Genomic DNA, 144,179 nt, shown 5'->3' on the forward strand with positions numbered 1-144,179 from the left:
TTTTTTGTTATATCTTTTTCTTGGATTGATCCCTTGATCATTATGTAGCGTCCTTCCTTATCTCATAACAGTCTATATTTTAAAGTCTATTTTGTCTGATACGAGTATTGCTACTCCAGCTTTCTTTTAATTTCCATTTGCATGGAATATCTTTTTCCATCCCTTCACTTTCAGCCTGTATGTGTCCCTAGGTCTGAAGTAGGTCTCTTCTAGACAGCATATGTATGGGTATTGTTTTTGTATCCATTCAGCCAGTCTATGCCTTTTGGTTGGAGCATTTAATCCATTTACATCCAAGGTTATTATCTATATGTATGTTCCTATTACCATTTTCTTAATTGTTTTGGGTTTGTTTTTGTGGGTCTTTTTCTTCCCTTGTGTTTCCCACCTTGAGAAGTTTCTTTAGCATTTGTTATAAAGCTGATTTGGTGGTGCTGAATTCTCCTAGCCTTTGCTTGTCTGTAAAGGTTTTAATTTTTCTGTCGAATCTGAATGAGATTCTTGCTGGGTAGAGTAATCTTGGTTATAGGTGTTTGCCTTTCATCACTTTAGGTATATCCTGCCACTCCCTTCTGACCTGAAGAGTTTCTGCTGAAAAATCAGCTGATAACCTTATGGGGATTCCTTTGTATGTTTTTTTTTTTTTCTCTCTTTCTGCTTTTAATATTTTTTTCTTTGGATTTAATTTTTGTTAGTTTGATTAATGTTTGTCTTGGTGTGTTTTTCCTAGGGTTTATCTGGTATGGGACTCTCTGTTCCTCCAGGACTTGGATGACTATTTCCTTTCCCATGTTAGGGAAGTTTTTGACTATAATCTCTTCAAATATTTTCTCAGACCCTTTCTTTTTCTCTTCTTCTTCTGGGACCCCTGTAATTCAAATGTTGGTGCATTTAATGTTGTCCCAGAGGTCACTGAAATTGTCTTCAATTCTTTTCGTTCTTTTTTCTTTATTCTGCTCCTCAGCATTTATTTCCACCATTTTGTATTCCAGCTCACTTATCCGTTCTTCTGCCTCAGTTATTCTGTTATTGATTCCTTCTAGTGTATTTTTCATTTCAGTTGTGTTGTTCATCTCTGTTTGTTTGTTCTTTAGTTCTCCAAGATCTTTGTTAAACATTTCTTATATCTTCTTAATCCATCCCTCTATTCTTTTTCTGAGATTCTGGATCATCTTTACTATCATTACTCTGAATTCTTTTTCAGGTAGTTTGCCTATTTCTTCCCTGTTCATTTATTTTGTCTTGTAGGTTTTTACCTTGCTCCTTCATCTGTGACATATATTTTGCACTCTCTCTTTTTTTTTTTTTTTTTTAAAGTGGGATTGTGTTCCTGTCTTACTGGTTGTTTGGCCTGAAGCTTCCAACACTGGAGTTTGTAGGCTGTTGGGTAGAGCTGGGTCTTGGTGCTGAGATGAGGACCTATCTGACACCTCACTCGGATGAATATTCCCTGGGGTCTGATGTTCTTTGTTATTCCAGTGGTTTGGACTCGGAGCTCCCACCACGGGAGCTTTGGCCCGACCCCAGGCTCATGAACCAAGATCCCACAAGCCATGTGGAGTGGCAAAAAATAAAAGGGGAGAACAATAACAAAGTAAAAAATAAAATTAGACTAGGAAACTAATAGATATGTTAGAAAGAATATAAAAATAAAAATATAGATGAATCAACAACCACTGGAAGGTACAACAGTACCATGATAGTAAAAAAGAGGAGGAGGGAAGAGAAAAAAAAAAAAAAAAGAAAAAAGTGGGTGAAGGCCTTGGCTGTGGAGGGCAGGGCCTAAGCAAGCGTGAGGTTTGAGTGGTGGGCGAGGCCTATGCTTAAGACCCAGACAGCTGGAAAAGGCCCTGGGGGCTGTGTGGGGTGGGGCTTAGGCTCAATGGAACAGGAGGGACCCTGGCATGCCCCCCACCCCTGGTCTCAGAGGGCGGGGAACCTCACCTGGGAGCCCAGCAGGCTTCCTGGGCTCAAATGGGCAGGGCAAACACCCTCCTCTCCTCTCCTGCTCCTCTGGTCCTGGAGGGTCCCTCCCATCTGTCTCTCCTAATCTTACTGTCCTCTGGGGTGTTGATCCTGTCTGGCCTCCACTTCTACCCCCACCCTCAGTCCCCCCACATCCTACTGGTTCACTTGGGGGTTCCTCCTGTCTCTTTGGGCATCAGGGTTCCCCACCAGTGGCCAGCAGCTGCCGTAGTTGGGAGACACTAACTCGCCATCGTCCCACACTGCCATCTTGACTCCACTCCCCATCCCTTAGTTTGGTTTTAAAGGTAAAGAACTTTTGGTTTTTGATGCCTTTCTCATTTAGTAATTAAATGTTACCAAACACTTAGTGAAACACTCAATAAATAGTTTATCAATTGATTGCTTTACATTTCTTTGAACTACTCTTAAACACTGACTTGTTATTCCTAGTAAATTAGGAATACTTTAATTTAAAAATTAATTATTAATAGTTAAATTAAATTGTGGCATTTGCATCTCAGTTATTTTTCTTAGAGAAAATTCAAAAGAGGAGGTTTGATATACTCTAAGATTAAATGGAAATATTGAAATTGATTGACTTTAGAACCACAAAGCTAATAAAATTAAAGACTAACAAAAACTATCTCCTCAATAGAAGTCAATTTATTATCTATTTTAAATTATTTTCATTTAGTGTTACCAGATAGGCTGGTAGTCAGAAAGGCAGACAGTTGTCATTAGTCATGCATAATTAAAGCAAAATTTTGTCCAGGAGTTTAGAGTTAATGTAGCATAGAGAAAAAATCTGACATATAATGTATACATAAATTAGTACTAATGGTATAGTTATACAACTTTGATTAAAAATAGAATAGTATATTATGTAGAGCTATTGAACTATTCTATGAAGAAATGAAAATTGAATACTTAAAATTTACTTGGCATAGTAGTTTATATAATGAACTATAAATGCATTAATTTAATGTAAATACTCTTAAAACCAATATATAAAATAAATTCTTGTTACTGTTTTACATATATAGAGAAACTAGACCTTGGTACAGTTTTTCAATTTTTTTTTAATGTTCAAGAAGAGAGTTTCCTAAGAAGAAATAAAATAGTGGCATTTCGAATGATGAATTTTGCCAATAACAAAAAGTCTATATATTATTAAACATTTTATGGGTGTCAGTAGGGGCTATATTTTCTGTTATTAAAAATAATTTCTCAATTTATATATAAAATATAATTTATATTATAAAAAACTTAAAGTTTGAGGAATTTTAAATATTACTATAAAATTATTTAGTATCCGTATATTATTTTACTTTGAATAGGAAACAGTAAAAGAAAAGACATTCTAGGATAATGGATTTCTAAAAACAAAAATGTCATTATTGTTAAAATATATTTAATTATCTTTAGTATTCGTTTCTCTACATTCAAAAGCCTTCAATTTAGTCTCTAGTTATTTAAAAATTAAATAATTCCATTAAAGTAGAAATCAAATATGATTATAAATATATATTATAAATTTTGAATTAAAATTTAGACATATTTATTTCATACTTGCAAAATAATAATTGTGTATTAAAATATTGCTTATATGTTTTCTTATTTAAATATCATAACATACTTATGAGGGAAGCAGGACAAGTTTTAAAATTTCAATTTTACAAATGAATAAACTCAGGCTTAGATGCTTAATGACTTCTTATTGGTTATGAATAATAATTATGTCTTGATAATATTAAAGCTTGGACAGGAACTCAGTCTGAATTCTTGTTTAATATACTTTCTTCATATTACTGATTACATAGACATAAACTAGTCAGTGGTATAGAGTTTAATTTAAAGGGACTCTAGAACATTTCATTTTGGTCTCCATATTTAATCTACCTGTGATAACTAAGTGATACCTCTAACTTCCAGGGACCACTTTTTCCTATTTTGATCTATTCTCCATCACATTTTACCCATTCCCACTGAAAAAATACGTGTTGAGTAAATAATGGAAACTTCTAAGAAGAAATGAAATCACATGAAGAAAAGAAAATTAGGGAAAAATAATGAAGTGAACATGACAATCTTTTCCTACTATTACAGTATTGCCATTCTCTTTTGTCGTTGTCATTTTTTTTCTTTTTTGCTTTGATGCCTTCTTCCTTCACTCTGCACCCCAAAAGAAGAAAGTACCTGGAGATGATGAATAACTCTAAATGCTGATTCTTTAGCCAGTTGCACAATGGAGAAATAATCTTAACCACCTCACTTAATTTGGGGTTAGGAGGTCAGAGGGAGATAATTCTTTACAGAAAGTAGTGCCTACATAGCAGTAGTTTGAGAGAGATAGAACAGACTATTTAAGTAAAGAGAACTTTAAATTCTACAGGAACTGTTTTTCGTCTTTTTATTTTGTTTTGTTTTGACTAGATATTTTACATTCATCACAAGTTAAAAAATATATATTATTTAAGGTGGTTTTTATTAAGCATATATTTAACTTTAACAACAGATTTTCCTTACCTTATTAGTTAAAAAATCAAAAACAAACTACTTAAATGTAAAAAAGAAATGAAACATTCCTTTTGGAGAAATAAAACATACAATTTGTATAGGTAATTTCCAATAATAAAATAAAGGACTTTGATCACTCTTTATCAGCACTTCCTCCAATGGTGTTATGCGGAAAGCTAATCTATACAATATTACTACAAAATAAGCTCTTTCAGGTGACCTGAAATCAACACTCTTATTTCTTCTAAAAAATTCTAACTGGTGCCCTCAGCAGGCAGTAAATTTCTCTTTAATATGTACATGGAAGTTTCTTCCTGTGAGTTGAATTCTGAGGTTAGCAGAGTCAGTTAAAATATGAAATATTTTTTGAAAATATTTGATAAAGACTGTTGTTAAAAATAATTATGTTTGAATAGATGTAGGTGGAGTAATATTTGTATTTTGTAATATTTGTAATATTTGTAGTAAAATAATTAAAATCTAGATGCATTCTACATTTAGAATGCTTCACAAATGTCTTTAAATTTTCATTCCACTTTGAAGAACAAGAAACTGAAAGTCTGATCATCTTAATTTGAGCACTATGGGGTACAAGAAAGACAGTGTGGAACTTTAATCAGAAGTGATATCTGCTGTTTTGTTGACAGAAAAATTAATTTTTAGGAGATTTTTTAAATTGCAGGACTTCTCAATATTTAACATGATGCTGTTAAATATTCATTTTACCAAATATGTAGCTTTATCAAAACCATTTTATCTTGGATTCTTTTTTTCTAAGAAGTACCTTCAAATCAGTGTTCTGTGTAACTTACACATACATTAGAAGGTTTGCCTATTAAATTTTATTATAAAAAGTGATGAAACAGAATATCTTTAACACATCATGTTAGGTGCCAAAATCACAAAACTATCTCCACACTGGTTATGAACTTAAATGACAAAAAATCTGTAAAATGGTAGTAAAAATTTATATGTTTCCATAGCCGTTTATTTACGTCCCAGTTGTGGTGTATTCAGGCAGTTCACTTAACATTTCAAAGCCATGTTATCTATAAAGTGGGGATTAATCTATACTTCACAGAATTTCTATAAGGATAAAAGAGGAAATTTACATAAAGCACTTCATGGCAGTGAAGGATAGTAAGCCATTGATAAGTTTTTGTTATTATTGCTAGTATTATTATTGTTTTAACTTTACAGTTAGCTAATTATTTCAGAAAATAGTCTTAAATGAAAAACGAAACAAATCTAAAAACACAAAAGACACAAGGTAAAAATCCAAAGAATTACTATGAAAAACTGAAGAGTAAGAACAGTGAAAGAGATGAGCTCTGAGAAAACATAAACGTTACCTGCTTTGCAATTTTGCCTAAGGTCAAGAATAATTTTATTTGTATCTTATTATTGTCAATGAACATTTATTAGGCTTACCTATGTTCATGCTCTTGTAAGGGTTCATTAAATAGACACAATACTTACCCTTTAGAAGAATGTAATGAGATGTATTCTTTCTATGTATAACCTTCCTTTCTATACTAAGTTTGTATGTTGGAAAACTGTTCTGTGTTGCTGTGGAATATTATAAAACAGTAAAAATTTCAACTCTCATTACAGATGAGATAAAACTCTCCCTCTGGCTTTGAGAAGTAGCCTTTAAGTACTAGAATCCTCTACCATGATTTAGTTGATTCCTTGATGAGCCATAAAGCATATCTTCAGTTACACAAGCAGTCACAATTTGACTGAGTGTGTAAAGGGAAAAATTGATTTGCCGAACTAATAATATATGTCAATGTATAAAAGGAAAAGAGGAGAGAAAATAGTAGTATGGAGAGAGCTCTTAGGTGCTATCTAAACTCATACCTACTTTATTCTCATCTGTTAATGATCTCTTTAGGAAGCTGACTGTTTCCCTATTGTATTCTCAGCACCTAGCACAATGCCTTAATTAAGTTTACTGCATTGAATTAAATTGAATTGAACTGATTACTATTCATTGCTTTTTGTCTTTAATATAATTTTCCAATGCTGATCTTACATACTTGGTAAATGTTGACATATCCTACACTGCAAACTTTGGCTTGCTTAGGCCTAGTCATAAACCATTTACATATGTGGTGTTGTCATGGTTCGGATCACATGATTTAAAACAGGAAAAAACAAACAATTTAAAAAAGTATAACAGTAAAGAGCTTGGAAGTCAGCAGAAAAACATTTTCATATTTTATATTGAGATACACTTTTTAAAGAACTTGCATAATTTATTCTTTCTTGTGATCTTCAGAAAGGCTCAATGTGGGGAGAATTGTAAAAGAAATAAAATAACCAAGGTCATGTAGCTATAAAGTAAACAACCTAAAATGGAGATAGCCTGTCTCCTAATCTATTGTTTTTATGAAACTAAAAAAGTGAAGGGTTTATTTTAACGCACAAAAATATGTTAGTACTTTTAGAATTTAATATGTTAGATTATTTTCCAATTATAGGCTATTTTCTCCATACTCATTATTCTCTTTTTTTTTTCTTAAGGTAGAGTTCCAAAATAACTAAGTACTTACATTCTATATATTTGTATCACATTCATTACAAACTTATAGTACATATATTAATTTTGTCATAATACCCTGTGGGCTTCAGGGTAATAACTAATTTTATTTCATAAATGCCTACAGCTTATTTATGTATAATTAATCTCTTTTTTCTTTTGGGGCTATACTTCTTCCTGATAATCTTCATGGAAACAAAGGTCCTGGGGGTGGGGGTCAGCAAATGTTCAAACATACCCACATGGCCATCATATACCTCTGAAAGCCCACTTGAATTGTGCAGTCTTAGCACTGTTGATGTTTTGGGCTGGTTAATTCTTTGTAGTGGGAGCGGTACTGCATGATGAAGATGTTTAGCAGTATCCTAGACCTCTATCCACTCGGTACCAGTAGCACCCAACCCCCTGAGTTATAGCAACCAAAAAGGTCCCCACATACTGTCAAATGTCCCTGGTGAGCAAAATAACTCTAGAATGTATTTAGTTAACTGCTTCATCACATAGATTTTTATATGCATGTTCCAGTTTTGTTTTATTTATCCTTTAATATAGATTCAAATTTCATAGTTAAGCTGTATTATTTCTCTAATCAAATAAATAAAATTTGATTAAAACAGTAAATAAAACTAAAACTTTTGTTTACACACAGAATATATATTCCAGTTTTTACATGCATTTTGGCTCACTGAATTTCTTTTCTTTCTGTGAACTGCAATAATGAAATAGATGTTAGGAAACAAATTATGTTTGATATGTATAAAGTATTGAAGTTACATCATTAGAGTAATTGTAATTCATAATTCAGTTTTAGCTTTAAATGTGCACTTTCTATCTCCTCATGCATTTAAACTAGACACATTACATAAACAAACAAAAGGCACATTCTTGTTCTCCACTGTTGAGGGTGGGGTAAAGGAAAAGGGTCTGGCCAGCTGGCGCAGAGTTAAAATTTACAGTAAATGGCAGTAAAAACAGACGTGTTTGGAATCTTCAGCTGGATGAGCATTGTGTCACACGTTTCTGATATTTCTTGATGATATCATGTTAGTCTGAAGAGCCCTTAGCAGATACTAATTATCATCTGGTGAACACACTTCAGTGGGAAAGATGAAAATCTATACAGTATGTGCAATGCATGCTCAATTGTTAACCTAAACTACAAGCTACTAAGCCTTAATGTTTTGGTGATAGTTTAGGTGTAAACAAGACAGATCCTGTACATTGTTTTATAAAATTTATGTTTCCCAGTGATAGCATTCCAATTTCTATTATTTGTTTAAGAGTGGGTCAAATAGTTTAACTCTGTTTATTGCAGTTCATGTTATTGTGTGATTACCATATAAAATTCAACATACAGACTTCCAGATTGCTCTTCATATAATTTTAAGCTATTATTTAATTTTCAGAAAAAATATTCACTAGATTTCCATGAAAGTTTAATGTTTTAAAATTAATGTGTATTTTTGATAAATTAGAGTAGACATTCTTAAATGAGCAAATTTTAAGCACCGTATGTGAAATAGAGTACACTAATACCCAGAGTAAGTTAAGTTAGTGTCCTGATGTTTTAATTGTATTATGGACATCTGTTCATTTATTCATTCATTCAATAAATAAATATTTCTTCAACACCTAATATATGCCAGCTGTTTAACTATCATTTCATTTTGCTGCAAATGAATAAAATAACTGGTTTTCATGAATTCGATCTGAATTACACTCATACTATGTATTATCTTATTCAAATCATGTAAGTGAAATCAGTTACTCCAACAGTAAATGAAATTATGTTAATAATGGTGTGCATGTTAAACTTGTACACAAGGGGAGTATTTAACTTATCTAGTAAAAAAATGGACCTGATCATAGGTTTATTTTTCATAAGGCTTCAGCTTCACTTGAAGGCATACTAACTGTGATGAACTGTAAGTAGAATTGAAAGACTGCCATAATGAAAGACTGCCTGAGCATTTGAGAAAACCAAAAAACTAAAGTAGATAATGAGGGGAAAAAACACGAAAAACATAAAAATATATTAAAATGTAAATAGGAAGAAATATATGCATTTTAACTACACTTACAGACTTAGATATATGTCTTCTAAGGGATTATCTGAAAAAAATAAGAACGGCTATGAAGTTTCTGGGAAAATTCACTAGAAGTAAAATGAGAGAGATAAGTTTTTAAAGAAGGAGAAAATATAGTTCAATATAAAGAAAAAGATAAAGTACTTTATATAATATGTATCAGCATTTTACTGGCTATTGTAACATGTTTAACCGTATGTTGCATAAAATGCTGTTTCTTGGTGTATACCTGAGTGGAGGCTGAAGTATCATTTTTTTTTTCGAAGTATCATTTTTGAAAACACAGAAGCTGTCAGGACTTTAACTTGATGGCTTGAAAGGCAGCAGTGTTCCTCCTTCGTTCATTTCATCCAGGCTGCAAGCATTCTTTGAGTGCCTCCTAAATACGTACAATTCTACTAGGTCTTGAGCGAAAGTTGTAAAGATGTTGTCCAGTAGAATAGTATTTGATTTGTAGCAGTAAGAAACACACCCATGGAAGAGTTATCAGTGCAGTACATACCAAGTGCATAATAAAGACAATACAGATACCTAAATTGAGAGGAGAGGGAGTACATGTGATATAGAAACTTAGAAGCAAAGTGAGATTTGAGGTGGACCCTGGGGTATGTGTAGAATTTAGGTAATGACAGAATATAAATTAGTCTTGGTTCCGTTAGATAATGTTATCTAACTTTGCCTTGGGAAATTCATTTCTTTGGCTGTGGGAAAAGCATTTATAACTACTTCAGGTTTCAATTTTTCACCTGTAAAATGATGGATTTTTTTTTTTTTTTTTTTTTTTGTGGTATGCGGGTCTCTCACTATTGTGGCCTCTCCCGTTGCGGAGCACAGGCTCTGGACGTGCAGGCTCAGCGGCCATGGCTCACAGGCCCAGCCACTCTGCAGCATGTGGGATCTTCCCGGACCAGAGCACAAACCCGTGTCCCCTGCATCGGCAGGCGGACTCTCAACCACTGCGCCACCAGGGAAGCCCTAAAATGACGGAATTAAAAAAATTCTATGTTTCAAGGTTTTCATGTTGAATTAATCTTGCATTTCAGCTTCAGCTAAGTTTCTCTTTGCTGATTACTGTTTCTTCCAACAAAATATCGAAGACAAGTCCCAATTTCGTGAAATTTTCACTTCAGTATCATGGACTTGGTACACATTCATTATGCTTTTTTTAGGGATTATTATTGACTCTGTTGGCAATATCCTGATATCCAAATAATATTTCTATAGATTTCAATTAGAGACATATGTATTGGCTTAAACTTTTCCTGTACCTTTTCCTTATCTCTATTTAATTAGGAATGACTTTGAAATCTGTTATGATTCCTCATTTTCATTACTGGCAACACAGTGTTCTAGTATTTATCTCCTCCTATATGAACACTTACTTATTCCTGTATGAGCACTTCCTATATACACCTATTCCTAGCATTTTTCTATGTCTCCATGCTCTCTTCTTAGTTGAAGAGAAAAGTAGTTGATTGGAAAAGATTCATTCTTGGCTGTGTCCCAAGATATGGCAGAAAGAATTATGTATGGAAGTGAAGATGAGTGTTGATTTATTATTTAATCCCTCTTCAGGCTTATTGTCAGTCCATAAAAGTATTCTGATTCTGTGACTTGATCTGAAATTCATTGTATTACTTCATGCTTAAACTTCTGGGCACCTAGCCTAATGAAATGGAAGCATTTCCTAGAGAGTACCCAAAGCATCCTAACATGAACTTTTCAATTCTTCAAGAATTTTCAAAAGAGAGAGAATGATATGTTACTATTAGAGATGCTTTGTCAACAATAAGAGATGATGGATGAACTATAGCCCTATATCTTAAACAAAAAACACTATCTAATGAATTCAGGCAGCTACATCATCAGATAATTTGAAAAATCTCCACATCTTTGGACCTATATGAGCCAATGCACCCAAGTACGTAAAACCTTTATAGTAAATATTTATACTTGTCAATAAAACAACCTGCAAATGTGCATCCCTTTTCAGTAGGCATCACCAATTCATTGTCCCTTAGCAGTTTAATTACATTCTAATCTTAGAAAATGCCACCTTGCCTTAAATATGACCATTTATAATCAGAGGTCTGAACTGGATTGTGTGAGGTTATAGCATATACTGTTAGATCTATAAATCTGTATACTGTATAGATCATATACTACTTTTAGGGAGCTGTATCTGTAGACCCTCAAATGAGCACTCAGCCTGATTAATTTGGAGCACCTAAAGAAACACTGTATTAAAATTGTCCTCTTTCTCTCTCTCTGTCTCTCTGTCTCTGTCACACACACACACACACACACACACACACGGACACACACACACAGAAACATGCCTCCTCTCTGAAAAAATTTTTAAAGATAAATTAATGTATAAACTATAGAGTCCACTCTACACTCTACCACTCTACATAGGAATTGTAAAGTAACAGAACTTAGTTATGGAAGAAAAGAAATCAACAAATGTGTTACAGACATAAGCATTCTAGAATTGCTAAGTGAGAGAGGAGTTTATCAAATCCAAGTCATGGTGGTAGGGCTTGGTACACTAATGTTTGAAGTGGTGTTTGAGACCTGAGACGACCTTGACATAAGACCACAGTGGTAACAGAATTTTTTAATAAATTCACTGGCAACCCCCTAAGAGGTTAGATTGTATGCATTTTTATGTAAAAATTCAGAAATGGACTCTATGGGAAGATTCAAATAAAATATGGCTAATGTGAAAATGTGCTTTTATATAGTCAAATGTTTGCAGCCAAAATATCATGATATCTGCAAAAATACAAAATAATGTGTAAAATTTTTCTAAATAAAACTCTCTTTTCTGATCAATCATCTTTTTGAGGAAGAAATTTACTAAGTTTGTCTGGACTGTATCCTTTAGCACAAAGGAAAATTGTTTTGAAGAAATATTATGAGAAAATTGTTTCATTGTATGACTATAGTTAAATTATTCAAACAAAATAGTGTGTGTTTTTGTTTGTCTTTAATTTTGTGTTGTTTTTGAAAATATATTTTTGTAAAGTAAATATTTTGCAATTATTATCTATTAACAGATTGTTAATCTAATTTTTATTTTTTAAACAAATTTATTTATTTTTTTCTTCTTTGTGGTACGCGGGCCTCTCACTGTTGTGGCCTCTCCTGTTGCAGAGCACAGGCTCCAGACGCGCAGGCTCAGCGGCCATGGCCCACGGACCCAGCCACTCCGCGGCACGCGGGATCCTCCCGGACCGGGGCACGAACCCGCGTCCCCTGCATCGGCAGGCGGACTCTCAACCACTGCGCCACCAGGGAAGCCCTAATCTAATTTTTATGACATGTAATTAATAGGAAGAATAAGATCTGAATAATGCATAAAGTCTCTTTTAAGATAATCCCTTGCTTAAAAAATCAATGTGAAACTGATAAACAAAAGATATAGTGGTCAGCAATACATAATATGCCCCTTTTAAGATACAGTATGACCTTGCAAGGTATAATATAGTCCTAGACTACTCCTTCTTGTATACATTCACAAGAGAATTTCTAGTAAATAGGAGTCGATTTTAACGTCTCATTACTCTTTCCACACTTTTTCTGTTTTGCTAAAGGATCTTCACATAGGCATAAGAAATTCTCTGGTGAATTCTGCTGGGGTTCCCTACAAGAAAATAATTCATGAGTTCATCAGTCTTTCAGTCCCTTAAATTTATCTGGAGAGTTATGGATAGCATGCTGGGTAGCAGTACATGGAACAGATCATCTTGAAAAATAATGCCATCTCCATAATGGGGAGGTTGCTATTTCCCAGTGGGAGTGACCAGTTTAGTCTATATAGATACGGCCCTATTTGGGATTGCTGCTGGCAGAGAAAAATCACATTCTTCTTGGTTTCCATATTACTTTAAATGTATTTCAGTGGCTGAGACTTTAATTATGTCAAAAAGAGTACATATAATCACTATAAAAGTTCTAATAAAAATGGACAAAAAAAGAAATTTCACAGTTAAATGTATCATTCTCTTATTAAAGCTCTCTAATGTATGAAGGTATTACAGGATTCTAAGATTATTAAATAATATTTTATGCTGTATATGCTGTGTCTTTAGGCACAATGGCAAATAAGAAAGTAGATAGTCTTCATTGGCTTGTTTTGCATAATTTTTTAGATATGATTATTTATTACCTGAAAGTAGAGATTTGTATTTCATTGTCCCAAATTAAACAAAATAACAGTTAAATTACCAAACAATTATTTATTTTAACAACTATCATTTCTCTTTTTCTGAATGTCAAAATATGCATGTATATATTAAGGCTTAAAATCATTTTCTTCTTACTAATTAGAAAAGTAATTAGTTACAATTCAAGGATAGTGTATTAGTCTGAGTTCTCTGGAGAAATGGAATCAATGGGATATATGTATATATCCTGTACATGTGTGTATATTCTGTGTGAGTGTACCTATCTATCTATTGATCTATCTACCCACCAATGTTGCAGTCTTGAAGGAGAATTCTTTCTTTGGGAAACCTCAGTCTTTGTTCTGAATGCTTTCAACTGATTGGATGAGGCCCACCCAATTTATAGAGGGTAATCTGCTTTACTTAGTCTAGTGTTTTAAATGTTAATTACACTTGAAAAGTACTTTCACAGCAAAATCTAGACTGGCTTTGGCCAAACAACTGGGTGCCACAGCCCAGCCAAGTTGACACATAAGTTTAACAGACTCAAGTAGTAAAAAGCAAGTTTTGTCATCTCTGATATCAATGCACATCTCCCAAGTATTGAATGGAATATTTGGGGCATTTGTAAGAAAAAGGAATCAGATATCAAAATGAATCTGACTTCTTTCTAGGAAACATGGTGTATTATTTCTTTCTTTTTCTTTTCTTTTCTTTTCTTCTTTTTATTTAACCTATGCTTCTTTGCCTGACCTACATTTCTCCTCTCTCTTTTTCCCTATTTAAATTCAATCCAATTTAAACTTCAGTATAAATATTAAGTATTGTTTACTATTCCATGCTCACATTCATCTCTCAATAATGTTCAAAGGTAACTACTTAGTAATCTATAAAAGTAATATGTTAATACAAAAATGCATTAAATATATACTAAATAGAAATTACATTGTGGTTCTTTTTGTCCTAATATTATTTATTTGTTAAGACAAAATTAGCATATTCTTTGGGCTTCCCTGGTGGTGCAGTGGTTGAGAATCTGCCTGCTAATGCAGGGGACACGGGTTCGAGCCCCGGTCTGGGAGGATCCCACATGCCGCGGAGCAACTAGGCACGTGAGCCACAATTACTGAGCCTGCGCGTCTGGAGCCTGTGCTCCGCAACAAGAGAGGCCACAATAGTGAGAGGCCTGTGCACTGCGATGAAGAATGGCCCCCACTTGCCACAGCTAGAGAAAGCCCTCACACAGAAACGAAGACCCAACACAGCCAAAATAAATAAATCAATCAAATAATTTGCAACAACTTTCAGATTGTTACCTTATTAAAAAAAAAAAAAATTAGTATTCTTTAAAGAGAAAAATAAGAATTCCTTCCTGTGAGATTATTTGTCATGTTCATACATTTATCCCTTCAATAAATGGCCAAAAGAGTAAAATTACAACACATTAAGGGAGTTATTATATGTTTGGTAAGTATATGTGTTTAAAATATGATTCTATTCAATCAAATTCACTAATCTATGAATTTTTATTACCCTATGAGTTTAAATACTAGACCAATCATTAATTTATGTAACAAATTTATTTTTTTCCCTACAAGTTTTAACAGAAATTATCAGGAATATTTTTAGAAAAGCTCATTAAATGTTTTATGGGTGCATAGATACCTTAAAAATTATTTAAAGTCACTAAATTTTCATATTGCTATATAAACAAGCTCATATGCTTTCCTTGGGGAGATGAACATTTCTGAGATACTTATCAGGAACTTTTATTTATTCAGTTTTTGTGTGTGTGTGTTAGAACAGATTCAGAATGATAGAACATCTCCAAGCTCTTTGATCCTCTTTGATCATTATTTAAAATACTTCATTCCATCCATGAAGCACTAAAGTTATAGACTAGTACTCTATAAAGTATTCAGTGCGTGTTACTAATATTATCATTAATTGTATTTCCTTGTTTTCTTCTCACAAGACATTCTGTGTGTTTTCAATTATATTTACTAAATTTTAAAATATACAGTTATTTGTGTGAATATTTATCTAATGCCAGTCTCACTCATTAGACTTCTACAGAGCAAGGGCCAGAGTTTACCCATATCCACTCAACACCTATCACAGGGCCTAGCACATAATAAGCTTTCAATTAAATTTATTTTAATTAAATTTAAGAATGGATTATACATGTTTTATAGTTTTAGAGAGCAAAGACAAGAGCAGTACATTAATTTATTGACATCATAGAACTAGGAAGTGGAAGAGATTGGTTTTCTGCATGTGTTTGGCTGCAGAGTTTATAATTTTTTGCACCATGTCTTGCTGACTCTCTTTTTGTTAGTCCATAGCCAAATATTTTATTAATAAATAAATACATGGGATGAAAAGTTTTATCATTTATCATAGGGCAAAGTATTCTGAAGATATGCCTTATTTGGAAGAGCAGCAAAAGACTTATGCTTGTTAATTAAATAGAAGAACAAGAGAAAAGCATTTATTGCTATTTTTTGTGTAGAATGTATGTGACAAAAGCTTTCAGCAGTTGTCTACATTTGCCTAAAACCTGCAATATCTGCTACCTCACTACTCTCCCTGCTAAGCTTTTCTACCGGGACCCTCCAACAATCATTTCTCAACACTGTAGCAAAATGTTGAACAATCCTTTCTTAATGCGTAAGTCAGAAAATGTCAATCCTCTGGTCAGACTCTTCTAATTACTTTCCTGCTCATCAGATGTAAGATCCAAAGACTTTAAAATGCCTAAGAAGGCTCTGTATAATCTGCCGGCAATTTATTTGATTTCATTTCCTACTGCTCTGCCTCTGATTTTTGCCATCCTAGCTAACCATGCTCTTGCCTCAAGACCTTTGCACATGTTACTCTTGAAACATTGTTTCCCTAATCATCCATGGCTTGCTTCCTTCCTTCTGGTTTCTAATCAAGGGTCACTTTGTCAAATTACACTTTTCTGACCAGTGCTTATCACCACTTGACATATTATATTTGTATATGTTTATTTGTTTACTTTTGGATATAGTATATAAGCTCATAAGGGGAGGGATTTTGTTTGATTTGTTTGCTGCTGTATCCCTGGCAGTTAAAAAAGCATCTGATACGAAGTATGCAGTAAACATTTGTTGAATGAATGAATGGATATTTGAGAGAAGGTTTAATAGGTGTGTTCTCTATTCATAGCTCTAGATATGTTAAACTTATTCCTCACAGTAAGTTATAACATCAGAACTAAAGAATTTGGGTAATTTTAGCTTAATTACCTACAGAAATAAAAATAGTTACTGAAACTCAGTTTAATGTGTAAATTTTATACTCAGTAAGTCATCATGTCTTGGAAGCATCTAAATTTCCACCCTGGCAAATTTGTTTACTGTTTGACAATGAGCAAATTACCTAAATTTGCTCTCTTTTCTCAAAAATAAAATACTGAAACTATGTTAAAACCCTCTCTTTTATTCATTTAGTCAACAAATAGTATTGATTAAAATAATACTACGTGTCCGTGTAGTAAAATACTGTTTTACAGAATTGTTTTATAGAATAATATGTAAAGTATTTGGTTCAGAATAAGATCTCAATAATCAAAAATTATTTGTATTTGCAATGATTCAAAGAAATTGTAGACTGTAATTTAATGGCCAAGTCTAACTGTCCTTTTATAGCAAGGGTCTAGTGACATCTACTGCATCTTTCTTTCACCTGAACCAGAGAGAGTATCTAGTGATTAAGAGCATGAGCTCTGGAGTGGAAGTACTGAATTTGATTCTGGCCCTTGCACCCACTGGCTGAGTAATTTGGGGCAAGTGTTTTGTTTTATTTATTTTTAGCTTATTTGTCTTCATTTTAATTTGTCTGTAGTGAGAATAGAGAAACTAGCATCTATGTAACTTCATGTCATGAAGATTAAATGAATCAATATAACTAAAGTACTTAGAAGAGTGCCCAGCTGATAAAAGCATTCTTTGGTAGCTGTTATGTGCCCTATATTTTCTTGCATTTAATTTCTACTCTTACACAATACTTCAAGGATTTTGAAAGTAGATGGTATTTAAATCTGAGACAAAAATAAATCTAAGGTCATTTAGTGATATTTATGAACTTCCCATCAAGTGCTTAATATTTTTAATCCTTTTAATGTGGCTTTTGCTAATATGTATAATGAAAATATTTCCCCATATTCTGTTATTACTGATGAATATTGAGTGGAGAATTATCACACTACTGTTGTGTTTTGTATTAAAACAAATTAACAGTGAATGTGGAGTGGAAAAAGGGTCTTTTTAATTTCATTTTGTCATTCAGTACACATTTATTGATCACCTACATTGTGATGAGCACTGTGCTAATATTTGGGTTACAAACTAAATAACACAAAATAAAGAATATGAATAAATAATGACACTCTAAGTCTTTTGGAAGCTTACTTCTATTTGATAAAGGACTGACAAATGGATATGAAAAGTTCTAAAGTGAAAAATGATCAACCTGTTTCGCAAAGCAAACAGGCAAAGCTTCATAGAGAAGGCAATGATGGAGCTGATTTTTAAATGAGTAAGAGTTCTTAACGCAGGCTAAAGGGAAAGAGATTCTAAGATAGAGATGTAAGGAATGGAGATATAAAACAATAGCATGATTTGGGGTCAAAGTTATATTATTATTAGGGTGTAATGTGTGGAGGAGGCATGGCAAGAAGTGAGGCTTGAAAACTAGACAAGGACACTATCATAAAGCGATCTTTAAGACTGGTGATTATTTGGGTTTTAATTTGCTGTCTGTGAATTGTTCCAAGCATCAGAATGATCTGATTAGGATTATATTTTAGAAGAGTAACTGCTGGAAAGAAGCAGCAAAAGACTGGAAGTTGGATTGTTAGTTTAAGTTATTGCAAACAGTCAATGGGCAGACAAAATCAATTTTATTTTGTTGAATGGGATAAAATGCTTTCTATGATAAGATAACTGTAATTCATCTCATTGTAAAAATGGAATTTAAATATGTTAAGGACACAAGCACTTTATGACAAATACTGAGAAGAATTTTAGTAGGGTAGAAAATAATCAATATTTTGATTTCTTACTTTAAAACTTATATTTCATTTGTATAACCTATTGATTTACTTTTATTTGTGATTTTGTTTTTTATAACGTATAGTTTTTTGTCAATAACTTGTTGAAACTTAGTTTAGAGAGTGTTGGGTTATAAAAGTTAGTCTAGAAACAGAAGTATAGAATTTAGAGTTTCTTTTGATTAATGGAATATTTACTTAGCAATTTTGTTAAAATGAAATGTTACTATCATATTTCATCACTGGATATGAAGAGAATTTTTGGCCAAGATAAAATATTTCTCTCATCTAAATGTATTTCTCCTATATTTAAAATTAATGTTTGGATCTTCTAAATGAATAGCAATTTTATTTTATAGCCAATAGAATTCTTCTACATTATTTTGAAATAATATGATTTAGTAGTTGATGCATATTTGAATACTGTATTTGCACAATCCAATTTATTAAAACATAAATTGATGCCGTATTACATTAAAATGTGCTGCCATCTTTTAGGAATTATTAGTGGTGGTTTGACCGTACCATTAACTCAGAAGCTTAGTAGAACTTGTGATGTGGAAGAATACTTTCTGCTGTAGCTCATACTGTTCCAGTAGAAATAGCATCATAAGTCTTTTACTCCTATACATTTCTTTAACAAATTTTAGGTCATTTAATAAATACATTATTGAAAATCTATTCTAATCACTTCTCAACCAATTAGAAAGCTTTATTGGGCTGGATGACCAGCATGGAAATTCAGACAATATACAGTTGATCCTTATCATTTTATCTGCAAATAGTATCCCATATTTGAAAATTCTCTTTATTTGTATCCCCCAAATCAATACTCAGGGCACTTAACAGTCATTTGTAGACAAATGCAGAGCAGCGAAAATTTGAGTCAATCATTGTGCACGTTCCCAGGTGAGGTCAAACAAGGTGATTCTCTGTCTTTTTTCAGCTCTCATACTGTAAACAAGTGTCGTTTTTGCAGTGTTTACAGTCTCTTTTTTTTCATCGTTTTCGTTCATGATTTCACTGTTTAAAATGCTCCCAAGCATAGTGCTGAAGTGCTGTAAAGTGTTCCTCAGTGCAGAAGGCTGTGATGTATCTTATGCAGAAAATACGTGTCTTAGGTAAGTTTCATTCAGGCATGAATTATAGTGCTGTTCACCGTGAGATCAATGAGTTAATGAGGCCTCAACTCATGTTAAGGCTGTGAGTTTTAATGCCTTAAAATCTTAAGGGTTCTTTAGACAAAAATTGACACACAAATGTTATATGTTGATCAGGTGATGAAAATATTGGGACCAGAGGCCCCCAGGAACCTAATTTTGTATTTCCCCCTCAGGCAATGGTTCACTATTTGCTAACTCATTGGTTGCAGCAACTTAATAAAACATAAACCACCATGAATAATGAGAATTAACTGTATTTACAATTTCCAGCTAGTAACTTTGGCTATGTGAGGTAGAAGACACATAAGAGATGTTTTGCTTTCATACATAATATATTAAGCAAAGTTGAAAATGTGTATGAATTCATACTGTGGGGTAGAAAATTCCTGAATCATATATCATATATCATCCTATGTAAAGTAGAAAAAACAGATTGACAAAACCTAACATCTAAAATTTCTTACTCTCTTACCTTAAAATAAGATAGGTGATGTCAGAGATTGAAAGTTATAAAAAGGTATACGTCTCAAAATTAATAACTGAAAAGCTAAGGCATTTGTAGCAGCCTAGATGCAGTAATCCCCCCTTGCATCCTGGAATATATATTTTGAATGTGAACAATAAGGAACTCACATGTACATGGAAAAATTTTTTCTACCACGTTTTTACCGAAACGAAACAAAACAAGAATACTGAATAAAATAAATTATTAATGAGACACATAGAATTAACTTGGGATCAGGGACTAAATGTGGTGTACTGCAAAATCAGATTAAGATGCTATACTTAGGTAGATCTGAAAGGATAAATCTAGCTTTCCCTATAAATCTCCTATTAACCTAAAACAAAGATAATTTAATGTCCAATTCAAATTTAAATTAAAAACCTTGATCAAGTATATACTAATAACAAAAATGTATTTATCCAGGTATCACATAATACAGAAATTAACATACTTCTTTTTAGAAATAATGTGAAGTGGCATAAAGTAGTACTATAAGTGATGTAATATTTGAGATTTTTAATGCATATAATTAGATACTGAGAATTAATAATTATAGTAGGTATAGAGAGGACCTTCAAGATGGTGGAGGAGTAAGATGTGGAGATCCGCTTCCTCCCCGCAAATACATCAGAAATATATATACATGTGGAACAACTCCTACAGAACGCCTATTGAATGCTGGCAGAAGACCTCAGACTTCCCAAAAGGATCTTGGTGCTCTGGCCGGGTGTCAGGCCTGAGCCTCTGAGGTGGGAGAGCCGAGTTCAGGACATTGGACCAACAGAGACCTCCTGGTTCCATGTAATATCAATCAGCAAGAGCTCTCCCAGAGGCCTCCATCTCAATGCTAAGACCCAGCTCCACTCAATGACCAGCAAGCTCCAGTGCTAGACACCCCATGCCAAACAACTAGCAAGACAGGAACACGACCCCACCCATTAGCAGATAGGCTACCTAAAATCACAATAACTTCACAGAAACACCAAAACATACCACTGGATATGGTCCTGCCCACCAGAAAGACAAAATGCAGCCTCATCCACCAGAACACAGGCACCAGTCCCTTCCACCAGGAAGGCTACACAACCCACTGAACCAACCTTACCCACTGGGAGCAGACGCCAAAAACAACAGGAAATACGAACTTGCAGCCTGCAAAAAGGAGACCCCAAACACAGTAAGTTAAGCAAAATGAGAAGACAGAGAAATACACAGCAGATGAAGGAGAAAAGTAAAAACCCACCAGACCAAACAAATGAAGAGGAAATTGGCAGTCTACCAGAAAAATAATTCAGAGTAATGACAGTAAAGTTGATCCAAGATCTTGGAAATAGATTGGAGAAAATACAAAACACATTTAATAAGGACCTAGAAGAACTAAAGAGCAAACAAATGATGAACAACACAATAAATGAAATTAAATTTCTCTAGAGGGAATCAATAGCAGAATAACTGAGGCAGAAGAACGGATAAGTGACCTGGAAGATAAAATAGTGGAAATAACTACCACAGAGCAGAATAAAGAAAGAGAATGAAAATAATTGAGGACAGTTTCAGAGACCTCTGGGACAACATTAAATGCACCAACATTGGAATTATAGGGGTCCCAGAAGAAGAAGAGAAAAAGAAAGGGACTGAGAAAATATTTAAAGAGATTATAGTTAAAAACGTCCCTAATATGGGAAAGGAAATAAGTGCAGGAAGTGCAGAGAGTCCCATATAGGATAAATCCAAGAAGAAACATGCCAAGACACATATTAATAAAACTATCAAAAATTAAATACAAAGAAAAAAATATTGAAAGCAGCAAGGGAAAAGCAACAAAAAACATACAAGGGAATCCCCATAAAGTTAACAGCTGATCTTTCAGCAGAACCTCTGCAAGCCAGATGGGAGTGGCAGAACATATTTAAAGTGATGAAGGGGGAAAACCTAAAACCAAGATTACTCTATCCAGCAAGGATCTCATTCAGATTTGACAGAGAAATTGAAACCTTTACAGACAAGCAAAAGCTAAGAGAATTCAGCACCACCAAACCAGCTTTACAACAAATGCTAAAGGAACTTCTCTAGGCAGGAATCACAAGAGAAGGAAAAGACCTACAAAAACAAACCCAAAACAGTTAAGAAAATGGTAATAGGAACATACATATCGATAACTACCTTAAATGTAAATGGATTAAATGCTCCAACCAAAATACATAGACTGGCTGAATGGATACAAAAACAAGACCCATATATATGCTGTCTACAAGAGACCCACTTCAGACCTAGGAACACATACAGACTGAAAGTGAGGGGATGGAGAAAGATATTGCATGCAAATGGAAATCAAAAGAAAGCTGGAGTAACAATTCTCATATCAGACAAAACATACTTTAAAATAAAGACTATTACAAGAGACAAAGAAGGACACTACATAATGATCAAGGACTCAATCCAAGAAGAAGACATAACAATTGTAAATATTTATGCACCCAACATAGCAGCACCTCAATACATAAGGAAAATACTAACAGATATAAAAGATGAAATCAACAGTAACACAGTAATAGTAGGTGACTTTAACACCCCACATCACCAATAGAAAGATCGTCCAAAATGAAAATGAATAAGGAAACACAAGCTTTAAATGACACTTTCAATGAGATGGACTTAATTGATATTTATAGAACAAAAACAACAGAATACACTTTCTTCTCAAGGGCTCATATGGAATATTGTCCAGTATAGATCATATCTTGGATCAAAAATCAAGCCTTGGTTAATTTAAGAAAATTGAAATCGTATCAGATATCTTTTCCAACAACAGCGCTATGAGACTAGACATCAGTTATAGAAACAAAACTGTAAAAAATACAAACACATTGGGGCTAAACAATATGCTAATAAAATACCAAGAGAACACTGAAGAAATCAAAGAGGAAATCAAAAAATACCTAGAAACAAATGACAATGAAAACACGAGGACGCAAAACCTATGGGATGCACCAAAAGCAGTTCTAAGAGGGAAGTTTATAGCAATACAATCCTACCTCAAGAAACAAGAAAAATCTCAAGTAAACAACCTAACTTTACACCTAAAGCAGTTGGAGTAAGAAGGAAAAAAAAAAACAAAAAACCCAAAGTTAGCAGAAGGAAAGAAATCATAAAGACCAGATCAGAAATAAATGAAAAAGAAATGAAAGAAACAATAGCAAAGATCAATGAAACTAAAAGCTGGTTCTTTGAGAAGATAAACAAAATTGATAAACCATTAGCCAGACTCATCAAGAAAAAAAGGGAAAAGACTCAATTAAACAGAATTAGAAATGAAAAAGGAGAAGTAACAACTGACACTGCAGAAATACAAAGGATCATGAGAGGTTACTACAAGCAACTGTATGCCAATAAAATGGACAATCTGGAAGAAATGGAAAAATTCTTAGAAAAGCACAACCTTCCGATACTGAACCAGGAAGAAGTGGAAAATATAAATAGACCAATCACAAGCACTGAAATTGAAACTGTGATTAAAATCTTCCAACAAACAAAAGCCCAGGACCAGGTGGCTTCACAGGTGAATTCTATCAAACATTTAGAGAAGAGCTAACACCTATCCTTCTCAAACTCTTCCAAAATATAGCAGAGGGAGGAATATTCAACTCATTCTACGAGGCCACTATCACCCTGATACCAAAACCAGACAAAGCTGTAACAAGAAAAGAAAACTACAGGCCAGTATCAGTGATGAACATAGATGCAAAATTCCTCAACAAAATCCTAGCAGACAGAATCCGACAGCACATTAAAAGGATTATACACCGTGATCAAGTGGGGTTTATCCCAAGAATGCAAGGATTTTTCAATATACGTAAATCAATCAATGTGATACACCATATTAACCAATTGAAGGATAAAAACCATATGATTTTTCTAACAACTTTATTGGAGTACAGCTGCTTTACAATGATGTGTTAATTTCTGCTTTACAACAAAGTGAATCACTTATACATACACATATGTTCCCATATCTCTTCCCTCTTGTGTCTCCCTCCCTCCCACCCTCCCTATCCCACCGCTCTAGGTGGTCACAAACCACCTAGCTGATCTCCCTGTTCCATGCAGATGCTTCCCATTAGCTATACACCCTACATTTGGTAGTGTATATATGTCCAAAAAACCCATATGATTATCTCAATAGATGCAGAAAAAGCTTTCAACAAAATTCAACACCCATTTATGATAAAAAACTCTCCAGAAAGTAGGCATAGAGAGAACTTATCTCAACATAATAAAGGCCATATATGACAAACCCACAGCCAACATCCTTCTCAATGGTGAAAAACTGAAACCATTTCCACTAAGACCAGGAACAAGACAGGGTTGTGACTCTCACCACTGTTATTCAACATGGTTTTGGAAGTTTTAGCCACAACAATCAGAGACAAAAGAGAAATAAAAGGAATCCAAATTGGAAAAGAAGAAGTAAAACTCTCACTGTTTGCAGATGACACGATAATATACACAGAGAATCCTAAAGATGCAACCAGAAAACTACTAGAGCTAATCAATGAACTTGGTAAAGTAGCAGGATACAAAATTAATGCACAGAAATCTCTTGCATTCCTATATACTAATAATGAAAAATCTGAAAGAGAAGGAAACACTTCCATTTACCATTGCGACAAAAAGAATACAATACCTAGTAATAAACCTACCTAAGAAGACAAAAGACCTGTAAGCAGAAAATTATGACACTGATGAAAGAAATTAAAGATGATACAAACAGATGGAGAGATATACTATGTTCTTGGATTGGAAGAATCAACATTGTGAACATGACTGTACTACCCAATGCAATCTGCAGATTCAGTGCAATCCCTCTCAAACTACCACTGGAATTTTCCACAGAACTAGAACAAAAAATTTCACAATTTGTATGGAAACACAAAAGACCCCGAATAGCCAAAGCAATCTTGAGAAAGAAAAATGGAGCTGGAGGAATCAGGCTCCCTGACTTCAGACTAAACTGCAAAGCTACAGTAATCAAGACAGTATGGTACTGGCACAAAAACAGAAATATAGATCAATGGAACAGGATAGAAAGCCCAGTGATAAACCCACACACATATGGTCCCCTTATCTTTGATAAAGGAGGCAAGAATATACAATGGAGTAAAGACAACCTCTTCTATAAATGGTGCTGGGAAAACTGGACAGCTACATGTGATGGAATGAAATTAGAACACTCCCTAACACCATACACAAAAGTAAACTCAAAATGTATTAAAGACCTAAATGTAAGGCCAGACACTCTAAAACTCTTAGAGGAAAACATAGGCAGAAACTCTATGACATAAATCACAGCAGATCCTTTTTGACCCACCTCCTAGAGAAATGGAAATAAAAACAAAAATGAACAAATGGGACCTAATGAAACTTAAAAGCTTTTGCACAGCAGAGGAAACCATAAACAAGAACAAAAGACAACCCTCAGAGTTAGAGAAAATATTTGCAAATGATGCAACTGACAAAGGATTAATCTCCAAAATATACAAGTAGCTCATCCAGGTCAATATCAAAAAAAAAACAAACAACCCAATCCAAAAATGGGCAAAGAACTAAATAGACATTTCTCCAAAGAAGATATACAGATTGCCAACAAACACATGAAAGGATGCTCAACATAACTAATCATTAGAGAAATGCAAATCAAAACTACAGTGCGATATCACCTCACACTGATCAGAATGGCCATCATCAAAAAATCTACAAATGATAACTGCTGGAGAGGGTGTGGAGAAAATGGAACCCTCTTGCACTCTTGATGGTAATGTAAATTGATACAGTTCACTATGGAGAACAGTATACATGTTCCTTAAAAAATTAAAAATAGAATTACTGTATGACCCAGCAGTCCCACTACTGGGCATATACCCTGAGAAAACCATAATTCAAAAAGAGTCATATACCACAATGTTCATTGCAGCACTATTTACAACAGCCAGGACATGGAAGCAACCTAAGTGTCCATCATCAGATGAATGGATAAAGAAGATGTGGCACGTATATGCACTGGAATATTAGCCATAAAAAGAAGCGAAATTGAATTATTTGTAGTGAGGTGGATGAACCTAGAGTCTGTCATACAGAGTGCAGTAAGTCAGAAAGAGAATAACAAATATCATATGCTAGCACATATATATGGAATCTAAAAAAAAAAGAAATGGTTCTGAAGAATCTAGGGGCAGGACAGGAATAAAGATGCAGACATAGAGAATGGACTTGAGGACACGGGGTGGGGAAAGGGTAAGCTGGGACGAAGTGAGAGAGTGGCGTTAACATATATACACTACCAAATGTAAAACTGATAGCTAGTGGGAAGCAGCCACATAGCACAGGGAGATCAGCTAGGTGCTTTGTGACCACCTAGAGGGCTGGGATAGGGAGGTTGGGAGGGAGACGCAATAGGGAGGGGAAATGGGGATATATGTATACGTATAGCTGATTCACTTTGTTATACAGCAGAAAGTAACACAACATTGTAAAGCAATGATACTCCAATAAAGATGTTAAAAAATTATATTAGGTATAATCCAATAAACTTATACACATAACAGATTCCATTTTTCTACACTGTTATAATTGTTGTTATGCTTTTGTTTTTGTATTATTTATTGGAAAAATAAATTAGTAGTAGCATCGGGCTTCCCTGGTGGCGCAGTGGTTGAGAGTCCCCCTGCCGATGCAGGCGACCTGGATTTATGCCCCAGTCCAGGAGGATCCCACGTGCCGCAGAGCAGTGGGGCCCGTGAGCCATGGCCGCTGGGCCTGCACGTCCGGAGCCTGTGCTCCTCGACGGGAGAGGCATCAGCGGTGAGAGGCCCGCGTATCGCAAAAAAAAAAAAAAAGAAAAAAAAAATTAGTAGTAGCATCAAAAGTGCTTGGATAGTAAGACAGAAATGTGACTATGACAGACTTTTCCAAAGTCTGATAGTGAAAACAGACACATAAACCATTCTTAAAATTCAAGATTATTTTGTATTTAACCCTCAAAATAACCATATGAGATAAATACTATTTTTTCCCCAGTAAATTAAAGCTATTCATCCACTTATCTAAGACTTATTCCTTTAAAGAATCGAAGTAACCCTTGTAAGTTTAGTGTTTGTAAGGACATGTTTCGTAAATTTAATTGAGGCAAGAATTATACCTTTATGGTGTGCAAATAATTTGATACAATTTATATGACCTATCTTCATTAAAGCAACTAAATAACTCTATGTCATTCTAAATATTATGAGTCATACTTAAAGAGATATAGAACATGTTATTGAAAATTATTTTAAGATACATAAGTAATGAAAAATAAGAGCACATTTTATTTATTATTCATTTTTAATCTTAATTTATAGCTAATACATTTATCTGTTATAATAGCATGATGAATATGAGTATAATTAACATTACTTTCACTAAGAATATTACATAATGGTTTTCAAATACCATATTAATGTAAACCAACCTTTTGTCTTTCTATAAATATATTATCTCACTTTATAGAAGCATAACATTGTACCCTGGGGACTTAATAACAATATGCTATAGGAATATTTACAGTTAAAGATTTTAATTTGCCTCCAGGCAGAGCTAGTGCCCTCTTTCTCTGTAGCTCTAACTCTATGCAGTTGTGTAAGGCAGACCTGGAATGGGAGTTTGAATCTTAGTTGTATAGTAACTTTGGGCAATACAATTAACCTATCTGGGCTTTGATTTTTCTCATCAGACAAATGGAAATAAAGTATTTCATAGCTTTGTGGTAGGGATTAAATTAAAGAATATGTTTGATCTAGTAAAACAGCCTAGGATATATGTTCCTGGTAAGTGTTAGCAATTATTATTACCATAAGCATATTTTATATAAAATATCATGAGTAAATTACTAGCTCAAAGTATTAGAGATTAATGAACCCATCAGAGATCCAATAAAGAGCTACTGAATGAATGAATGAAAGCTCTTACTAATCATATGGACCTAAAATAAGTTGAGAGATATTTATTGGATAACTGTGTGCCACTGAGCCCTGGAGATAGCATAAAGAACAAGACAGATCTGATCTTTGACATCATGGTATTTAAAATCTAATAGTGAAAATAAAATGAAATATATATGTATGTGTATATATTTATATATAATATATTACATTTTTGGCATATGACTATTTACCAGTGCTTTGCAGCTTAATTTTTTTCATCACAAATTATATTTTTAGCACCTCAATTCATTTTATTGCAACTAGAAATATAGAAATTGCTTATTTTTAAATAAATGATATCAAGAGGATAATTATTCAATTTGTAATTTACTTTGAATAATAAATGTGTGACATATCAAGAATAATAAGTTATATAGCATCAAGTATATTCCACAATGATGACAACATGATAAGTTCACCATTATTTTATTTCTCATATACATTATATACATTGTACACATTATAAACATTATACATTGTATACATTATAAACCACATCATTATCCCTCCCATCCACCTTTAACTTTTGGAAGGAAGTAAAAAATAAAAATAATAATAAAAATAAGCCATAACTATAAGAGCTCACTGCAGACAAAAATGTTTTCTTCTTTAAGTAATAATTAATGTATCAACACTAATGTTTAGTATATTCTGAGTGTTGTTTTGAGGGTTTTCCAGATATATCATCTTAAATCCTCACAATAACTCTCTTAAGTAGGTATTATAATTACACACATTAACAGATAAAGAAATGGAAATAAAATGAGGCTAAGTAATGTGTCCTCATTCACAATCTGGTGATAGAGGTAGAACTCAAATCTGGCTCCGGAATTTGTATTGTTACCACCTCTATGCCACACTGTCTCTATAACGGAATTGTTTTATTTTGGATAATCTGAATATAGAGGATATTAGGATTCACTAAGTTTGGATTTAACTCTCCTTTGTTATCTTTTTCATTATTTTATTTAAAGGCCTAAAAATATGTAGAAGAGTAACACGTAATGACAACATATTTCCAACTGTAAACTATGGTAAAGACCCATTTCAAAGATTGTTTCATAATATGCATTAGATGGATTTATCTTGCAAGTTTAAGGCTTATTATACTTATTAGTCATTAGTTGTTCAATAGCTCTCTATACAAGTATTAAAGTAAAATCTAAAGTAAAATTAGATCTGTGCTGTCATTTTACAAATTTCATTTTATGATGAAGGCGATTTTTAGTTTGAATGGTTTCTGGGTAAAGTAACAGCTCAAGAAAAAATAGTTCAAGGATTTAAACTACCTAGAACATGTAATATCACTCTAATGCATGTGATTGTGCAGGTACTGCCTACTGATTATAACCAAGGCACAGCTTCAGACTCAACACATCTTGGCAGCCTCTAAACATTGGTCAGAGTTAGTGTGTAAGAGGAAAAGTATTTGTGGGCTCTGTTTCATGAATTTTGTAGAAGACGAGAAGTTGTTCCACATTCTCAGAGTTCGAAGGAAAAAAAATATATTCATTCTAAAGTTCTCACATAGAATTAATTAATTAATGCTGAATTAGCCTACTTATAACTGTGGTGGAGAAGGAAAATGGGTATCTGGAGACCTGGGTTCTGGCCCTATTTGTGACTTGAATTTAAGTAATTCACTTAATCTCTAGGACTCTGTATTTTCTTCTGTTAAAACAAACAAGGGAAGTCCTCATTTCTAGAGTTATATGATGATATGTTCATCATGATATGATGATATAGTTCATGATGATTCTACAAGTATAGCAACAAATACTATTTAATTTCCAAATCAAAATACCATGTTTTAAATTTCTTTCTTGTACTAAAAAAGCAAATGTTTTTTATAAAATTACCATGGTTCTGTTTCCATTTCCATTCTTTCCATGTGGCATTTATGTAGATTATGGAGGGAAGGAGTCAGACTTTTCTCATTAGATTTTTTTTTTTTTACTGAATACAGTAAGAAAATGTCAGTCAGTTTAAAGTCAGTTCTAACTTTTTTTTATTATTGTTTTGATAATCCCTTCTAGCACAAAATGATGGAAGACTGTAGGAGTATTTTTAGGTAAATTCTATTCCTAATTTTAATATTTCCTCCTTTAATATATTTTTGTTATTATATTTGAGGAACTTTGCAGTTTTGTTGGATGAAATTTTATAGCTTCAGTTCAGATTGCCTTTTCAGATTTTAATTTCAGAATAGTATTTGGCTGCTCAAAACAATAGAAATTTATGTGAACAACAAAATTAAGTAGCATAAAAAGAAAATAATCAATAAATCACTGTGTTGAAATACTTAAAAGGTTTATCTCTAAAGCTTTTTCTAAATTCAAACAAAAAAACAAAAGTACAAACAAAATAGTCATATAAAAATATTCTGTCTTATTTTCCTGAATGCAGAGAGTTGACTGCTTTCATTTGCACTTTGATATATTTTGGGATAAAACTTTTTTGATCCTGGAAAAGGAACAAAGATCAGGAGTATATTCTCTTCATGTCAGAATTAAGTTTTCATACCAAAGAATGCTTGGCTGACGTTGCCATCTTTCAATTTGTTCTTTGCCTTTTTTCTTAGTTGAGAAAATAAGATTTCTCCCAGTGGTTTGGAAGACTTTATAATGTGGAAGTGAGGCTCATGAACAATATTTGGAAGGAGAATGCAGTGCAAACCTTTTAGGAAAAGTATCTTACTGTGAAGTGTCTTTTTTTTCTATAACTCAATGTGAAGTGCTTACTAGGCTCTGTGATATGAAGTACACTGAATAGTTCTTCTGCTCCACAGGTTTTATTCTGTCCAATTTCAGTACTTTATATTCCTCTTATTCACTCTTTACATTTTGTGTAAGTTTGGGGAAGACAGGTACCTTGCTGGTTTGTACCAGCATGAGGCTCTTTATGAAGAGTGGAAGGAGGGAACACTGAAGCCTATGAATGATTATTACAGATGAAATGCAGTAGGATTGCATCATCAAAGAAGTGAGGACTGTAGGATACAAAAGTCTCTATCCTAAATCACACTGCTACATCTCCAGTGACAGATGGAAGGTGACATCAGTGTCTCAGGATCACTGTACTGACATTCCTGAGTCATGTACTTCTCGGCTTTCATTATGGTCCCCGAAACTTCATGTCCTTGTAGAGACTGTTTTTTTTCTTTTCTTTTTTTAAAATTTTATCAGCCTAGCACATAGCAAGGTAATAAGTAAATATTTGATTTATCAATTTGATATGGATATTTTACATGGTTTATAGAGTACGCTGTAAAACTTAGGGATGGTTTAAACTTTGCATGTATTTAAATGATCATTTATTCAATTATATTTTAATTGTTTGTTTGCATGTCTGTCTCTTTTACTAGAGGCTGAGGTTCTTAAGGGCAGGGACCATATGCTATCCTTCTTAGTGTTGTTAACATTTACCACAGTGCCGAGGAAATGACGGTTGTATGATGAAGGAGGAAAGAGGAAGTTATGAGGGATTCCTTATAGGGCCCTTACTGAATGGGTTGCGTAAAAGTGATGATTTGACATCTGTGAGAGCAGTTGAAGGAAATTAACCAGCTGTAGAGTTTTAGACATTTAAATCACAATTAATAACTAATTTTAGGTAGGAAACAAAAAATGAAATATGGTCTTCAAGGTGGGAGAGAGAAGGAAGTAAGGAAAACAATTATTGAGCACCTACTGTGTACTGGAACTTTACTAAATTATCTCATTTAATGCTTACAGCAACCCCACATAAGGAAGTTATTAACTCCTCTGCACATATGTATTATTTGTATGTAACTTGCCTAAGGCCATGTGACTAGTATACATCAAAACCAAAAAGAGAACACACATCTCTAGGCCTTCCAAATTTCTCTACACCACGAGTCTCCCTAATAAAGTACTCTGGAAAGAAGGGGTTTAGTATAAGAAAGTTGCAGACATTTCTCTTTCACACTTTTAATAATTGGAAACTGAGTAACAATGCCTCTCATTTTATAATATTCTGAATATGTGCAAATCAAAAATTTTAGTCTGATTTATATCTAATTGGTATTGATTTTAAATTCTCTGGTTTAAGAATCCTCATCAGGTCACTGCTAACCTGTAAACAAACCTTCACATGTAATAGAGTAGCTCCCTATTTAGAGGAAGCTTGAATCCCATAGTAAACTATAGAATCACGCTTGCTTTAAAGATTTGTAATTCTGGAATTTACTTTGGTTTTTCATATGCAAGTTTAATCTATGAAAAATTAAGATGTATGTTATAACTTTTTAAAAACATTCACGTATGTCTCACATTCAAAAATACTTAACGCTACTAGTGTGGCGTAGGACTCAGAAAGATCTATATGTTGATATGACCATTCCCAATTTTAACCTTCATAATTTGTGAAAACACTTAGAAAAATTCATGTAAGATGATACATTAAATAAGAAATAAAATGTGAAGAGTAAAGGTTGGAATTTTACATTTTCTAATTAAAGCCAGAAATGTATGTTTTATTAGGAAAATCGGCATAGTATAGAAAACATTTGTTTACTGTCCTGAGCAAACAGAAACTAGAATTAGAACAATAGAATTTAACCTTGGGTTAGAATCCTCAGCTGCATAGCACACACTATCACTTGAATCTTAATAGCTCTTTCTTCATAACAGAAATCTCTGTAGATTATTTTGTACATCTAAACAAAAATTGTACTCTGAAATATTAGAAAATTGAATCTTATCACATTAGAAAAGGCCTAGACAAACAGAAAGTGACTTGTTCAGACTTTCAAGGATGCCAGTGGAAAGAGAACCCAAAGATAAATTAGTTAATACCCTTTTTTCCTCTCATTCCTCTGTTATAGCACAGAGAGCACCTTTTCATAGAGAAATAGCCCATAATCAAAGTTAATATTGAAATGATAAAATCATAATTTATATGTATGACCCAATACACAAAAGAGAACCAATTATTGATTATTTCCAGTTTGGGACTAGATATTAGCATAGGTATGTTAAAACTGTGTTTGTTCAAAGCCTTCACATTTAATTTTTCAATCTCTATGATCTCACTTTAAAAGGTTCACCTTCATAAATATGTTTTGCTTAAGATTATTCCTGGTTCTTAGTTGTCTCAACACATAATTAATCATGTAACTTTGTGCACAGGACCTAGAGTGGCTTCCTCTTACCAATGAAATTAGTAGGGGACTCCTCAGAACTCACCTTATTCACCTCTCTCATTATTGTTTATTTTCTATGCTCAAGAAGTAATTCTCTTTACTATTTAAGGTACCATATTCCTGCCTCCAGGCCTTACTCATTTTCTGTTCCTTCCTCCTGAAAAATAATAATTCTATTTTACTCATGCTTTCTATTTCATAATTTAAAAACTGCTTTTACAAATATGATTGTATTTTTGTATCTTCTTGCTATCCTCCCATTCTTTCTTTCAAGATAGACCAGCCTTCACAGACACTCAGTATTCTACCACACTATATGTTGATATACTCCAAGAACGGTTATGCTTTCCCATTTCTGTGCCTTAGCTCACAGTTTTCTGCTGAAATGTACAATGATATCTTTCTCCTTTTATCCTCTCCCTATTCTCTTCATATTCCGTGAATTTTCTAGGCCAGAAAGAAATACAACTTCCTGTGTAAACATTTTCCTGGTAAGGGCAGCCATGACAGATTGCTACTCCTTCCTCAAGACTACCTTAGCTTTTACGCTTTGCTTTTAACAGGGACCTGTATGCGTCAACATCTCTTTGTAAATTTCTAATTCCTTGAGGATGGAAGCTATATTATATTTCTCTACAGTTCAGTATATCTACATTATTCTGTATGTAGTCAGATTATAAATGCTTGTTAAAATTTGGTGAAAACAAACATGTGACAGAAATATCTTTACCCTGTAACTATCTGTATTGAGAAATGAGAACCTGGCTGCACAGCCAGCTGGCTATTTTTCAAGACGTTACTGTGCATGCCTTTTAATTCACTTTCATTTTCCTACCTTTCAGGTGTCTCATGTCTGTCTGTTGTTTTCATTAGAGGACAGAAAAAAGGGGCGCTGAACAGGTTAGGTAACTCCATACTTGTGTGGTAACAGGATGAAATTAGTGGAACTAGAAGCATGGGTAATGCTCTATAGTGTTTTAGTCATCTATTTTCCCCTTGCTTCTGTCCTGTCCAGCTCCACAGAGTGGAGTGTATATTATTTATCCTTAGAGATATACAAAAGAAATTTGATAAAAGTTAAAACACCACCACCAAAAAAGAGGAAAGAAAAGAAAAAAAACAGAAAAACAGGGCCCTATGACACAATTGAAATTATCTTCTATTACGTTAAGGGAAAGTATTACTCAAAAATATATCCCAGAGCACGGTTTTATAGACATTGTTTTTCAAGGCCAGGCTATAACACAGTTATGGCCATGGTAATGGTTGGTAACACAGCTCATTCAGTTACCTAAGGAGATTTTTCTGTCTCACCTCTCAAAGGAAGCTGAATGTTCTTACCTGAATGGATTAAAATGTAGCATAGATATGGTTTATGTGACTGACTGTGCATTAGAATTACCTTGAAAGCTTGTTAAAATATAGACTCTAAGGCCACTCTAAGAGATGCATGTCCTGTTTGTAGTTTTTAAAATACCCATCTGCCATATGATCCAGATGCAGGCAATTTATGAACCAGCATTAAGTACTAGATTCCTTCTGCATCTGTATGCATCTCCCTCTGTATGAGGGAGATTGTGTATTAGTGAATCATCTGAGGACCTTGCCAAATTTATGCTACAAAGCAAGACCAAAACCTTACTTCCTTCACAAAGCTCTATTTATTCCTTCATTCCTTTTATTTCCCATTCTTCCTAAAAGTAAAGTTAATTAAATAAGGACCATCTATGTTCAGAAGATCATGTGATTAATGTAACATGGCTCCTGCTGTCTAGTTGTTCACAGTATACAGGAACCACACAAATTAAAAAATCAAAATTATTACAAAGTCATATGTTCTGGAATAGGTAGGTACAAAGTCATTTGGAAGAAACATGATAAAGTAATAAATTCTGTCAGGGTGAACAAGCTCTCACATAACATCAATATTATAAAAAGAATAATAATAGCAAACACTCAAGTAGTACTATAGTTGTAAGCTCTTTTATATAATAACTCATTTAATCTTCAGAACAATCCTGAGATAGGTACTACCATCATCCCCATGTTAAATGTGAGGAATGAGATGCAAAATGAGGTCAATTACTTGTTGCAGGTCTCAGTCTTGAATGGGGGAGCAAGGACCCATATCCAAGCAATCTTGATTCAGAACTTGTTCTCTTAATCAAAAAGTATTTACAAAGGAGGCACTATTTTAGCAGATAGTAAAGGGAAGGAAAAATCATTTCACAAAAAGAAAAGAAAGAAAGGGAAATGTGAAAAGAAGCTATGGAAATTGTTGGCAGGGCAGTCTTTAAGAGTTTGTCTGAAGGAATGGATATGTAATGGATATAAATACAGTGACAGTCTATCTCTTTTGTCCCCGCTCTCCTTGCTTGGTTCTCTAGCCAACAAGTTGCATGCATTTGTTCGTCATGAGCTCACTTTGTTTTTCTTTGTTTGTTTTTTAAATTTATTTATTTTAAATAATTTATTATTTTTGGCTGTGTTGGGTCTTCATTGTGGTGCATGGGCTTTTCATTCTGGTGGCTTCTCTTGCTGTGGAGCACAGGCTCTAGAGTGTGGGGGCTTCAGTGATGGCAGTGCATGGTCTCAGTAGTTGTGGCTCGTGGGCTCTAGAGCACAGGCTCAGTAGCTGTGGCGCACGGGCTTAGTTGCTCTGCAGCATGTGGGATCTTCTCGGACCAGGGCTTGAACCCTTCTCCCCTGCATTGGCAGGCGGATTCTTAACCACTGCGTCACCAGGGAAGCCCAAACTCACTTTGTTATTCTGAACAGGGTATGAATCACTGATGTAGACCCTCCTGGACACCTTTGGAATTCTACCATGACTGTTAGAGATTACAACAAAAACTTTTAGAAATACTAATGATTATTAGCAAAGTGAACATCTTATTAGGATAGTTTAATAATGTATATTTGTGAACAACTTAATGTTGACCCAAAAGGCTATATTGAATCTTAGATGGCAGGATGTAGTTCCAGGATCAGTATTATTTCATAAAATTCACTATTTGGGAGGCTAAAGCAAGAGCCTGATTATTACGTTTTGGATGACAGGAATTTGAATACAGTTGATGGAATCTTGGATACCATGAGATTAGAATTGAAATGATTTTGACAAGTTAAAGAAATAATGAATGGGACCAATTCAGTAGTTTGGATTTATAAGATAAACAAAAATATGGAGAGTGACTAGCTAACAGAAATATTTTAGAAAGAAATCTGAGATTCAAGGACTAGCTAAAGGCCATTTTTGCTTTGTTTATATTAATTCAACAGGTTTATATTTTTGTTTGTATGAAGAGCACCATAATTTGATTATCTATTTGATGACCTGTGAAATGCATTTGAAATGTGTCTGGGATTACCTTATATTAGCAAATCAGTTTCTAGAAATAAAGTTATACAGATAACTTCATAAGTGTCATTTGTAGCAATCAGCACTACATGTTTTTTAAAAGTTAGGTATTAGGTATAAATAATTTTTGAAATCAATTATATCATTATGCTAAAGAGAATTTGTGAGGGATACAGGTAATTCCATTCTTAAAGAGCAGATTTTAACTTTTAATTTGAACTTTGGACTGCTTGCTTTGCTAGAATTAGTTTGCTTCATATGCTATCAAATGATTCATGTGATATTTCCAGCAGTGAAATTCTGCAACGTATCCTACCCAATGTGGTTACTTAAATAGTTAAGTCCTCTGCAATCAAAGAACTCCCACTGAACTAGTGATTATCTGTACGATATATTCTAATGTACTGAGCAAATGTGTAAAGATCATGTGGATTGATTGTTCATTTTACTTACTTCTTAAAGGGAATGAGTAGAAAAATTACATAGTGTACAATTCATTGTATAAAATCTGCTTTTTGATAAAAACAGAATGTCTTAGAAGATTGTGGAATTTAGAAGTGTAATTTGCATTACATTTTGGAACAGATTTTCTTATTTGGGAAAACATCTTTGAAATCAGAGGCTGAATCTAATTCTCTAAACAAATTTTCATTTACAGGCATTTTAGAATACATTAAAAACTGTGATCATTACATCTCTTTAAAAATCAACTAAAAAAAAAGGGAATAAAACAATATATTGATTAACATGAATGTAACACTAAAGGACTTAACAATTAGTTTAAGTATATCTTCCAGATCGTAATTTTACTTGTCTCAGACTTGAGCACTGCTTTTGTAATAAAGATTACAAACTCTCAATAGATAAATGTTACCTTTGTGGAAATTTAGATCACTTATTTTGGAAAAATATGAAATTTATTATATAATTCTGGCCTAGTTAAAAATATTAGGTGATAGAGTTGACTCTTGATAACTAAACAGTCATTTACAATCATGATATTGATTCATATATGTTCATATCTCTCTGTGTAATTATCTGACTATAAAAATATCAATGAGAGCTAATACTATAGATTCCAGGATCACCTTGCTTAAGCATTACTGTAGCATGGGTGATACTGTTCATGCCAAAACTCTATGGGCTTTTCTACTAGTGGAGTTGAGAAAACAATTTTGGTAATGGTTTTAAAAAATATAAAATTGATGATTTAATGACCTGCATATATGGAAATGTAAACCTCAACATTTATTCTTTGAGAAGAGAGAGGTGGAACAGGATAGATTAAAGCTGACTACTACTCAGATCCTTCTTTGAATTTTTTTTTTTTTTTTTTTTGGAATAGACATTTAAACAATATGGTGACAGCAGTATAGTCAGCAATGTGAATTTTGGTGATAATTCCCTTTTTCTGTTTCTGTCCCCCTAATTATAACCTCCATCTTAAGAAGCAAAATAGTGAGAAGCAAAACTTTATTGAAACGTCACAGGATTAGACTATTTGAGTTTCATTTTCCTCAAAGAAATACAGCTAAATGAAGACATGGGAACTTTACTATTCAAATGTCTCTGATCACCTTCGGTCCATAGGTGTCTCAAGACTTCCTTTTTGAGACCTTTAAGATTTTTATGCCACTCACTATATTTTACATCACAATAATACCTACTGATAGAAGATCAGCTGGATGTTTCCCAATAATAGCAGTAAGTCTATATTTAAAGTTCTTTGTATGTGTCAGGCATTGTTTTAAAAACATTACATGTATTAACTCTTGTAACACCTACATTATTATCAGTCAGGCACTGTTATAATTACAATGAAGAAAATGAGACACAGAGAGATTAAGTAACTTGCCCAAGGACATACAGTAGTAGGAGAAGCCAGTATTCTAAGTTGGAAAGTATGACTCCCTTGTCTGGAATCTTACTCACTGTGCTCTCTGGCTAAAATTATGGGTACACCTCCTATGAAATCAGAGCTTTCTCCAATACTTTGTGAATTCACAGTAATTATTTTTAATGCTCACTTCTGCTCGTTTGCAAATATGCAATTGCTTATCCATACCACATCAACCAGTGTCTCTTACCTGATTTCCATAAGGGAAAAGACCCTGTTTATAACAAAAGATTTGTTATGGTAAAGGGAGGGTCTAAACTTAGCAAAGCCAAACACTACAAATGTAACATAAGCATTCATATTCTAAGAATTTTTTTCTTTTTAGCTCCTTCACTCCAACACAATGTCCAGTGCCTGTTTCCCTCTACAGTCTCCAGCTTTGTAATATCAATCCTGGTTTTCTTGATACTTCCCTATTGGGAGCACAATGATCCTTCTTGTCTCATGCAAAGCACTCTCTTCCCAAGCAGTTTCCTTAATGGCCTCTGTTGTTGCCTCACCATCAGATGGCATCTTCTACCTCAATCTATCTAACTTGGAGGTATTTTCCCAGCAAACACTTCACACCTTTAGAGAACTCTGGGAATAGCGATCAGAATGATTCAGTTTAAACAACTTTCTTTACCACTCATTAGGTGCTCATTATTTATGAGGCACTGTGTTTTATAACATTGCTTCTCACTCTATTTTTCCCACGAGGTAGGCTTTTATCATTCTCATTTTAGAGATGGAAATTAAGTTCCAAGAAGATTAATTCACTTTTCCAAGGTTTCAAAGAAATCAAGTGCAACAGTGCATGTCCCAGCTCTGATTCCAAAGTTCAGACTCTTTCCAACGGTGTCTTCTCATTTAGATCATGATTATTTTTAAATTTGTTATTCAACCATAGTATTTTGTAATCAAATGCTTTGCATGCATACAGGTCCTCTTTTCCTCTGAAGGAGATCAACTTGGTAGCTGTTCATTGAAAATGGAATGGATGGCCAATTTGCCTGCTAAATTATAATTATAATTGAGCCCTTATAGTTCTTAGTACCATTTTTAAAGTTATAGAAGTGTAACAGAAAGGATGTTTTGTTTTGTTTTGTTAGAAATATAGAGCTCAGAAATATAAAAGTAAATATAGAGCTCAGAAATATAAAAGTAAATATACATGAAAAAGATAATTTAGTTTCTGAATCACTTCCTTTTCTGAATTTCAAAAGGCATTATGAATGGGAATACCATCATTTTACCAGGAAATAAACATTGGGACAATATATTGTGAACATAAATATTTATTTTTAATAGCTATATGTAAGTGATAAATATAGTTGGTTGTGACCAAAGGTCAAATCAATCTAATGTAACTGAAGAATTTCTGAATATATGAATTTATGGTTGCAGTCAAATGTAAACTCTCCCTAGATAATTAGGAATTGAAGGTTATAACATTTGCCATTGAGAAAATCATTATTCTCTAGATATTCAATAAAGTCTGTGATACTGTGATACTGATGATTCAGAAACCAGGTATATGTCCACTGTGAAGTATTGATTTTGAACACAAAGAGGGCACATGTGTCATTTCTAGTCTGAAAGCCTCAGCTAATACCCCCAGCATGTGTTTAAAAGCATGGACATTCACTTAGTCAATGCACATCTGTTAGATTTCTGCTGTCTGTTGGAGAAACACAGGGTGATAAGATTCAGCTTCATAATCAGATCTTTCCTTGATGTTCAGATGTCTTCATTCACTCCCTTATTGAAAACTATTAGGAAAACTACTGGAAAACATTCCAAAATAAATTGAAATGAATAGTTTTTAAAGCCATTGGGAAAATTATAATCTGTAATATAAATCATGGTGTTAATTATAATTAATAGTTATAATAATCATTCATGCCTTTGCATAATGTTGTTTACTTAGCTCATCTTTGATATATTATGTTAAAACTAGAAATAGACTGTCTTTAGATGAAAATTAATTAACAAGTATATTTCAGATGTACTCTAGTTTTTATCTCTCTCTGTATTTCTCTGTATCTCTGTCTCTGTCCCTTTCTCTGCCTCTCTTTCAAGTATTAGAGGAAGCATCATTTTGCAGTTGATAGAATGAGCTCTGTAAAAAGAAACATCTTTTACTTAAGATTGTAATACACTATATAACCTCAGTGAGGTTGCAAGTTACTTAGTTGTGTAAGCTTGGATTTATTCATACAGGAATAAGAATAATCTTAATAGGACCTACCTCATGGGGAAGTTATGAGAATTATATAAAATATTACATGTAAAGAGCACATAATTCAGTGTATTTGTTTTTCTGTATCTCCTGCATGGAACTCTTCTTGCAGATACTCAAGGTGCTTTATCAGAGAGAATTTTCTTAACCCTGTTTTAAATAGCATCCTCCACTTTCCCGCCTACCTTCATTACTTCTCAAATAACCTGGCCATACATTAGGAAAAGAGGTCAATGAATTTGACATCTTTCCTAACCAATTTTCTTTACAGGGTTATTCCTACTGACATAGTTCTCAAGATAAATGTTATTAAAGAGGAACCTCCTTTTCAAAACTTAGACAGAAATGTTGAATGCATACATCAGTGAAACCCTCAGTTCCTGGGAACAGAAACTTCAGTAGTGAATTTGGAACTTAAGCATGCAATAGTCCTCTAATCTTTGTAAAAAAATATTTTTAATTAAAGCAATTGTCATGCCATAATGTTGTCATTTATCAGCATAATGAATTTAAACTGAAGGCCACTCTTACTGTGAGAATGAACTGATTAACTAGACAGTCTGCACTGATAATAATTAGTCTGAAAAGTGCAGAAGTGCAAATCAATATCTTGGTGCTGAGACTTTCCTTGGGGAATGTAAACCATAACAAAGCTGTCAAGCTGCTGATAGATGGGGATGTTTGCTGATTTGTGTTGCTAATTTACTATCTGATAGTTTTAACTAATATACTGAATATATAAGAAATGAAAAAAGATATTTCACTTAATAAACTGTATTGAAGCCTTAGTTGGTAAACTAATCACAACATTTTTTTGAGGAGTGGGAGAGGAGTATCAGAATTATTGTAATTTTTTTGTTAATGTTTAACAAGTAAGCATCACTTGCTATTTAGTGTTATAATTTCTGTGGAAGTAGTTTTATTTCAAATTTTTGCATTTTAAGGGAAGATAATATTACAAAATAGGCAGGACCTGTATTTGACTAACAGAATTATAGTCATTCATATGGACACTCATACACCATGTTTCAGGAATAAATTACGTAGAAGAGAACTATCACTTATTATAATCCTTCCAAGTTTGATAACTTATTATTGAAAGAGTTCATTGCTGGTAGAATTTTCAGAACTCTCTTTCCTGAATTATATTCTAAGTTTTTCAGGAAACCAGTCACAGAACTTTGTGCAAAGCACAATTTTTGGACCTCAGTTTGTTTATCTATAATATTTAAGAGGTTTCAGTTATCTATTGCTGATGACAAATTACTCCAAACTTTGTGGAGAGGATAGAAATGCTTATAGAATATGTAGGTCATGAATTTGGAAAAGATAAAGCAGGATGACTTGTCTTCGCTCCATGATCTCTGGGGGGTCAGCAGAGGGTGATTGCAAATGGCGGGGGGCTAGAATTATCTGCCCACTGTCCAATAGAGTAGCCACTATTTGTATTTAAATTTACATTAACTAAATATAATTAATAATTTAGTGCTTCAGTCACACTAGCCATATTTCAAATGTTCAATAGCCGCATGTGGCTAGTGATGACCCTGTTGGCCAGTGCATACATATAAAACATTTCCATCATCACGGAATGTTCTCTTGCAAAGAACTAATGTAGAAGCATCCTCACTCATATGTCTAACATGTAGCCTGGGATGACTCAAAGGTTGGGAACAGCTGAGATTATTGACTAAAGTGTATAGATGAAAAATTTCTATTTAGGGTTCTTAGAGCATGGAAGCTGAGATCTGAGAGGGAGCATCTCAAGTGCATGCATTTGTACCAGACTGAAGCTGCATGGCCTTTTGGGACTTAACATCATAAGTCACATAGGTCATCATGCCTTACTTTACTGGACAAATAATAAGCCCACCAGTAACAAGCCACTAGACTCAAGGTATGGGGAGACTTCTAAATGGGAGGTGTGTCAGATACTCTGAGGTCATGGTTTAGAACCATCACAGACTAAATCTTTGTATCACAAGTGGTGCTTTGGAAAACTAGATATTTATAGACATGATGGGAAAGGTCTCAGTGATCAAATAAAGAAGATTTCATTTAAACAAAATTCAACACTTAGGATTTTTATGGTATTTAGTGTGCTAGTGTTCAAAGTTAATTTCTAAGGTGGCATTGTATGCTGTGGTTACCAACTGCATTTTATCAAGGCATATTTTATTTTTTAATATAAATTTATTTTATTTTTGGCTGCGTTGGGTCTTCATTGCTTCACGCGAACTTTCTCTAGTTGTGAGTTGTGGCAAGCAGGGGCTACTTTTCATTGCGGTGCGCAGGCTTCTCATTGCGGTGGCCTCTCGTTGCGGAGCAAGGGCTCTAGGCATGCAGGCTTCAGTAGTTGTGGCTCGTGGGCTCTAGGGTGCGGGCTCAGTAGTTGTGGCGTACGGTCTTAGTTGTTCCACGGGGATGTGGGATCTTCCCGGACCAGGGCTTAAACCCGTGTCCCCTGCATTGGCAGGTGGATTCTAAACCACTGAGCCACCAGGGAAGCCCAAGGCGTATGTTAGTAAATCAGTACTTATTCACATCTGGTAACAAAGTTCTACAAAGGAAAATCTGGAAAATGCTGGGCTGAATTTTCTTCAATTTTTTAAATCCTGTGATTTTATTATATTGCCCTTATTTCCTGAAAAAGCCTATCTTATACATAAACTTTTGTTATTGGAATCCTATGTTATTAGACTGGATAGAGTAGTGAATTTCTTCTTCTCTTAAGAAAATTATTTTTGCCAAAAGTAAAATTATTTCATTCATTTTTTTCTGAGATCTAATAGGAATTACAAGTAACTATTGAAAGCTGTTACATGTTTTAATTTAAAAGTGTGAGTTTATTAGTAAAATCACACTGTAGACAGTTAAAATGACAATATTAACATGGGAATTGTACTAAATATAAAGCTATGTAGACAGAATGGCTTCAGTAAGAATATAGTCAAAGGAACTTTGGGCTTAAAGCAATAGGTAAGTGGATATTGCATGAAGAAATCATAAAAGCAGTTTGTCTTTAGAGCAAGGGAACGTAGGTAACTAACATCAATGTCATTTCTATTTGTACAACCAAAAGAAATAATTTGTTACAAATTAAACACACAATAGACTGATGATGAACTCTTCACTATCCCCAAAATGATTGTTCCGCTAGTTTTTAAACTTTAAAATTGAAGATCATTTGTTAGGTTCATGCACTATTTGTCAGCATTACTGTAATTATAACAAAGTCAAGTTTGGGGTTGATAGTATCATAGCCATATGCAAGATCCTTTTCATATAAACATGTCTATTCTTATATACCTATGGTGTCCAGAGGTAAGACTGACATGTAATAAGTCATGTATTAGATATAAAGAGATAACTTTCTCTTTTTTTTCACACACACACACTGTATTTTATTTTTACAAGAGATAAACTGACACCAAGCATTGTAAATGGATGACCACAACAAAATCAAGAATGATTGCAATTAACAAACACGAAACACACTCATACTATGTCATAATATTGACATTCAGTACAGTAATCCTCCACTGTAACAGCTCCTTTACTTTGCAGTGAAAATTGATTTGTATATTTTTTGCCTCAGAGTCCTCGTGGGATTTTTTTTTATTTAAACAGAAAGTCATAAAAATTATAATCGTCCTCGTCAGTTCACTCAGTCCCATGTAATTAATTTTATTTTCATCTTGATCTTTTGTTAGCACTTTTATAAATTCATCAGTTTTCCATTAGAGTACTGAAAATGCTTATTCATTCAGTTCAGCAGTATAGTCAGTTACCAGAAACCTGTACTTGTCAGAGTCTTTTCCATGAATTCCTTGAAGATGAAACCCTTTTATAGGAACATTTTTGCAAAAGCATCAGAGTACACCCAGAACTGTCTGTAAATGACAAAAGACTTTAAAATGGCCATGGTTAAAGATTTGATGAAAGTTCATAATAATGCAATTGACAAGGAAATTTAGTTATTTCTGAGATATGCATTATAAAGTAATAACTAGAATTATGACATCTAACATTATAAAAGAGCATATAAGATTTTTAGAAATTTCATGTAATGTCTGAAACATTTATATTAACATATTTCCATACAAATAACCCAAAGAAAGTTTAGTATTAGTTGTTTTTTGTTTGTTCTTTTATACTGCACATTCTTATTAGTCATCAATTTTATACACATCGGTGTATACATGTCAATCACAATCGCCCAATTCAGCACACCATCATCCCCACCCCACTGCGGTTTCCCCCCCTTGGTGTCCATACGTTTGTTCTCAATATCTGTGTCTCAACTTCTGCCCTGCAAACCGGTTCATCTGTACCATTTTTCTAGGTTCCACATACATGCGTTAATATATGATATTTGTTTTTCTCTTTCTGACTTACTTCACTCTGTATGACAGTCTTTAGATCCAACCACGTCTCAACAAATGACTCAATTTCGTTCCTTTTTATGGCTGAGTACTATTCCATTGTATATATGTACAAAAACTTCTTTATCCATTGTCTGCCAATGGGCATTTAGGTTGCTTGCATGACCTGGCTATTGTAAATAGTGCTGCAATGAACATTGGGGTGCATGTGTCTTTTTGAATTATGGTTTTCTCTGGGTATATGTCCAGCAGTGGGATTGCTGGATCATATGGTAATTCTATATCTAGTTTTTTTAAGGAACGTCAATACTGTTGTCCATAGTGGCTGTATCAGTTTACATTCCCACCAACAGTGCAAGAGGGTGCCCTTTTCTCCACACCCTCTCCAGCATTTGTTGTTTGTAGATTTTCTGATGATGCCCATTCTAACTGGTGTAAGGTGATACCTCTTTGTAGTTTTGATTTGCATTTCTCTAACAGTTAGTGACGTTTAGCAGCTTTTCATGTGCTTCTTGGCCATCTGTATGTCTTCTTTGGAGAAATGTCTATTCAGGTCTTCTGCCCATTTTTGGATAGGTTGTTTGTTTCTTTAATATTGAGGTGCATGAGCTGTTTATATATTTTTGAGATTAATCATTTGTCCATTGATTCATTTGCAAATATTTTCTCCCATTCTGAGAGTTGTCTTTTCGTCTTGTTTATGGTTTCCTTTGCTGTGCAAACGCTTTTAAGTTTCATTAGGTCCCATTTGTTTATTTTTGTTTTTATTTCCATTACTCTAGGAGGTGGATCATAAAAGATCTTGCTGTGATTTATGTCAAAGAGTGTTCTACCTATGTTTTCCTCTAAGAGTTTTAGAGTGTCCAGTCTTACGTTTAGGTCTTGAATCCATTTTGAGTTTATTTTTGTGTATGGTGTTAGGGAGTGTTCTAATTTCATTCTTTTACATGTTAGCTCTCCAGTTTTCCCAGCACCACCTATTGAAGAAACTGTCTTTTCTTCACTGTATATCTTTGCCTCCTTCATAATAGATTAGTTGATGATAGGTGTATGGGTTTATCTCTGGGCTTTCTATTCTGTTCCGTTGATCTATATTTCTGTTTTTGTGCCAGTACCATATTGTCTTGATTACTGTAGCTTTGTAGTATAGTCTGAAGTCAGGGAGACTGATTGCTCCAGCTCCATTTTTTTCCTTCAAGACTGCTTTGGCTATTTGCAGTCTTTTGTGTCTCCATACAAATTTTAAGATGATTTTTTCTAGCTCTGTAAAAAATGCCATTGGTAATTTGAAAGGGATTGCATTCAATCTGTAGATTGCTTTGGGTAGTATAGTCATTTTCACAATATTGATTTTTCCAATCCAAGAACATGGTATATTTCTCCATCTGTTTGTATCATCTTTAATTCCTTTCATCAGTGTCTTATAGTTTTCTGCATACAGGTCTTTTGTCTCCCTAGGTAGGTTTATTCCTAGGTATTTTATTCTTTTTGTTGCAATGGTGAATGGGAGTGTTTCCATAATTTCTCTTTCAGATTTTTCATCATTAGTGTATAGGAATGCAAGAGATTTCTGTGCATTAATTTTGTATCCTGCAACTTTACCAAATTTATTGATTAGCTCTAGTAGTTTTCTGGTGGCATTTTTAGGATTCTCTATGTATAGTATCATGTCATCTGCAAACAGTGAGAGTTTTACTTCTTCTTTTCCAATTTGTATTCCTTTTATTTCTTTTTCTTCTCTGATTGCCATGGCTAGGACTTCCAAAACTATGTTGAATAATAGTGGTGAGAGTGGACATCCTTGTCTTATTCCTGATCTTAGAGGAAATGCTTTCAGGTTTTCACCATTGAGAATGAGGTTTGCTGTGGGTTTGTCATATATGGCCTTTATTATGTTGAGGTAGGTTCCCTCTATGACCACTTTCTGGAGAGTTTTTTATCATAAGTGGGTGTTGAATTTTATCAAAATCTTTTTCTGCATCTATTGAGATGATCATATGGTTTTTATTCTTCAATTTGTCAATATGTTCTATCACATTGATTGATTTGCGTATATTGAAGAATCCTTGCACCCCTGGGATAAATCCAACTTTATCATGGTGCATGATCCTTTTAATGTGTTGTCGGATTTTTTTTTTTTTAACATCTTTATTGGAGTATAATTGCTTTACAATGGTGTGTTAGTTTCTGCTTTATAACAGAGTGAATCAGTTATACATATACATATGTTCCCATATCTCTTCCTTCTTGTGTCTCCCTCTCTCCCACCCTGCCTATCCCACCCCTCTAGGTGGTCACAAACCACCGAGCTGATCTGATCTCCCTGTGCTATACAGCTGCTTCCCACTAGCTATCTGTTGTACGATTGGTAATGTATATATGTCCATGACACTCTCTCACTTTGTCACAGCCCACCCTTCCTCCTCCCCATATGCTCAAGTCCATGTTCTAGTACGTATGTGTCTTTATTCCCATCTTACCCCTAGGTTCTTCATGACATTTTTGTTTTCTTAGATTCCATATATATGTGTTAGCATATGGCATTTGTTTTTCTCCTTCTGACTTACTTCACTCTGTATAACAGCCTCTAGGTCTATCCACCTCACTACAAATAACTCAATTTCATTTCTTTTAATGGCTGAGTAATATTCCATTGTATATATGTGCCACATCTTTACCCATTAATCTGTTGATGGACACTTAGGTTGCTTCCATGTCCTGGCTATTGTAAACAGAGCTGCAATGAACATTTTGGTACATGACTCTTTTTGAATTATGATTTTCTCAGGGTATATGCCCAGTAGTGGGATTACTAGGTCATATGGTAGTTCTATGTGTAGTTTTTTAAGGAACTTCCATACTGTTCTCCATAGTGGCTGTATCAATTTACATTCCCACGAAGAGTGCAAGAGTGTTCCCTTTTCTACACACCCTCTCCAGCATTTATTCTTTCTAGATTTTTTGGTGATGGTCATTCTGACCAGTGTAAGATGATATCTCATTGTAGTTTTGATTTGCATTTCTCTAATGCTTAATGATGTTGAGCATTCTTTCATGTGTTTGTTGGCAATCTGCATAACTTCTTTGGAGAAATGTCTATTTAGGTCTTATGCCCATTTTTGGATTGGATAGTTTGTTTTTTTGATATTGAGCTGTGTCAGCTGCTTGTAAATATGGGAGATTAATCCTTTGTCAGTTGCTTCATTTGCAAATATTTTCTCCCATTCTGTGGGTTGTCTTTTGGTCTTGTTTGTCGTTTCCTTTGCTGTGCAAAAGCTTTGAAGCTTCATTAGCTCCCATTTGTTTATTTTTGTTTTTATTTCCATTTCTCTAGGAGGTGGGTCAAAAAGGATCTTGCTGTGATTTATGTCATAGAGTGTTCTGCCTATGTTTTCCTCTAAGAGTTTTAGAGTGTCTGGCCTTACATTTAGGTCTTTAATCCATTTTGAGTTTATTTTTGTGTATGGTGTTAGGGAGTGTTCTAATATCATTCTTTTACATGTACCTGCCCAGTTTCCCAGCACCACTTATTGAAGAGGCTGTCTTTTCTCCACTGTATATTCTTGTCTCCCTTATCAAAGATAAGGTGAACATATGTGCGTTGGTTTATCTCTCGGCTTTCTATTCTGTTCCGTTGATCTATATTTCTGTTTTTGTGCCAGTACCATACTGTCTTGATTACTGTAGCTTTGTAGTATAGTCTGAAGTCAGGGAGCCTGATTCCTCCAGCTCCATTTTTCTTTTCTTTCTTTCTTTTTTTTTTTTTTTTGTGGTATGCAGCCCTATCACTGTTGTGGCCTCTCCCGTTGCGGAGCACAGGCTCCGGATGCACAGGGTCAGCAGCCATGGCTCATGGGAGCAGCCGCTCCGTGGCATGTGGGATCTTCCCAGATCAGGACACAAACCCGTGTCCCCTGCATCAACATGCAGACTCTCAACCACTGTGCCACCAGGGAAGCCCCCTCCAGCTCCATTTCTCGTTCTCAAGATTCCTTTGGCTATCGGGGTCTTTTGTGTTTCCATACAAATTGTGAAATTTTTTGTTCTAGTTCTGTGAAAAATGCCATTGGTAGTTTGATAGGTATTGCATTGAATCTGTAGATTGCTTTGGGTAGTAGAGTCATTTTCACAGTGTTGATTCTTCCAGTCCAAGAACATGTTATATCTCTCCATCTATTTGTATCATCTTTAATTTCTTTCATCAGTGTCTTATAATTTTCTGCATACAGGTCTTTTGTCTCCTTAGGTAGGTTTATTCCTAGATATTTTATTTTTTTGTGTTGCAGTGGTAAATGGGAGTGTTTTCTTAATTTCACTTTCAGATTTTTCATCATTAGTGTATAAAAATGCCAGAGATTTATGTGCATTAATTTTGTATCCTGCTACTTTACCAAATTCATTGATTAGCTCTAGTTGTTTTCTGGTAGCATCTTTAGGATTCTCTGTGTATAGTATCATGTCATCTTCAATGTGTTGTTGGATTCTGTTTTCTAGTATTACGTTGAGGATTTTTGCATCTATATTCATCAGTGATATTGGTCTGTAATTTTCTTTTTTTGTAGTATCTTTGTCTGGTTTTGGTGTCAGGGTGATAGTGGCCTCATAGAATGAGTTTGGGAGTGTTCCTTCCTCTTCAATTTTTTGGAAGAGTTTGAGAAGGATGGGTGTTAGCTCTTCTCTAAATGTTTGATAGAATTCACCTGTGAAGCCATCTGGTCCTGGACTTCTGTTTGTTTGAAGATTTTTAATCACAGTTGCAATTTCATTACTTGTGATTGGTCTGTTCATATTTTCTGTTTCTTCCTGGTTCAGTCTTGGAAGGTTATACCTTTCTAAGAATTTGTCCATTTCTTCCAGGTTGTCCATTTTATTGGCATACAGTTGCTTGTAGTAGTCTCTTATGATGCTTTGTATTTCTGCAGTGTCTGTTGTGACTTCTCCTTTTTCATTTCTAATTTTATTGATTTGAGTCTCCTCCCTCTTTTCTTGATGAGTCTGGCTAATGGTTTATCAATTTTGTTTATCTTCTCAAAGAACCAGCTTTTAGTTTTATTGATCTTTGCTATTGTTTTCTTTGTGTCTATTTCGTTTATTTCTGCTCTGGTCTTTTTGACTTCTTTCCTTCTGCTAACTTTGGGTTTTGTTTGTTCTTCTTCCTCTAGTTCCTTTAGGTGTAAGGTTAGATTGTTTACTTGAGATTTTTCTTGTTTCTTGAGTTAGGCTTGTATAGCTATAATCTTTCCTCTTAGAACTGCTTTTGCTGCATCCCATAGGTTTTGGATTGTCGTGTTTTCATTGTCATTTGTCTCTAGGTATATTTTGATTTCCTCTTTGATTTCTTTAGTGATCTCTTGGTTATTTAGTAACGTATTGTTTAATATCTATGTGTTTGTGTGTTTTTTTCATTTTTTTCCCCTGTAATTCATTTCTAATCTCATAGCGTTGTGGTCAGAAAAGATGCTTGATATGATTTCAATTTTCTTAAATTTACTGAGGCTTGATTTGTGACCCAAGATGTGATCTATCCTAGAGAATTTTCCATTCACACTTGAGAAGAAAGTGTAATCTTCTGTTTTGGGATGGAATGTCCTATAAATATCAATTAAATCTATCTGGTCTGTTGTGTCATTTAAAGCTTCTGTTTCCTTATTTATTTTCATCTTGGATGATCTGTCCATTGGTGTAAATGAGGTGTTGAAGTCCCCCACTATTATTGTGTTATTGTTGAGTTCCTCTTTTATAGCTTTTAACAGTTGCCTTATGTATTGAGGTGCTGCTATGTTGGGTGCATATATATTTATAATTGTTATATCTTCTTCTTGGATTGATCCCTTGATCATTATGTAGTCTCTATCCTTGTCTCTTGTAACATTCTTTATTTTAAAGTCTATTTTATCTCGTATGAGTATAGCTACTCCAGCTTTCTTTTGATTTCCATTTGCATGGAATATCTTTTTCCATCTCCTCACTTTCAGTCTGTATGTGTCCCTAGGTCTGAAGTGGGTCTCTTGTAGACAGCATATATATGGGTCTTATTTTTGTATCCCTTCAGCAAGCCTGTGTCTTTTGGTTGGAGCATTTAGTCCATTCACGTTTAAGGTAATTATCGATATGTATGTTCCTGTGACCATTTTCTTAATTGTTTTGGGTTTGTCTTTGTAGGTCCTTTTCTTCTCTTGTGTTTTCCACTTAGAGAAGTTCCTTTAGCATTTGTTGTAGAGCTGGTTTGGTGGTGCTGAATTCTCTTAGCTTTTGCTTGTCAGTAAAGCTTTTGATTTCTCCATCAAATCTGAATGAGATCCTTGCTGGGTAGAGTAGTCTTGGTACTAGTTTCTTCCCTTTTATCACTTTAAGTATATCATGCCACTCCCTTCTGGCTTGTTGAGTTTCTGCTGAGAAATCAGCTGTTAACCTTATGGGAGTTCCCTTGTATGTTATTTGTCATTTTTCCCTTGCTGCTTTCAATAATTTTTCTTTGTCTTTAATTTTTGCCAGTTTGATTTCTATGTGTCTCGGCATGTTTCTCCTTGGGTTTATCCTGTATGGGACTTGCTGAGCTTCCTGGACTTAGGTGGCTATTTCCTTTCCCATGTTAGGGAAGTTTTTGACTATAATCTCTTCAAATATTTTCTCAGGTCCTTTCTCTCTCATTTCTCCTTCTGGGACCCCTATAATGTGAATGTCTTTGTGTTTCATGTTGTCCCAGAGGTCTCTTAGGGTGTCTTCATTTATTTTCATTCTTTTTTCTTTATTCTGTTGAGCATCAGTGAATTCCACCATTCTGTCTTCCAGGTCACTAATCTCTTCTTCTGCTATTGATTCCTTCTAGTGTAGTTTTCATTTCAGTTATTGTATTGTACATCTCTGTTTGATTGTTCTTTAATTCTTCTAGGTCTTTGTTAAACATTTCTTGCATCTTCTCGATCATTGCCTCCATTGTTTTACCGAGGTCCTGGATCATCTTCACTATCATTAATCTGAATTCTTTTTCTGGAAGGGTGCCTATCTCCATTTCATTTAGTTGTTTTTCTGGGGGTTTATCTTGTTCCTTCATCTGGTATATAGCCCTCTGCCTTTTCATCTTTTCTGTCTTTCTGTGAATATGGTTTTTATCCCACATGCTGCAGGATTGTAGTTCTTGCTTCTGCTCATAGGTTTCTAAATAGTTTAGTTTAACTGAATATAAAGTATCAACTAGTATTTTCTTCCCATAGAATCCATATATAACTCAGAATAGGATGGCTTAAATTAATTTCAATTTATAAAAAAAGTATTTACAAAATGCCAAGATTGTCTTGGTACTATAAGTAAATTCACTATATAACACTATTGTTATAAATGAGAAATTAGATATAAAACATTGTATAATGTGGCAATTATAATTAGTATTAATTTTTAAGAACATAGAAAATATTAAAAACATGCCCATAAATGTTTATTATCTATGTCAAGAAGTCCAAGCTATACAAATTCTGTTTCCTTGGAGATGATGTTTTGTAATTATTTTATGGCCCTGGCAGCAGTGGTTACTCATCCATTCAGTAAAAAGTTGTTGAAAACCTACTGCCAAATGCAGATCTGAATGTCACCCTAATAGTATGAGAAAATACATAGTTGGGCAACTTCAATCCAGTGTGATGAGGGCTGTATTAGAGGTAAGCAGGAGTGCTGTGTGAGTATGAGGAAGGAGGACCTCACGTGTGGAGAAGACAAGGCTTTGCTGAAGAGAGAGTGCCTTCTCCAGTCCTGACATTTGTGTTTATGTGCATTTGTGAATTCAGGTGGTCATTATGACTGGATTCCTTCTCTGTAATGACAGGCATAGTTTCTTTATGTGGTAGATTTGTGGAACTACAAGTTATTTACAATTTTGTATTATTAGGAAATAATTATCTACTGAGAAGATTTATAATATAAGATTAAAACATATTTTTAAAAATGTCACCAAAGTATGCCATTATATGAGCAATATACTTAATTTCTGAATTAACCACATTTATTGGTGCTTGGAATATTTCATTTTCAATCTACCCTTGCTCCCTGTAATATAATATACCTGGATTCTTTCTCACAGGAAGGTGATTTAATAGTTCATACTAACTAGAGATGTGATTATGAGTAGAAGTATTTTTTTGTGAATTAAGTCCATGAGCGTCTTCATAATTCCTAACATGAAACTTTTAGTTAAGGATTTTTGTACACTGCCTAATCTATCACCATGTCAGATCCATGTGTATTTTTTTGTTGTAAGATCAAAAACAACAACAAAATGATCTAATCATATGGAAAGACTGAGTCAGTTTTGCAAACGTTTTATAAAAATCAACAGGGCAAAAATATATCTGGCTCCATAAATACTGAATTTGTCTTCATTGATTCTTGTGAATTACACCTTGTTTCTACAATATGCCCACCCTGTCTTCTGCTCCCCAATTAAATTACCAGAAAAGAATCTGAACATTTGACTGCAATTAATAGCTTTAGAATTTTTATACATCATTGACTTTTTCCAGTGTGATCAGAAAGATGCAAGGTTTATTCCTCTCCATCAGAATTATTCTTATTTCCATGCCTTAGGCTATGCCTATTCACCGTGAATTCCCTCCAACCCTTCCTTCTACCCACCACTCCACTGCCTTCCTGATTGACTACCTCAATTGGCTTGCCTTATATAGTCTTCTCTGTCTCTTCCATGATAGTACTGAGTCTCCATCATATACCTGACATATAGCATGGCCTATCTTTTAAAGGCTCTTTCCTTTGTACTTTTTTTTTCTATGGTGACTTCCTAAGTCTTACTCACATTAAAATGTTTTACATTTCAGGAAGTGGGGATATTTTATGTTTCTTTTTATCTAACTCATGGCCAGTCATCTTTCTCTATCTTATATTCATTGATATTTTATATTCATTGATATCTTATATTCATTGTTGTGTGGATGGAAAGATTTAAAAATTCTTATTTGATCTTTCCTAATTTTATATTTATCACATTCCATACAGTTTTCATGTGAACACTGACTATTTTGATTATCACCTTCTTTTCTTTTTCTATTTGCTTAGATAGAAAAGTTTATGAACAATTAAGTGCTCATAATTTAAGTGATAATGAAAGGTGAATGTTAAGTAGTGATCTGGATTATAAGAATCTCTTCAGAAATTGAACATTTGTATCTTTAGAGCTTAATCTTCGCTTCAATTGTTGTTGGATTTTTGATAAATTTGGTGTCCAGCTGCCCACCACCAAGCTTGGCTTCCTGAGATAAGTTCCAGCCAAATGTGTTAATTTGGTCTTGTCCGTTTTAGGCACCTAACCTATGAGCCATCTGCCACCCTGGGTATAAGTACTGAGAAGAATATTATTTCAAAGCACAACATGACAAAAGGTGAATATGGCTTAGGAATTATTTGGGCAAAAAAATGTTAATTTAATAAAGTAAAAAATATTGTTTGAAAAAAAAAACACTCTGTGACCCTGCTGCAAAAGTCAAACATGAAGTTATTGTTTGTCGTATACAAGCCAAACCCGCTAAATATTAATACTGTATAAAAGCATATTATTATAATGTTATATATATACATATATATTGTTTTAATGAGATGAGTGGCTCTCTCTTACACTTTTAATTCTTTTAATAACTCTTTAATATCTGCCTTAGTAGAAGACAGCTGGATTCTCATTTTGATTCTGCATTTGGTCTGTAACAATATTATATTTGGTTGAATATAGAAAGAAAATCTTGCCTTATCAAATATAGAGTTGAAAAAGAATGAGTACATTAATAGTGTTTTCAGAAAATTTTGATATTCTTCTTTTATATTCCATCAAAACTCAACAAGTGGTATTTTTGAAATGATTAATTACAATATGAAATCTCAAACCATATCAATGAACTTTTTCTGCTCTATTACATAAAAATTCATTGTTTTATCCTGCACTTTGAATACATCTTTACCCATGCTTGAATTTGTAAGGTCACGTATTGGTCAATTAGAAAATATTGGTTCACTGAGTTATGCACTTATTCCACAATTACATTAGAAAATATCAGAAAAATAATTATATTTGTGACTATTGCCACTAATATCATCTGAACAATACTATATGAACTAGAAAGCTCTCAAGATTATGATAGCAGAATCAAGATGTCAGAAATTTTAATTTTTGCTGGTTTTCATCTTTATAACAAAAACTGTTGTAAAAGACAGTGCTTTATCTCCAACCGAATGCCTGCCAAAAACCTAACTCTTTATAACCATGATTTGTCCATCAGTTATTCCTTTAAGTAAAAATGATGCTTCGTGAAAAATGTGACTAATTCAGCTTGATTCTCAATCACCCAAGTACTTTTTTTGAGACAATCACTGTAATTTGAAATTCAACAAAAGTATAATACTTTATGCATACCTCCCATTTCATCTTCTAGAATATTAAAAACATTTACTTAACGTTTTAGTATTCTTTTCAACCCAGTGGCACATACCATGCCTCTGAGTTGATTATTGCTAAAATTTCAGGGGTTTTACCCACTATTGCTTTTGCAAGATATTTGCAAATGTCAGCATAGTGAAAAAGGCAAACAATGTCTCATTATTATTATGAAACTACTTTTTACTGATGGAATAAGTGAGACTTGGGGACTCCCAGGGGTCTGTAGACCACAGTTTGAGAACTGCTGCACTAAAGAATAAAAATTACACTTTTCTGTTACTGTTGGAATGTATTCCAGAGTCTAGTTCATTCCTTCATCACCTAAACTTTATTATATAAAAGTGAATCATGGACCTAAAAGACCAAATGCAATTCAGTGAGTATTATATTTCTGTGGTCTGATTAGTACAAGGAAATGTGCTAACATAATAATTGTTATTATTATATTCATGGCTACCATTTACTGAGTACACAGTATGTGTCTGACACATAGATCTTGGTACTATAAAGTACATTGATTCCTTACAATAATCTATCAAGTCAGTACTACCATTGTCCTTCTTTTATAGATAAGGAAACTGAGACAAAAGATTAAGACTTTGCCTTTAACTTCAATCTATACTTTCAATATTTACTTAGAAAAGTGATAGGAGAAAAAGGAGTCAAATAAGAAGAAAAAGATTCATAAATCTCTGTTGGTATTGAAGAGGTATATCTCTTCAAACTAGCCAGAAAATAAAAATGCCCAGTTACTGTGAAATAAGTGCATCTTTTTTTTTTTCCCATTTGATTTTACATCTTCACAAAATAAATGGAAAGGTAAAGTTTTCAAAAACTTTAGAAATGACTGTATCAATAACTGTGTTGTAGAGGAAGAGGTGACAAGCACTTAACTGGTTTGGGGGGGTTTTATTGGTTTGTTTTTGCTAATGGATATTTTTAACTGGTGAATCACCCATTGTTTTTAAAATTCTGGCAATATACTTTATCAAAGTAAGGCGGAGCTTGACTGCTTAATTTTGTGTCTTGTAATCATACATATCAAATTATTTTCTAGTGGCATTGAATATAAAATAGCTAGCACTTTGTTAGAACATATAAACATTTAAAATAGCCTAACTAAAGAAGCACTTTAAATCATTCCATAATTGACAAAAGAAAATAATGATACATTTCTCTTTGAAACTAGATTGCCTCAGGAGACTGGTATAGACTGTAATGAAAAAATGTTTTCTCATTACTTAATTAAGCCATGTTTTTATAGGTGATGCTCTTTAACTAATTATAATCTACTTTATTGTAATATCCCTACCATTGAAAAGATACCAGTACTTATCTTTCTAAAAGAGCCTTATTAGGAATTCTGTTCTAGATATTCAAGTCCTTCTACATAAAAAGTATATAGGAAGAAAAAAATATCTGCAGATTTCTGTGGAGAGCTGAAAATATGTAACTCTAGTTCATTATTTGAGTGAATAAATTTAATGTAAAATAAAACAAAATTCCATTTCTATTCAGAGAGTTAATAACAAAATCTTATCACAATGTAGCAGAAATATGTTGACATAAAACTAAAGGTAGGGGCTTCCCTAGTGGCGCAGTGGTTAAGAATCTGCCTGCCAATGCAGGAGACAATGGTTTGAGCCCTGGTCTGGGAAGATCCCACATGCCTCAGAGCAGCTAAGCCCCTGCGCCACAATGACTGAGCCTGTGTTGTAGAGCCCACGAGCCACAACTACTGAGCCCGCGTGCCTAGAGCCCGTGCTCTGCAACAAGAGAAGCCACTGCAATGAGAAGTGGTGGAAGAGTAGCCCCCGCAACTAAAGAAAGCCTGCACGCAGCAACGGAGATGCAAGGCAGCCAAAAATAAACAAAACAAAACAAAACAAAAAACCCTAAAGGTATACTTGTTCTGGTTTATTTGTATTTTTACATCTAAAATTACATGAACTAATATTTGACATTTGTATCAGTATTTCATAGTTTGCCAAGTTCTCTATGTATATAATTATCTCCATTCCATTCTATTACTGCTAAATATACTACATTCTTTAGTGTAGAATATATTCCCAGGTGACAGGATCTCTAATTTACAGATGAAAAACAGTAGAGATATAAACTTTTCCCCAGATCATGCAAAATTAGTCTTACAATCAAATGGAATTATGTCCAGTTCCTTATAGTTCTCTTTTTTGACTGTATTGAATCTCTACATTTATTCAACAGTATCAATAAAATTATTGAAAAGTATTTTTATAAGGGGGATTGTTCAATTTGCTCCCTTAAGTATATTAAATCATTAGGATAAATATTTTTCTGAAATATATGCATATGTAAATTATTGGTTAAAAAGTTATTAGCTATGTTTTACAATAAATTGTTTTTTTTAATCCAAGAGATTTAATTGACAGTCATTCAATAAATATTTTTTAAGAGATGCCCATAGACAGACCCTGAGCAGGACAGGATATCCAATCCATTATATATCAACATTTTCTCAACAATCAACTTTCCCAAAGTATAAAATTAATATTTTGTTGAACTTGGACTCCAGATATTTGGAAAATATTGTTAAAGTGCTATACGTAGTATATCAGTTTAATATAAATGGCTTCTTAATAAGCATAGTTTACCAATAATTTGGTTTTATGAAAATGTGTTTACTGTTTCTGATTGTTTTATCCACAAAAGCTCTTCTAAATCTTAAATCACCAGCTTATCTGTTCTCAATTTTTCCTGTCTCAAAAAATGACTTCAATTTTTGTTTTAATTAGAAGATCAAAGACCTCCCTGTGAGAGCACATACAATACCCTCAGCCTCTTTACTATATGTTCTATCTCTGTCCTAGCCCCCACTTTTTTTGAATTATCTCATCCCAAATAGTTCATAGGCACAGTATATGTCCATTTTTACACCTATCTAATTCGTATCTCCTTAAGTACTTTGAAATGGATGAGGGCATCATACATAATCAGGAAAAAGGGCTAATAAAATACATCTTTTTGAGATCTTGAAGCAATTAAAAGGCAAACTCAGAACCATTTTTTTTAAGTTTTTTGCACTGAGAACAAAATAAAGGTAAGTCACTTTAAAACACCAGCTATAGTATTATGCCCTCGTGAATGAAAATGAAAATGAGATATAATGTCATAAAATGTAACATGAATGATTCTCCTCTTCTTTTTTAATGATGGTCTCAACTGTGAGGATCCAGCCTCTTTGGTCTCTAACTCATTGCTCATACCTGTGTACTAAAGAAAAAATCAACTTGTAGAGTGAGAACAAAATAAAATGTTAAGGTTAGTTCATTGGAAGACATGGTCATTAAATAAGGTCAAGATTGTAAATGTAGAAAGATAGCAAGTCATATAAATAGCAGCATCAAATTATGAGGCACTTTAACACCCCATACAGAATTAGTATCATGGGGTACTTGTGTGCAATGAAGTTTAGGACACTGCTATTTCTTGAATAGTCAGTGTTCCTATTGGTTCAAATAGAAACCAACATTTCATAAATGTTGAAATTATTTGTGTTTTCTTCTTACATTATGCCACATTTTTCAGAAATAGGTTTGTGCCAAAACTCAAGTATAATCATCTGGTAACAATGTGTATTTGATGTTTTTAAAAATAGCATTTCCCATACACACTCACAAAATTGCCTGACCTTCCTCCTCCACAGAATTAATCATGCCATCTGTGCTCACATTGTATTTAATCATACTTCTGGTCTAACATTTCTCACATCACATTGCATTAGAGTTAGCTGTATGTCTCTTTGTTTTTCCCATTAAACCATGTGCCCATGAGAATAGAGATATCTCATTTGTCTCTGTATCTCCACCAGCTCTGGCATCATGTCTAGCACATAGTAGACATTCAGTAGGATAGTATCTGCATTTTTTTTGAAAAGCAATCCAGTAAATGAATGGAACTATTTCTTTTTTAGTTAACAAAAGTCACCTGTTGCATATCACTCTTGAGGATGAAACTTTGTTTAAAAAAATAACAAAGGATTGTAAGTGTAAAGAAGATTAGAAGATTAACAAAATTCAAGTTCTGATATCAGTTTAATAGAAATATAACTAGGCTTGAACCTGCACTTCTAATATTTGTCCAGTGTTATCTTCAAGGCAACATTTAAATAGATGAAGGTCAGAAAGTCAGTCCCTCATGCTTCTGGCTCTTAGAGTCTTGCTGTGTCAACCCAATCGGGTTTTCTGATACCTGGAAATTCAGGTAGGTAGTGACTTAGAGCGAGGAGACCTTCCAATATCAATATGTGGGTTGGGTGAGAATGAAGAAGACATGGAAAATTAGAAGAACCTGGTCACTGCAAATTGAGCCTCAGTATTTTAACTAAAAATCACTTTCAAATTACATATTAGGGCTTCCCTGGTGGCGCAGTGGTTGGGAGTCCACCTGCCGATGTGGGGGACGTGGGTTCATGCCCCGGTCCAGGAGGATGTCCATGGCTGCTGGGCCTGCGCGGCTGGAGCCTGTGCTCCACGGTGGGGGAGACCACAATGGTGAGAGGCCCGCATACTGCAAAAAAAAAAAAAAAAATTACATATTACATATATGTAATTACATATAGCAGTGAAAGTTTGTGACCTTTATTTCCTAAAGAAAATTATTTATGTTTGTTGTCTTTCCAATTCTGATCCTGTGTCAGAAAAGTTCTGCATTTGCAATATAATAAAGTAAATCATACTTCAAGCACTTAGCTTTGACTGTCCTCAATATAGTTTCATATTTGCTTATTGTTTTATATTGTATTCTACGAGGGCATATAATTTTATTTTTAAACATTGTTATATGTCCCAGCAGTTCTGACAACTTGATTTAAATCTTCCATGACAAGTTGTAAAAGGGAGACCGAAAATATTTTGAGTGTTTCTCGTAAATCAGAATTGATGGCTATAACCTAGTAACATCTTTAATCCCATAACATTTTATTCTCATTTTGAAAGTAAATGTAAGACTCTTAATTGTTATGTATAATAGCTTTGGAGTAGAAGTGAGAATCAATGTGTATGTATATGTACATCATATAGCTCATTTACACTACTTTGATTATTTTTACACAGATTTTTTTTTTTGTCTTTTTAACACAAATTGGAACAATACTGGAAAGAAGTCAGCATGTAATTAGTCTGGATATATGAAAAACAGATTGTACTGTTTCACATGCTGTGAACTGTGAGCGAGCCACAGTGCTGTAAAAGATAGCAAGAATCAACAGTTTTTTCCACTTAAAATCTCAACATTCTTGACTTTTCACACATCACTGCTTAGGGAACTGAAAAACGCAAAGGTTCTACTGATATGATGACTATTGACTGAAATGGCTGGATTGGATAGCATTTATTGGCTTATGGTTTATCTCTCTAAAGATTCTTTTATTCTTAAAATCAATTTTGATATTTGGAGCTTGCGTGCTGAAGATGAAAAGAAAAGAAAATGGTGAGGAAGGAGGAAATGATGAATTTTTTTCTCAATAAATGGAGAGGTTAGAAAATCTAAAGACCTTTACAAGGAACCTACTGAATGATCTTTGTGATTATAGTCGAGAAAAACATTTTGCAGCCATTTACATAATTCAAGTTGTCATAAAGTCATCACCGTATAACTTTTATATGCAGTTTTAGCCTTCTAGCATTTTATTCTTATCCTGACATTTTACTGTGTGACTGTTTGGTAAAATTAAGCCAGTCATATTAAGGTTGGGGGATTTGGTGATCATGACCGTTCCAATTTTAATTTCTCATACTTTTCTATTAAAATTAGATGTTTCATTAAGGTGAATTTACTCAACTTTTAAGCATAAAATAACTACTTAGAAAATACATACACTGCATTTAACTGATTTTTAGACACTCCCCCCACCCTTCCCACATTTTAACATCTTTAAAATAATGATATGTCTTAAGATCCATGAATCTTACACTTGTGGTCAGTCAGGCAGTAGTCTTTGCATGTGCATGTACAAACTTCATCCAAGCTATGCTTATTTTTGTCACTTCATTCGAGTTATGTGCATTGTTAAGAGTACAAGGGTGAAGTTTAGTTACCATTTAAAATGTTTTCAAATATTGCACTAATGATGTTAAAGTAAATTTATGAGTATTCTGTTCCCAGAAGACATGAAAAAAGAACAAAAAGGTATAAATTTGATATTAGTGGAACAAATATTCAATATTAGAGGAATTAATATACTTTTAAAGCTATAAGCAAGTACTTTATAAGATCTAACAAAGGAAGATACAATTAATTGAAGATGTGTCGTTGTTACTGAAATATTTGTAATATAATTGTATGACATTTCCACACAAATTAATGAAGGCAGTAGACATTGGCAGATCCTTTGGACTAAATGAAAAAAATTCACAGTTTATAGAGCTGATATTAACCATTCGTATATCAAGTATAACTTGTTAAGTCATTTTATAATAGCACATAGGGAGAATTTTCATCACTGGTAGTGCGTAAAGGCAGGGTCCATGTTACAATTACAGGAAACTAAGGATTACTGGAATATGTAAATGCTAAAATAAAATACACTCTATCTAAATGAATTCTTTATTGAAAAATTAAGATGAAAGATTATAACTCAAAATAATCTATCTTACATTATTGTCAAAATCCTCAGTTGCCTTAAATTCCAAATATTTGGGGTGCTTTTTAATTTTGTATATATTGCAGTCCTATTTAAGTATAAGGTAACAATGTCATTCATCACCTCTTCTACATTTGCAGGCCAGCAATTTCTCCAAATTTATCAAATTGTTTTCCAAGCTGGTATGATCTATTTAAACTTTTCTAATTGTTCTTCTAGTCAAAGACAGCATAAAGTAGAAAAAGATAAAAGAAAATGATAAACCAGAAAACAATATTTTTAAGAAAAACCATATTGAGTATTCACTTCTATATCAGGAGTAGATTTGGCTACAAGTGATAGAAAACATTAAATGACAGTTGTTAAAACAAGATAGAAACGGATTTCTGTCACATATTAATTTTCAGAGGTAGGTGGTTCAGGTCTAGTGTGGTATTCCTGACTGTCACAGAACCAGACTCCTTCCACGTTGTTGTTAGAGTTTACATCTTCTTTATCCCCAAAGTGACCTCATGGCTTAATGTCTCTCCAGTGCCAATATCACAGTATCATTCCAACTACCGGGAAAGAGGACAGGAAGGTAGAAAGCCATACATTCTCCCATTTTGCCAGACAAATTGTGCTTTCCCTTTCCTCCACCTCCAATGCTTAGGCCAGAACTTAGTCATATGTGTGCCCCTGCCTGTGCAGAAGGCTGAGAAATGTGATCTTTATTATGGGTAGCCAACTAAAAAGTAGAGGTGCTTTTTCAGCTCAAGAAGGAGAGAACTGGTTGGGAAAGCCTCTGGCTCATCTTCCCGCCAATCATAGGAGATCTTTTGGCAACCAAGAGAGCAATGAAACATTATGGTTTCCATCAAGAGAAGAATTTTTGTCTTATTTTGCTTAAAATGTTTGAGATAAATATAATATTAATTTGCCATCAGGGCTTATGTTATTCCTTAAGTGTCTTAATGCTCATTTCATTTAATAAATATTTATTCATTAATAATTCTGTGCTTGGTACTTAAGTTACCACTTTTTTGAACAGTTTCAGGATTACCATTCAAGTTGAATATCATATGAATGGTCCTCACAGAGCTGTGCAGTACAGTGGTCCTGACACTTTAAAATAAAAATTGCAAATCTAAATACTGAACTGAATTTTAACTAGTTTCATCAAAATCTGCTTTGGATATGAATCATTTAAATTGACCCGGTAGCAATGGAAAAGTCTTATTTTGTTTTTAGATCATAAACTCTCACCAAATGTAGATGTGTCTTTTTCCACTGTTAAGCAAAACATTTTAATTTACTCCTTTGCTGTGGCCTTGTTTTCTTAGATCTGTAAGTTGGGAATTTAAATGCTTTTCCTTGTTGAAATATCATGTAGAAGATGATTTTTCTTATAAATGAAAGTAGAAAAAGTTTCAGCATTTAGAAGCGTATGTTGCCAAGTGTTGGGGTGTGGGCTGACACTGTGCTAGTGAATTAAGTGGCAGATTTATAACTATATATTATTAACCAGTATATGAATACTTGCTTTTAAAAAGCTCATTTTAAAATATATAATCTTCAGTCTATAAGAATCTACTTCTTTTGTCAAAGAGATGGCTGAGTTAAGTGATTGATTAAAATAGTTATTATTGTAAAGTTCAATATGTAAAATATACTGTTTTGAAGTCTAAAAGTAAAATGGTGAAAGTAGAACTTCTGTTGATTAAGGTTTTATTTTCAACCATGCCACTTTGCAAAATAAGACTGAATAAATTAAGGTGTTTTATTCAATCTTCTGCTTTTGTTTTTTTTTAATACTAAAAAATAAGATTTTCTAATCTTTGGCTAGTATTTTTAGTACTATAATGACTAAAATTAATTTGAGCACTTATTTCCTTTTATCTTGCCACCATATTTTGAGAGAAGGAGCAATAAAACATTGACTGTTGGTAGAACATAAAAGACCCATATTATATAGCTTTTTGCACTTTCCTCAATTTCTGTGACCCAGGTAATATCATTAAAATATTCAGAAAATTTTAACTACATAGTCTAAGAAGTGTCTTGTAATATTATACTGAGATGGAAGTTTGATGCTATATTCTCTAATTAATTATCCCAAATTACACATTAAGTTGTTTCAAATCTACTTGCCACTGTTACATGGAACACAGGGAAAGGAGAAAAAGTTATTAAATTTTTAATTTTAATCTCAATTATTAAAATGACTTCTTGTGAGACTATGTCTTATTATCTCAATTTGCTAGAAATCATTTTATTATAGTTAAATGTATGTCATTTTCTCCCCTTCAGTGATTATTTTGCAAGTACAAAATTGTATCTTCCCTGTAATTTTCACATAGGTGCATATTGTAGTTAGTATTTCAGCATGTATTAAGGCAAAAATAAATAAATGTGAAAATAAAGTTCAAACTTGAAACACATAGACCATTACCAAGAATTTCCTGTGGTACTTTTAACCCCTTCCCCAAATGCTTCCTTCACTGGCATGACACAAATTTTTTAGATTGTATATTGCTCCTAGTAATACCCAGCTTAACTCATTTGGAGAGGGGAGAAGGCAGGGAGTGGGTGAACCTGAGGGAGGAAGAAGACACTAATTTCCTGAAAGCTGATACTGGAAATACCTTTGGGTTATGTCTGCATAACTTCTCTCAGTTTTCCTCCAACTTGAATTGCCACCACACAACAACAATAAGAAAAATTGCCCTTGGTTTTAATTTTTAGGACACAGTGCATACCACCTTATAATTGTTGCCCACATAAGATATGCATTGTTTCGCAATCTGTAGATGAAAGGCTTCAGTCATTCCTAATTCTCTTTGTATTTCTAGGAATTTCACATTGGATATGATCCCTGAATATCATGATACAGTGGGAAAAAGCCTTGCCCCACCAAAAAGACAAAAAAAAAGTACACTGACTATATCTTGTAGGCCTTTTCAGAAATACACAATCAAATATTTGGATTTCTTTTCATGTTTTTATAAAAATACCTCATTTTTATCTCCAAGATTTAAATCTTGCTTTTCTTTTTTTTTTTGGTCAGGTTGCTAGTTTTAAAATTAACATATTTCATTGCATAACAAGAAAATCTAAGTTATTACATCTTAGAAGAATAATTTTAGTTAAAATTAACATAGGTGTTTAAAAGAATTTATGCTTGGCAACTATAAATGTAGAAGCAGTATAGATCTACCACCCCCTAGGAAAATAATTATCTGAACTGTGTACTGGAAATTAGGAACGGGTCACTAGAATTACAGTGATAAAATTTTCAATTATTGGGAAATATTGAGTAAATACCAGGAGCAGTAACTCTTCACCCTCTAAACAATGTACTCACTTTTCTAAAGTACTTTGGTGGTGTTTCTTTAATTATGTCATGATCATGAGCCTCCTTCAATTAGGCCATTAGCCTATTGCAGTGGGTAAGTGTGGGTATTGAATAAAGTGCTATGTGACTATCCTTGATATATCTCTGTGTCTCATTGTCATGATGGGACTGTGATATGATTGATAGAAAGATGCCAACAGATATGTGTATGAGAGAGGAGTCCTTTTAATTTTCAAGATACAATGTACTGTGTGTGCATAGTGTGCCTATGGAAATCATGCCATATAGCAGATCATGTAGCAAGCATTTTCCTTATTTGGGACCCATCTGCCTGGCCTTCCAGGACATGGGAAGGAGCTGGGACCAATGATAACATCTGTAAAACATGAAGATCAAATTAGAAACTTTGAGAACCTCTTTTTTGACATTCATATGACATGTAGTCACAAGACCAGGATCTTCAGAAAAACAGAGAAACAAGAGAAATTTAAAAATTCCCTGTGTGAAAGGAGTCCCCAAATCCTGACCAGATCTTCATGTTTATCGGAAGTTTTCATGATACCAGAACCCTCCTGTGTGCAGAAGAAAACAGTCTTTACTGTGAGGTTGTGGAGATTCACGGTTAATTTCCCTGTTTACTATCCCCTTGGAAAGCCAAATGTATAAGCCTGCTTGCAGACTAGTTCAAAGTCATATAATTGATTTTCATGTTTTCGAGAGAACCAGCTTGGGAATCTTGGCAACTTCCCAGAACATGTTTGCTCTGTACTTTGACTCTAACAGGGATTACTTCCTGATAAAAATGTCCTTACTTTTGAGTCTCAAACTTAGATGTCACATGAGATATTTATTTATAACAGCATGCTACCACAAAGAATAAAAACTTCTCATTTGTTTCATCCTGTAGTTTACTACTTTATACAAAATAAACGTATGAAAATATTAGCTCTCTTCCCTTTATCATTCTGATTTATGTATATATAAAGGAGAGCAAGACATTGTGGCCCTGTAACATTTATCTTCTTCTAGTAAAGAAATAGGCCCCTGTTTTCATACATACAGGAAAGTTGTGAAAGAGGTAAACATTTGGACAAATATCAATGCCATTTATTGTGTTCAAATACTTTCTTCTGTAATTTCAAGTGATGGATTGAATTTCCTGGTGATTTTAATGGATTTTCCAGTCTTATACTCTTTTCAAATTTTCATAGTAATATTAAAATATTTACTTTATGTATTATTTTCTTTATGTTGCTTCTCACTGAATTAAAATAATGAAATAATACCTTTGACCAATATCACCAGTACATTTTATATCATCCCTAGATTTTGTATTCCCTAAGAAGGACTTTATGTTATGATGGTAAACCCTTGGAGTTGATGTATAGAGCTTAGTCCAAAAGAGTTAAAATGGTATAGTGTAGATATGTTTTCAGGGTTATAATTTGACATGGGATACATCTATAGGTGATTAAAAATGAACTGTTTTAACAAAATATGCATATAAGTTCCTATAATAAAGAATACCATATAATCTAGTAATAAAGGAATATATTACATGAAAAAAATCATGTCCCTGATACTAAGTTAGAAAGATAATTAAATGACATCTCTGGCCTTAAAATATATTTTTACTTTTTAAGGATTCTGTGTGTGCAATTCTTTGGTGCCAATAATCTCAGCAATATTATCGGTGCCAATAATCTCAGTGTTTAGAAGGAGTGACAGGATAATGTAGTTCCTAGATTTTCCATTTTGAGTCACAAAGATACCAACACTAAAGTGATATTAAGGAGTGTGTACCTGTTTGACTGATATTTTCTATTACATTATGTTTGGATTGATTATCAGATTTTTTTATGTACTGAACTTTCTTGATTATTCTGTATGAAATTATTACAAAGGTAGACAAAATGCCTTCTGTTTTTAAATTATAAAGCATCCTAATACTAGTGTTACCTTGGTGACACAGACAAAACAAAAACTATATGTATTCAATTACTGAAAAATCAGACAAAAATGAAAGTTCTGTTGTCTGATGGAGGTATCCCCTACTTTTATTTTAGGCACAGAAAGATTAAGTAAGCATAAACTTAGCGAGTGGTTCCATCACATACTAGTTCTATTACTTTAGAAAAAGTATTTGTCTCCTTCTTCATCGAGCTTAAAAACCATAGCCTAGAAATTAATGTTCTTTTACTTTAAAAATGTGTTAAATATTACTGATGTACTGAAAATAAATAATAAACAAGAGAGATAATCAAGTCATCAATAACCTTATACATGGAAAAAAACTAAAAATCAGGAATTTAAACCGAGGGGAAACTATCCTACCATCCAATGCTAGAATCCCCAGCATTTGTAAAAAATATGGATGTGATAAACCCTATAATTCATAAACTATAACCTGGTGAGTCAAAGTAATAGCTAAAAAAAAAAAAACACCATTCTAATTTGGCATTACCTAATTTGATTTAATAGTGGTAATACGTAGAATATTTGAAACTTAATTAGTATTTTGGTTGCATAAGTGAAATATTATTCTTCTTACTGAATCATTGCTAAGAATATGTCTCATAAAGACATATGCATATGCCCTCCTAGACTGTAATTTACATTTTTAACATTTATAATTTGCAATTAACACTATCATTTGCCTTTTATTTAGGAAAGTATACTGAATCAGTACTCTTAAAATTTTAAGAAAAAATCCATATTTTCTAATGTTCTTCCTAGAGTATATTATACTGTGATGCATTTTACTATCTGCCAAAACTGTTCTCTTTTACAGCAGAAGAAAAATTGTTCTTTATCTCTGAGCAGTGCCTTTTTACCATAGCCAGTGGGATTCAATAGCACTGATTCTTTTTACAATCTTGGTTTAGAAAATTAAAGAAACTCAAGTAGCACTGCTGCAATCCATTCATGGCTAATACATCTTGTCTTGCATGACTGAGGACAAGTGCCCTCCAGATTACATTTTGCTGCTCAGCACCCTGCATTTTCATAAAATATAGTCCTTACATAGCTCCGTGAATATCCCAAGCATGTGGTTTAATTTAAACCAACATGCTTGAGTCACCCATTTAAATAAAATGTTTGTAATGTTCCAAAACTATTTTATAAATGAATCTTCTTAAAATAAAATAAGCAAACACTATAATTTCAAATGAGGTAAAACAATAACTATTCAGTGGTAAACAGAAAGATCTCCAGGGAGGATTACCTGAGTTACTAGGCGGGACTAGGCATTTGTTTCTGAATATTGATTTGTGGAAGAGGAAAGTGGCACTGCCAGCTGGTGCTGCAAGTCATTGTAAGTGCTGGACCGGCCCACTCTGCTTCCCTATGCCCCATGGCCAAAGCAGTGGAGATATAGTTGAGATGAATGGCCTAGCAAAAAGTTATCCTTTCCTGCAGTGCTCTATTTAGGCTACGTGCTGCCATATTTTCAATCATAGTTGAAAGGTGGTCTTTGATATGTACTTTGCTAAAATGTATTCATAAAATGATTATATGTGTGTGAGTTCGGTAAGGGTAATTAAGAGGAAAAGGGATTCAAGAATGTATAAAAACTTATTGTGATGTACACATATGCCAAATGGATGGGTTTTGCTATAAGAAATGTATGTCCTGAAGGCTAAGCATGCATGTTAGATTTTTATGTGCTTATTCAAACAAACCAATTGAAATAAGCTTTCATGCTACAAGTTTCTCTTCTGTGTGTGTGTATATGTGTGTGTGTGCTTCTGGTTTTATGTTAACATAATCAATCAGATAATGCCTCATAATCGTAAAAATTAACTTCACTTTAGAAATTATTCATGGAACTTTTGACCACATAGAAACAATGACAGGATCAAAATGAACCTATCATTTTAAAGAGAGAGGGTCAGTTCACACTCTCATCATCATATGTGTACACATTTACCAATGTTCTGTAAATCACTTGGAGGGACAGATTATTATTATTAGGAGAAAGTTAGTAGAATATTATGGATATAGAACCCTGTGTGCATGTTGGAAGTTTTAGGGAATTGATAAATGATCAATTCACTAAAACAGATCAAATGATCTGTTTGTATAGGGATTGATCGTTACTGAGTTATCATGTAAAATTTTACTCTAAATAAACCTTTTACTAACATGGAAATATATAAAATTAATTGAGCCACTATTTATACATAGTTGACAGTATCAAAAGTCAGCAAAAAGACAACAAAGTAGGTAGCAGAATCTGCATAACAAAAACTAAATGGTAAATGCAGAATAATTTAATGGAGAAATGATTTAGTCGTTGTCTATCATATGTATTATCATATATCAATATTTTAAATGAATTCTTATAAAATTTTAAAAATGATTAAGTAGTTATATTCCATCCAATGGGATTTCAGGTAATTTATTTCCAAAGAACCGTTTAGTGACTCTGTTTATATCATGCATCATTATTAGTTATTCAGTTGTATTAGCAGATGTATACTTTCTTGCTTTGATGAAAAGTTAAACCAAAATGTTAATTTTATAGAGGTAACACTTGATTTTTGTTGTATTGACATAATAGGACACAATCTGAAATTAATGTTTAGGAACACCATTTTTTTTGGTAAGAAGTCAAAATATGTGATTATATCTCTGCATTATGGATTAAAAATCTATTTTTCCAATTTCAATGGAAAAAATAATATTTGAATAAATATTCAAAGCCATATTTCTATTTATGTCTCTCAGTTAGTGGAAATTTATTAGTAATTATCAGCAAGCATTTTTCATATCTTTAGCATTTATGAAGTCATTTCATGTAAATTATATCCTATACTTTCACAAAACCTGTATAAAGTTGTTACATTAACTATTTTCTTTAGAAATAAACACACACAAACACACACATAGCTGAGGATTAGAGGATTTAAGTTAATACTCCTAAGAAAATATACGTGATATTTGGTGTAGTTACATGTATCCATTTATTCTGACTCTGCTTCTCATTAATAATATTTAATATAGTTGTAATTGACCAATGGGATTCAAAATTTCCATTCATGTATAATTTACATTGGCTAGTGTACTAATATTTCTCTTTATTAATAATATATTTAAACATTTTATTATACTGAGACAAAATTCTAAGGCAGTGACTTCTTAATGCTATGTATTAAAGAAATAAATAAATGAGGATTGGGAAAAGAAGAGAGGAAAAGGAGAGAAGAAGTGAACAGACATGCATTTTACATTTCACCATCTCACATGAAAGACCAAGATAAGATGGTTAGATCAGATAGTCCTGCCTTTGAACCCTTTCTCTACCTCTTCAAACTTATGTTCTTCAGCAAATGACATGAGGGATACAAACTTGTATCATGAGCAACATAATGTCAATTGTTCTTATTATATGACTCCCATTACTATATTTATCTTCTTTGTAAAAAGAAAATGTGTAAAACATGGAAATAAATATCTTTCAAGCAGTGTAACCTTTACCTTCTTAGGCAGGTTATAATTTATGGCTTCACTAATCCAATCATTGAACAAACACCATTTCATCAGAGTTTTGGACCTCCATAATACTAGTTGCTCAGGATATAGAGTTGAATAAAATGCATCCAAGCACTTAAGAGCTCATTGCAAGAGTGAAAGATGTATATACAGTGAGGGGAAATATAAAATGACATAATTCTGAGAGCCCAGAACAGAGGTACATACCATAGCATGAAGAAGACTTTAAAAAATCATATCCTTGAGCTTAGTTTTAAAAGATAAATTGGAATTTTCTGGATGCTGGGGGAAGGAGTATGAGATTAGTATGAGTAAACCTAAGGAGGTGAGAAATAGTCTGAAATTTCAAGCACATCAGTTGTATTTTGTAGAAAATGAAGTGTAAGAGAAAGGTAAGGGGAATTGCTACATTCTACTGCTTTTGGGGGAGAACTTTCTGAGAATTAGTACATAGCTCAAAAACATAATTATATGTTTAAAGAGAAGATACAGTAATAGATTTTTATAATGTGACAAAAAGTACAATTTATCATTTGAATAAAGACACTGTTTTCTTGGAACTAAAAGAAAAATGAGAGAGTGGGCATCAAGCTGGCTGTTGGCAAACTATTGAAAGTGAACTTGAAAGTGTGTTATATTTATAAAATATCGTATTTTTGTGTTAGACTTTGAGGGGAAGATTCAATGGCTAATGAACATATATTTATGGATCTAGGAACAGATATTGAAGACATAATATATGTTAAGAATTAACTCGTTTATTGTTTTGTTTTTAACTGCTGTCCAGAGCTGGCACTAAACCATTCAAAAATTAAATGCCAATTCTGACTTGATGGCCTGACTATTGTTTAAGTAAACTCAAAAAAATCATTTAATTCTTATTAGAATAGTAGAAATGTAGAGCTCAGAAAATATCCAAATTTAATATCACTATGAAGCAGAAGGGTGATAGCTAAGTTTCATATGAAAACAATTCTTTGAGATTTTTGTGAATCATGCAAATAATGTAAATTTTGCAAACATTTCCCATGATAAGTAGTAATAACATATAGGACACAGAAGGCTACGGACAGTATCTCGGATATTCAGGAGAAATAGATACCATTGACTTTAAATAAAAAGTCACTAAAGAAACTCATTTTTTAGAAGTATAGGCACTAAAAGGAAGAATATGATTCATTTTCCTCCAATTAACAAACTGTTGCCAAGAATTAAACAACGTCAATTCCATAGGAGGTGTAACCTGCAGGCAGCTAAAGTATTAAATATAGAGCATGTGAAGATTTAAAAGGAGGTGTGACATTGGTGGTCACACTGAAACAGGAATTTATGCCCATAGTTATTGAGAAAAATCCCAACCTTCTTGATCTCCATAAGTTCATAATTTACTGATAAAACTGAACCTTTTGAAAGGTTCATCTTTCTGAAATTGCTTGGCTCTGAAACTTAATTATGCCATTTTCAAGCAAAGACACAGCTAGAGAATAGCATAGGGTAGCTAGTGTGAGTCCCTTCATATTCATCTCATGAGAGTAAAGAGATCAGTATTTAACATCAATTTAACATTTCTTTGGCTCAAGGAACCAAAGCTGTCCTAAGGCTTAGAATGATTTAAATATTCTTGATAGTATTAAACTCTCCATTATGCATTGATTAAATTGACCAGAGTGGAGTGGTCAGAAGGAACATTGCATGAAGCATTTATGTGAGTAAGGAAGTGTATCATAGTAATTAAGATATTTTTACTACAGCCATACATGCCTAAATTTGAATAGTGGCTCTACCACCACTCAATTTCTTTGTCTCAGTTACCTATTCTTCAAAATAGGAGTTAAAAAAGTACCTAACCCAACAGGGTTTTGGTGAAGATTAAATAAGATCATGCATGTGGAAAGCTCTTACCACTCTACCTGGCCTGTGGTTCAGTAAATATTTGTTGCTATTATTACACTCCTTTAAAATATACTAACTTTGTTTGGGTCTTACATAACATGTTTATAAATTTGTAATTTTTTTCTCCTGGGCATTTAATAAGAATAAAAAGTAAAAGAAGCTCAAAATGTTATAGCCCGAACTCAGGAAAACATAGCAAAACCCAGACTAGGTTGTATTATCAGTTGTAAGCTGTTGTGTGCAGCATTTAAGAAATTCCTAAGGCCAACTCTTTGATTTAACTGATCAAATCAAATAAGTTGAGAATTAAGATTCAGCAAATGATCACTGAATACTTGACAGGATTGAATACTGTTTTAGGATCTCATCTATGTTATTTCAATAAGTATTTTCTAGAAAAAATGTCTAATACAAATTAAACATATATATGTCCCTCAGGTGACCAAAAATGGTAGAGCTTGCTGATAAACTTTTGAAGATTAAGAAATGTTATTATTAAAGGCTGAGTTCTATAGAACTCTCAACTGGCAAATTGTGATGGGTGGGGATAAACCTCAAATAAAGAAATCCTACCTAGCTAAAAAGAATGACACTGGGAACCAGAATACCATCTCTCTAGTAAAAGCAGAAAATCTATTTTCAGTGCATTGAAATTGGCCACCTAAAATGACAGCATCCTAAGTTCAGAGCATTAGACCACAACAGTGGTTGCCTTTGAAGCAGCAAAAGAAGAGAAAATTGACGCAGATTTTTTTTTCCTGTTTACGAGGAAAATTGGCAAGCATTTTACTTGAGAGAGAGAAAGAAAGAAACAACAAAAACAATAACAACAATAACTGATATGGGTATCACTTCCCTCTAGTGGCGAGTGAAGATCCCATAAAGGACACCAAGGAGTAGGCTATCAGAAGACTGATGACAGTCTTTTGCAGAACATTTATTTTATAAACATTTTCAAAGGGTTTCTAAATGTTTTATCTCATTGAGTTCTCAAAGGATCCTATGAGGTTTTATCTCTAAAGATGAAGAAGCAGATTCTTAAGACAGAATAGAGTGCAATTCTAAGAGTAATATATGGAGAGTTGGGAAGCCTCAAATTAAGACCATTTTTTCACATTAATTAGCTTTTTGAGTTTCTTGAGCTTATGTAAATGAGGTGGAATAGCCTCAGTAGTACCTTAAAACCCATTATAATGATTACATTATCTCAGCTTGTGTCATTTCTGTCTAATACGTAGCTAAACTGAGACTTTAGCACTGGAAGAGTATCATCTGGCCCAGTCCCTTTTTTTTCTGTTGCTGTCTCTCTGGAATGGTTTAGGATATACGTTACCTTAGGCAGGAATTAATGTGATATCCAAGATGAACCATTCTTGTGTGTGTGTGTGTGTGTGTGTGTGTGTGTGTGTTTTATTAATTTTTATTTATTTATTTATTTATTGGAGTATAGTTGCTTTAAAATGTTGTGTTAGTTTCTACTGTACAGCAAAGTGAATCAGCTATGCATATACATATATCCCCTCTTTTTCGGATTTCCTTCCCATTTAGGTCACCACAGAGCACTGAGTAGAGTTCCCTGTGCTATACGGTAGGTTCTCATTAGTTATCTATTTTATACATAGTATCAGTAGTGTATATATGTCAATCCCTATCTCCCAGTTCATCCCACAACTCCATTTCCCCTTGGTATCCATGTTTGTTCTCTGTGTCAGCATCTCTATTTCTGCTTTGCAAATAAGATCATAAGATGAACCATTCTTAACAATACAAACTGCCCAATAAAAGCTACTTAGCTTGAGTAAGGAGAACAGAATGAGTGGAAAACAGATGATGGATATTCAGGAATTACATGTTTTTGTGAGAAGCACCTAACACATAAATTTCTATGAATAGGGAAAAACTTGTGACAGAACTTGATTTTAGTTAACTTTTTGAAAATCATGTAGGAAGATGGCAAAATGGCACGTTGAACTTTAGCTAGCTTGGGGCAACTCAAAGGTAGCAGAATGATCTAAACTTTGTTAGATGAGGTGCTCCAAGTTAGAAGTGGAAAGAGCAGCTCCTACCAGAGAGATGTTTTTTCACTGGGTGGAGATAGATCTGTTCTGTCTCCTAAGACAGATTTCTGGGTTGACAAGTTACAGAGTGGGTAATAGTTAATCACTTCTGATGATCCTGACGGTTGCAACTAGTGTTTAGTAAATTTAGTAAACTTTTAAATCTAAAGCCTCACTCTATATGATCTTTTGTATTTCACATTACATCAGATCTAAAGAATGAAAACATAACAGTGCCAACATAGAGCATTTATTTTTTCCCCTATTTGGGTGAATATAGTTCATGTGTGTGTAGCCTTTAAGTTAACCAGTGATAGAAGGGTTTTATGAATCATCTCCGTTGCTTTGGTTGCAGGAGGATTTATTATAAATATGGGTCTTTAGCATGTCTGCATTTATTATACAGCTGAGTGCAATATATTAAGAAACATCCAAATAGTAATTTAAGAATAATTCCCACCAGATACTGCTTTTCATTTCAGGTTTTGACCTAATAAAATATTAGGTTAGATTTTATTTATTTATTTTTTTTCATCTAATCTCCCCTCCTGTTGGTGACCTCATGTAGGAAACACCATGGTAATGTTGGAAAGCCCTCTTTAACCCATGGAAACATCTCAATGAATTTCATTTCCATTTGCATAGTCTTTCTCCTACTTATCTCTCAGCCATTGTACAGCTCTCCTGGGAAGAGGCAGCTCTTACTGTTTCTAAGTTCGCAGACCCTGCACAAGAAATTGCTAAGTTTATCAGTCAGTCACAAAAGGTATATTCATATTTGATTGATTACTTTGGAAAGTTCATCTATTGGCTTATACTATATTTTGTTGAACTATTATTCAGTCTTCGTTGTGCTCAGAGTTCTTTAAGGCAAAGGGAAATGCAACTGCAAAACTGCATAATGTAATTGTTTTTATTCTGAACATTCAAATTATCTTTTCCTTTAATAATTGGATAGGTATCCAGGTTTATCTAATCAGTGGCAAAATAAGAACAACGATATTAGTGATAATTAAGGGAGAGAATGAAGATTAAAAGAGAAGCAAAAGGAGGCAAGAGAAGTATGAATTAAAAGCCTGCCATGTGCCAGGAACCATGGGAATTGCTTTGTACTCATTGTCTTTAATCCTTACAACATTAAAAACTGGTGTTGTTATACTCAATTTAAAAATAAGGTATTTGAGGTTCAGAAAGGTTAAGTGACTTGCCAAAGACAATTAAACTAGTAATAATAGCTTTTGTTGAGAATATCCTATATATTATGACTGAGCTAAGCCCTTTTTCATGTGTTACTTCATTTAATTCTCAGAATAGCCCTGTGAAGTAAGTATTGATTTTATCCACTTGTACAGGTGAAGAAACTACAGAGAAGTTAAATAATTGACTGAATTGACAAACTAAGTAGAATTGCTTAGCAGGGATTCAGAACATAGTAACTAGTACAAGGACCACATGGTTCATAAAGATCAATCAGATATTGAGGATCCTTGCTGGAATTTGTTTGATACAAGTTTATAAAAGTATGATATAATTAATATGAGTGGCCGCTGAGCCTTCGCGTCCAGAACCTGTGCTCCACAACGGGAGAGGCCACAACAGTGAGAAGCCTGCGTGCCGCAAAAAAAAAAAAAAAAGAGTGAATTTTGTACAGCTAACATGAGGATTTAGCTTAAATCACACAAAGAGAAAATCAAAACTCTTAGCCAGGAAATCCAGTCCTGCTGGTCCAAGCCTGTTATCTGGCATCTCTAATGTTCTTTCCATCTTCTCCTTCTGTCATTTTTAGTGCATTGCATGAGGATCGCTTACTCCTCAATTATTCAGGACCCAACCATTGTTCTTTCTCTCATGTGCGATTTCCTTTCCAAAGCTTTGATTTGTCATGCTCTCTCTTTCAGTTCATAAAATTTATCCTTTCTTTAAATCTTTTTTCCTGAACTCTTTCCTCAGTTCTCTTGAACATTGTCCCTTTTGATTTTGCCAGGTTTCTCTCCAGCTCTCTTACTTGGTATGTCCTTTGCTAAATGTCTTTTTGCTCACTTCTTGCAGATATCTTCTGTGTCCTGCAGTCTAAACAGCCTCTCTGTTGCCAGTGGTGTGGCTGTTGCTGCTACTGACCCAACTAAGCACAGAGATAAATCTTCATACTGAATGCACTCTCTTATAGCTTCTTTCATTCTTGCTCACAGCATGTGAAACTCTGACTTTCCCTCAAAGCTTCTTCCAGTATTGGCACAAAAACTGCCCTCTGTGTAAAGCCTGAAGTTCTTTCCTGAAGTTCTTTTCTTAACCAGTTCGATAGAGAGAAGGAACATTTGTCTGCTAAGACAACTAAGAAAAAAAGTTAAAAGAAAGTAAATCAATAAAATTTGCTCTTGGAAACACCTCATACATGTTTTTTCATTATAGCTCAACTAAAAGTTAAAGTTGTTGGATATCCCTTTAAACATGTCATGTACTTTCATATGGCTTTATCTATATTCATGCTTATCCTGCTACTTGGAATGCTATCTTCCAACCTCTTTCCCCATCACTATTTTCCATTTAAGAAATATTATTCATACTTGAAGGCCAGTGTCAAATGTCAGCTCATTTGTGAAATCTTTTATATCTTCTCCTCTGGCAGAAGAAATAACATCTCCTCAAGTTTTTATGCATTTTGTAGACGTTTGGGTTACAGGATTTAGCAAATTGTACTGAAGGTGATACAAATAACTGCCACTGATACTAAACTTTAAGCCCCGTAAGTTAAGACAGTTTTTCTTACTTATTGACCTGATATTCAGCATCTGGTATTAGACAGACAGAGTTGGTGATCAGCAGGTGGTTGATTTATTTATTTACAGTGTATCACTTTAGGTCCTCTGAGAAGCAGTCATCAAGCCAGGGTTGGATGTGCAATACCTATAAGAGGGAACACTTAAGAAGGGTAAAGGGGATGAGGTAGAAGTAGATAGAGAGAGCCTTCTGACACTGACACAGGCCTGACACCTGTGGAAGGGGAGATGGATGGAAGAAGGATTGAGGAAGTAGAGTCTTAGAATGCAATGCAGTTCTGAGAGTTCTTGGCCTTACTGGTGTTAAGTCCCTGAGCAAAGGTCAGAGGAGACCCCCAACAGTGAGAAATGACTTAGTTCTAGTATCCCTGTGCTTTGTCATTAACTGGAAGAAGCTCAGAAAGCTTGGCCTTGGCATAAATACCATGGTGGATGTGAAGGTGCACAGCTGGGAATTGTCAATCAAGCATACTCTTTGTAGCAGAATCTCTTAAAGGAAGTTTTGAGGTGCCCATCTCTCCACCACCATGCAGTGCTTTAATAGAATATTTCTCTTTGCATTCTCGCTAGGTTAATGTATTGGTGGAGGAAGCAGTTACCTTTAAAATCATTATGCCAGTAATACCAAATTAGGAGGAGGAGACCTAGATTTTGGTCTTGCTTTTAATACGTAGTAGTATGAATTCTGCGTGTCACTATACCATGTGTGCTTGGGTTTTCTTCTATATAATATTATATAAAATGCTTTGTTTCCATTTTAAGGGAAATATAAAGTGCCACAAGCAGGACTATTCTTCCAGGCCGCAAAACAAGCCTTCCTGTTGGCCCTTTCCCTTTTTTAACTATATATGGTTAATTCACTATATATATATTTATTTATAATAATGTAAAATTTGTATTTTCAAACTCATTCCAGTTCAGACCTCACGGAACCAGATTTTAGTTTTAAGTAATGTTTGTGCATTTGCACACTTGGGTATATATTCTTCCTTGGCAAGTTTCTTCATTAGGGGTGCATTCTTCATTAGAACATTCAAAATTGAAATAGAAATTACATCCTTATCTTTGACTGGAAAATACAATAAAGTATCTAGCCCTTTATGCTAAACTAATTTTCAGAATTTTTTATCAATTTACTTTTATAAAATTTATTGCAGTTTCCTTATAAACACTGTTCTTGGTATTCTGGAAGAACCAATGCAAATAGCTAAATAATGCTTTAATATTTATTGAGCACATAATAGCACAGTTCTGAGCATTTCACTTCTAACTATCCTGTATTGGTTAGTTATAGTCATAAAAAATACAGTGTAGAAAATAAATACAGGAACTCAGTCATATTCAAGAATAAGTATATATCGAGGCTACAAATCTACAGAATAGTTTTTAATTTGTGGCTGAGGTGTTCGTTGATCTATTCAGAACCTTTGTTCTGGGACCAGGAGAGTAGCCCAGACGTGATCTTTTTTTTTTTTTCGTTATGTCAAAAGTGCTAATGAGTAAATAAAAACACTGAAGGCATTTTAAAGTCTAGAACTAGCCCACTGTCAACCTCATTAACACAAGCCCAAGTAGTCAAGACACAAAGAAGTAAGGCATGTCCACAGTAGAAATGTCCTGCAAAGTTCATGGCAAAGTGTATGACTGTAGGGAGAGATGAGTTATTGAGACCAATAATGCAATATAACACATACACTAAAAGGCAAGTAATTTTTTCTCATTCTCATTTTATAGATGAGGAACATAAGGCATCCAAAAAAAGTTAAAAACCTTCCCCAACTTTCAGGAGGCTTACGTCTTGTTGAAAATATGACAAAGGTATAACCTGAACATAAACAGAGCATGCAAGTAGTATATGATTTAGGAAAATAATAGAATTTTCAATAATTGCTATGGAAGCGTAGAAAAAAGTCAGTATTGTAGGATGAGGAACTTGAAGTAGACTGTGAAACATGGCTAGAATTTAAATAATCAGATAGAAGGAAAAATAGCATTTTACATAAGAAAATAATGGAATGCAATCAGATATGGCCATATGTTTGGGGGACAATGGGTAGACCAGAACCAACATAATGTTCAAAAAAAGACATAGGGTATCTGGTTGTAGAAACCGGGATTAGTGATAAGTCTGACACTTGGAGAGAATTGATTGTTGTGGGCTGTACGTAATGTTGAGAAACCAGCTGGGTGATTATTGTTTTGTATTGATATAATATTAAAAAGCCCAAACTTAGATGGTATAAGAAATGAAAGAACTCTTGTAGGGACACATTGGGAATGAAAAATAAATAGACTTGTTGACATATCCCATACTGGAGAAAATGCCTGGGAATAAATGAATTTAACCACAAGGGTTTGAGCTTGCACATAAGGAAACTATGTGTTGAAACAGGAATACTAGGAAAGGGGTCTGGGTTCCTGGGAGAAAGATGCTGATTTTGGTTTTGGATATGTTGAGTTTTAGATAATAATAGAGTTATATCAGAGAATTAGAAATTAGGAGCTAGAGTTCATAAAGAGAGAAGGATGAAAGTTTTAAGCATCATTTACTGTGGGGTTTGAGTTAAAGCTACGAGATAAATATTGGAGGATTGATATGTAAGAAAGAGCTGAGGATCAGGAATGAAACAAATCCTGCATTTGGAGAATGGGGACGATGAAAGGGGTGATCCTAAAAGGAGCAGAAATGTCATTATCAGGACACCAGAAGCAGGATGTATAGGGAGCAGACACTAAGAGCAGGTAAAATATTAAAATGTGTAATTGCCTCCAATACTACAAACACATCTACAAAAAATTATTGGGTTTGATTTTTTTAAGGGTATTTTTGACCTAAAAGGGTGCTGTTTCCAATAAATTCTAGATGTTTGACTTGAAAGAAAAGAATGAGTAGCTGGAGAGGATAGAAATGGAAATAAAATAGATCATTGAAAAGTTTAGAAATGAATAAAGGTAGCACAGTGGTTACCAGCATGGAGAATAGGGTCAGCAAGCAGTTGATAATGATAATAATAATAATACAATGCTAGAGCATTCCAGTCTATATCTAATGCATTTTGACAACATTCTTTGGTCTATTTCATCAGGTGGCTGAGTAAATTCTATACAGAATCTCAATATGTCATGTACGTGGCAGGATGATAAAAAAAATGTAACTAACACATCTAATGAGCAGATAATTGTTAGAGCTAGGGATTCTAACACATGGGAGAAAAAGAAGTGTTACAACATTGCTAGACACAGTGTAAGGACGAAGAGCTGTATGGGACCTCAAACCTCTGTGAGTCATTGGTGTCCTGATTTAGCCTACTTGTTCATGCCAGCTGTCAAGCAGAATCAGTAGAGGGCAAGGGAAGTGCTGTGACAGGGTGCCACTGAGAAGAGAACTAATTGAGATTCTCCAAGCCAATGGATATGTGAGGTTCAGAGGAGTAGATCAGCTAATGGAATACACTGTCTTTAAGGACTGACCATAAAATCCATGAAATACAATTGGCTATTGATCACACATTCAACATATGTGATTTTTTTTTTTTTTTTTTTTTTTTGCTGTACGTGGGCCTCTCACTGTTGTGGCCTCTCCCGTTGCGGAGCACAGACTCCGGACGCGCAGGCTCAGCAGCCATGGCTCACGGGCTCAGCCGGTCCGCGGCATGTGGGATCCTCCCGGACCAGGGCACGAACCCGTGACCCCTGCATCGGCAGGTGGACTCTCAACCACTGTGCCACCAGGGAAGCCCCAACATCTGTGATTTTTTAATAAAATTAAGGACAGAGGATAAAAGAGTAAAGAGTGGTCATTATTTTGATTAAACTTGACAAATTGTTTCCTTGAGTCTAAACCCCTCCCACTAAAAAATGAACAAAAGCAAAATAGAAAAAAGAAAATATTTGTGCAATATCCTTGACTTCCAGTTTCACTGTATTAAATAAATTCTGTGTATGTCTTTGAAAAAACTCTCCTTTTAAAGACTTCTGAGAAATTGGTTAATACTGCTCTTTTTAATTTTTAAGATCCTGAGCTTCTAGAAAAGTGTGCATTTTTCAAAGGCCATAGTTAGAATCTAAAATGCAGCAAGCTAAGCTTCTTCTCATTGTCATCATGCACTCCTCAACAAGAGACCTTATTGGCCCTCCTTGCACTGTATGTTGTAGGTGTCCTCTAGTGATTGTAAAAATAATCTGTGAAGGTACTGACATTTTTAGGAGGCTTGGAGAAAGAAAAGAAAAAAAGGCTGTTTTCCACATTTAAATAGTGTTGTTGTTGTGTTGGGAAGAGGGGTTGTTTTTTATCCAGAAGGTCAGACTATTAATGCTTTAGGAAGAAAAAAATAGCCAATATGAGTAAACTTTTTGAAGAAATTGTTACTTTCATAAACAGTTGGTATAAAGATTAAAAATACATGCATTGATTTCTATAAGAAGAAAATAATTCAAAACATGGAATTATATATGTATACTGATATCCAATGCAATATTACTTATAATAAAATATTGGAAATAAATAAATGTCCAATAATAGGAAAATGGTTAAACTGTGATATGCACTAAAATGAGCTTCTCTCATCATTTCTTAACCTCAGTTGGAGGCACTGCATTCTAGTCAATTTAACTAGAAACTAGGCATTATCCTTGACCTGTTTTCTTACTCATCGCATCACATCACATGTGCCTGGTTTTGAATCTTCACTCTGCCAATTGCTAACTATGCACCATAAGTAAAGATCCATACCTTCTCCATGACTCAGTTTCTTCATATGTGAAATAAGAATAACAGTAGTACCCAACTCATTAGGTTAAACAAGATCTTATAGCTACAGCACTTCAGTCAGTGTCTGACAGATGATAGCTCCTCAATGAAATATTACTTTTCACTATTATGAAGATGACGGTGTAATCATTTCTATAGTCATTCCATTTTATATGCAGAAAGTTCATTGAATTCATCTTGAAACTGACTTTTAACTGTTTCCAGACTTTGCCTTTTTGTCCACTTCAATCTAGCTCCTATTTTGCAACCAGTATATGAACTATCTAGGTTTGGCCATTTTATTTTCCTGCTTTAAACTTCTCGGCAATCCTCCCTGACTTATATGCCAGGGCACGTAGTCTTCCCACGATTGTCCCTGCTTACAACCTCAAGCCATTTCTCACCACTCTGTATTCTATTTCATGCTCAAGCCATCCTAAATTGTTTATCCTTTCTTTCATGGAATGCCAGGCTGTTTTTCTTAAGCCAAATGCATTTATCTATGTCTCCTTTGCCTGGGAATACTCATCCACACTTAACATTGACTGATTAACTTCTACTCACCCACCAACAGTTAGCTCTATGAGTTTGACATCCTCCTGGAGCTTGGCTTAGTTAGGTGTCCCTTCTCTGGATTCTCATGATTCTGTGTAGCACTATCATCACATCTACTACCTTGTATTTTAATTATCTGGTGTCCTTCTTCCCAGTAGAGTTTGAGTACAGTGATATTAAATTATTAGGATTATGTATTCCTTGTGCCTGGCACAGTGCTTAGAGCATAGTAGCTGTTCTAGAAATGTTTTGAACAATGAATGTTGATTGGATATAATTGTTATGAATATTGTAAAGATAGTTATGAAAAGTTATATAGTCGTAGGAAATGTTTGTGACATCTTATGAGGTGAAAGAAAGCAAGGAACAAAATTCTATATAGCATTCTACATTCCACTGTTAGAACTCTGTAAAAAATCAGAGGTGAAAAATTGTTGATTTATGAATATCTTTATATTAATTTTCCAATTAATTTCTAAGACAAATTATTTAATATATTTCAGTACTAGTGCAATGTATGTACCTTTCTTAGAAAATCTTCAAAAAGATTTAGTCATCTCCTGATTTTTAACTGTCTTCTAAAGGCCTACAAAATATCTTACAGTGTTCATAAATCTTCTCTTCTCTGCTGTTATATACATAAGGGCTACGTAGATACATTCAAAGCAGTGGCATACAATAGTTGTATTCACAGTGCATTGCCTCAATGCAAGGTTAGTGTAAGATGTGAAGTGTATGGAATCTCAATTTAAAAAGCATAAAAAATCCATTTTGGAGAAAAATAGCTATAATCTCAAATTTAATTCTGTAATATTTCTATAATATTTGATTCTGTAATATTTCTAAAAATTGTAATCAACAATTTTCTTATAGATAGAGAATATCAGCACTTGTATTCACATATGACTCTTAAGTTTACCCCCAGTTTAAACACTTATTTGAAACTAACTCATAGTTTTAATCTCCAATATATTTTATCTCAGCACTTTTGAGTAATGGACTATTTCCTAGAGAACTCCAATCAATCATGATGCTATCACATTAGTAGCAATTTTAGACAGTTACAAAGAGGGAAAGTGAACATTCTGCCTTTTAGATGGCTTTTGGAAACCACATTTGAAAGCTCAATTAGACTATTAAACTTATCATTGTCATAAATAGAGGAAAGGGAAGGATGGGACAGAACATTGATTGGAATCAGGAGACCAGTGGTATCTTCTAGATACTATTTCTCTTTTCTATTGGTTAATTTTGGACAGTGACTAACTTCTGACATTCTTTTGTGATCATTCAATTTATGAGCATTGCCTGAATCAACTCAGACTGTATTCATTCTTTATTGATGGGCAGTTGCATAAGCACATCTAATAATTATAGTGATCCATTATACTTAAAAGAACTTTATAATTTACAAAGTGATTTCAGATGCACCACATCTAGACCTAATCTACACAGTACTTAGTGATAGAAAATATTTTCCACACATCGCAGATCAAGTCTCAGAAAGTTGGAAGAATCTGCAAAAGCTTAGTGAACTCTTGCCTTCTAATTCTGTGCTTTTCTTTTTTTCAATACCCCACACTGCCTTCCTTGCATCATGGTAGTGCAATAAAAGAGGATTAAAGTTGTGTAAAGATTTTATTTTTCATCTTTTTAAGTTTTACGTAAAATAACATCCTGGCCTTTTGATCCATAAATATTTGGATGCAAACTTATAACATCATTTGGAAAGACTAATGTGGTTTAAAATAAAGGCACTGGGCTTCCCTGGTAGCACAGTGGTTGAGAGTCCGCCTGCCGATGCAGGGGTCACGGGTTCGTGCCCCGGTCCGGGAAGATCCCACATGCCGCAGAGCGGCTAGGCCCGTGAGCCATGGCCGCTGAGCCTGCCCCTTCGGAGCCTGTGCTCCACAACGGGAGAGGCCACAACAGTGAGAGGCCCACATACGGCAAAAAAGTAAATAAATAAAAATAAAGGCACTTAAGTTAGTAGGATCAAAATATCTTTGTATTAATTGAGATCAAGACACTTGACTAGCTAGGTGGCTTGAGGAATAGCAGTGAGCCTCTCAGGTCTCAGTTAACTCACCTGTAATGTAGGATTTAAAAAAAAGCCTAGTGTAGCAAAACTATGGAGACAGTAAAAAGATCAGTGTGTGTCAGGGGTAAGCAGAGATGGAGGGATGAATAGGCAGAGCACAGGGGGTTTTTAGAGCAGTGAAACTACTGTGTATAATACTATAACGGTCGGTATATGCCATTATACATTTGTCAAAACTCATAGAATGTACAACATCAAGATTGAACCCTAATGTAAATTATATACTTTGGGTGATAATGATGGGTCAATATAGGCTCATCAGTTTCATCAAAGATACCACCTAAATCACTGACATTCTGTAACCCTGGTGACTTCTCCATTCTGCCATCCAGTACCAATGCTCATTTCACAGTATCAAAATACTTTGTTTCAGTCCACCAGTTTTTCCCTTCAGTTTCCTCTTAAGACAACTTTACTTTAAAATTAATGGCTTGACAAATTGGTCTCCAGTCATCTCTCTAGAAGGACATTTTGACATTACAAAAGTTTAACTATAAAAAATACTGGGTTTACAAGCAGATCAATTCTGAATGACTGATATTTAGTTGTTGAAAGAAAAGTTTGATATTTTAATATGCATTTCACATAATTTTGATATTTTCCTATAAAACTTCAGAAAACGTATTAATATTCCTATAACAGTTCTTGGAAATTTATTGATTTTTCTCTTTTTTAATTTGGAGTTCTGAAGTTGATTCTAAATAAAAGTTTGCCCACAGGGCTTCCCTGGTGGCACAGTGGTTAAGAATCCGCCTGCCAATGCAGGGACAGTGGTTCGAGCCCTGGTCCGGGAAGATCCCACATGCACCACTAGGCCGGTGCGCCACAACTACTGAGCCTGTGCTCTAGAGCCCGCGAGCCACAAGTACTGAGCCCACGCACCACAACTACTGAAGCCCGCAAATCTAGAGCCCACGTTCCGCAACAAGAGAAGCTGCCGCAATGAGAAGCCTGTGCACTGCAACAAAGAGTAACCCTGCTCACCACAACTAGAGAAAGCCCGTGTGCAGCAGCAAAGACCCAATGCAGCCAAAAATAAAATAAATTTTTAAAAAACATTTAAAAAAGCACAACAGTTTGCCAACATTCAAGTATCAATGTTTTCATAAATAACTTACTTTTATCCTGTATAAGTAGGATATCAGTAGTATTTGTCAAGAGTAAATTACAACAATATCTATGGCAAAAAACCCCAAAAACAAAAAACAGTCCTTGGAGAGGAATCAGAAATTATTTAAAATAACAGCAGATAAAGAATTGGCAGCAAAAATTGACTTCATTAAGCTTCAGAAACCTAAGTTTAAGAATCACAGTCTGTTTCTCGTAGGCAAACATTTAACTAACAATGCTAATTTTACTTGTCAGCAGCTTCTGATCTTGACCTTACTTAGTGTTTCTTTGATAGAATCTCCAATAGATACCAGTAAGGACAAAGGGATACTTTTGTGTGTTCTTATACCCATGAACCACATGAGGATTTTTGATCCTCAGTATATACACTCAGATTTAGAGAAATAGAGCATTCTAATATCTTTATACTGAAATTCTTGTAAACAAAGTAATATATGTAGAAACTATTAGATTCTATTTCTTGAATGGGCACTTTTTCTTTTAATTTATTTTTCTACATTAAATTAGTTTGGAGAAATATCCCCTCCTGCTTCTCACAGGAAGAGGGGGAAAGTAGCCATTTTTGAGACTCTGTTCTCTTTAACAAGGCCTTCCCTCAATGGAAAGTATTTTACCAGAGCCTACCTAACTTGGAGAAATGGAAATACCCAACTCCGGTCCCCTGTAGTCTTCCTATTTCATGTAAGGGTGGGTTGGGGGAACAGGGGAATTAAAAGTACTTGTTTAGGTCACAGCCAAGTGGCACAGTCTCATTAAAAGACTGAGACTTAATCACAGGAATGCAAAATGCTTCCTTCCCCACCACAACTCACCACCACATCAATAAGGTTCCTGTTTAATAAATAACGGGTGAATAGAACTGAAACAACTGTGTACCTCAGATTTTATTCAATAAGAAGTCTCGGTGGAAACTCAAAGACCACAGGGGATACATAAACAAGGACACAGAGGAAATGTTAGCTTCTGATACCTACAACTATGGCAAGCAGTAAATATGGCAAATTAGCAAACTTGGGTTCTTAGATGTAAAATTGTAAACAAATGCATTTTTTCCATTGCTCGTTGAAAATAAACATAGGGCTTGTAAAGATGCATATTTAAAAAATTAAGTATTTTCCTGGCTCTGCAACCCCTAAAAGTTTTTGAGTTTTAAGAGTGATAAAATTTGCATTTATCTGTTCATTCCACATTGCATTTTGAACACCTACCATGGGCTAGGCACTCGTGTTACTGTAGAGATGACAACAGCCCAGTACCTTGTCCTCATGGAGCTTATATTCTAGCTGTGGGGAGACAGACAGTAGAGAAATAAATGAGTTAAAACATATAGTGTTTTAGATGGTAATAAGTTCTATGAAATAAATCAGGGTAAAAATGAGTTTGAAATTTCAAATAGCATGGTCAAGAAAAATCTTGAAAAGGTTATATTTAAGGACAGGTCTGGAATATAGATTCATGTCAATTAAAAAGTAGCAAAGACGTAGTTGAAACATTCATTCCTTAATTCAAAAAAATATTTGAGTGCTAGGAAGTGTGAGACTCTGAATGCTTTGGAGTAGCACAGAACTACCTAAGGCAGGGGAAAGATTTCTAATCCCTGGAGGGCTTATATCCTATCAGGACATAGAATATCACAAAAGAGGTTTTAAAAGAGTTACAAATGAGGGAATTTTGTATGTGTCTAAATAAAACAATTTACATTATAGAAAATATAAGGAAATGTAGATTGGAATTCTCTGATTAATTATAAACTCCTGAAACCAGTATTAATGATCCTACACTTTTTTTTTTATTTTCCAATATGGTGGTCTCAAGCGATACCTCTTACTCCTCTTCTATTGAACATTTTTGTGTTAAATATTTCATTTGTCTTTCTATTCACCTCTAATTTGTCAGTGAACCTTTAACTGACATTTGTTAAAGCTCACTAAATTTGGAAAAGATTCTCAAGGATTAAGAAGTGTCAGAAATAATTCTGTGTTAAAAACAAAGGGTCAGAAGTAAAACCTCATCAGTATAGATCCATTTAATGGAGAGCTTGGCATAAATTTTGCATCACATAAAAAAACCTTGCATAAAAAAAGAACTATTTGCATAAAGATAACCATTGGAGAGTTTATACTTCATTAACCTGTTGAATCTTGTAAAAGGTCAGAAGCAGAAATAATATTTAAAACCATAAAGAAGAACTCAGTAGAGATAATATACTTAATTCCTAAGTTATAAGATTACACACTCAGTCCAGGCCTGAGGCAAAATATCTTAGAATAGATTATTTAGTTACAAATAGGAATTAAACTGCTATACAGCAATATATCTATTATGAAATTAATATATAAAATAATAAATTGTTTACCAAGGACAGTTGAAGTCATTTTAAAGCCCAGTAGGACAATATTTAATAGAATGTCCTGAAAGTTGCACCTTGCTGATGTTCAGGGAAAAAGTTGTTTAAAGCTGATTCAAAAATATGAGTATTATCTTTAAAGGTCTAATTTACATTTAACACTTTCCTAATATAGGCATTATAAGAATTTTTTTCAACAACACTTAATGAATTTTCTTTGTAATAACTGCTGAATATGTATAAATATCTGACTCCTTTCAACTTCCTACTAATTACCCTGATATATTATTGTGGAAAATAAGTTTAATGTATTTTTCTTACCCCAGATTTTTTAAAAATTCAAAAACCATTGTTATATCCTCTTCTTTCTCTTTTGCATCTTCCATTATTCTCAGTTTCACCCTAATTATCTCAGCTACTATGCATTAGATAAAGTTTCCAAACCCACCAAATGTGTAGTCACTTTCCCTGCCTCACAGTTTCTGAAGACTGAGGTCACCCCCATGGCTACTCCCTAGTAGAGCAGGGTGCTTTCCTGAAAAGAGAATCCCACTAATTCTACCTAAATCCGTATTACCTTCTTTTTCACAGCCACACTATTCAGGGTCAAAAGAAAATATTTTCATTTTCTTCTCTTCAAAATAGTTCATGTATGTATACTTTGTGTATTTAGACAGAGAGAAAAGGAAAAGAGAAAGCGGGCAAGAAACAAAAGAAGAGACTGATTTTTCTTTCACTTCATCAATTTCTCTCCAAGATTTAATGTAAATACCTTCTAAATAATGGCCATGCTTTTCTCTTTCTGGAATACGAGTTACTGCAAAATTTGTGAAAACCCTCAGTTATAATTTGGAACAATTAATGAGATGAATTTATATAAACCAATGAATACAGAGTGATGTATTCATTTGAAGGAAAGCAGTTGATTCTAAAGTGAGAATACTATGTAATTCTTAAAATTTCATAGGATATTAAGTGAAAATCTTTCAAGGTTAATTTAAATTTCACTTTATAGACAGAGCCCAATTAAAATAAACTGTCTTGAGCAAACAAAAGTTTTTGTTGAAAAGATGCAAGAAACCTGAAATTAGAGGGTAGTTTTACAGTGCCAATAAGAAGCACTAGAAAGAGAAATATCATTTACATTTTCCCCTTTTGCTTTAGATATATTGATTTGATCATTTTAATTTGTACAAATTCTCATATATTGTATACCACTCTATGTTGCATTTAACAATTATTTATTTTATTTGGTTTACTAAAAATTTTTATTTACTTTGAAAATACTGTAATATTGTGTGAAATTATTCAATTCTCAAGTACTTATTTACCCACAATTCAATAATTTAAAAATTATATTTCCTGATTTTTTTTCTTTAACTTCTCTGTATTATAAAATAGCTGAGTGATTTTTTTTAATTTCTCTTTATTTTATGATATTTTCATATCACTTTATACTTTAAAGAGTGAAGCCTAAGGGAAACATAGTCAAAGAAAAGACTAGGAGGCTTTGGTTGTGATACAGCTAACGTGGTAGGACATTGTAGTTTGGACAGACAGAACTCCTTTCTCGTTGGGATAACATCTCCTTGTTTTGAGGAATTGCTTCCCACCTCAAGCTAGCAATATTGTCTGAGTGGTAACGGCCATGAGTTCATAAATCTCATCCCTGTACCCGCAGGGGGTTTCCAAGGCATTAGCGTCTAAGCTAAGGTTGGTCAATCATAGCACTTGATCATTTTTGACTATAAAAATTAATTCAGGAGACAGTCATTTGAACAAAACTTTTTTTTTTTAATCTGGGATTTTATCTTTTCAACCTGATTCTTGGCAGTAAAAGTCCCTTTACTTTTTAGTGACAAAATGAAAGATGAGAGCCCAAATCTTCACTGGCTCCAAATTTGAAGAAAAATCACTATTTTGAGCTTTCTTGTTGAAGAGAACAAGGCATACAATGAAAAGGAGAGAAGGTAGAGAGAAAGCACCTGGTCTCTAATTTAGTCAACTCTGTACCATTTCCTTTCCTAATTATAACAACTCTTTCTTTCTAAAGTAGTTCAATTTGTATTCCTGATACTGGAAATTGAAAATGTTCTTAATAAGACAGTTAGCCAAGCAAAAATATCACTTATTCGTTCATATCTAATCAAAAGCTGATGTGCTAGTTGATATCAGTGAGACACACATTTAGAAATTATCCATAGTCTTCCTTTCCCTCTTGCTACCTGTCTCCCAAAGTAGCAGCACCTAAAGACTGAAAATAGTGGGGAGGATACTTTCCAAATCAAGGGATATATTTTATTCAACAAACATAGTACTACTGCCAATTTTATAAATATTTAGATGCTGAAGATGGACATCATGCCTTGCTACAAAATCTATTTCAAGCTTTCAAGAAGTCAGACTTGGTAAAGAGGAGGCAATTGCTTAAAAAATATGAAAGAGGTAGAAGGAAGGAGAGTTGCCTAGAGAAGAGTATGGCAATGAAAGAGGGCAGAGTAGGAAGTTCTTCTTTTCCTGTCACAGGTACACCAAAGATGGCACCTAAAGGAAATTTGCAATGTTCCATCCTCTCCGGAATTCCCTGGGTGTGCTGTTGGATTAATAATCTAGGAAACCTGGTGTTGTAGCTACAGTAGAATCATTGGCTCTAAAAATGCTGATGGAAATCTGTATATACAGATATCCTCACTTTCTCACTTGTTTTCATGAATTCATATTTTATTAATTAATATATTTAATATTTTGTTTGACCCACTGTTTTCCTCTACGTAAACAATATATCTTCTGTATACCAAAATATGCTTCACCACAAAACTCTTTTCTCAACAAGAGGGACCTTGCTAATTAAAATTTCTAATGCTACATTCCATGTAATAGTTGGAGACAACTGTTGTTGATGTTTTGCTATTCCTTTTTTCAGTACTTTTAGTTGTTAATGGTAATTTCCCAGCAGGTATTGTTCTGATAAATCATAATTGTTTAATATAATAGCAATAATGATAAATCTAATATCATGAACTATGTCAAAACTCATGCCGTCTGCTCCAACAATTCCACAAAAGAGCAAATGGTTATATTAATTAACATGAGAAAAAATTAGAGTGTCAGATTTTAAAGGGTGTTTGTAAAAATAGAGAAAAAAAAACATTTTATTTACCTTGGACTGGGGAGTTATTTACAGTAATCTGTACTATAAGCAAATGATATTTTAATTTAAAAAGCTTCTTCTTGTCTGTCAGATTTTCAGTGTTATACCAATTAGTCTAACTATTGCATTAGTTTAAAATCCCAAATAGGTGCACTTAATTTGGTTCCTCCTACCTTAATTTTCTTTCTGTTATGGTAAAAGAAGTGAGAAAAAATGGGGGAGATAGCAAAACAAGAATAGAGAGCTGTAAATGTAAATATTCGAGACCCTGATGATCTAGACAATTATAAGCATTAGGTACTCTACAGAAAAAGTGTAAATTCTAAAAGCACGGAAAATATTTAAATTGCACAGATATTTCATGAGATTTTCAGTTGGATCTTAACATATTTGTGTGAGTAAAATGATAAACATTTGGAAGCTGAAAAAGGATTGGATATCATTTGAAGTGGGCTCACAAAGTACAAAGTGGAATATTGGGGAAATATCAGAGCTGGTTTCAGATGCTTGTGAGACAGCCCTTGAGAACGTTGGTCTTTAGAGTGAAGACAGCAGGTAGAGGCAATGAGTAGGGATGATAAACGGCAGTCATACCTGGGCTTAGACCACTCAAGAATATTCCTGCTTTTGTCACACACGCAAAAAGAAAACAGTTTTCAAGTCAACGAGTTACATTCTGAATGTAAGCTACATTCTTTTAGAAATGCATTAGGTCCTCTAAAGGGTCATTTAGGCTGTCAGGGCAGCAGTTCAACACAAGATAAGCTGTAGCTTAAAGGAAATAATAGGCTCCATGCCAGGCTCAAGGGACACTTAATTCAGTGGCCTGCACACTTGCTGAACTTGATAGAAGCCTAGCTTCACATTCACCCTATGATAATTAAAAATTTTAAATGGTATTATCTTTACTTAAAATTAAATATATATATATATATATATATATATATATGCACTTGTCTGAAGATTTATGTAAGTTATAATTGTTTTATAGTCCTTGTATCCTGGGGGTATTTACTCCTGTGGTATCTCTGAATGCCATACATGAAACTGTACTTACAAGAAAATGTTCACTGCCTATGATGCTGTTCTTATTCTGTTTTTGCAATTGTTCATTTTCCATTTCATAGTCAAAAACATGACCCATGATGCAATAATCAAAGAACACACTTTATTTCTACTTTCTTACGTTAAGAATTGAAAACAAAAAGGAAAACAAAAAGTATATGTGCATATATGGTCCAAGGAGAATAGTGTATCATTTGCCTTGACATTGTTTCAGAGAAGGACAAAATTCATGTTTCAAAGTTTCGAACTGGCTTTTGTAAAGTGACACCTTCAGATAGCTTAATAAATCAGATAAGTGGGTCAACTCTACTCTAAGCCTAGCTTAGCAACTAAATTGTTCTAATACAACATTCTCATAAAACTCCATTTGGTTTATATGTTGTTCAAATTTCCAGCTTGACTATTTTCAGTAGCTAATGCTTTCTAATCACATTTGTGTGTTTATGGTCTAGGGCATGGTAGAAAGAAAGCAAATAAAAGAAAAATAAGCATAAAATAATAGCAAGAATGCTTTTAAAACATATGGTTATTAACCAAAGGCTTTACTGCAAATACTTAACTTCCTGTCACAGGTTAGCAGTATAGGCTCTGGAGGCAAGGTTAGGATCTGGGCCTCATTGCTTAACAAAAAGATGACCTTAGGGAGGTCATAGATGCTGTTTCCTTATATAGAAAGCAGGAACAATGTTGGTATCTGTTACAAGGATTAACTGACAATTTAATGATTGCTCAATATGTGTAATCACCTTCATATACTTACTGTAAAATAAATATAATCCAGAAAACTAGTAACATGCTTAAATTTGGGATGGCACCATTTTAGAATACTGATGAATTAGTGCGTTACAACATTTTTGGTGACTCACAATATATTTCTAATCTTTTTCCCAAGAAAAACTGACTTTTATAAAATTCTATTGTATGGTTTTATTTCAGGAATGCAAAATAAATGAGAGATAATATAAATCTGTATTTTCTAAACACCAGCAATCTGTAACATTACTGGAAAAATTGTCTAAGACATAGCATTCCTATCTTATCAGAAAACTATATCTTTCTCAAAAATGTGAAATTATCACTAATGATATTTTAATTAATTATGATTTACTTAGGTGTACATTATTGCAATTGCTTTTTAATGTTGCCATTAAGAGAGCAGTCGTTTTTCTTTTTTACACTGTATTCCTAGGGCTCAGGCAGTGTTTATTATATTATAGATGTAGATTTTTAAGAATTTGTTTTTGAATGAAGTATCACTTAAATGGTTCTAGCTTTTGCTGCCTGTATGAGGTCACATAATGAGATCATGATGACTTAATGCCCAAATTATTAGTATTTAGGCTCCTGTTTCAACCTGTCTCCTGGTAATTTTTGGCGTGTCCTGGAGATGTGCTTCTAAGAACAAATCTTATGTTATACTCTGGCCTCCCATTGTCTTGAATATACTGCTATGTTTGCTTCCCATGTTACATAAGATGTCGTTGCTGGGCACAGTAGTTTTCATTGATGGTGGTCACTCTTGACTTGGGGCAGTGGGGCAATGGCTTTGTTTTTCTGTCTTTTCCTTGTGCACTCAATGAATATATACTTTAATTTAACTGAATTAAATAATCTAAAGCTGGCTGTGGTTATTACCTTTTCCATAATTCCTGACAGCACAACTAAGCCTAAACTGTAACTTTAACACTAGTTGAATGAATAATTAAGGACATACAGGAAAAGTATAAAACACAGAGAAGCATCATTCTTGGCCTTCATGTAGGGCTGGGTTTCACAACAGCTGTAATATGGACATTTTTGACTAGATATTCTTTTAATAGGTAGCTGCCCTATGTCTTGTAGGACATTTGGTAACTTCCATCACCTAGATGCCAGTAGCATCCTTCCCAGCCATAGCAATCACAAATGTCTCCAGACATTGCTAAATGCTTCTGGGGAGCAAAACTCATGATTGAGATCCATTAATTTGGGGATAAGGACAAGCTTACGTCTATCCCTAGAAATACTTCAAGCCATCACATACCTAAGAATTCACACCCAAACTTCCACAATGGTTGTTAGAGGTTCTTTCTCAAACCAGTCTAAGGGCCACCACCTGGTATCTTCTTTGCTGCCCCAGAAATGGCCTCTTCCCAAAGCATGGATCCTTGTGCCCCGCAAGTCCATCTCTTTTCAAAATCTGTCCCAGATTATGGCGAAAAAACTCTCAGGGCTTCACGTCCCTTTAGTAGTAAATTCTTTTCATTCAAACTCTGGAGTTCCTGAAACAACTGCACAAAGTAGCAGCTTATGACTCAGTAAGTACATAATAAAAAGTATCCACATAACTGAACAGTGCTAAGCACAGCAATTCTCTGCTTCTTTCACAGAATTCAATCCGCCATGAAACATGGATAGATTTTTGCTGTGGAGATACTTAAATAATAGTTTCAGTGTGGTGCTTTTATCTGTATTTCCCTAAGTACAAAAGGACTGACAACAAATATAAAAATCCAACTCTTAGCCTTACTTCACATTTTTATATAGCATTGTTCTACCTTCATAGAGTCTTAAATTCTAGCCTCAAAAAGAATGTTTTGTTAATAAAATGGCACTTTTTAACATTCTGAGAATGCTCCATTTATATAAAAGGCTTTCTAATGACCTTTCTGGAAAAACAACACAAGGGAAACCTCTTTTGTTAGTATTTTCAGTGACATGACATTGTCATGATAGAATCTATGTATATATTATTGGAAACTGAGTTTATTTTAAAGTTCCAAATTTGGATTTTAATGTTTGGACTATTTGACTTATTTCAGCTGCTTCTCTGGTATCTCTACTATTGAAATAGACTTTTTTATTTAAAAATATCTTCATATAGAGTCATATAAACTATAAAATCCCTGAAATATAATTTCCTTTTTAAAGTTATAATTTGTATAATTGCATATTGGATTGATAAGGAGAACTAATGAAACTATTGAGATATTTTTAGACTTTTTAAAGTTTAATTTGCCTTTTCACCTGGGCACTTGGGGGAATTTAAAGGTATTTTGATATAATATTTCAGGGAGAAAAGTCACCACCAAACGATCTGTTCTTTTTAGTGCTAATATTGTTCACGCATCAACACCTGCTTCTTCCAAGATGGTAGCAGCTGTTTGAGTTGGAAAAAGGAATGAAACCTTGATACTTTCACACTCAGTACTGCTGTATAATGAGCTCAGCCAGCTTCTGAAAATCCAACTTATCTTTCGGAAGAAAGTGAGATATTGCTTGCAGAAACTTTGGTTATTCATTCAAAAATGAATAGTTATAAACATATGAAGAAACCCTTTCAAAAATATATATGTAATGAACAAATTGTATAAAATCTATTTAATTTACCCAAGATTACACATTATCATAGTGTCAAAGAGGCAGGAAATGCTTTTGGAAGTTACAATACGTCTTAATTTTATGTTCATTTATAATATGCATAGTTTGTGAATTTATGTTTTTATTCAAAAGCTAAATTAATTTAAATATATAAAATGTAAAGCCTAAAATGTTCTTCTATCCATAAGATTTGTGCATGTGCCCATTTGTGTCTTTCTGACAGTCTAACAGTATCCATTTAAATATGAATCATAATGTCCCCTCAAAATATTCAAAAGTGCTTAGAAAATAATCATAGCATCTAATAACATATTATTATATTCAAATAAAATGTGTGGCATCAGACACAAGGAATATTGAAATACATAATGCCTAAGCAAATCTCTGCATTCCTTTGTGTTCTTTAAATTCATTGAGACTGAAGAATTTCATTTGTGGAGAATGGGTATGTGACACTGCTTGCAGTATTTAATGTTTGAAGTTAAACAGCAATTGTCCTCCTTACTGAAGTCCTGTAATACTTTAAACTTGGAGCTGTCCTTGAAGACCATGGGGAGGTTTTATATTGTGCAGAATTCAGTGACCCATTTACTTTACGAATGTGAACCCAATATCGCACCTGTGCTCTGCAGTGCCTGTTTTACCTGTGAGTGATATTCAAGGTGTTGTGTTTAATCAACCAAGACCTATATGTTTTGGCCTATCGTTTTCTTAGAGATAAGAGTTTCTTCTCTCACTTATGAAGGATAGAGGTTACAGAAAAGTGAGATTATTGGAAAGACTCCTCCTAATCTTAAATACTCTGATTCTCTGCTGGAAATAAAAGTTTACAGCTGAGAGTATAACCTAAGTGGATTTTGAAACCAAAGTATAAAAATTGGAATGGCAATAGACATCTACAAGCACAGAGGAAAATGCTCATGTCTAAGCTTTAGTAGACCTATAGGATCTACTATACTAATTTCACATTATCTAGCCAAAGTACTCCCCACCTGCAGCCTCAGCAGATGTATTTTTCAGCCACATAAGGACCTTACACCTGTGTTTGATTTCATTTCAGGTTCGGTTTAACATGTTGAATTAGATCTTAGTTATCCTCATTATCAACTGAATCCTTAGACAGTTCATGCCACAGCGTATTTATGATAAAACACACACACAAACACGCACACACACACAGAGCAATATCTTCATTTCAATTCTGGTCATTATATTTTTAAACTCAACCAAAGTAATGATTATGGGAAACTTGATCAACTAATATATACTGTAGATTACAGTTTTTATTATTCATTTTCATATGAGCTCAGTTTACTGCAAAAATGGCCTTCCAATCTGGAATGCAGTGACCTAGAAAAAAGTCTTCATTTTTATTTCCATAGAGACAGCTCTATTTCAGTTCTATCTGATTTAAAATTGAATCCAAAATTTTAGAAGTGAATGCATCATGCAGCAGCAAAGAGAGAAAGGGGGAAGAGAAGAAGCAAGGATCATTGAGTGTGCTATACAGAAGCTGGTGAGGGAGTGGAGCCACTGTGCTGTATAAAAGGTAGTAAAGTATCCTCAGGCACTAGCCCTTCCTACACCAGTAGGAAAGTGGGCCTGCTGCCTGGCCTGCCCATAGAGCAGCTGGGCAAGTACTACACCAGCACTTGAGAGCTCTACTAAAGGGTACAATTTCCACAGAATATCCTGTTTCCTGTACTACATCATCTAAGACACTTTACATCCTGCCAATGTTACAGAATATTATATTCATAGAATATTTCCTCAGGATGTCTTTTAACCTTGAGCCAACACTTCAAAGACTTTAAGTGCCCATATTTCACAGATGACAGCATACACTCTCTCAGGTGGCAAAGAATGCGTGGCTTTAGCGTAGAGCTTTTCATATGTGCTACCGAAGAGCCATTCCGAATTTCTAATCCCTTCCATGGCTAATCTCCACATGCTTTTTTCTGTATAGGCCTATACTCTGGTTTGGGGAGCCTTTACTCTATCTTCCAGGACTTCCATGGATCATATAGTGAAAATGCAGGAGATTTACTCAAGCAAATAATGCCAGATGTTCGTTCTGACAGCAGCTATTTTCTGTATTCTTGGACAGGGTATCGTGTGTAGCTCTGTTCTTAAGTAGGTATGCGGCACTGATCACTTTGTCTATCAGGTTGGCTTCTGCTCTTGGCCTGTATGGGGAATGGAAAAGTCTTCAAAGGGCATCAAATAGCACGTGTGTCAGTATTGATGAATGGCCGTCTTCGTACTTAGTCCCACATGAAGGGGTGGTGTGGCCTTGGATTCATAGCAAGCAGTGGCTGTGATAGGACTCCACTAAGTTCCTTTTGTCAGTGTCTTCATTATGGTAGTTCAGCTGACGTGTTCACATTACATAGAATGTTCAACCTAGCCTTCCTCAAATTTAACAAATACCATCTTCATAATAAGCACACTGCTTTTACAATTGTGCAGCCACCTGTAAGTGTAAAGAGCTCCCCAGTTAAACTTACATATGTATCTGTGTATAAGAAGTATACTCAGGGTCACAATATGCAGAATCTGTACCTCACTGTTATAAAAGTAAGTGTTCAAAATGCTGAAATTAGGGATTGAATTTATATTAAATATCTTTATCATAATGTTTATCACTGATGTATCAATGAAAATGTCTTTATATTTTGGAAGTGTGAAGCATTTCTACTAATCTCCAATATAACATTAAACAAAAGAAAGAAACCATGTGAGCTCTGTATTATTTGGAGTAGAACAAGTAATCTGAAAGAGTAGGAAATTTTACATCAAATATAGTACAGGTAATTTCTTTGTTGTCAAAAAATTGAAAAAGCAGACAATATAAAACAAAATTTTTATGTTCAGAAAAAGAAAATATTTGTCATTGTTTATTTGTGTTTATTCATTTGTGTGAAACTTTATTCTCTTCCATTTGTTCTACTCTAGTAATGCTGCTAACTGGTTTATATTGGACAGAATATATGAAATGGAAGGAGGACCATCCCAGAAACACTGTAGTGCCTTAGTTAAAATAAATAAATAAATAAAAGACTACGGTAATAACAGCAATGATTAAAAAACAGCAATAAAAATTTAACTTTTTCATTGATTAAAGAAATAGTCTCTGTGTGTGGGATCTGCCATAGACAAGCTACAATGCTATCAAGAAAAGTCAATTTCTCACTTTAGAAAAGGAAGAATAATTTGCTTATTAGCAAAGTACATTCAAAAGATAAAAAAATTTATTTACAATAGATGGTGATTTTTTCTACTGCTTTCAAAAATAGGGTTTTACTTCTTGTTCCTTTAAAACCTTAAAAAAATGGTACTAGATACCCTTCTTGACTCTTAAACCCCAAAACAATGTTAAGTGCTAAAGAGTGATTTTTATATAAATTGAAGATTTGCAAGAGGATCTGATATTATTGTATTGTTATATAATAAATATTATTATATTATATAAATTGTATTATATTATTCTGATATTATATTCTCAGAATATAATGTATAAAGCATAATAAAAGATGATTGAAACAAGTGGACTTGGAATACATCTGTGAAAGTTTCTAAAATCTTTACTCCTATATTAATACATCCATTTATTATAGAATATCCTCCTCCCAGGAGATTCATGTTAACTTCTTAAAGGGGTAGCAGTTATTTTCAGATGTTATAGTTCAGATAATTTTCTTATATGTGAAACTCCTTTATAAACAGGACCACCCTTATGCCTAGACCTAGAGAGCATCCTGCAAAGGCCTTTTGTTTGTTTCTTTTGCTTTACTTTGATTTGCTTAGTTTGGCTTGGCTTGATTTGGTTATCTTGGTTTATTTTTGGGAGGATGCAAAAACGACCTTGCAGGAATAAAATATAACAAAAGTTATAAGATCCATAGAGGCAAGGACTATGTATGTGTCAATGACAATTAGCACTGCAGGCTTGGCACGAAGCAGGTATTTGCAATATATTTGTAAATGAGTGTTAGTTCCTGTATCCCCATTCAGTCTTTTTTTTTTTGTACCTATGAACACTTTTTAGTTAAGTGTCCAAGGTATGTCAGAATGACCAGGCATAGCTAAAAGACCCAAAAAGTGAAATGGAGAAGTATCTAATTTTGCTGCAGGTCTCCCTATTTCTTGGATAAATCAAATGTGGCACTTCATTCATATCTGCTTCCTCACTTTTTCTACATCTTGTCTGTCAATTTAATGTTTGATGTTTCCTGTTAATAGCTTATTCACTACTGAACATTTTCTGTGTATCAGGCACCAATGTTACATTACTTTCGTGATCTCATATAGTATCTATGAAGTACTTGTTAATATCTTCATTTTGCGTATGAGAAAACTGAGGCTTAGATTAAATAGTCTGTCCAAGTTCTGTGCTCTTACTTCAACACATCATGATGCCTGTAAAGAGCTTGAAAGCCTAAACTGGCCCTGTGAATAGTAGAATAGATTATTCCTGGCTTAGCAAATATATTCAAAAGTATTTTATATAAAAGGACAATGAAGACAAATATTTTATTTTCAATTTATAATCTTAGTAGGTGAAAATATCCAAATATTTTATGAATCACAATGGAGTTAATATATGATTTTTGAAAAATTTGAATTATCATAAAACGACAAGCTATAAAGAGATACTATCCTACATAAAATGTTAAATATTTCAAAATGGAAATCTAATTGTTCTTAGGATAATTGACTAGGTCACTAAGTTACGTGATTTGTCCGTTCATAACATTTCTTCCCTTAAATTGTGATTTGGAAATATTATGAAGGATGGGCTTCTTTCACGGAAGTTGATAGTTAATTTTTCAGTGTCCCTTAACTGCTAACATTTGAAGTGAACATTTTTATTACTAAAGAGAGATGCTCTGGCAACCACTACTGGATAAGAGTCATAGTGGTTTTAGCAGTGATGAAAAGGTTAGAACAATTAGAAAGTACTCATGGCATAATTGAGATGTATGAATTTCTGGTACATTATGAAACAGTTTTAAATGATTGGAGAAAAAGTAGAATTAAAATAATAAAAGAACACATTAATTTTAAATCACAAACTTCATTTAAGTATTGTTTTTTCTATCATGTATTTTTTTTCCCCCTGGGGACACATTTGCAGAATTATTCTCTAATATTTACCATTGTATATATTATGTTTTGTTTATTATTATATCCAAACAATAGAGTTATTCATAACCATTCCTCTAATAATAGGCTCATCTTTCACCTATCCTGTTAAAATATGGCATGCTGACATCCATTCTGAAGGATAATTTATTAATGTATTAATGTACTCTGACCTGTAGACATATAATAACTGCTAAAACAGTAGGGCTCAGATTTGCCCTGTGAGTCATATGTAAAAAATATTAACCTAAATTTATGTACCATCTTAGGATGTGACTCTAAGATGTCATTATGGCACACTCATATTCTCAGTGAAGTAAACGTTTTCATGACGTTTACAATCTCTAACATTTTGTTGATGTTTGAAGCAACTCAAAACATTTTCAAATTTTGTTTGTGTTTACTTCATTTGGACCTTCCTGGGATCTTTCCCAGTAGGAGGGTATTTGTTATGCTTCTGCTCTTGAAATTTAAATAATCCCATTGTGACCTTAAGGAAACAGAGCTTTCTGAGTTACCTTGATGACAGAAATGAATTCTGTAAGAAGTCTGGAAGGACTGACTTTAACAACAATGAGCCAATTGTGGACTCGAGGTCAGGAAAAATTATTTGGGTCCTGATTTGAGTGTCAGTGAATTTGGTTGAAACAAATTCCTGGATTCCCAGAGACTACACCTCATCCCTTAAAATGTTCACTCCTGTGTCTTAAACCTTTCCCTTTTTATTGCTTCATACTTGTTGGTATATATACGTGCTCACCTCTTGCCAAAATTTGAAAACAACCAAATTCACACACCAATCTTCCCTCATCCCAAATCTATCCCAGGTACTACATTACCTCTTTCCACACATCTGGGAAGCTTTTTACACTTTTCCAGATCATCCTATGGCATCATTGATCTGCTCTATTGTGTATTTGTTCCCAATTTCATTATTTTTTGCTTCACAGCTTCACTTTGCCAATTCTTCTATTTTTCTTATTTAGACAATTCTGTTTTCCCACTTATTAAGTTGGATACTAGCTTATTTATGTCTGCCTTTCTTCTTTTCTAATATATTTATTTATTTAAACCTGTGAATGTCCCTTTAAGTACATTTTTCACTGCATTCCTCAACAATTGAGATGTAGTATTTTTGTTATCATTTGATTCTAAGTCTTTGAAAAATCCCATTATGATTTATGCTTTGATAATACATTATGTGTATTTTAATTAATGTATAATTTTAATATTTTTTGTTATTTATTTTTTAAAAAGTTAATTGGATTATGGTCACAGAACATAATTCTTTGCCATTTCTTTAGATCAGTTCTATACTTAAGTACTAGTATGTGGACATTTTTGTAATTGCCTTATATAAGCTTGAGAAGGATGAGTATTCTTTATATACTCCATATATGTCCATTAAATATATGTTATTAGTTGTGTTCTTTAAATATTTTATATCTATACAATATTTTTTTCCAACACGACCTATCAATATTGAGAGAAACACATTGATATCTCGTGCTTTGGTGATTACTATATAAATATTCTTCTGGTACTATCAATTCTTGTGTATAAAATTTTTGCTTTTTTTTATTAAGTATATGCATTGTGGGGATTATTATATCTTCTGAATGGATTGACCTTTTTATCATTATATAATGGCACTCTTGTGCAGTAGTAATATTCATAAAATTATGATTTGCCTGACTTTTGTCTTATTAAATAAATCAACTCTTTTTCTGAGGTCATAGAAATATTTTCTATATTGTCTGAGATGTTGGCAATACTGTTAATTTTTTAAATAATTATTATATCTTCCCTTTGTTTCTCCTGTCTTATGGTATTGACTGCAACTTAAGTACACTTTACATAGTAATAATGATAGTAAGTGTCCTTACTCTTTTAAGGTGTTTAACTCTATGGAATGTTTTTAATATTTTACCATCAAGGATTATGCATATGCGAGTATGTATGTATGTGTATGAGTACATATAATTTTATATACTATTGTATTGTCATTTCCTATTTATCTGTCCAACAACCTTTTGAGTTGTAAATTCCTTCATGGGAATATCCTTTTTTTTAAAACCATTATATATTCACTGGCTAGCATAATACCTAATATATGATACATATTAATTGAGTATTCATTAAATAAATGAGTAAATGAAGAAATATATGCCATCAGAAGCAAGTGTTTATGCGCTAAATAATAGATAATGGGAGAATCATTGTACAAACCTTTGCTCATTGTTTTGGGAGTTGTTTTTGTTTTCATTTCAACAAATTATTTCTCTGAATTTGTTAAAATAGTGTTTTCTGAAAGAGGAGTTTGTTTAGTTGGCTGGTTTTTGTTGTTGTTTTTGTTTTATTTTTGTCTTTTTAAAATAATATTTGCTGAAGAGTCATAAGTGTTATTGATGGACCAAGGTATAAACCAAGCAACAAAAAAGCAAGTGAGTCAGGAAGATGGTGATTATGTAAGCTTTGTGTTATTATTATGTTTTTGTTGTTCAAGTTGCAGAGTGGCATTGTGAAAGTTATGTGAAAATAATTAAAATTACCATTTTGGGTTTGCACAACTTTTAGAGTCTCATTTTATAGTGTAAGCGTTAATGTGCATATTTTAAAAACCTAAAAATCATAAAAAAATCTTAACGTGTTACAGTTTCTGGCCAGTTAGGGCTGCAGAAGTCCAGGCTCTTCCACAAACTCTGATCAACCATGTTACAAAACCATTCATTTTACAAAGTGACTGATAGCCAAATACCACCAAAAATACCTCAGTTCCAAAATTTGAGATTTGAAATAGACATAATAAAATTTGATATATTGTCTTTGACATTTGCTAAGGTGCTAGGTAAACTCATTTAGTTTTGTTTGGCAATCATCAAATAGTTATTAGAAATATTAACCTTTTCAAATGTATTTCAGTTCATTTTTGTAATAGTTACATTTACTCATTGTAGAAGCAAAAATTCCTATCACAGTCTCCTAAACTTCACACTCTTAAGAGGAAATTCAGCCAGTTTGCCTCCTTTATTATACATTCTTTTTTAAAAGGAGCAATGAGTGGCTTTTTTTCTCAAATCAATACGTGTCAGTTACAAATTCATAGTACCTTTGTAGCTTGAAAGACTTGTGCTTCATGACAGGTGTCAAGACTGGTGATGATTCAAATTAATAGTAAAGAATAATAAATGAGAGGTAGAAGAATTCTGCAGAATCTTCTCCAAGACACTCAGCTTTGGGACTTTAATGTCCATAAAAATGAATTGCTACTAGGCAAATTATGAGAGGATCCAGAGTAGTGATACATGAAGAGAACAACACAAAGATATGTGTGACAGGCTTTTTGGATGTAAGTCTGACATTCAAGTTATAAGCTGGCCTTATATGTATTATATAAGGATATTAGTAATTGGTAGATTTAAAATACTAACTTTTTAGGTAGGGTTAATTGGTACGTGTTTCACTTTTTCTGAACAAGGTTATATGTTATATGTTATATATTATTTCTCAATGTTTATTTTAAATTTAGTATATAAATAGCATATGGTATAGAACTCCTGAAGATTTTAGGAACTTTCTGTATTTGTTTTAGAAAATTTCATAAATAATTTAGGAAATATATCAATGAAGATTCTTTTTTATGTACTTTTATATTCCTAACTATGCAATTTTAAAATAAAATAATGCATTATGCTCACAAATACAAACATATACATAAAATACACACACACACATTGTGCTGTTTCTAATAGTAAGTGAGATTAGCTAAGCCATCCATAACCAAAGTGAATTAATTAGAAGTATAGGTCAATGAAGAGAGTATAATGAGTCCCTGTGGATTTGAAAGAAATTACACACCATCATATAGTAGGAAATCCCTCTTTTCCCCGAATCCGCAATACATTCTACTTATAAATGCAGTCTTTGAATTCTGTGAATGCACACAAATGACATCTGCTATGTTCACTTATGCCACCTACCCACTAGTGTTAAAATGGCAAATTAAAACAGCTTTACAGTATAGCATTGCTATTGACATAGTGCAAGAATTTGCTCTGCCATGAATTAAAATGTAGTTTTGTGAAGACATCTCACCCCACTTCCTACCACCACAGTAAACAGAAAAAAGAAATGATAAAATCACACAACATCTAGAAAAAATAGAAACTCTGAGAATTCTGAATAAAGTCCTTCAATTTTCAAAGAAAGATGAAAGTAATTCCATTCCAGAATGATAATACAAGCCATAGCAGAAAAAACTCTTCATATGTGAGTAGAAAATAAAATTAGGTATGAAAAGTGGGTGGAATTAGTAAAAAGAAGGCCCAATTGGAGTGACAATTACCAAAGAAAAAATACTTTAAAAGAAGAAACAGTGATATTTAGGAGTGTTGTTTTATGATAATATTGAATAAGGGAAAAAATGGAAAATAACGAAGGTGAGAATAAATATCGGAAGGGGATCACACAGAAAAACACAAAGTTAAAACAAAATTATTCTAGGATATTGATGTCTTGTGAGATGGGCCTTGTACCACCAAATGCCCACTTATCTATGGAGAGGGAAAAAAGCAATTTTTATCAGCCTAGCCCAGCAAAACTTAATACCAAAATACCCTACTTCACAGAGCACGCCAAAACAACATATATTTTAGAAAAGCATGATGTATGTATGCTCACCTGTCAACTTCAGGTTTGCACATAGCTGCTTCAGTGACCAGAAAAAATCTGTTTTTTTTCTCTGTTTCACACCACCTTGAAAATTCTATCTTCTACTATTATGTTTAGTGTTCACAGCTAACAAAAATGCTGTTCAACAATTCGATTCACTTTAAATGAACTCTCAATGATTACTGTAGCTGGAATAAAAATAAAACTACATAGGCGTACCTTAATGAAGTCAGAGGAACACACACAATATAAATTTTAAGAAGTTGACTCTGAGGATGCCTTTTTTTGAGTATGTCTTTCTACTTACTCTTCAGAACACTTGAGAAATATTAGTATTATCTTATCCCACATAAACAGACATTTTTTACTCACTCTCTATAAAACTCCAGATTCACTATTGTGAATTACAATGTCTTCCATATAGTTTTTTGGTAAAACTGACAACTTCATGACTCTGACATGCTTTTATCAAGAGTTCATTTTAAAAGCATGTAAATAATATATACAAATTATAGTAGGACAGTCAAAGCGAGGGTGTTGAACTGCATATCTAGATTTGAATGAAGGACCAGGATCAAGTCTTGCCTTGGAATTTTCTAAGGTAATAAAAATTATAAAGAAATCAGATGGTATTGGTTCTGAGGGGTATAGGGGTGAAGTCAGAGAAACAGAAGATATTTCAAAAAAGGCAGATGCATCCCTTCTAAAGTGTAGAGATCAACAAACCCCTCTTCAATGATCTTCTCATCTCTGAAATGTGTATATTATCAGAATTGAGAAACTGTCTGTGGAAAGGTGTTCAAGTTTGTGCAGTTCCTTTATAAATAGTGGACTATTAAGTAGTACCAACTTTGTTTAGACTCTAAAATGTTTTTGCTTTGCTTCTTTCACATGTGAAATATGTGGATATCTGATTATAAAAGTGTATGCTCCATGTACATATAAATTCTGTGTACTGAATTTCCAATTCCTATACCATAGTAATTATAGTTTATATGCATATATATGATTCATTACTCACCTATTTTTAACAAGATTTCTTATAGTTTTGTGATTATATTCTCTCTACATTAGTACTAAATATGTCAAATGCAAATAATATTAAAAATATAAGATAATATTAACTAATTATGTCATTTCACTCACCATTGTATCCCCATATGGAGCCCCATAGTCTAGCACATTACTAGCTATTCAATCATATATTTTTAAGAAAAATGAATGAATGAATGAATGAGATAGAATTTGGATTGCATGCAAGTCATATAAGGTTTGCATAATTTAGAGTGAGTAGAAATTTCATGTATGTTTGGAACATTCAACTCAGGATTGATTATGCGCTATTTTTCTGAATCCTATTCACTTTAAGCAGTGATTTTCCTTTAAAGCACAATTCTATGCCAAAACCTGAGGGATACAACACTTCTCCATCAAAAGAGGAAAGGGCATCGAGAAAGTCCCAAGTCATTCTGACAGGTCCTTCCCCAATGAAAAGTACTAAATTAATGAATATGTACATTTAAAACCATTTCCTTTGTTAGTACATTTTCTTGAAATAAAACCAGAGTGACTTCAATTCACAATATAATTGAATACTAAATCAATATTAAATAAAATGTATACCTAGAACAAGATTTTTCTATTGCTTTTCATAATTATTTTAAATATTTTCACTATTGGGTAGAAAAATGACTGCCTTAAAGGGTATTCTTTTGTAAATCAGAAAAAGTAGGTATTTAATCATGAGATGGAAATCCTACAGAAAGTTAATCAGAAAAACAATAAACTAGAGTTGCCCCTTAAACTACAGACGTTTCAACTGTGCAGATTCACCTATATGTGGATTTTTTCCATAGTAATACCACCATGCTATACATTAGCAGTTGGTTGAATCCACTGCCGATGGCCATTCTGACTGGTGTGAGGTGATACCTCATTTTTATTTCAGTTTGCATTTCTCTAACAATTAGCGATGCAGAGCATCTTTTCTTGTGCCTGTTGGCGTCTGTATGGCTTCTTGGGAAAATGTCTATTTAGATCTGCCCATTTCTCAATTAGGTTGTTTGTTTTTTTGGTATTGAGTTGTATGAGCTGTTTGTATATTTTGCTAGTATTTTGTTGAGGATTTTTACATTTATGTTCATCAGAGATTTGGGCCTGTAGTTTTCTTCTTTTGTGGTGTCCTTGTTGTCTTTGTCTGGCTTTGGTGTCAGGGTAATTCTGGCTTCGTAAAATGAGTTATGAAGTGTTCCCTACTTTTCCATTTTGGGGGAGATTTTGAGTATTAGTGTTAATTCTTTAAATGTTTGATATAGTTCACCAGTTATACCATCTGATTTTGGGCTTCCTTGTTGGGAAGTAGGTGTTAATATTAAACAAAACAAAACAAAACAAAGCAGAGAGAAGGAAGCTTTTATTTCAGTATTTTAATCAGAACATTTTTGCCCCCAATATTTAGAAGATTGACTTTGATGGGATTTGTACAGCTTTTCACATTTCCATCAAACTTTTCTAAAAGTTCCTTCTTTGGTTTCAAGGGAAAAAAAATGTATATATATTCCATCTAGCTGTCTGAATGCTCATCACTAGATTAATATAGTTAAATGTAGTTTACCTTTATTTACTTCTTGATTTTACACATCACCAAGCCACTACCCCTTTATCATAAAGAGTAATGGCATGACAACATATATTCTCATTGTATTATTGTCTAGCAGAGGTGATAGAAAGTCTTGCAAAGAATATTCAACAAATCCTAACAGAATGCCTTCTGTATTACAGGCACATGATAAGCTTTCTATACATATCTACTGAATTAATGAATAAGTAAACTTAAACACATTTTTAAAACTATGAAGTTTTATGGACATTTACATATGAGATGAAGATAATTCATTTCATTAATAAACCTAAGAGTAAAGACAATAGAAGCTGCTGCAGCTGTTTTTGTTTTTTTTTAATTTTCACTTTTGTTTCAAAGTTATTAAATACTATGTTATCTTCTATCTTGATGTTTGTGTTTTACTGAATTTGAGCATGGGAAATATCCAGGGTGTCTATTGGGAAGTGCGTGAGGGCATGTGGCCTCCAGGAAACTTGGCCATGGTTTCCACTGGGCTTAGGAGAGGAGCACCTTGGGGAAAACACTGTACCCATGAAATAAGGAAAACAGCAAGTGCACATGAGGAACCGTGAGGACCTCTGGCTAACAGCTCCTGCTGCTGGTTCAGATCAGAGAAAACCCAAAAAAAGAACAGAGCTGGAAGGGGACTGGATGGAAAGTCCAGTCCAAACATTCTCTTGGGAAAAGACTGAGCTGAATTTGAGTGTGGGGGCTGTTTAGGCTAAAATCTACATGTCACTAAAAATTTCCAAAAATCAGAAGAATGTAGTAAGATTCACAGCAATGTTGATCCATAATGAGCTTTATATTTTTTGTTAATTAATTTCAATTGTTTAAAGCTTATTGCTTGCCACTTGAAGATTAATAGCTCCACAAGTGGAACTCTGTATACTTTGAACTTTTTGGATATATGTTACCTTATCTTTTATGTAGTGTGAATAAGCATTTATTTATTTGGCTGAACATAAATCCTGCATAATAATAATTTAATCCTCACTATATCCTATAAGATCAACACTATATAATCACATTGTACACTAGAGAAAGGTAGGCACATAGAAATTAATAAATTTTCACACATTACCCAACAAGTTTTGGAGGTGGGTTATGAATCCACACAATGTGGCTCTGGAGTCTGTGATCTTAACCAATTGGAATACTGCCTCTCTGAAAAGACTTTTATAAATAAATGGTCATGATCATGGGTGAATGATGATTTCCACCATTTTATTTCTCAGTCAATATGTGGTTCCCTCTGCCATTACCTAATAGATGATGAGGAAGTATTTATTTCCAAATAATGAGAGGTATTTTAATATTTCATCACGCATGTTATTCAGATTGTGTTTGTGCATGCACTTTTTACTATCTCATTCACTAACTACCTCCTACGTGTTAGTTTCCTGAGTTTGATTACCTGAAGAGTGAGGAAGAGCTAAGGTACATAAAGAGAATTAGTTACTTATTTATTATTAAAGGCTAAACAAAATCAAAACAAAACACAATGTCATATGTGAAGTCTCATTCCATATGGTGCAGGAAGAGCAAAATTTGTGAAATTTGTTTAATGTGGTGACCTTCATTATGATTCTCTATCAATCATGAAACATATTTATGAAACACTCACTCTCCAGTCACTGTACCAGATGCAGAAATAAAACAACACAACAAATGACAAACATAATCCCTGTCTCCACTGAGTCTAACCCCACCAGCCGTCTCCATCACTTGTCACCCATTCATTCTCCACTTGCCAGTGCTCTCTGACATCCCTCAGTTACTATTTTTGCTTGCTTGCAACACAGACACAGTTGCCACACACACACTCACACATGCATGCACATTCAAAGATTATGAATCACTCATCAGATAATGCAATTAATTGAAAAGTGCTAGTGAGAAATGTTCTAAAAGGAGATCTTGTATCTTCTCCTTCTTTCTAGGTATCATGCATTTTAGCTAAAGCGATATGGTTTCACAAAAAGATGATTGGACCAGGAACTAAAAAAGAAAACACATTTAAGCCAGATTTAGTATTTGAATCACTGTCACAGTTAGAATTAAATGAGACTGTGTATTTAAGGTTCCCTGGAAAATAATAGATATTCAACAACTTGATTATTTTTTTAAATGAGACAAAACATATGAAAGTATTTTAAAACCATAAAGTGATATGTACTCTTTCAATTTCTCTTTCTCTCTCTCTCTAGCTCCCCAATCTATCTCTATCAATCAATTAATCAGATTATTGTGATTAGTAATTGGCCTATCTTATTGCCCGACTAAAGTGACTCTGGTAGTGGGAAACTCTGTCTTTTATGTTGAATCATCCACATCATAGCATACTGTGGGCCAAATGCTTGGTAGCATGAACTTCATCGTGTCCTAAAATTATATTCAATAGATGAAAATTGGGCTACTTATGTTGAAGATCAGTCTTATATTTTTCATATCCATGAATCTCTATTTCCGCGTGTCTCTGATAATGGTTTAGAATTACCTTTTGCTTAGTAGGAAATTGTTTATTTATTTATTTATTTATTTATTTGTGGTACGCGGGCCTCTCACTGTTGTGGCCTCTCCAGTTGCGGAGCACAGGCTCCGCACGCGCAGGCTCAGAGGCTTGACAGAGGGGAACCTCCCTAACAAAGCATTAAATTATAAAATCTAAGTATCAATTACCACCGTGGTCAGGAGGGCATGGAGTTGGAGTTTGGTGAAGTAGAATGAATGATGAACTATGGTTCCTTTGCAGTTTCTGCTGTTTGATTCTCTGATACAGACTTGCTTTGTTAAAGGGATGGTTACACTATCAATTTAATTATTTTGACTGCATGGGTACAGTGTTCATGCAGTTACTTCATTCCTTTTCTTTATTAGCTTCTGACTTTTTTATTATCAAGCTTTTTCTTTTTGCTATAAATTGTTAATTGTTACCTTGATAGCACTGAGTAAAACTTCTATTAAGTGTCATTATTTGACTAGCTGTTATGGAGATTTACTTTTGCTAAACCCGTACCATGCTAGACAGCCATAAACCAAGGGACACAGTGCATTTAAGAAAAGCCCTTCTTTTGTGGCAATTCAGCCCAAGGGAATGTGTATGTTTCCAGGTTTTTTTTCAAAAACTGTTTATTGAGAGCCTGTAGATTTTGTCAAAGAGGTGTAGTTACTATCATTTAAACAGAGTTCCACTAATCAAATCCTAGAAAAATATATTGTTTTAATTAAGCTGTCACCCTTTGCCCAATATTGTTATTGATTTGTTAAAATAAAGTTTAATAAAGGCTCCCAATAAATTTAGTATCAATTTCATTGATTGAAGAGTATATTAATAAGAATAAATTATTCAAATTTTAGTAACCAACTTCCAAATAAGTTCAAGATAATACATACAGTAAGGATGAATGGATAATTCTATTTACTGAATATATGATATTTTTTAATCTAATGCCCTGGTGTAAATTCATGTCATGTCAATACTAGAAAATCTGGATAAAATGTATCATTTATATTTTTATAATTCCTTGGAAATGACATTTACAGAAACTTGTTTATTTCATAAATAAGCCCATCTCCTTGGATTGGTCCATGTGTTTCCAGTTCTATCTTTGGTATTCACGTCATGTGTTTCTATACTACTGAACTAGTTTCCTGAATCCACCATATACATCACATATGAATTACACACATGAGTCTTATTCCTTGGAGTGTCTCTCTCCTTACCCTTTCTAACATACTATTTTTAAGTTAATATGCTCCCAAACACTTAGTGCATACTTCTGTTAGGACTTAGTATATTACATGGCATTCATATAATTTTGCTGTATATAATTGTTGGGTCTACATCTTTAATCTTTATATCCATATAAAACAGAAAATTATCTGGCACATGTTAAGTGTTCAAGATAACTTTATTGAAGAAAATAATAACTGTAACTTCCATTCAAATATAAATATATCTCTTATAAAATTATACAGAAAGAATGACAAGGTGAACATTTTCTTCCTATTCTAACTATATTAGTTATTAATAATATGTCATGTCTAATTGATGATGCCCCAGAATTAATTGGTTATTATATTGTATCTATTGTGTTGCATACAGAGAACTGACTGCATTATTTCTTTACAAAAATTTAACAGAATTAATTTTAGTTTACATTAAAGAAAACTTATAATTTGTATGGAAAACAACTGTCTAAGGAAAAGCAGTTTTTATATTGCTCATATTACTTGGTATAAAACTAAATTCCCTGTAGTAAATATACATGTATTATAGACTGTCTCTAAAAATAAATTACTAAAAATGTAAATGTCTTTTTGGAAGCAAGGTAGAGCTTTGCCCCAAAATGTAAATCTTTGCCCAATTCCAACTCATTTCTTGTATTATCTTACTATTGAACTCATTCCTTTTACTACAGATTAGATGTGAATTTCATGAAAACAAAATTAACAATTCCAACCATCTATCACTTAAACAAGAGGAAATTTATTATTTTTTAGTAAAAATATACTTTTAAAATAAAATGTGGGGGGACTTCCCTGGTGGTCCAGTGGCTAAGACTCTGTGCTCCCAGTGCAGGGAGCCCGGGTTCGATCCCTGGTCAGGAAACTCACATGACACAACTCACATGCCACAACTAAGAGTTCACACGTGGCAACGAAAGATCCCACATGCCGCAACTAAGGCCCAGTGCAGCCAAATAAATACATATTTAAAATAAAATAAAATAAAATATGGGAAATTTTTCAGTAAATGAAAAATTTTTAGTATCTCAATAAAGACAATAAATGTGTTTCTCAATGATTCTCTCTTTTTTTTTTTTCCCCGCAAATATGCAGTTGTCTTAAGTCATTTGAAGCTCAGAGTACAGCCAAAAAAAGAAACCGAGGCTGGGGAATTGATAGGATGACATGGATTCAGAAATCAAATCCTTCCTTCATAACCAGTTTCTCTATGTGGTTCAGTTTTTCACAACTAGAGGTCGCTCTCAAAATTATTTGACCATTTAATCTTTGATTATTGGATACAATTTAATAATGTGATGCTTCTAGAGACAAGCAAGCAACAATGAGGTGGTAAACCTAGATATTGGCTGCACTCCAAGAACAAACGAAAATGTAAGATCAGCTGTAGTTACCAGCACTAAACATCCAAAAGAGGTTAGTGAAAATTTTAGTCCAAACCTAGTTATTGTCAAAAGAGGTATGGGAAACAGAAAAGAAGTAATTTAATTGAGATTACTTGCAATATATAACAGAGATATGGTCTAAGGAAATAAATACTCCTGTTTTATAACTTCTTCTATGATTAATTTTGTAACGTTTAAGCTCTACTGCCTCAGTTTAAAATATTTTTATGATTAAAAATAAATGAAGGGCTTCCCTGGTGGCGCAGTGGTTGACAGTCCGCCTGCTGATGCAGGGGACACGTGTTCGTGCCCCAGTACGGGAAGATCTCACATGCCGCGGAGAGGCTGGGCCCGTGAGCCATGGCCATTGAGCCTGCGCGTCCGGAGCCTGTGCTCCGCAATGGGAGAGGCCACAACAGTGAGAGGCCCACATACCGCAAAAAAATAAAAATAAAAATATAAATAAATAAATGAATAAATAAATGAAGAATAAAGAAAAGTATAAAGAATAATGTAACACTGTACCCACCAAACAGATTTAACAACTGCTGACACTTTGCAATATTTATTTTGTATCCTTTGTTTTTATAGGAATAACATATTATCACAGCAAGAAAATTATAAAGAATAAAATATTATAAATAAAACTAGGAATCTTTCCCTCCATCTAATTTCCTTTTCTCCTAACCTTGAGTTATTTCATAAGCAACCTGAAGTTGGCATGCATTTGTGCCTCCTATGTTTTTATATTATATATAATAATAACTGTTTAATGTACTTTTAAAAAATACATAAATTGTACCATACATTAGCTGTATTTTGGCCATTTGCTTTTTTTCCACTAACATGCCGTTTTGGTGACTTATTCATGTTTAAAATAATGCTCTAGTTCTTTCATGTTATCTGCTTTATAGTATTGTATGAATATATTTTTCAGGATATTTTTCATTATTCCTTCCTTTCTCCCTCCCTTCATTTCTTCCTTCCTTTTTTAGAATTTTTGTTGTTGTTATGCCTTCAGTCTAATGATTCCTTTTCCCATGATACCACTTTTAAATTGTGCATATTTCTGGTCTTATTTTAACAAATATTTTCAACTTGACAATATACAAAAGTTTTTAGTAGCTTTACCCTGCACCTAAACATAACAGGATTCAGAATGCTTGAATACTGATTTGCCTCACGTGAAACCTTTGATGTTATTCTACTTTGTCTAAATTCTATGTAGTTTTAATCCACTATGGAAAGTATTGCTGTGCATATTGAGATTTACCAAGAATGTATTAATTTCTATGATTACTGTTGATTTTTTCACACTACTCCCTTCACCTAAATTATGTTTATTCCTTCCTTTTCCATCCTTTGCACATTCAACAAGACTATACAAAGAACATTCTATTTTATCAGAAAACATCTTCATTTTTCCCTGACTCTTCAGGGTTAGTTCAGATGGGTCTAGAGTTCAAAGGTCATAGATATTTTCCTTAAGCAACTTGCAAATTGAATCATATTATATTGTTTATTAATGTTGTTGGTTAAAAATCACCTGCTAATCTAATTGTTGTTCCTCTGTATGTATTCTGATTTTTCTGTCTTTGGTGCTCTGCTATTTTTGGAGTAGATACTTTTTTTTTTTTTTTTTTAACATCTTTATTGGAGTATAATTGCTTTACAATGGTATGTTAGTTTCTGCTTTATAACAAAGTGAATCAGTGATACATATACACATGTTCCCATATCTCTTCCCTCTTGCATCTCCCTCCCTCCCACCCTCCCTATCCCACCCCTCCAAGTGGTCACAAAGCACTGAGCTGATCTCCCTGTGTTATGCAGCTGCTTCCCACTAGCTATCTACCTTAGGTTTGGTAGTGTATATATATCCATGCCTCTCTCTCGCTTTGTCACAGTTTACCCTTCCCCCTCCCCATATCCTCAAGTCCATTCTCTAGTAGGTCTGTGTCTTTATTCCTGTCTTACCCTTAGGTTTTTCATGACATTTATTTTTCTTAAATTCCATGTATATGTGTTAGCATACGGTATTTGTCTTTCTCTTTCTGACTTACTTCACTCTGTATGACAGACTCTAGGTCTATCTACCTCATTACAAATAGCTCCATTTCATTTCTTTTTATGGCTCAGTAATATTCCATTGTATACATGTGCCACATCTTCTTTATCCATTCATCTGATGATGGACACTTAGGTTGTTTCCGTCTCCTGGCTATTGTAAATAGAGCTGCAAAGAACATTTTGGTACATGACTCCTTTTGAATTATGGTTTTCTCAGGGTATATGCCCAGTAGTGGGATTGCTGGGTCATATGGTAGTTCTATTTGTAGTTTTTTAAGGAACCGCCATACTGTTCTCCATAGTGGCTGTACCAATTCACATTCCCACCAGCAGTGCGAGTGTTCCCTTTTCTCCACACCCTCTCGAGCATTTATTGTGTCTAGATTTTTTTGATGATGGCCATTCTGACTGGTGTGAGATGATATCTCATTGTAGTTTTGATTTGCATTTCTCTAATGATTAGTGATGTTGAGCATTCTTTTATGTGTTTGTTGGCAGTCTGTATATTTTTTAAAACTAGTTTTTATTGCAGTATACTTGCTTTACAATATTGTATTTCTACTGTACAGCAAAATGAATCACCTATGCATATATATATATATCCCCTCTTTTTTGGATTTCCTTCCCAATTAGGCCACCACAGTACATTAAGTAGAGGTCCCTGTGCTATACAGTATGTTCTTATTAGTTGTCTATTTTATACATAGTATCAACAGTGTATATGGTCAATCCCAAGCTCCCAATTCCTCCCACCCCTCCTTTCCTCCTTGGTATCCGTACATTTGTTCTTTATTTCTGTGTCTCTATTTCTGCTTTACAAATAATATCATCTTTACCATTTTTCTAGATTCTACGTATATGTATTAGTGTAGGATATTTTTTTTTTCTCTTTCTGACTTACTTCACTCTGTATGACATTTCTAGGTCCACACATCTCTACAAATTACCCAGATTCGTTCCTTTTAATGGCTGAGTAATATTCCATTGTATATCTGTACCACATCTTCTTTATCCATTCATCTGTTGATGGACAATTAGGTTGCTTCCATGTTCTCGCTATTGTAAATAGAGCTGCAATGAATATTGTGGTACATGACTCTTTTTGAATTATGGTTTTCTCAGGGTACATACCAAGTAGTGGGATTGCTGGGTCATATGGTAGTTCTATTTTTAGATTTTTAAGGAACCTTTCTACTGTTCTCCGTAGTGACTGTATCAATTTACATTCCCACCAACAGTGCAAGAGGGTTCCCTTTTCTACACACCGTCTCCAACATTTATTGTTTGTAGACTTTTTGAAGATGGCCATTCTGACTGGTGTGAGGTGATACCTCATTGTAGTCTTGATTTGCATTTCTCTAATGATTAGTGATGGTGAGCATCCCTTCATGTGTTTGTTGGCAATCTGTATATCTTCTTTGGAGAAATGTCTATTTAGGTCTTCCACCCATTTTTGGATTGGGTTGTTTGTTTTTTTGATATTGAGCTGCATGAGCTGCTTGTATATTTTGGAGATTAATCCTTTGTAACTTGCTTCATTTGCAAATATTTTCTCCCATTCTGGGGGTTGTCTTTTCATCTTGTTTATGGTTTCCTTTTCTGTGCAAAAACTTTTAAATTTAATTAGGTCCCATTTGTCTATTTTTGTTTTTATTTTCATTACTCTAGGAGGTGGGTCAAAAAAGATCTTGCTGTGCTTTTCATCTAAGAATTTTATAGTATCTGGCCTTACATTTAGGTCTTTAATCCATTTTGAGTTATTTTTGTGTATGGTGTTAGGGAATGTTCTAATTCCATTCTTTTACATGTAGCGGTACAGTTTTCACAGCACTACTTCTTGAGGTGTCTGTCTTTTCTCCATTGTATATTCTTGCCTCTTTAACATAGATTAGGTGACCATAGGTGTGTGGGTTTATCTCTGGGCTTTCTATCCTTTTCCATTGACCTATATTTCTATTTTTGTGCCAGTACCATACTGTCTTGATTACTGTAGCTTTGTAGTACAGTCTGAAGTCAGGGAACCTGATTCCTTGAGCTCCGTTTTTCTTACTCAAGATTGCTTTGGCTATTTGGGGTCTTCTGTGTTTCCATACAGATTATAAATTATTTTGTTCTAGTTCCGTGAAAAATGCCCTTGGTAATTTGATAGGGATTGCCTTGAATCTGTGGATTGCCTTGGGTACTGTAATCATTTTCACAGTATTGATTCTTCCAGTCCAAGAACCTGGTATATCTCTCCATCTGTTTGTGTCATCTTTGATTTCTTTCATCAGTATCTTATAGTTTTCTGCATACAGATCTTTTGCTTCCTTAGGTAGGTTTATTCCTAGGTATTTTATTCTTTTTGTTGCAATGGTAAATGGGATTGTTTCCTTAATTTCTCTTTCTGATCTCTGATTGTTAGTATATCAGAGTGCAAGAATTTCTGCATATTACTTTTGTATCCTGCAACTTTACTAAATTCATTGATTAACTCTTACTAAATTCATTGATTAACTCTAGTAATTTTCTAGTAGCTACTTTAGGATTTCCTGTGTATAATATCATGTCATCTGCAAACAGTGAGAGTTTTACTTCTTCTTTTCCAATTTGGATTCCTTTTATTACTTTTTCTTCTCTGATTGCCATGGCTAGGACTTCCAAAACCATGTTGAATAATAGTAGCAAGACTGGACACCCTTGTTTTGTTCCTGATCTTAGAGGAACTGCTTTCAGTTTTTCACCATTGAGAATAATCTTTGCTGTGGGTTTGTCATATATGTCCTTTATTACGTTGAGGTAGCTTCCCTCTATGCACATTTTCTTGAGAGTTATTAATGACAAATAGGTGTTGAATTTTGTCGAAAGCATTTTCTGTATCTATTGAGGTGATCATCTGGTTTTTCTCCTTCAATTTGTTAATATGGTGTATCACAGTGATTGATTTGCATATATTGAAGAATCCTTGCATCCCTGGGATAAATTCCACTTGATCATAGTGTATGATCCTTTTAATATGTTGTTGGATTTGGTTTGCTAGTATTTTGTTGAGGGAACACAACAACCCAAAACCTATGGGATGCAGCAAAAGCAGTTCTAAGAGGGAAGTTTATAGCAATACAGTCCTACCTCAATAAACAAGAAAAATCTCAAATAAACAACCTAACCTTACACCTATAGCAACTAGAGAAAGAAGAACAAACAAAACCCAAAGGTAGTAGAAGGAAAGAAATATCAGAGCAGAAATGAAGGAAATAGAAACAAAGAAAACTGAAAGCTTGCTCTTTGAGAAGATAAACAAAGTTGATAAACCTTTAGCCAGACTCATCAAGAAAAAAAGGGAGAGAACTGAAATCAATAAAATTAGAAATGAAAAGGGAGAATTTACAACTGACACCACAGAAATACAAAGAATCAAAAGAGACTACTACAAGCAACTATATGCCAATAAAATGGACAACCTGGAAGAAATGGGCAAATTCTTAGAAAAGTACAACCTTCCAAGACTGAACCAGGAGGAAATAGAAAGCATGAATCGACCAATCATAAGTTATGAAATTGAAACTGTGATTAACAGTGTTCTAACAAACAAAAGTCCAGGACCAGATCGCTTCACAGGTGGATTCTATCAAGCATTTAGTGAAGAGCTAACACCTATCCTTCTCAAACTCTTCCAAAAAATTGCAGAGGGTGGAACACTTGCAAACTCATTCTACAAAGCCACAATCACCCTGATACCAAAACCAGACAAAGATATCACACACAAAAAATTTACAGGCCAATATTACTGGAGAAAATAGAGGCAAAAATCCTCAACAAAATACTGGCATGTATTTTTTTAAATATAGATTTTGATTGGCTGGACTTCTTCAATCTGAAGGTTTAATTGTTAATTTTAGATGATTCACATCCATTAGCATTTCAATATTGTCTTCCCTTATTCTATCCTCACATTCTGGAATATGTAATATACATGAATCGAGACATCTCATCCTATCCTTTATGTTTCTTAACTTTCCCTTCATTTTTCACTGTTTCTTTATATCTATTTGCTTTAGGTAACATGGGTGATCTCAGATAATTTCCATTTACTAATCTTCCAGATTACTAACATTGATCTACTGTTCAGTCTTTTCATTCAGTTTTTTTTTTTGAATTTTTGAGTTTTATTTTATTTTTTATATAGCACATTCGTATTAGTTATCTATTTTATACATATTAGTGTATATATGTCAATCCCAATCTCCCAATTCATCCCACCCCCACCCTTATCCCCACCGCATTCCCCCCTTGGTGTCCATACGTTTGTTCTCTACATCTGTGTCTCTATTTCTGCTCTGCAAATTGATTCATCTGTACCATTTTTCTTGGTTCCACATATATACATTAATGTACGATATTTGTTTTTCACTTTCTGACTTAACTTCACTCTGTATGACAGTCTCTAGGTCCATCCATGTCTCTACAAATTACCCAATTCCGTTCCTTTTTATGGCTGAGTAATATTCCATTGTATATATGTACCACATGTTCTTTATCCATTCATCTGTTGATGGGCATTTAGGTTGCTACCATGACCTGGCTATTGTAAATAGTGCTGCAGTGAACATTGGGGTGCATGTGTCTTTTTGAATTATGGTTTTCTCTGGGTATATGCCCAGTAGTGGGATTGCTGGGTCATACGGTAATTCTATTCTATTCCATTCAGTTTTAATGTAGTGAATACATTTTTCCTTTCTATGTTTTTTTTTCAGTGTTTTCTGTTATTTGTTTTTTTGCTGTACGTGGGCCTCTCACTGTTGTGGCCTCTCCCATTGTGGAGCACAGGCTCTGGATGCACAGGCTCAGCAGCCATGGCTCACAGGACCAGCCGCTCCGCGGCATGTGGGATCTTCCCAGACCGAGGCACGAACCCGTGTCCCCTGCATCGGCAGGCGGACTCTCAACCACTGCGCCACCAGGGAAGCCCACTTTCTGTTATTCTGACAGATTTTGTGGTTTTGGTTTATTACTAGGTTGATGTCTTCATTATCTATTTAATTATTTTAAACATGATTCCTATCAGATTGTTCTTTGTTTTAGACTCAAGGTGCAAATTATTATATTTGCTGTATCTGTTATCTCTTCCTTGTGCTAATTCATTGCTGCATCTGATTTGTAATTTTACATTGTAAGTGAATATCCACCAGTGTTTTGTTTTGTTTCCATTAGCTTATTTGTTTCTTTGTGAGGACCATACATCATGGACTTTTGACGTATATTTCAGAGAAGTTTACAGTGAAATCTTCTTCATACAGAGCCTAAGTGGTAAGAAACTCATAGACCCTTCTGTGGATAGGTGGAAAGAGCTTCCCTTGTTGCTTTTCTTCAATAAAGGAATAGTATTTTAGGGTGTCTCCATTCTAGCCCCACATCCTCTGCCAACTGAAGTCCTGTCTTCCATCCCAATATAGTAGTTACAACTCCAGTGTTGTTAGAGTCTTAGAGTCTATATAGGGGTCCAATACTCCCTCAACCTCTGAAGTTAACCACTATTTTAAAAATTTGACTCTAGGGAGATACATCAAGATGGAGAGTAGGGGAAAGTGAAACTCACCTCCCACCATGAACATATCAAAAATACATGTACGTGTGGAACATTTCTCACTGAAAACTAAATGGAAACTGGCAGAAAGGCTGTACAAATGCTCTAAGAAAGACCCACACAGAATCTGGTAGGAAGGGTTGAGAAGAGATCAAGTTGGGTTGTGTGCCTGGGAGGGGACCTGGAGAAAAAAGGAGATTACACAGGCAGAGATTTACCCTGAGGTGTGAGCAGTTCAAGCCACATAGTGAGTGCCCCAGTCCTGGGGTCTGACTCAGGGAAGACGAACCCCCTTTGGTTGGCTGGAGGGCTGCTGGGACTAACAGGAGGGCAGTGGTAAGCCTGGACTCTGCTTGTGAGGAGTCCATGTGCACTGGCTTCCTCCTGATGCAGGGCAGAGAGAGCAAATTAAGGACTACTCGAGTGGATACTCAGTTTCCTCTGACCACCACAGCACACATCCCAGCCTGAGCCAAGTGAACATTTCATCCCTGCTTATTTCACATCACAGGTCTGCACAGGAATGCAGGGTGCTGTGACTGGAAAGAGAACTTGGCTCTGGGATAGAGAGGTGACTTGGCACCAGGGTAGCATCTGATCCAGCTGGGAGCAGCTACTGCTGGTTCTTACCAAAGCAGCACATCACAGGTGGTCCCAATCTCTGACAGAGGCCTGACTGCCACAGCCCACACCCAATACAAGCCAAGAGCCCAAATGGGCCCCACTTGCCCTTCTGTGCTCCTCCACAACAGGGTGGGGGCAGCAGAGACTTGGGGTCGGTGGTGATCAGCTCTGAGGGACAAAGGGGACTCAGACCTAAAGCTGTGTCTACACAGGGTGAAGGCAGCTATTGCTGGTTGCATAGGAGACACATTGGAGGCAGCCCAGACCTCTGTCTTTGGCAGACCCACTATAGCCTGTGCCTGGTCACAAACCAAGAGCCTGCACAGACTCCTCTTGCTGTGGCACTTCTCCCCTGTGAGGCAGAGGTGCTGGTGATGGAAGAGGGGAAAGGGAACAAAACTAGCTCAGAACCAACCTTCAGGGCTTCTGCTCCAGCATCCTGGGATCCACCCCTTCCCTTCCCTAATAGGGTGGTAAAGGACACTGAACAGAGGGGAAGCCCCACCTCACACCTGGCTCCTGCCCTATCTCCTCCATCTCCAGCCCCACCTCCCACCATAGTGATAGCTGCCAGCACACCATGAAGAAAGACCTGACTTGTGTTCACATCAAAACCAGCTCTTCCACCAAAAGCACTGGGCACATGCAGACTGCATAGGGATACTCCCACATAAGGATATCACTTCAAGACTGCAATAGGTAACTGTTTCACCTAAATTCATAGAGACAGAGAAAGTTAAAAAAATGAGAAGGTGGAGAAACTGGTCTCAGTTGAAAGAGCAAGAGAGAATCCCTGAAAAAAAAAAAAAAAAAACAGAGATAAACAATTTACCAGATAAATAATTCAAAGCATTAGTAATAAGAATGATAACTGAATTTGGGAAGAGAATAAATGAATGCAGTGATAATTTTATCAAGGAACTAGAAAATATAAAAAAGAATAAGTCAGAACTGAAGAATACAATAATTGAAATTAAAAACACACTAGAAGGAATTAATAGCAGACTAAGTGATATGAAAGAATTCATAAGTGATTTGGAAGATAGAATAATGGAAATCACCCAATCAGAACAGCAAAAAGAAAAAAAAAAATTAATGGGCACAGTTTAGGAGACCTCAAGGATAACATCAAGCATACCAACATTTGCATTACAAGGGGTCCCAGAAAGAGAACAGAGAGAGAAAAGAGTCAAAACATGTATTTAATTAAATTATGGCTGAAAAGTTGCCAAACCAGAAGAAGGAAACAGATATACATGTACAGGAAGCACAGTGGGTCCCAAACAAGATGAATCCAAACAGACCCACACCAAAACATATCATAATTAAAATGTCAAAACTTAAAGACAAATAGAGAATTCTAAAAGTAGCAAGAGGAACACAAAGAATCATATACAAGGGAATCTCCATAAGGCTATCAGCTGATTTTTCTGCAGAAACTGCAGGCTAGAAGAGAGTGACATGGATATATTCAAAGTGCTGAAAGGGAAAAACCTGAAACCTTGGATACTGTGCCCAGCAAGATTATCATTCAGAATTGAAGGAGAGATAAAGCACTTCTAAGACAAGCAGTAACTAAGAGTTTAACATTACTAAACCTACTGTAAAAGAAATGTTAAAAGAGTCTTCTCTAAGTGAAAAAGAAAAGGCTACATGAAGAAGTAAGAATCTGTAGGAAAGGAAAGATCCCATTAGGAAATGCAAATATTATATATAGTAAGGGATGAGGATCAACCACTTAAATAATCTAGAACAAAGATTAAAAGACAACTATTGTAGTTTTAGTTGAAAGAGAAACTATAACTACAATAAACAGTGATAGGATAACATGAAGATGTAAAATATGACATCAAAAATACAAAATATGGGGGAAGGGGAATAAAAATGTAGATCTTTTAGAATGTGTTTGAACTTAAAAGACTACCAACTTTAAGCAAGTAAATATAGTTATAGGTCAACATATATGAACCCTATGGTAACCACAAATCAAAAACCTACAGATACAAAAAAATAAGAAAGAAAGGAACAGAAGCATACCACTAAAGAAAACCATCAAACCAGAAGAAGGGAAGAAACAAAAAGAAGAAGAAATGATCAGGGAAGAACTACAAAAATAACTGGAAAACAAGTGCTAAAATGGCAATAAGTACATAACTATGAATAAGGTCAATGTACTAAATGCTTCAGTCAAAAGACAGAGGGTGACTGATTGGATAAAACAAACAAACAAACAAACAAAAAAGCAAGACCCATCTATATGCTGCTTACAAGGGACTTACTTCAAAACTAAAGACACATAGACTGAAAGTGAGGGGTTGGAAAAAGATATTTCATGCAAATGGAAACAACAAGATGGGGTTAGCAATACCCATATCAGACAAAATAGACTTTAAAACAAAGGCTATAACAAAAGACACAAAAAAGAGCATCATATAATGATAAAGGGATTGATACAAGAAGAGGATATTACTCTCATTACATATATTCACCCAATAAAAGAGCACCTAAATATATAAAGCAAATATATAGCAAATTTATAAAGCAAATATATAAAGACATAAAGGGAGAAATTGACAATAATATAATAATAGTAGGGGATTCTAACACCCCACTTACATAAATGGACAGATCATCCAGACAGAAAATCAGTAAGGCAACAGTGGTCTTAAATGACACAATAGACCAGTTGGATTTAATAGATATCTACAGGACATTCAAAAACAGCAGAGTACACATTCTTTGCAGGTGCACATGAAACAGCCTCCAGGACAGATTACATGCTTGGCCCCCAAACGACTCTCAACAAATTTAAGGTGACAGAACTTATTTCAAGCATTTTTTCCAACCACAGCGGTATGAAACTAGAAATCAATTTCAGAAATAAAAATGGAAAAGACACAAACATGTGGAAACTAAAAAAAAAAAAAAAAAGCTAATAAAAAGCCAATGGGGCAATGAAGAAATCAAAGGGGAATCAGAAAATACCTCAAGATAAATGAAAATGGAAAACACAACTTAACAAAATCTAAGGGATGCAGGAAAAGCAGTTCCATGAAGGAAGTTTATAGTGATACAGGCCTTCCTCAAGAAAGAAAAATCTCAAAAAAATCTAACCTGTCTAGAGCAGTGATCCCCAACCTTTATGGCAACAGGGACCGGTTTCATGGAAGACAACTTTTCCATGGACTGGGGGTGGGAGGAATGGTTCAGGCTGTAATGCAAGCAATGGAGAGTGGCAGATGAAACTTCACTCACTTGCTTGCTGTGCTGTTCACCTCCTGTCGTATGGCCTGATTCCTAACAGGTTACAGACTGGGGGTTGGGGACCCCTCGTCCAGAGGAATTAGAGACAGAACAAACAAAGTCCAAATCAGCAGAAGAACAGAAATAATAAACATCAGGGAGGAAATTTTAAAAATAGAGACCAAATAAACAATAGAAAATATCAATAAAACCAAGAGCTGTTTTATTGAAAAGATAAACAAAATTATCCAGGCTCACCACGAAGAAAAGAGAGGACCCAAATAAACAAAATAACAAATGAACAGGGAGAAATAACAACTAATAGAACAGAAATACAAAAAAATATTACTATAGTTATATGCCAACAAATTGGACAACCCAGAAGAAATGGACAAATTTCTAGAAATATACAACCTGCCAAGACTGAATCAGGAAGTAACAGACAATTTGAACAGACTGACCACTAGTAGTGAAATTGAATTTGTAATTGAAAAGAAAAAAAAAAAAGAAAAGAAAACTCCCAGCAAAGGAAAATCTAGAACCAAAGAGATTCACAGGGGAATTCTACCAAACATAAAGAAGAGCTAACACTTATCATTCTCAAACTATTCCAAAAAAATTGAAGAGGACAGAACACTCCCAAATTCATTTTATGAGGCCATCAATATCCTGTTACCAAAACCAGACAAAAACATCACAAAAAAAGAAAATTACAGGCCAATATCTTTGATGAATATAGATACAAAAATTCTACACAAAACATTAGCAAACCGAATCCAACAATACAGAAAAAGGATCACACACCATGATCAAAGATGGTTCAATATTCACAAATCAGTCAGTGTGATACACCAATTCACAAAATGAGGGATAAAAATCATATGATCAGAAAATATCCATTGACAGATGAATGGATAAAGAAGATGTGGTATATTTATACAATGGAATATTACTCAGCCATAAAAAAGAATGAAATAATGTCATTTGCAGCAACATGGATGGACCTAGAGATTATCATACTAAGTGAAGTAAGTCAAAGACAAATATATGGTATCGCTTGTATGTGGAATTGTTTTAAAAAAGATACAAATGAACTTATAAATGAACCAGAAATGGACACACAGACATAGAGAACAAACTTATGGGTACCAAACGGGAAAGTGGGGTAAGGATAAATTAGGAGTTTGGTATTAACATATACATACTACTATACATAAAATAGATAACCAACAAGGACCTACTATATAGCACAGGGAACTATACTCAATATTTTGTAATAACCGATAAGAAAAAAATCTGAAAAATATAGATATACATGTATGTATAACTGACTCACTTTGATGTACACCTGAAACTAACACAATATTGTAAATCAACTATACTTCAATAAAAAATCAATCAAGCAATTACATGATTATCTCAATAGATGCAGAAAAAGCATTTGACAAAATTCAACATCCAATTTGTGATTAAAAAAACTCATCAAAGTTGGTGTACAGGGAACATATCTCAACATAATAAATGCCATTTATGGCAAACCCACAGCTAACATGATACTCAGTGGTGACAAACTAAAACCCTTTCCTCTAAAGTCAGGAACAAGGCAAGCATGCCCAATCTCACAAGATAGGGGTGTGGGAGTGAGAGATACAAACTACTATGTATAAAATAGATAAGCAACAGGATATATTATACAGCACAGGGAAGTATAGATATTATTTTGTAATAACTTTAAATGAAGTATAATCTATAAAAATATTGAATCATATGATGTATCCTGAAATTAATGTCAACTGGACTTCAGTTTAAAAAATGTGGCTCTAAATTCTGTTTCTGGCATCAGATAATTTTCTCATTTGTGTCTAATTTTTGAAACTTCAAAAACATGAACATTTCTAAGTTGCTTTATAAAATATATCATTTAGTATTTTATATTTTTGTAATATGAAATGACTCCACATCAGCTAAGGCTGCTTTGTTGTCAGATGTGCTTCACCACATACTTAAGTCTTAGAATTACGTAAACATCACTAACTAAAATTCTTGTTACTATGGCAAGGGACATGGTGTGTGTGCCATCTGAAGCCTTAAGAATTGTTTATGTCACACTTTATGTGTGCATGGATGTTTGTGTGTTTGTGTGTGTATGTGGTGTGTATGTTTAGGATGATAAGTTTTGAGTATTCTTTTTTGCCAACACATATTTAAACAAATTTTAAATTTAGGTCACTTGTTAAATAAATTATCAACATCAAAACTTTATGACCAGAAATAAGCTGTTAAAAAAATTCCCAAAATACTCAATTACAATGAAATAAGAATTTGAAAAATAAAGACAGGGGAGCATACTTCTATTTTCTTTAATGTTGTGTTTTATTACGTATTAATAATCTGAATTGCCTTGTGTAATATTTACAGTAAAAGGTTATGTCTTATTTTCTATTCTTTTTAAGTTTCTTAAGGCGAAGGCTGAAGTCACTGGATTGAGACCTGTTTTACTTCTAATGTAGGCCTGTAGTGCTATAAAATTCCCCTAAATACTGCTCAAAAACATGCCATAAATTTATTTTCCTTTTTTTTTGTTTTTGTTTTTACTCATGAGTTATTTAGAAGTATGTTATCTAGTTTCCAATTCGGGGAAATTTCCAGATAACTTTCTTTTTCTGAATTATAATTTAATTTCACTGTGGAAAGAGAAAATACTTTCTATGACTTGAATTTTTAAAAATCTATTGAGACATTTTTTATGACCCAGAATGTGGCCTATCTTCATAAATGTTTCATGTGCACTTGAAAAGAATGTATATTGTGCTGCTGTCTGGTAGAGTATTCTGTAAATGTAAAATTACGTCAAGTTCATTGACAGTGTTAAAGTGTTTCATATCCTTGATGATATTTTTTCTACTTATTTTATTATTATTGAGAAATAGGTATTTAAATCTCTAACTATAATTGTGGATTTGTCATTCATTCTTTCAGTTTTAGCAGTGTGGCTCCATGTATTTTGAGCCTGTGTTATTAGGTGAAAATAGTTTAGGGTTATGTTCTCTTGATTTATTTACCTCATAATTATAAAATCACCTTCTTTATCTGTGGTACGTTCTTTGCTATGAAGTAATTTTTTTTCTGTTATTAATATAATCATTCCAACTTTCTTTTGATTAGTGTTGTATAGAGTATGTTTGCCCATCCTTTGACTTTTAACTTATTTATGTCTTTGTATTTATGGTGTATTTCTCCCTGGCAATATAGAATAGGTCCTTGCTTTTTATCCAGTTTGACAATCTCTGCCTTTTAACTGGGATGTTGAGAATGCTTTCTATTTAGTGTGATTATTGATATAGTTACATTTAGGTCTGTGATCTTGCTTTGTTTTTCATTTGTGTTATTTGTTCCTTATTCCCCTTTTGCTCATTTTTTTTTCCTTTTGGCATCTTAAATGTTCTCACCACAAAAACGGAAATGGTAGATATAAGATGTGGTAGAGATAGAGGTGTTAGCTAACTCTATGGTGGTGATCATTTTGATTTATATAACTGTATCGAATCAACACAGAGTACCCCTTAAACTTACACAGTGTTATGTGACAATTATATCTCAATAAAGCTGGAAAAAATAGTATTTTACTATGCAGTACAAAAAAATTTTACATTGTTTTCTCTCATTAGCTTACCTCTGTGAAAGAAGAATTTTTATATAAAACAAACATTTCTGGGCTTCCCTGGTGGCTCAGTGGTTGAGAGTCCGCCTGCCAATGCAGGGGACACGGGTTCGTGCCCCGGTCCAGGAAGATCCCACATGCTGCGGAGCGGATATGCCCATGAGCCATGGCCGCTGGGCCTGTGTGTCTGGAGCCTGTGGTCCGCAACGGGAGAGGCCACATCAGTGAGAGGCCCACATACTGCAAAAAAAAAAAAAAAAATTCCCATTGCATTATTATTCTCACTGTTAAATGTACAATTTAACATCAAAAAGTACATTTTTCAGATATGAAAGGAATTTTGTATTTATCAATTCATATCAAAAGATTTTGCTTTGAATCAGTAATTTAGGCTGTAGGAGCATATATTTAAAGCTAAACACATTTATGGTGGATTTTTTTCCTACATATCTACCTAAGTGGCAAACCAGATAATTTAAAGGTATGGATTGATTAGTAACTCTGGTTATGAGTCTTTATTCATAAATGAATATAGTCATGACAAACTAATTTTTGAATTTTAAAGGAATGGTATGTACGTATTTTTACAGCCATTAAAAAGTCTTGTAATTTTTCAAGAAAAGAAATCTGAGAAATTAGCTGAACAGATATCTTTTCTTCCAATAAATAAAATCTCAAAAACAGCTTGAAGAATCCTTCATGACTGTTTGGTAAGAAAAGAAAAATGATTAGCTCTGCTCCACTCTTTGCTAGTTTTTACTTCACTAATAGATCTTTGTAATCCTCTGGCCCTTGCACTATACACTTTAGATTCTATTTTAAATCTTAAAATAATCATCTTTTAATTTTACAGTATAAATTACTTATATAGAAGGTGGCAACTGTCTTTTGGAACATAATATGTATGTTATTTTTGTTCTTTATTATAAAATCAGTTGAGAGTAGGTGATTTCTCGTCTGTTCACTTACTGGAGTTAAAAGTTGCCCTATGTTAATAGTAAAGTGCATGAATAGTGGTATCATATTAATTAAAGAAGTGTCATTCCAAAAATGGACTACATATCTTCACCTCCCAATTCTCTGTCCAAAGCATTGTTATTCTCCAAGCGGTTTGTAGGCTTAGTTGGAAGAACTCCATAAAGATCCTATTCTTAACCTTTTTAGCTTACGAGCTTTTCCCCCCAAGGCTCAGGCTCCTGTCATGTTATAGAATATCCTTGTCTCCTCTCTATTTTTAAGTCCTCAGGTTTGCTCTCTTCTTTACTGGGCTACTTCATGACACTCCAGGCAAAGTAATCTATGAAATCAAATTCACGTCTCTATAAAGAGAATAAATAAATATGAATTTCTACCTCCATAATTACATAAGTAGTGAGGCGATCTCATTAGTTCACCATTCCATTTGTGTCTAATTTGTGTTCATCGACACTGGGAGTCAAATGGCTCTAAAGGTCACTTAGGCTATTATACAGTGGGTTCACTAATGTAGACAAGCAGTGTAAAGCATGTGTCATATATTCCTAAGTTTATCACTTAAATGCATTAATAATATAATGGATTGGATATACATATATATATATATATATATATGGGATATGATATAATACTGTAATGTTAAAGATTGTCTTAAACATCAATCTATTAGATGTGTTTTTCTCCTTGATTTAAACAATTGTATCTGGGAAAAATGCGCTACTAAAAATTCCCATGATACCTCTTTCTGACTTTATAAAAACGAAGTTGTTCTATTTCTATAATTATTCTTAGCTTTCAACTTACCCTAAATATATAAGCACTTTATTTGAGAATAAAATATTTATGTTAATATTAAACCCTGGGCCATCTTTGCTTAGAAACCTTATTCCCACCCAGTTGGAATTTATTTCTTCTGTATCTTAATTTTTATGCTTTATCTTGTATTCTGCCTTCATGCATGTGTGCATGTCTTGCTCCTCAATTATACTAGAAGATCCCAGGGATAGTATTTTTTGTTTCTTCTTGGTTTATTTCTATTAACATCAGAGTGCCTGACACAACATAATAAATATATAATGCATATTTGTTGAATGTGTATTATCAGATATATTAAAAATAAGTGTACACAGCAGGTGATTTCTAGATGTTAAAGTATACAAAGTTAATCTTATCAAGGATCTTGATCAAATTAAGGGAGATATTTTAAAAAGTTAATTAAGAGATTCAGGAGACAGACTTTACAATGTAAAAGTGTTTGCCAGTTAGATGTATACAAACATGACCTAACACGTGGTGCAGCAGAAAATTTGTTTTATAAAAAATAGATCCTTACAGACAGATGTTTCTCTATGGAGCAATTTCCCTACCTATTTCTCTGTCTTTCCTTCCTTTCTTTTATTCCCTATTCATCCATCCATCCATTCATCTAGCCTGCCAGCCAACAAATATTTATTAAGAATGTACTTGTTAGGAAGTATTATATGTGCTAGAGATGGAGCTTAGATAAGTATTCCTGCCCTAATGGAGCTTCTATTCTGTTGGGGTATGAAGAAGGGTTTAGGGGTCATTTAGCCACCACTGAGGAGGTCAGAATGGCTGAGTTAAGCAAGAAGTTAATAGGAGATGAGACCTCAGAGGCAATGGGGATGGGGTAGCACAGGTTATATGTCCCCCCATTGTAAGGATGTGGCTTTGACTCAAAATGAGGTGGGAAGCATTGGAGAGTTTGAGTAGAGAACTTCCAATAGTGGAGCTACATTGTTAACAAGACCATTCTGGAAACAGGATTAAGAAGAGACTCTAGGGGTGAAACTATCAAAGCAGGGTACCAAATTTCGGACTAGTGTTGTAATCCAGGCAAGAGGTAATGGTGAATTGGTCCAGGGAACTAACAGCTCAGATGGTGAAAGGGGTTATATTCTAAATATATTTTGAAGGCAGAGTTAGCAGTATTTTCTGATAAATTTTATATGAAGTGTGAGAGCAAAAGGAGCAATGAAAGATGACCCTAAGCTATTTCTTTTGAACAATTATAAGTGGAATAGATGTCATTAACTGAGAGAGTAGTCAACACTATTTACTTCCATTCATTTCATTCATTCTCTTAAACTTTGCAGTTTGATTCTACTCCAAACACCGAAAATAAATTGGAACTCCAGATTCTTCCTGCTTGCCTACCCTCCAGCATTTTATTACTTTGATCTCTTAGGAAACTCTTTTCCCCATTAACTTCCAGATCACTTATTATTTTTGCTTGGCCCAAAGTCTTTGCTCTGCATTTCTTTCTCAGTCACTATTTGTGATTCACTTTCACTGATTTTGGTATAGGATATTATAACTTAGATATTAACTGAATGTGATTTATTCTTTTTTGCTCTAGGATGTATTGCTGTTAGCATGATTAAATATAGAAAAGCAAATGCATTTTTGTCAAGTGACTAAATTACATATCGATCAAACAATATAAATATGCCTTCAGAAATTCTTAGCCTTATTCAAGAAATTTAACAATATCATTTAAAAGGGCTAAGCATACTGAAATCATAGCAAATTAATAGAAAATATTTATCACATTTTGTAAAATAATTTTATTTAAAAATATATAGAATTTCCAAAACTATTTCAGATTTAGCGTGAATGGTCACTTTTAAGTGACTGCCATATGTATTCATATCTCTGAAAATCTTGTTTCACACAATTTATGAATATTTTTTATAATTGTTTCAACTTCAAATTATTACTATTAGTTATGTGTATTTTGTGGCACCTCTGTTTTTATACTTCACACTCAGGACAGCAATTCATCTTTTAGATACGCAAATTTCATGATTTATTGGTGCACTTTAATATTTTCTGTCTTGATTGCCCAAATGTTCCACACCTGTTCATGTGAATATGTGTTACTCTTAAAGAGATTTAACACCATTGCAAACCCTTAATCTAATGCTTTATCATGATCCAATGTGATTATATTGTTTAATGCAATCTTAGCTTATGTTTTTACACTCTTTGAACTTTTAACAACCTATATCCTGTAGCTAATGAGAAATATTTCATGCTTTACTTAGTGTGGTCATCAAAGGAACATAAGATTTTTATCCAGATAATTTAAAGTTTAGATTTAATAGTTCTTTTTTTTTTTTTTTTTTTTTGTCGAACGCGGGCCTCTCACTATTGTGGCCTCTCCCATTGTGGAGCACAGGCTCTGGATGCGCAGGCTCAGCAGCCATGGCTCACAGGACCAGCCGCTCCGCGGCATGTGGGATCTTCCCGGACCGGGGCACGAACCCGTGTCCCCTGCATTGGCAGGCGGACTCTCAACCGCTGCGCCACTAGGGAAGCCCTTAATAGTTCTTTAAGATTCTCTAAGCCTGTGTAAGGTCACTATTTTTAAAAGAAGTTATTGATATTCATATGACTGATAGAAATATATGTTCTCATACCATTTACTTTCTTCTTAAAATACTTTTCTAATTAATGTTTATCAGTGATTTTGTTTTTTGTTTTGTTTTCCTTTAACCAGTTAGAGACAATATTGTTTACTTCCATTTTCTCATTTAGACTTTGGAAAGTATGGTATAGTATAGTAAATATTTGTCTGTATTTCAAGTTATTTCCCTTTACTTTTAGAAATAGAAACACTGTGAGTCAGTTATTCCTTGATTGTGATGCACTATGTGTCTTCCAGAGGATGTTTTATCAGTGACTTAGGGACACTAAAGACAGTTGGCTGCTACATTGTTAACCTATTTTTTGCATATAAAATGCATGTGTGTAAAGTGTCAGGCTTTATTGAGAATTACTTAACAAATTAGACTATTATGCCAACTTAAGAAGCTTTTAATTTTCAGCATTTCATTATAAAAAACTAATGTTTTTTTAGAACATTTCTGGTGGTGATAACTAATATCATATAACAAATTTCAAGTTTTACATTTTTAAGGGCCATTATTCATATATATTGGCTCTCCAAGATGGTGTTATTACCTGTTGGGAGCCAATTCTCCATGGTGTTTCTACACATCTTGTGACAACTTTTGTCCTTGACTATCTTTTCAAGGATATTTCTGAAGCCGACTGGGAAGAAAGAGATAGTATCTCCCTCCAGGGCAAAAGGCAGATTTGTTTGAGTCCACTATAATCAAGATAAGATCTCCCCTGGGGCAAATGTTGAATAGGCTTGTTGAAGCCCTCTTATAGAATTGGGGTGTTTTTAAGTTCAGGAATCCTCCACTGTGACATAAGCCTACTTTGTAGCATCCACCTTGGTCATTCAGCATCCCTTCCTTGGTTCTTGGGGTGGAAGGGAATTGATGAGAATCTGAAGCTTATGAAATGAGTAATAAAGTTCTTTGTCTTTGATCCAAGAGTCTCATGTCTACTGTCAGTCTTAAGTGTGGAAGGCTGACATATTAACTTTCAAGTAAGATAAAATCTCTGACCTTTGACAGTTCTTGACATTACCATCATTTTGTAGAAGAAATAACAGGCTCAGGCAAGGTAAAAAACTAGCCCAAGCCCCTGGAAGTCATTAATGACAGACAAACTAGTTCTAGGCTTATGCCATTACATGATGTTGCTTCTAGTGGGGTGGGCTTTTAGCTCACAATGTTAAATTTAGATATCATGGAAAGTGACTGAAACTAAACACAGTCAGGACTCTTTCTGGCAGTTAATTTTAGTCGTGAAGACTTAGTCATTAATAAAACAATATGTATTCATTAAGATTCAGTTATATCTTCAATAGAGCTAACATAGAAGAAACATTTAAAAAATATTGTAATTATTGTTTTGGATTTTTGTAGCTTCAGTTTTAAAATTGTAGTTTGCTTTTAAAAATTATGTTCCTAGAATTTATAAAGATCAAGAAATAAATAATATGGAGAGTATAACACAAAACTCTCATTTCCACCAGTACCTTTTTTCTCCCCAAGTGCTTCTCTCTCTCTCTCTCTTTCTCTCTCTCTCTCTGTCTCTCTCTCTCTCTTTCTCTAATAAATACACACACAAATGCATTTTCTGATGACTTTCAGGAGGAAATCACATCACCTAGTAGACTATCACTAATAGTTCTACTAGTTTTTGATAAGGATTTAGTATTCTTACTATCATAAGCCAAAAATATTTCAGTGTTGAGAAAGCTGTCTGTGAGGAACACCAAAATGTAATAAAAATTCCGAATCGAGAGTGGACACCATACTCTCACCTGTGTCACTAGCTGTATAACCATTGTCATATCACTTTGTTGCTTCTTTCATCTTTGTGCTGGGGGAAAAAAACATATTGATTACTTTCAGTAATTTTAAAGAACCCATCCAGTTCTAGCAGTTGAAGTTAGTTGATTTTGGGTGAGAAATATAAAACTTTCAAAAGTAACATAGGTCTCATTATTGCATTACATTACTTCATACATACTTTGAATACAGTAAGCATTAGCTGCTATATTTGGTTTATTTAATACACTATCTGTGCTCTACTTATATCCATAATAGCAATAATATTTCTTTGCTATTTTCATAAAATAAATGAATTTTTAACCTTAAAACTGAAATTTCATAATAATCTGATTTACAAATAACTTATAGATAGTAGGTATATGTAATTCATATACCTATAATATGTAGTTTGTGGACTGAATTTAAATTTTTTAATTACATATAAAATAAAGGACATTTTATATTGTCTTCTATAGCTTAGTGTATATCTTGGCAACCTATAGTAATGACAGTGCTATGAAAATTGTGTTATTCTTACTATTATTGCTATTTTAGAAGCCATGAACAAACTTTAAAATAAAATAAAAATTAACCTTAAAAAGCTGAAGGTAATTAAAATACACATGCCGCTGCTTATGTGCTCATGTAGACTTTTGTTTGGGGCATTCAGTTGTTCATTATAAGAATGAAGGCTTTTTAAATAGTTTGCACAATAATATTTCTCTGTGTTTTTGTTAGGTCAATATAATAGGAAATTTGAATGAGATACTATCACAGAAGTATATTTAGCAATAGCAATTTTATACAGATGTCACTTCTTTCATCCTAACAGTTTGTTTACTAAGATTGTTACTGAGTAACATGTTATTGAGTGAAATATAAGAACTAATAAGTAAGTTAGAGTAACTTCTGACTCTTCATTTTCCCACTTCCTATCTATTTCCTTTCTTGCATGAATAGAAGAAAAAGTGGACTTGTGATATTAAAAACAGATTAGGAACTAAGATTATTTAAAAACTAGTTGCTTACATTTACCATCTATATTTGTGTCATGTGTACTACTAAAGAGCAATGATTTATTTTAATTTTATTGAAAATTATTCCAATAAAGATGTTTAAGAAACACTTGAAATGTGTAGTATATATGAGCTTAATGTAGGAGATACAATAAGTTCCTTTTGGCAAGTCTCAATTACATAGAGCTATTTTCTTTTTTATTTTTTTTAACATCTTTATTGGAGTATAATTGCTTAAAAATGGTGTGTTAGTTTCTGCTGTATAACAAAGTGAATCAGCTATATGTATACATATATACCGATATCCCCTCCCTCTAGCATCTCCCTCCCACCCTCCCTATCCTACCCCTCTAGGTGGTCAAAAACCACCTAGCTGATCTCCCTGTGCTATGTGGCTGCTTCCCACTAGCTATCTATTTTACATCTCGTAGTGTATATATGTCCACACCACTCTCTCACTTCGTCCCAGCTTACCCTTCCCCCTCCCCATGTCTTCAAGTCCATTCTCTACGTCTGCATCTTTATTCGGGTCCTGCCCCTAAGGTTCTTCAGAAACAGGTTTTTTTTTTAGATTCCATATATATATATGTGTTAGCATACGGTATTTGTTTTTCTCTTTCTGACTTACTTCACTCTGTATGACAGACTCCAGGTCCATCGACCTCACTACAAATAACTCAGTTTCATTTCTTTTTATGGCTGAGTAATATTCGATTGTATATATGTGGCACATTTTTATCCATTCATCTGTTGATGGACACTTAGTTTGCTCCCATGTCCTGTCTATTGTAAATAGAGCTGCAATGAACATTTTGGTACATGACTCTTTTTGAATTATAGTTTCCTCAGGGTATATGCCCAGTAGTGGGATTGCTGGGTCATATGGTAGTTCTATGTGTAGTTTTTTAAGGAACCTCCATACTGTTCTCCATAGCGGCTGTATCAATTTACATTCCCACCAACAGTGCAGGAGGGTTCCCTTTTCTCCACACCCTCTCTAGCATTTATTGTTTGCAGATTTTTTGGTGATGCTCATTCTGACTGGTGTGAGGTGATACCTCATTGTAGTTTTGATTTGCATTTCTCTAATGATTAGTGATGTTGAGCATTCTTTCATGTGTTTGTTGGCAATCTGTATATCTTCTTTGGAGAAATGTCTATCTAGGTCTTCTGCCAATTTTTGGATTGGGCTGTTTGTTTTTTTGATATTGAGCTGCATGAGCTGCTTGTAAATATAGGAGATTAATCCTTTGTCAGTTGCTTCATTTGCAAATATTTTCTCCCATTCTGAGGGCTGTCTTTTCATCTTGTTTATGGTTCCCTTTGCTGTACAAAAGCTTTTAAGTTTCAGTAGGTCCCATTTGTTGTTTTTTTTTTTCTTTTAATCTCAATTTCTCTAGGAGGTGGGTCAAAAAGGATCTTGCTGTGATTTATGTCATAGAGTGTTCTGCCTATGTTTTCCTCTAAGAGTTTTAGAGTGTCTGGCCTTACATTTAATCTTTAATCCATTTTGAGTTTAATTTTGTGTATTGTGTTAGGGAGTGTTCTCATTTCATTCTTTTACATGTAGCTGCCCATTTTTCACAGCACCACATATTGAAGAGGCTGTCTTTTCTCCATTGTATATTCTTGCCTCCTTTATCAGACATAAGGTGACCATATGTGCGTGGGTTTGTCTCTGGGCTTTCTATCCTGTTCCACTGATCTATATTTCTGTTTTTGTGGCAGTACCATATGGTCTTGATTACTGTAGCTTTGTAGTATAGTCTGAAGTCCAGGAGCCTGATACCTCCAGCTCCATTTTTCTTTCTCAAGACTGCTTTGGCTATTCAGGGTCTTTTTTTGTTTCCATACAAATTGTGAAATTTTTTGTTCTAGTTCTGTGAAAACTGCCAGTGGTAGTTTGATAGAGATTGCATTGAATCTGTAGGTTGCTTTGGGTAGTATAGTCATTTTCACAATGTGGATTCTTCCAATCCAAGAACATGGTATATCTCGACATCTGTTTATATGATCTGTAATTTCTTTCATTAACATCTTGTGGTTTTTTGCATATGGGTCTTTTGTCTCCTTAGGTAGGTTTATTCCTAGGTATTTTATTCTTTTTGTTGCAGTGGTAAGTGGGAGTGTTTCCTTAATTTCTCTTTCAGATTTTTCATCATTAGTGTATAGGTATGCAGGAGATTTCTGTGCATTAATTTGTATCCTGCTACTTTACCAAATTCTTTGATTAGCTCTAGTAGTTTTCTGGTGGTATCATAAAGATTCCCTATGTATAGTATCATGTCATCTGCAAACAGTGACAGCTTTACTTCTTTTCTGATTAGGACTCATTTTATTTATTTTTCTTCTCTGATTGCTGAGGCTAAAACTTCCAAAACTATGTTGAATAAGAGTGGTGGGAGTGGGCATCCTTGTCTTCTTCCTGATCTTAGTGGAAATGGTTTCAGTTTTTCACCATTGAGAACAATGTTGGCTGTTGGTTTGTCATATATGGCCTTTTTTATGTTGAGGTAAGTTCCCTCTATGCCCACTTGCTGGAGAGTTTTTATCGTACATGGGTGTTGAACTTTGTTGAAACCTTTTTCTGCATCTATTGAGCTGAGCATATGGCTTTTCTCCTTCAATTTGTTAATATGGTGTATCACATTGATTGATTTGTGTATATTAAGGAATCCTTGCATTCCTGGGATAAGCCCCACTTGCTCATGGTGGAAGATCCTTTTAATGTGCTTTTGGATTCTGTTTCTTAGTATTTTGTTGAGGATATATTGCATCTATGTTAATCAGTGATATTAGCCTGTAGTTTTCTTTTTTTGTGACAGCTTTGTCTGATTTTGGTATCAACATGATGGTGGCCTCGTAGATAAGTTTGGGAGTGTTCCTCCCTCTGCTCTATTTTGGAATAGTTTGAGAAGGCTAGGTGTTAGCTCCTTTCTAAATGTTTGATAGAATTTGTCTGTGAAGCCATCGGGTCCTGGGCTTTTGTTTGTTGGAAGATTTTTAATCACAGTCTCAATTTCAGTACTTGTGATTGGTCTGTTTATATTTTCTATTTCTTCCTGGTCCAGTCTCAGAAGATTGTGCTTTTCTAAGAATTTGTCCATTTCTTCCAGTTTGTCCATTTTATTGGCATTTAGCTGCTTGTAGTAATCACTCATGATCCTTTGTATTTCTGCAGTGTCAGTTGTTACTTCTTTTTCATTTCTAATTCTATTGATTTGAGTCTTCTCCAGTTTATTCTTGATGAGTCTGGATAATGGTTTATCAATTCGTTTATCTTCTCAAAGAATCAGCTTTTAGTTTTATTGATGTTTGCTATTGTTTCCTTCATTTCTTTTTCATTTATTTCTGATCTGATATTTATGATTTCTTTCCTTCTGCTAACTTTGGGGTTTCTTTGTTCTTCTTCCTCTAATTGCTTTAGGTGTAAGTTTAGGCCATTTATTTGAGATGTTTCTTATTTCTTGAGTTAGGATTGTATTGTTATAAACTTCCCTCTTAGAACTGCTTTTGCTGTATTCCTTTGGTTTTGGGTTGTCATGTTTTCATTGTCATTTGTTTCTAGGTATTTTTTGATTTCCTCTTTGATTTCTAAAGTTATCTTTTGGTTATTTATTAGTGTATTGTTTAGCCTCCATGTGGTTGTGTTTTAAAAAAATTTTTTTCCTGCAATTGATATCTAGTCTTATAGCATTGTGTTCAGAAAAGATACTTGATACGATTTCAATTTTCTTAAATTTACCAAGGCTTGATTTGTGACCCAAAATATGATCTATCCTGGAGAATGCTCCGTGAGCACTTGACAAGTGTATTCTGTTGTTTTTGGATGGAATATCCTATAAATATCAATTAAATTCATCATTTTTAATGTGTCTTTTAAAGCTGTGTTTCCTTTTTTATTTTCATTTTGGATGATCTGTCCATTGGTGAAAGTGGGGTGTTAAAGTCCCCTACTATTGTGTTATTGTCGATTTCCCCTTTTATGGCTGTTTGCATTATATATTGAGGTGTTCTGATGTTGGGTGCATAAATATTTACAATTGTTATATCTTCTTCTTGGATTGATCCCTTCATCATTATGTCATGTCCTTCTTTGTCTCTTGTAATAGCCTTTATTTTAAGCTCTATTTTTCCTGATAGGAGAATTACTACTCCAGCTTTCTTTTTATTTCCATTTGCATGGAATATCTTTTTCCATCCCCTCACTTTCAGTCTGTATGTGTCCCTATGTCTGAACTGGGTGTCTTGTAAACAGCATATATATAGATCTTTTTATTATATCCATTCAGCCAGTCTGTGTCTTCTAGTTGGAGCATTTAATCCATTTACATTTAAGGTTGTTATTGATATGTATGTTCCTATGACCATTTTTTAAACTGTTTTGGGTTATTTATTGTAGGTCTTTTCCTTCCCTTGTGTTTCCTGCCCAGAGAATTTCCTTTATCCTTTGTTGTAAATCTAGTTTGGTGGTGCTGAATTCTCTTAGATTCTGCTTGTCTGTAAAGGTTTTAATTTCTCTGTCAAATCTGAATGAGATCCTTGCTTGGTAGAGTAATCTTGGTTGTAGGTTTTTCCCTTTCATCCATTAAATATGTCCTACGACAGCCATCTGGCTTGCAGAGTTTCTGCTGAAAGATCAGCTGTTATCCTTATGGGGATTCCTTTGTATGTTATTTGTTGCTTTTCCCTTGCTGCTTTTAATATTTTTCTTTGTATTTAATTTTTGATAGTTTGATTAATATGTGTCTAGGCGTGTTTCTTCTTGGATTTATCCTGTATGGGACTCTCTGTGCTTCCTGGACTTGATTGACTATTTCCTTTCCCATATTAGGGAAGTTTTCAACTATAATCTCTTCAAATATTTTCTCAGTCCCTTTCTTTTTCTCTTCTTCTTCTGGGACCCCTATAAATCGAATGTTGGTGTGTTTAATGTTGTCCCAGAGGTCTCTGAAACTGTCCTCAATTCTTTTCATTCTTTTTTCTTTATTCCGCTCTGTGGTTGTTATTACCACTATTTTATCTTCCAGGTCACCTATCCGTTCTTCTGCCTTAGTTATTCTGCTATTGATTCCTTCTAGAGAATTTCTAATTTCATTTATTGTGTTGTTCATTATTGTTTGTTTGCTCCTTAGTTCTCCTGTGTCCTTGTTAAAAGTGTCTTGCATTTTGTCTCTTCTATTTCCAAGATTTTGGATCATCTTTCCTATCATTCCTCAGAATTATTTTTCAGGTAGATTGCCTATTTCCTCTTCATTTGTTTGGTCTGGTGGGTTTTTAACTTCCTCCTGCATCTGCACCTGTCTTCTCATTTTGCTTAACTTACTGTGTTTAGGGTCTCCTTTGCACAGGCTGCAGGTTTGTAATTCCAGTTGTTTTTGGTGTCTGACCCCAGTGGGTAAGGTTGGTTCAGTGGGTTTTGTAGGCTTCCTTTTGGAGCGGACTGGTACCTGTGTTCTGGTGAATGAAGCTGGATCTTTTCTTTCTGGTGGGCAGGACCATGTCCGGTGGTGTGTTTTGGGGTGTCTGTGAACCTAGTATAATCTTGGGCAGCCTGTCTGCTAGTGGGTGGGGGGGTTTTGTTCCTGCCTTGCTAGTTGTTTGGCATGTGGTGTCCAGCATTGGAGCTTGCTGGTCGTTGAGTGGAGCTGGGTCTTAGCATTGTGCTGGAGATCTCTGGGAGAGCTCTCACAAATTGATATTACATGGGGCTTGGAAGTTCTTGGCTGACCAGTGTCCTGAACTTGGCTCTCCTACCTCAGAGGCTCAGGCCTGACATGGCCAGAGCACTAAGACCTTATCAGCCACACAGCTCAGAAGAAAAGGGAGAAATAAAAGAAAGAAAAAATAAATAAATGAATAAAATAAAGTTATTAAAACAAAAAAATAAAAGAAATATTATAAAAATTAAAAAAAAAATAAGAAGAGAGCAACCAGAACAATAAAGAAATCCTCCAATGTTAACAAGCACTAAATACTATACTAAGAAAACGGCCAGATTGAACCCTAGGACAAATGGTAAAAGCAAACCTATACAGAAAAAGTCACACAACGAAGCATACACATACACACTGACAAAAAGAGAAAAAGGAAAAGAAAAATAATATACATCTATTTAAAAAAAAAAAAGGAAGAGAGCCACCAAATCAATAAACAAATCTCCCAATGATAATAAGCTCTAAATACTAAGGCAAGATAAACATAAAACTAGAAATGAATTAGATGCAGAAAGCAAACCTCAAGTCTACCTTTGCTCTCAAAGTCTACTGCCTCAATTTTGGGGTGATTCATTGTCTATTCAGGTATTCCACAGATGCAGGGTACATCAAGGTGTTTGTGGAGATTTAATCCGCTGCTCCTGAGGCTGCACAGAGAGATTTCCCTTTCTCTTCTTTGTTCGCACAGCTCCTGGGGTTCAGCTTTACATTTGGCCCCACCTCTGCATGTAGGTCACCCTCTGACATCCCGCCCAGACAGGAGGGGTTAAAGGAGCAGCTGATTAGGGGGTCTGGCTCACTCAGGCCAGGGGGAAGGAGGGGTATGGAATGCGGGGCGAGCCTGTGACAGCAGAGGCCGGCGTGACATTACAATGAACTGAAGTGCGCCATGTGTTCTCCCAGGGAAGTTGTCCCTGGATCACAGTGCCATGGCAGTGGTGGGATGCACAGTTTCCCAGGAGGGGAGGTGTGAATAGTGACCTGTGCCCGTACCCAGGATTCTTGGTGGCAGCGGCAGCAACGTTAGTGTTTCATGTCCATCTCTGGTGTCCGTGCTGATAGCCACGGCTCACGCCTGTCTCTGGAGCTCATTTAGGCAGTGCTCTGAGTCCCCTCTCCTCGCACACCCCGAAACAATGGTCTCTTGCTTCTTATGCAGGTCCAGACTTTTTCCCGGACTCCCTCCTGGCTAGCTGCGGCACACTAGCACCCTTCAGGCTGTGTTCATGCAGCCAACCCCAGTTCTCTCCCTGGGATCTGATCTCTGAAGCCCGAGCCTCTGCTCCCAGCCCCCACCCGCCCTGACCGGTGAGCAGACAAGCCTCTCAGGCTGGTGAGTGCTGGTCGGCACTGGTCCTCTGTGCGGGAATCTCTCTGCATTGCCCTCTGCACCCCCGTTGCTGTGATCTCCTCTGTGGCTCTGAAGCTTCTCCCCAACCCACCCCCTGTCTCCACCAGTTAAGAGGCTTCCTTCTGTGTGGAAACTTTTCCTCCTTCACAGCTCCCTTCCAGAGTTGCAGGTCCCATCTGTATTCTTTTGTCTCTGTTTTTCCTTTTTTTCTTTTGCCCTACCCAGGTACAGATATTTGGGGAGTTTCTTGCCTTTTGGGAAGTCTGAGGTCTTCTGCCAGTGTTCAGTAGATGTTCTGTAGGAGCTGTTTCACATGTGGATGTATTTTTGATGTATTTGTGGGGAGGAAGGTGATTTCTGTGTCTTACTCCTCAGCCATCTTGAAGGTCCTCTTCCCTTTTTTTCATAACTTCTGACTTTATTATAAATCTTAAACATTTTATCATCATTGGTAAATATTTTTGATAAGTGAAAAATTAGTAATTATTCTAAAATGTGACTTACATGTTATATAATAAGGAAATTATAATTCCTTAATCATTCAGGTGATTTTGTATTTTCAAATCAAATTATTTGTCCCAATATTTTGATCAGTGAAAATGTTAGCTCGAAATTAATTCTGTGTCATACCTCATATATTTGTCAGTGATTGTGTTGTAAAGTCCAGTCTAATTCTACAAGTGAAAAGTATTCAGTGTGAAGAATGAGCTAACATCTATCATTACTATCACGGGCTTACACAGAGGCAGTTATTAATATAACATAGTAGAGACAATAGAATTAGGTTTCTTGTAAGCTTGTATGTCCCTACAGGCAATCAAATTCATTTTAGTTAAATTAATCCCAAATCTGTGAGCCATTTGCTCTTTACTTTCTGCTTAAATGTATTACTGGGTTTCCAGTTAATTTATTTGCCATATTGCTCAAAGTTTTGTTGTTGTTTTGCTTTTTTTTTGTTTTTTTTTTATTTTGCTATGCGTGGGCCTCTCACTGTTGTGGCCTCTCCCATTGCGGAGCA

This window comes from Delphinapterus leucas, chromosome 1 (genome assembly GCF_059928025.1).
Source record: "Delphinapterus leucas isolate spDelLeu-1000000601 "Yukka" chromosome 1, BTC_Dleu_Yukka2, whole genome shotgun sequence".
Taxonomy (NCBI): domain Eukaryota; kingdom Metazoa; phylum Chordata; class Mammalia; order Artiodactyla; family Monodontidae; genus Delphinapterus; species Delphinapterus leucas.